General features: G+C 43.7%; 7 protein-coding genes across 8 annotated transcripts; 4 read left to right on the forward strand and 3 right to left on the reverse strand.

Annotated features, from left to right (window-relative positions):
• The first annotated feature begins 29,594 nt into the window (after positions 1-29,594).
• On the forward strand, positions 29,595-31,353 carry LOC136539027 (dolabradiene monooxygenase-like). Its single transcript, XM_066530956.1, has 2 exons — positions 29,595-30,485; positions 30,606-31,353. The coding sequence occupies exons 1-2, from the start codon at positions 29,595-29,597 to the stop codon at positions 31,233-31,235; spliced, it is 1,521 nt and encodes a 506-aa protein (XP_066387053.1). The 3' UTR covers positions 31,236-31,353.
• Positions 31,354-33,925: 2,572 nt separating this feature from the next.
• Positions 33,926-41,875, reverse strand: LOC136525732 (uncharacterized). 2 transcript variants are annotated; one of them, XM_066518619.1, is made up of 13 exons: positions 41,350-41,875; positions 39,566-39,638; positions 39,423-39,479; positions 39,025-39,080; positions 37,807-38,020; positions 37,251-37,337; positions 37,106-37,180; positions 36,925-37,008; positions 36,097-36,161; positions 35,360-35,570; positions 35,110-35,198; positions 34,501-34,615; positions 33,926-34,155 (listed from the first exon to the last, which is right to left on the reverse strand). In XM_066518619.1, exons 1-13 carry the CDS (start codon positions 41,784-41,786, stop codon positions 34,117-34,119), a joined length of 1,602 nt encoding a protein of 533 aa, XP_066374716.1. In that variant the 5' UTR covers positions 41,787-41,875; the 3' UTR covers positions 33,926-34,116. The 2 variants fall into 2 exon arrangements, with proteins under 2 accessions (XP_066374716.1, XP_066374722.1); XM_066518625.1 differs by lacking the exon at positions 41,350-41,875 and adding an exon at positions 40,781-40,834.
• A 12,558-nt stretch (positions 41,876-54,433) lies between these two features.
• On the forward strand, positions 54,434-56,183 carry LOC136539028 (dolabradiene monooxygenase-like). The gene is made up of 2 exons (XM_066530957.1): positions 54,434-55,324; positions 55,436-56,183. Exons 1-2 carry the CDS (start codon positions 54,434-54,436, stop codon positions 56,063-56,065), a joined length of 1,521 nt encoding a protein of 506 aa, XP_066387054.1. The 3' UTR covers positions 56,066-56,183.
• A 2,509-nt stretch (positions 56,184-58,692) lies between these two features.
• On the reverse strand, positions 58,693-66,319 carry LOC136525746 (uncharacterized). The gene is made up of 13 exons (XM_066518629.1): positions 65,782-66,319; positions 64,170-64,242; positions 64,032-64,088; positions 63,633-63,688; positions 62,415-62,628; positions 61,853-61,939; positions 61,708-61,782; positions 61,528-61,611; positions 60,696-60,760; positions 59,959-60,169; positions 59,709-59,797; positions 59,089-59,203; positions 58,693-58,990 (listed from the first exon to the last, which is right to left on the reverse strand). Exons 1-13 carry the CDS (start codon positions 66,216-66,218, stop codon positions 58,952-58,954), a joined length of 1,602 nt encoding a protein of 533 aa, XP_066374726.1. The 5' UTR covers positions 66,219-66,319; the 3' UTR covers positions 58,693-58,951.
• Positions 66,320-104,161: 37,842 nt separating this feature from the next.
• On the forward strand, positions 104,162-105,127 carry LOC136539029 (expansin-A15-like). Its single transcript, XM_066530958.1, has 2 exons — positions 104,162-104,291; positions 104,416-105,127. Exons 1-2 carry the CDS (start codon positions 104,162-104,164, stop codon positions 105,051-105,053), a joined length of 768 nt encoding a protein of 255 aa, XP_066387055.1. The 3' UTR covers positions 105,054-105,127.
• Positions 105,128-109,560: 4,433 nt separating this feature from the next.
• On the forward strand, positions 109,561-110,614 carry LOC136539030 (expansin-A28-like). Its single transcript, XM_066530959.1, has 3 exons — positions 109,561-109,696; positions 109,850-110,162; positions 110,302-110,614. Exons 1-3 carry the CDS (start codon positions 109,561-109,563, stop codon positions 110,612-110,614), a joined length of 762 nt encoding a protein of 253 aa, XP_066387056.1.
• A 2,649-nt stretch (positions 110,615-113,263) lies between these two features.
• On the reverse strand, positions 113,264-114,422 carry LOC136539031 (expansin-A31-like). Its single transcript, XM_066530960.1, has 2 exons — positions 114,245-114,422; positions 113,264-114,108 (listed from the first exon to the last, which is right to left on the reverse strand). The coding sequence occupies exons 1-2, from the start codon at positions 114,369-114,371 to the stop codon at positions 113,477-113,479; spliced, it is 759 nt and encodes a 252-aa protein (XP_066387057.1). The 5' UTR covers positions 114,372-114,422; the 3' UTR covers positions 113,264-113,476.
• Positions 114,423-144,179: the final 29,757 nt, after the last annotated feature.

The raw sequence follows: 144,179 nt of genomic DNA on the forward strand, positions 1-144,179 counted from the left end.
GACGGCGCGAGAGACTGCGGCGACTCGGCGAGGCTGCGGCGGCGCGGCTGCTCGGGCTAGGGTTGGCGAGCGAGGCTTCGGCGGCGCGGCTAGGCAGGAGATGGCGGCTTGGCTGCGGGCTCACGGCGGCGCTGGTTAGGTCAAGGCAGGTGAACCGAAGGTTCGGATATATAATCCCCCAACTCGTGACAGAAAAGGAAACGGGGAAAGGAGACCTGAAGTCGCGCGAGATCCACTGACCGGACGCTCCGGTGGTAGCGACCGGACGCTACCACCCAGCGTCCGGTCGATTCCAGAGAGGTCCAAATCCTCTGAAATCGCGACCGGATGCGTCCGGTGGTCCATGACCGGACGCAGGCAGGGTCCGGTCAGTACAACTTGACCTTCCTCCATCGACCGGACGCTGAACCCTTTCTGACCGGACGCACAGACGTAGCGTCCGGTCACTCCTTCAACAGCAGTTCACCTCCTGTGAACTAACCGGACGCTGGACAACAGCGTCCGATGCAGCGTCCGGTGCACCTTTTCCAGCAAACCTTCAACCTTCCTTCGCGCTGCCTGTTCCCAATCAAGTCCCAACTTGAATAAGATCCAAATAAACACCAATTGGGACTGATGTGAGTGACCTCTCTCAAACCCTCATATTTTTCAAAATATTTTGCCTTAGGCTATAATTCTTTTTAAGAAAATAGGCAACAAGAGGGTAAATGGAACAAAACGACAAAACAACATTCATGCATATGTAATGCTTGTAAGTAAATCTAGTTGCTTGTCAAGTTTGATCCAAGGTTAAGCTTCTTCACACGCTTTTCGGCGGTTATCTTAACCATGTTAGACAAGCCCTATATGCATTGCCACAAATTAAACATGTTGTATATTACAATGAATGCAAGGGACAACACAAGCTCAATTTTTAGTGAAGTTACTAAAATCAAGTACATTGAGCTCATTCCGCAATCTACAAAATGTAGCCTCATCTAGTGGTTTAGTGAAGATATCCGCTAATTGATCTTCGGATCTTACACCTTCTAGTGATATATCATTTTTAGCTATATGATCTCTTAGAAAGTGATGGCGGATATCTATATGCTTGGTGCGAGAGTGTTGAACCGGATTATTTGCAAGTTTTACCGCACTTTCATTGTCACACAAAAGAGGTACTTTCTCTAGAACTACTCCATAGTCTAGTAAAGTTTGTTTCATGTATAATATTTGTGCACAACAAGCACCCGCGGCAATGTATTCCGCTTCGGCGGTGGACAAAGCCACACTATTTTGTTTCTTGGAGGACCAAGACACAAGTGATCTACCAAGCAAATGGCACCCTCCGGATGTGCTCTTTCTATCAACTTTGCATCCGGCGTAATCCGAATCGGAATAGCCAATTAATTCAAATAAAGCTCCTTTGGGATACCAAAGGCCAATGCTTGGTGTGTGCTTAAGATACCTAAGGATTCTTTTTACGGCAATTAAATGAGTTTCCTTAGGACTAGCTTGAAATCTAGCACACATACACACACTAAACATGATGTCGGGCCTAGATGCGGTTAAATATAACAAGCTACCAATCATGGAACGGTAGAGAGTTTGATCAACCGAGTTACCTCCCTCATCTAGGTCAAGATGTCCATTGGTAGGCATTGGGGTCTTGATTGGCTTACATTCATCCATCTTGAATCTCTTGAGAAGATCTTTTGTGTATTTCTCTTGAGAGATGAAGATGCCTTCTTTCATTTGCTTGACTTGAAAACCAAGAAAGAATGTAAGCTCACCAATCATTGACATCTCGAACTCCTTAGACATCAATTCACCAAATTCTTTGCATGAGTCTTCATTTGATGATCCAAAGATGATATCATCAACATATACTTGACAAATGAAGATATGCCCATCAAGCTTCTTGGTGAATAGTATGGTGTCGACCTTCCCAATGGTGAAGCCCTTCTCAATAAGGAAGTCCCGAAGGCGCTCATACCAAGCTCTTGGGGCTTGCTTAAGCCGATATAGTGCCTTGGACAACCTATAAACATGATTAGGATATCTAGGGTCTTCAAACCCGGGAGGTTGATCAACATAGACTAGTTCATTAATAAAGCCATTTAAGAATGCACTTTTCACATCCATTTGATATAGTTTCATTTCATGATGTGATGCATATGCAAGAAGGATACGGATGGCTTCTAATCTTGCAACCGGTGCAAAGGTTTCTCCAAAATCTAAACCTTCAACTTGAGAGAACCCCTTTGCTACTAGTCTTGCCTTGTTCCTCACAACAACACCTTGATCATCTTGCTTGTTGCGGAACACCCACTTCGTTCCAATGACTCTTGCACCTTTTGGTCGCTCTTCAAGATTCCAAACTTCATTGCGAGTGAAGTTGTTCAACTCTTCATGCATGGCATTGATCCAATCCGGATCTTTGAGAGCTTCTTCTACCTTGGTAGGCTCATAGCAAGAGACAAAAGAGTGATGAGCAATAAATGAGGTAAGTTTTTGAGATCGAGTCATCACCCCCTTTGTTGGACTCCCTATGATGAGATCTTGAGGATGATCTTGTAGGAGAGGTGTATTTCTTCTATTGACCACTTGAGGAGGAGGTTGTGGGGCATCAACATCTTGTGCTTGTACCGCCATTTGCTCATGGGAGATATGAGTATCTTCATTTTCTACTCTCCCAACTTTTTCACCATCTTGTGGTACATTTGATGAAGAAGGTTGGTTAATGACTTGTACATCATCTTCATCATCTTTTGGCTTGATGTCTCCCACCGGAATATTCTTCATAGCCTCCCTCAATGGTTCATCACCTACATCATCAAGATTCTCATGTGCTCCTTGGGAGCCGTTAGATTCATCAAATTCCACATCATATGTTTCTTCAACCAAGCCGGTGGCATGATTAAATACTCTATATGCTTTGGACTTCAATGAGTAACCAACAAGAAAACCTATATCACAACGCCTTTGAAACTTCCCTAGGTGTTGCCGCTTCTTGTAGATGTAGCACTTGCAACCAAACACCCTAAAGAAGGAGACATCCGGCTTCTTCCCATTGAGCAACTCATATGGTGTCTTGACAAGGAACTTTTGAAGAAATAGGCGGTTGGATGCATAACATGCGGTGTTGATTGCTTCCGCCCATAGAGCTTCGGGGGTGTTGTACTCATCTAGCATTGTCCTTGCAAGAGTGATCAAAGTCTGGTTCTTCCTCTCAACTACACCATTTTGTTGAGGAGTATAGGTTGCGGAGACTTCATGTTTGATTCCAACTTCATCACAATAAGCTTCTATGTTTGTGTTGTCAAACTCTTTGCCATTGTCACTTCTTATCTTCTTGAGCTTCACTTCAAATTCATTTTGAGCTCTCTTGGCAAACTTCTTGAAGCAAGATGCAACTTCGGATTTGTCATGAAGGAAGAACACCCATGTATATCTTGAATAGTCATCCACAATCACAAGACAATAGAGATTTCCTCCCAAACTCTTGTATGTTGTTGGTCCAAATAAATCCATGTGTAGGAGTTCTAGCACTCTTGTGGTTGACATGAAAGCTTTGGTTGGATGAGTGTTTGCAACTTGCTTGCCGGCTTGACATGCACTACAAAGTTTGTCCTTCTCAAACTTCACATCCTTCAACCCTCTCACCAAATCATTCTTCATAAGCTTCTTGAGTGAGCTCATCCCAACATGAGCAAGCCTTCTATGCCATAGCCACCCAAGTGTTGTTTTGGTAAATAAGCAAGTCTTCAAGTTTGCATCTTCGGAGGTGAAGTCAACTAGATATAAGTTGTTGTATCTAAATCCATTGAATATCACTTGATTGTCATCGACCTTGGATACAACAACCTCCTTCTCGGTGAATAAGCATTGAAAGCCAAGATCACACAATTGCCCAACGGATAGCAAATTGAAGCTCAATGAAGCAACATAGAGCACATTGGAGATGGAGTGATCATTTGATATTGCCACTTTGCCCAATCCTTTAACCTTGCCCTTTGAATTATCTCCAAATGTTATTTTCTCTTGTCCATCTACCTCTTCATCTAGTGAGGTGAACATACGAGGATCACCGGTCATATGTTGAGTGCAACCACTATCAATAACCCAATGACTTCCACCGGTCTTGTAGTTCACCTACACACAAGAGATTCAAGCTTTAGGGATCCAAGCTTGTTGAGGGCCCTTCACCTTCTCAACAAGTGACTTAGCCACCCAAATTTTCTTAGGCCTACTCTTGTTGGGGGGACCTAAGAACATGACTTTCATCTTTCCACTCGAATCTTTTCTAAGCATGTAGTGAGCATTGAAAGCAAAGGGTCTAGCATGCTTGGGCAAGGGTTGTGGTGGTGGAGTTTGACACTCATGAGCAAAGTGGCCTTCTTGTCCACACTCAAAACATCTCTTTGGCTTTGGCTTTGGCTTTGATTGTTGGTGTTGAGCTTGAGCCTTCTTCTTCTCTACACTTGCCATATATCCAATGCCACTTCTATCCATCTTTATGACGGTATTCATGAGTAGCTCACTTTGGAGATGCTTGCCTCTAGAAAACTTGCTCAATCCCACCTTGAGATGCTCTTTCTCCATCTTGAGCTTCTTGTTCTCTTCCTTGAGAAGATCATTGTTCTTCTCCTCCTTGAGTTTCTTGACTTCTTCTTTTAACTTCTTATTCTCAAGGATCACCTCTTTGTCATGGTCAAGAGTTTCTAGCACAATGGTGTTGTGACTTTTCATTTCTTCAAGATCTTTCATGAGCTTCTCATTGTTACTCTTGAGCTTGACATACTCATCATAGTCATTGCACTCAACCACTTGCTTGCCCTTGCTACTAGATCCATGCTCAATGCTTTCATCAATTAAATCATCACATGAGGTAGCTATATCAATCTTAACAACATGGTTAGTAGCATCATGTGGCTCATTTGGTAAGAATTCTTGTGCAATAATAAGGGTATCATAATTGATCTTTAGAGTTGCATATTCATCTTTTAGCTTATTGTGACTAGTGATAAGCTCATTGTGCACCCACTCAAGTTTATCATTTTTATCTTTAAGCTCTTTCTTAGAAGATTTGAGCTCCTTGAGTTTGGATGATATAGAATCATTTGTTTCTTTGAGCTCATCATTAGCCTTTTCTAATGTGTCACATTTAGCTAAGAGTGAATCATTTTTAGCATCAAGTTTTTCATTTGTAGCTCTACTCTTTCTAATGATCTTAGTATATTTTCTTAGTATTTTGACAAGATCATCATAAGTAGGTGAGTCATCATCATCGCTATCACTATCATCATCACTAGCATGTTCATAATCACTACTATCATCACTCTTAGTTACCTTGCGTTCACCTTTGGCCATAAGACATAGGTGTGTAGAGGATGATGGCGATGGTGGTGGTGAAGATGCAAGATCAATAGCAATGGCGGCCACCTTTTCATCGTCACTATCATCATCGGATGATCCACTTGATGAATCAATGTCCGTGAGCCAATCACCGACAATATAGGCCTTGCCACTCTTCTTCTTCTTGTAGAACTCCCTCTTTTTGCCATCTCTCTTCTTGTATGGCTTGTTCTTCTTCTTTTCATCTTCATCACTTGAATCATCTTTCTTGCCCTTGTTCTTGAACTTGTCTTTCTTGGGCTTTGTGCATTGATGAGCTAGATGACCAAGTTCGCCACAATTGTAGCAATCCATCTCGGAGATTGGCTTTCTTCTTGAGCTAGTGAAGAACTTCTTCTTCTTGCCATCAAACTTGATGCCACTCTTGTTTAGCCTTTTTAGCATCTTGGTGGTCTTCTTCACCATGAGGGCAAGGCTTTCTTCATCATCTTCATCACTTGAGCTCTCATACTCAAGTCTTGCTTTGCCCTTGTCTTGGCTAGCTTTGAATGCTAGGTCCTTCTCTTTCTTCTTTGTAGAGGATGAGCCATCTTGTGGTGTGATGTGCATGTACATCTCATGAGCATTGATCTTTCCCAAGATTTGTGTCGGTGTAGCGGTGGAAAGATCACCTTGATGTAGCACGGTCACAATGTGCCCATATTTATTAATGGGGAGGACACTCAAGATTTTTCTCACAACATCGGATGGTGACATTTGAGTAAGTCCAAGCCCATTGACTTCCTCTACAAGAACATTTAATCGAGAATACATCTCATTAGCACTTTCTTTGGGAAACATCTCAAAAGAATTTAGCTTTTTAATCATAAGATGATAGCGTTCCTCACGCTCACTCTTGGTTCCCTCATGGAGCGCACAAACGTCCGACCATAGAGCATGGGCGTCTTTGTGGTTCCTTACACGATTGAACACCTCTTTGCAAAGGCCTCTAAAAATGGTGTTGCGAGCCTTTGCATTCCATTTCTCATAATTCACTTCATCGCCTTGAAGTTGTGCGGCATTCCTAGGTGCGGGGAACCCTTGAGAGGCGGCTCTAAGAATTCCAACATCTAGAGCTTCTAAGTATGCCTCCATGCGGATTTTCCAATATGGAAAATCATCTCCCTCAAAGATAGGAGGAGGTCCATCCCCGTGAGACATCTTGCTCTAAGCGATTAAGCTTAAAAACGTGAGCACGAGGCTCTGATACCAATTGAAAGGATCAAGATGCCCAAGAGGGGGGGTGAATTGGGCTAATTCGAAATTCTCTTGCAATAAACAAATCCTACGGATAGCCCAATTAACCCCTTGTGCCTAGAAAACTGTTTCTATCAAACTAATGCACAACGAACTCACAACCTACGTTCCAACCTTTCTCTAGTAAGCAATTCTATGGATGTAAAACAAGTATTGAATTGCTCAAAGTAAATACTCAAAGTAAGTGCTCAAAGTAAATAGGGAGAGAAGGGAACGCGGCGATGTTTTGCCGAGGTATCGGAGAGTCGCCACTCCCCACTAGTCCTCGTTGGAGCACCCGCGCAAGGGTGTAGCTCCCCCTTGATCCGTGCAAGGATCAAGTGCTCTTTACGGGTTGATTCTTCGACACTCCGTCACGGCGAATCACCCAAAGCCGCTCACAACTTGAGTTGGGTCACCCACAAGCTCCGCCGGGTGAACACCAAACTCCCAATCACCACCAAGCCATCTAGGTGATGGCGATCACCAAGAGTAACAAGCACGAACTCTCACTTGACCACGTGAAGCCTAATGAGAAGATGGATGCACACTTTGCTACTCTTGATTTGCTAGTGAGGCTACTCTCTTGGATTCTCAAATCACAAACACCTCACTAGGACCTTGCTCTTCTTGGCACTCACAAATGTATTTCTCAGCTGTTGGAATGAGCAAAAGTAACTCCACTCACGAGTGGAACTTCTATTTATAAGGCAGCCTGAAAAACTAACCGTTATGAGCTTCTGCGGGACGACCGGACGCTCCGATCGTGATGACCGGACGCTCTGGTCAGTTCAACCCGCGAACCAGTAGTAACGAGTCAACCGGACGCTGGCAGGGTCCGGTCAGCACTGACCGGACGCGTCCGGTCGTATAAAACCCTTACTGGAACCTTACTGGACTCGACCGGACGCTGAATCCTCAGGGTCCGGTCAACACTGACCGGACGCGTCCGGTCACACTTTCCCAAGTCTGGACCCTTACTGGAGTCGACCGGATGCTGGCCCTCAGCGTCCGGTCACATGACCTTCCAGCATCCGGTCACACCAGACTTAATCACCTCAGTCAAACGAACTGACCGGACCCTGCGGCCAGCGTCCGGTCGCACCGGAGCCAGCGTCCGGTCAGTGTTTGACCCTCCATTCACTTCCAACTTTCGAACATATGTGAATGAAGTTTGCTCCAAAGGATCTTAGGCATTCATAGGAGCTACCTAGAGCTAGTTTTAACAAGTGTGCACCACACCTAACTCACTAGACTCAACTAGGTCAAGCTACCCGTTCATACCCCCCTTCATAGTACGACCAAAGGAAAAAACAAAGTCCTAAACTACTCTAAGTGTCTCTCCAACTCCAATCGACACTTAGAACTAGTCATCCTTAACCTTGTCGTCCATCCTTTGAAAACCGAAACGATTTCCATCGTAGGGGAATGACAACCTCGATTGCCCAATCGATCTCCATTACCATGACCTAACTTAATTGCCTCTGCAAAACACACGTTAGTCATAGTAAACTTGTATTGACATTAATCACCGAAATCCAACTAGGGGCCTAGATGCTTTCACCTTTTTAACCCTCCTAGTAACTATCCTAAGTTACTAGGCTTCTCATTCACCGCACTGCCCGCTCTCACTCTCTCTCATGTGTGCGCTCACCTTCATCGTTGCCATTGCCGCACCGTCGCTCCTACCATAGCCGCTCTGTCGCCCTACTCCCCTATGTCGCATGGGTGTTTGTGGTGGTGTTGCCAGAGGTCGGGACTCAGGGGGAGTCCACAGAGAAGGAAGAAGAAGACATCTTCATCGCCATCCGAGGAATCCATGCCGCCGACCAAAATCTTGGGCTCCCCGGCTGCACCCATAGTAGAGGAGCAGTCCTTGAGGCTATCTACGATCGTCATCGTCCTCCTCCCCTTGGATTTCTCACATCCAAGGTGAAACCCTAATTCCACCATGGATTCAATTTGGGTTATCTTTTCGATCGATTTCTTGCGTAGATAGAGTTGTTTTAGTTATTTAGTGCTGGATTTGATGGTACATTGTGCTAGATTCGAGTTCATAGTTGAATCAAATTAAGGGCTCATCCGCCAAAACATAGAGGCTCCAGGCATCTATGTGGAGGCTCTAGACCCCGAAGGCTCCGGGTCAGAGCGCGGAGGCTTCGCAATTTGGATAGACCGAGTACCTTGATTTGCTTCAAAACTCAACTCAAACCTACTATGATGTCGCTATTATGTTTAAGCATTGTTTCTTATCCTCTCTATGTGTTCTTTTCATTAGACGAAACATGATCTGAGTTGGAGAAATGAGAAGAGGTCGAAGTGCTCCAATGATCCTGTCGACCACCAGATCAGAGGGATAGTTGTACGAGAACTTGCTGCTGGTGGTGAAGATGTTGGTCAAGGTAGTGGGTAGCAGGGCAGAGGTCGAGGTAGCCAAAAAGCTCAACCTAGAAGAGGTAGTGGCAGTGGTAGTGGTGCTGGTCGTGGCAGTGCTAGCTGTGGTGCTGGTGCTACTAGACATGGAGAAGGACCTGTCGATGATGGAGGAAGAGAAGGGAAGATCATACCTGTAGTTGGTGTGCCAGACACACCCCCTCGGTTCTTAGAGTTTGATCAGTCCTATATGGTTCAGCATCAGGGTGCCCTAGTGAGGAGAGAGCCAGTGATCTATGATCATGGAGTCCAAAGGCAGCATAGTAACTATCACAATTTGGGAGTGCAAGTCAAGAGAGCTAAGGTAGAAAATTCCTATGTGTGGCTGAATGATAGAGGGATAGACTATAGGTTTTGGTCTCTATTTTAGTTTGACTTCTACAAGACTGTGATTCTTGCCAAAGAAAACAAGATAGTGCAGATGAAGTACATTGATTGGGATCACATTGAGAGCATGGATGCCCTAGATTCCAAGAGAGTGATAGATACAGTGACTGAGCATGGGTTGAAGGACATCATGGGTTTCCAATATGATTGGAATCAAGAGATCCTAGCTCAGTTTCATGCCACTTTCTTCCATGATGTGGCAAATGAGACCATTCATTGGTTGATGGAAGGAGTTCACTACAAGGTAGATTTCACTACTTTTGCTCATCTTCTAGGGTTTGGGAGTGGAGATAGATATGCAGACACCATTTAGACAGAGAATGTCATGAAAGCTGAGGATATTGTATTTGCATATGAGAGGAGAGGTCTAGCTGATGGGAAAACAGTAGGGCTGAAGTCTTTCTACTATGCCATGAACAACCTTTTTAGAGAGACAATTAATCCAAAAGGTGGTGACTCAACTTCATTGAGGAAGTATGCAAAGAACTTGCTTGCAAGGATGGCTCTAGGGAGTGATGCTTTCTCTGTTAGTAGGTTTATTTGGGCTGAGTTGAGTGACTCACCAGATGATGCTAGGAATGATCTCCCATATGCTCCTTATATCATGTATATCATTGAGAGGGTGTCCAGCATTGAGTTTAAGAAGGACGTGGAGCATAGTGATGAGGACATCACTACTTCATCGCATACAAGCCAAGTAGAGGAGGAGGTCCAGTATGGGTGTCCAACTCATCTTTTTCATGGTGGAAGCCCAGTCCAACTCAAGTTCGAGTCCAGTTTGGGCTCCAGGACCAGTCTGCCTTAAACTAGTCACCCAGGACGCATCCGGACTCCGTTTTCGATGATCCATATATGGTTGGAAAGCTAATTTGATAAGGAAGCTAATTTGATAAGGAAGCCAATCCAAGTGATTTCATGTCAAAAGACCTTCGGAATCAACAGGAATCATCGAAACAAGTCAGCGTCTAGAATCTGCCAGGGTGCTGCGACACCGTCTTTTGGTCCGTTGGACCGTGTATCGTGTTTGGGCCCATTAGGGGGCACGTCCAGGGGGGTGACGCCCAAGACTCTATAAATAGCAGCCGTCGCTCTCCTTAGGGTTTGGGTTTTGTTTAGTTCTTGATTTCCTCGTGAAACAGACATCGTTTTGCTGCAACTGTCGCCGCCAAGGCCGCTTGCTGTGAACCAGGGCCCTAGTTCTTGATCTTGTTTGCCTGTGGTGATTAGTCCTTTCGAATAAAGACTTGAACTCCTTCTTGATTTCATAAGCCTCATATTTATTTGCAATTTTAGATTGCGTTCATCCCGTTCTTGCTTGTGTTCTCGATTCGCTTGTAGGAAAGCCTTCTCGGCGAGGCCAATCGCGTTCGCATGGTTGATAACCAACGGAGCAGTGGTGTAATGGTTGCGGGGGTCCGAATCAATCTTGGTTTGAAGCCTAGATTGTGAACGTCGAGTCTCCACCAATCGACGCTATCATACCTTTTGGAAGATCGGGCCTAGTCTACATCACCATACAGGTTGACATAGTGGCAGCACATAGGCTGGGAGGCACTGGTTGGGGCTACTGGCATGTCAGCTACACTAGGGGCTGCACCCTCAGAGACACCTAGCAGCAGCAGGCCTTCCTATTCCCACCACAGATCTAGGGGGAGCAAGCTCAAGGAGTTCCTCAAGAACATATTTTGCATGTGTCAATATGTTGTGGATGCCGCTTATGAGGGAAGGAAGGACATCAATGACATGAAGAGGCAGCTGGGACTTGAGGTTAAAGAGATTCTGCCGCCACCAGTGTTTCCACCCTATGAGGACAGTAGTGAGGATGATGAAGAGATGGGGTATCCTCATGATCAGGAGACACTTGGTGAGAGTCACCCTAGGCATTCGGTTAACCAAAACCGTTCGGTTTGGTTCCTCGGTTCTTTATAAAATTTGGTTAGCATAAAACTGGAACCAATTGGTTAGTTAGAAAACTTGGAACCGAGGAAATTTGGTCTCGGTTAGTTTGGTTCGGTTTCGGTTAGAACCGAACTAACCGAGCCATACATTACATCAGCGAAACAGAAGGAAAGATAAGGAAAAAATGAAAATCGAGCCATACATTACATCGGCCATACAGTTCGGTTCTTTTGCTATTGGGCCAATATGTACATATTCGGTTCTGTTTGGTTAACCGACATCTGGAACCGAATTATCCGATATTATTTCGGTTCCTGAGAACTAGGAACCAAACTAGGAACCGAAATTTTTGGTTTCGGTTCTAGTTATTTTGGTTCGATTCTCGGTTCTCGGTTATTTTTGCCCAGGGTTAGGTGAGAGGATGAACATCCTCAGACATGAGAGAGGACAGTCCAGGCCACAGAGGTTCACAGCTACTACACATAGGGCCGACAAGGCTGTTGTGAGTGACAGTGATGAGGAGTCTGGTGAGAGGACTATTTTTGGCAGCAGGCAGTAGACCGACCCGACAGATGATGATGACAGTGACATTGGCAGTTACTGCAGCAGGGAGCAGTGAGATGACCATACTTTACCTCTCTTGTTCTTTCCCTTTTTGGCATTTGTTGACAAAGGGGGAGAGAGAGGCAAGATTGAGATGTTTCTTTTGTGTCGTCATTGTCTTTCGTGATGGTGGCAATAGTAGTAGTGGACGTTGTGAGTTAACGTTGTGAGTTGTGAGAGTTGAGGTCTTTTTAGAACTCTCTTTCTATCTTAGTGGTCTGTAATAATACTTTGATTCGCCTCTATGTGGCGATTGGTGGTCATGGACATGGATATGGGAATTTTATGTGAAATGAAATGCTAGAACTATGGTAAAACTTCTTCATATTCATAAGTTTCTAGCATTCCATAACTGTGTGATGTCTATTCATATATATATGTGCTGCTTTCTGTTCTAATTAGAAGATTCTAAGCGTGCAAAACACGGAGGCTCCACGGTCTGCAGACCCAGGGTATTTTCTTTTGTGCATAAACTATCATACGCATCACAGATTATTATTTGACACACTTCTTTTGCACCCCACGATGGCATGAATACAATGTATCTTTCACACTTGCTCTTAATATATGCAAAGTATGTCTTGAAGGGACATTTTTATAATTCCAAACAAATCTTGCATATATTAAGGGGGAGCCCTTGTATTCTTGCTATCAAAAGCTCAATCTTTCAATTAAATGTTGGCTTTAATTGTGTTGCCAACATTTACCAAAAAGGGAGAGATTGTAAGTGCAATCAAGCTCTAAGTGGATTTTGGTGATGTTGACCACATAATTAAAGGACTAATGACTTTGACAAGTGTTTGACAGCATATCTTGAATCGTGGATGTAAAGAAACAAAGGAGGAGACCCCCAACTCGAATGGATGGCTTGCCATGGCTCAAAGAGCTAGTTTAATTCATTTTATATTTTGAAATTGAGTCATAGGACAAGCCGTACTATCAAGGGGGATACTAATGGCGTGCTGGGTGGAACCAAGTGCTCAAAACTCCATCTACATCTCAAATAATCCTAGCCACAAAAAGGCTAGCCGAGCTGAATTCTTATCTGCTCTGGCCTACGTGGAACCTCCACACTCAAACGCAGAGGCTCCAGGGTCTGTCTGACCAAACCATTTTGTGGGTGACGTGCATGGTATTTATACCATACCCCTTCGCCCCCAACGGTCATCTTCTTCCTCATTCACTCAGACTCGAACTGAAGCTCTCTCTCTCTCACCCAAGCTTGGTGCTCCCAACTCTCTTGCTCAAATCTTTGTGATTCCTTGAGGGATTTGGCTCTAGAGAGTGTGAGAAAGCTCAAGAAGATCCTTCTCCTCCATTCTTATGCACTTGGTGAAGCCCTAGCCGCTTGGTGTGTTCATTACTCTTAGAGCTTTGCTCCTAGACGGCTAGCGGTTGCCTGGTAGCTCCCAATCCACTATGGTTGAGCACCGGGAAGTTTGTATTACCCTTTGTGACTTAGTGGAATCCTCTAACCCATTGCCTTGGTGATAGGTTGGAGAAGAGGATCGAGTTGAAAGAGACTCCATAGTCTTTGTGGCTAACCTCAACAATGTGGATATAGACAAGCCTTTGTGGAGAGTTGAACCACGGGATAAATCCTTGTGTTCACTGTGATTGCTGTTGTTGTTGCTATTACTTGTAATTTGGATTGATTTTTAGGGTTTGCATCCGATCTATGAATTCCTCATCTTCTAGGTGCAACCGACTATTTGGATAGCTCAACATACTCCCCATGAAGGTTGGTATTACATTCGATCTATTTTTCATTCATTAAAATCCATAGTAGATCGATTTCATACTCTGATCCCCGGAGGTTCCACGCTCAGTCCCGGAACCTCTGCGCCCCAGAACCTTCACGTTGAAACCCAGAGGTTCCGTATTCTGACTATTTTTCATAAGGTGATTAAATTTCAGAAAAAGGCCTATTCACTCCCCTCTAGGCCACTTGCTAGATCCTTTCAGTTCTCTCTCTTCTCTTCGTCCCATCCTCTATTTGTCTTTTATGAAGTTTGCATTTGCAGTTCAGGTTTGATCAGTCCCGTGCATGAGGTTTGACTCCCTCACCTCTGTTGTTATTTTTTTGTTTAGTTGATGTTTTTGTACTGCTCTGGTTTACACTACTGTGTGTAATACTGGCTTTCATTTGGTTGAATGAAAGTTGCTTTGGCTAATCATGTTTAATATATTATGGTTCATGATGTACTTGTTGAACTTGTATGATTTTTCTGATTGGTTTTGGTTGGCACTACATTAGGGTTTGACTGCACTGGTTTAGAGAACAGTATGGGTTGGAGTGTTGTTAGTAAACCTTCTTAGAAGTGTGTGATTTCAAGTATTTTTGTGTTGATTAGATGTATACATGAGTTGGACTATGTATGTATAGACATCATTTACATTCAATAACTTTGTTTTAGGGTTTGGCTTCATGGGTTTACATGATTATAGATATGATTGAGATGGAAATTGTTGTTGAACTGTGTAATAGTATTGGTTCGTATCTTTGCTTTGTTGAACTACTTTGTAATAGGTTCAATGGCGGTTCCAAATGACAACCAATTCGTGCACCATCCGAAGGATCATGGTGCTATCGGTCCATTCCTACCAGCAGAGCCAACACTGTTGTATTACTGTGGGTTACCGGCATTTGTGAAGCAATCAAGGCATCCCGCATCAGCTGGGCGTGCTTTCTACTATTGCCAACTTAAGCAACGTCCCCCGACACTTGATGCCTACCTAGAGGGATGTAGCTTCTATCAGTGGATCGATGGCAATGAAATGTTCGAGCCGTTGATTATGTTGTTCCCTTATGACCCCTGGAAGAGTGTTCCATATGCAGAATATGTTTGTTGGGTTCTGCCACCACCGAACCCTCTAGAAATGATAGAGGCGGAGAAGGTTGACACTGCTTTGCGCCGTCTAGCCTATTCTCCTAGATGCCATTGTGGAGTGTCGGTGTAATTAACTACTCCCAACCAATGTGGAGCATTCACTGCCTTCTATCGCTGTGGATTGCCAGATTATGTAAGTTCTCATGAAAGCAATCTATCTCTAAGCTTGTATAAGTTTTGCACATAAAATATTACACTTGGACATACGTTTTTTGCAGAGAGGGTTCCCATCTTGTAACTTTGAGGAGTACAACTATGGGCCCAAATTGCATTGGCCTTCAGAGTATGAATTTATGGAGTTTCAAGCAGGCATTAAGCCATGGCCATGCACAAAGATGCTGGACCGTAAGTGCAAGTGTGGCATCAAGGCTCACAAAGGAGTTGTTCTATCTGAGTTAGGATATGGATACTACTGTGGCAATGCTTATGGAAGGCCATCTGAGTTATTGGTGAGTTGACTAAACCGGTTGTAACACTCTCAGTGTTACGTTGTACAACTTTTGCTAAAAACACTGTATGAGCATCATACTTATGTGTAAATGTGTGTAACATAAAGTATAAATCAATGTACGGCACTTGAAACGTTCATCCGAAACAAGAAACAAATGTTACGCTTCATGTCACTTAATATCGTTTAGTATTCTAAGTGAATTTTTTTATCGAACAAAAATGCTATAGAACGTTTATGCAAACTTTGATAAAGTTTGTAGTACGAACTTCGTAGGCGACGATGAAATGCGTGTGGTCGAGGATGAGGTTCGCTAGCAAATATGTCAAGAAGCTCGGAAATTGGAATTCGACGTGAAACCATTCGAGGTTTATTCATTTCACATTAAGTCTGTAATTGGGCCAATGAAGCCATGTTTGGCACTTTTTGTAGAGCGACCAGCTTAGGAAGTGGTGAGATGTCATGGCTTAGGTCGATAGCCCTACGTACCCTCTTGCGTATAGAAGAATTGGTTTGGTGTTTGGACCATCGGGTAGGATTTTCAAAAGCTTTCAAAAGCATGCACGTCACATAGTTTCAACCAAAGCCAGTGCTAGTCATGGTCACCACCTCTGTTTGGCACCGCTGCTGCCACTGCTGGCTGCCAGTGAGCACTGCCGAGCCCGCCGTGTTGCCACTATTGCGCTTGTGCGGGCACGCCACGCATGGGCCGCCGCACTGGCCGTCCTAGCCACTACCCTTGCCCTACTGGTTGCGCTACGCTGCTGCTCTAGCACGCCGCGTACGCTCCCACACCGGCCGCCATTGTGCCTGCGCATGTACACCCGCGCGTTGGCCCTGCGCTGCCAGCCTAGGTCTCCTGCTGTCGTGTGCTGCCACACGGCACGCGCGCGCTGGGCCCGGCCATGCCTGGCTGCTCTGCTCCTCCTTCAATGCGTCTGCCCATGGCTACTGCTCGCCATCGCGTCACGTCGTGTCGCTTGCCCTGTGCGCTATCCGGCGCTGCCGTCCCGCTACTGCTTCCGTTGACATCGACTATGTGCGCGCATGGGCTCGTCCTGCTTGCCTCGTCCTCACGCTTGCGCTTGAGGCCATGCCAAAGGTGCCAGTCATGTCGCCTGGAAGGTCACCGGCCGACCAAGCCATGCCAAAGCCAAATTGATGCGCTGGCCCCCTTTCTTTGTACCGAGCACATTTGGTGGTCGAGTGGAAGGACAGCGTCGTGCCAAATCGGTCACTGTGGCAGTGGTACAATGGAGGGCCACCAATTTGAAATTTTGCCATCGCCGCCCGCCATAAGTCCATAGGTGCACACTCCACCGTTTTCCAATTAGCGGTGCACACTATGAGCTCGGGTAGTTAGCTATCGAGTGAAGTCATCCCGATGTTCGTTCGGTCTACAGTGAGGTAAGGTGGGGCGTTCCCCTCGCGGCAGTCCACCATGGCCGCTAAAGCGTGCGCACAGCCAGAGCATCATGTGGTGCTTCGCCGTTTCAATTAGGTTGTGCCTTGAGTAATAGTTGACTTGGTTATCGCGCTCATGCAGTGGTTTCGTCGGTGGAGCCACGAGTCATAGAGACGCCTTCGATGTGCTCGTCGAGAACCAGAGTCACCCCGTGTTCATGGCCGACCACCTTGCCGAGCCTCGTGCCTTTGCCCAGTTTGTCCATCACACCGCTGGTGAGGTCCTCTTGCTCCTAGGGTAGCTGGTTGACTCAATTAGGGCCGGGGTTTGCTAGAGCGCGTAGCTGTCCCTAGCGGACGTAGGTAGATGTTGTTTCCGTGGCTGACGTGTTTGAAGGTAGTAGCGGACCAATTAGGACTTCTACATTATTTAACGTAGCCTGCAGACGGTCACCAAGTAGTAGTAGAGGTGTTCGAATAGGTGGTTTCACCGGCGTCGGGCTACCGTGGCACGTGGCCACGCCTGCGTGGTGCGCCATTCTAGGCGTGTGTTACTTCAATCTGTTGAGCGTGGCACGAGGAAGCTCGTGGGGATGCTGGTGTGTGTCGGAGTGGTCGGTGCTCGCCGGCATATGGCCGGTGAGGTCGCGACTCTGTTAAGTCCGGCCAGGGGCGTCGTGACGTGAATTTGAAGTAAACCAAGGGGCTAAGTGCTATAGTCAGTGAGAGGAGGGAATAGTGGAATGGGCTGCATTGCTATTTGATGGGAACCCGAGGGCTCTTTTGCATGATGTGGTGCGCGCGCGGGTCTTTTCCCCATGGGCCGCTGGTGCGCGTGGGCTGTGCCAAGCTGGGTCGCGCCTGATGCGCTGCGCAAGTGCATGCGCGGGAGTCGTGGGTTGGGTCAGGAGCGCTCGCGTGGCCGCGGAGTTAGAAATCAGTTTTCTGTTTTTCTGTAAATTCATGCATATTTATTCAATATTAGTTTGAGCCGAACTTTAATAAATTGCAGTAAATCATGTAGGTGTCCAAAAATAGTGAAACCAATTTTGTTAGGTTCGCAAAATTACCATCTACTTGTTAGTACAATTAGATTACAGTTAGATGTGACTGATGGTAGTTTCATAAATTCAAACTAAAGAGCTTAGTATTATGTAGATTAATATTGTAGGAATATTTGTGGAAATTGGTGATAGCTATAGCTATGAAAATTTTATAGTAGCCTCACTAGATTATCATGTACTTGCTATAAATTTTGTAGCCCTAGAGTGGGATGATAAATAGAGTAGCCATTATCCTTGCTTTATCATATATAGCGTAAATCAGCATTAGGAGTAAGAATACCTGTAGTTGCTATAATAATAATGGATGTCATACTTCAAACTTATTATCGGTAACAATAGATAGCTTAGTACCATGGTCGGTAGCACTAGCTTAGTAGTTAAACAGATGTACTTTTATTTTAAGAGTTGCTGTTGCTATATTACTAAGCATTGCATCATCATTTCATGCATGTAGATCACGAGCTAGTAGAATTCATGCCCTGTCAACGAACAGGAGTATGATGAAGTCATTGAGGAGTACGAGGAGGAGATCCTCGTGCAGGAAGGAGCCCTAGAACCAGTTTGGTGCTGACCTTACTGACCCGTCGCCTGCCCAAGGCAAGCCCCGATGCATAACCCTTATTTTTATGATCACTGAATATATATATATATATACATATATATATATATGATGTGCATTTAAGTTACAGACATTTTATGGAAACTACATGCATAAATATATATACCCATGAGTCCTACTAGTGTAGGTCGAGTAGATGCTATGCTCAGGATATCGGTAGCATGAGTAACCTGCCGTTACTCGCAAATAGGTGATAAATATGATCACTAGTGATAAAATGGTGGAAAGAAAAATAGTGAACGAGTAGGGATATGGTTTGGGTACAGGTGGGTGTAAGGGGTTGTGTCCTGCAGGCCAACATGGCATAGCTCGGTTACACTTTTTCCTGTCTATGTCCATTAAGGACCGGTCGTTGCATAAGGCATCATGGGCAAGTCATAGATTTATTGTCCCGAGCGCATACTTGGGTATGGGCGCAGGGAAGACTTGTTGCTCTCTTATCGTGGATCCGGCTCTTTCTGGACCGACTGATGAGAGGCGGAGATGGTGGAGGTTCTTGCACTGCACTGAGTTCGGGACTCAGGAGTGGGGGCTTGGAGTCCAAGTTTGGACGAGGACCTAGACACCTAAGATAGGAGGGCGATGGGTTAGTCCTGCTTGTGCCTGGGGTACAAGCAGGGGCAGTGTGTTTTTAGGGGCACCCAGCTAGGGCACATTGATTCATGAATCAGTCGGGCGATCCAGTACTGGCTTGTTTCGTGTCTAGCATCCTAGTAAGAACTGAAAGATGAAAGGTGATGAAATGGAACTGATTGCTCAACCCTTGCTTGAAAGTAGAACAAGTGCTTATATAGACTGGATAGATAATAACTTAATATGGCCGATAATAATAACATAAATAAGGACTCACTGTTAGTATTGCTTTTTGCTAAAAGAAAACCTAGCAAACCATAAAGCTTATCATATTCCTTGGAGTCAGGAAATTATTCCCACTACTCGGATAAGTCTTGCGAGTACATTGTGTACTCAGGGTTTATTTACCTCAGTTGCAGGTGATGCATGAGAAGTACCCTTGTGTGGAGGATTCTTCTGGTGGGCTCAGACGGATCCTCGTTCTTATCGCTACATGTTTACTTTAAATTCCGCTGTTTATCATTCCGCACTCTGACATTGGGTATTGTAATAATGTACTTTTAAGAAACTCTGATGTATGAAATGGACTAGTATTATAACTCATTCTCATTATTGGATCCTTGGGAAAAATGTGGATCTTTCGAGTTCTCCCTTGGGGTGTGCCTGACGGATATCGCCCGCTGTAGCTTGCTTTCGGGGTGCTTAGTGTCTAGTGGAAGACGAGCAACTCTGTAAGCGTGTCATTTCGGGTGATTCTGCCACATCGATGAAGTTACTACATGAACTGTAGGCCACCAATTTGTTTGCTTATTGCTTTGTGTTTGCTTAGGTGGGGAGGACATTCAATTGGAAGGACTTCACTGGCCGTGGAGAGTTAGTGGAGAGGTTGAAGATACATTCACCACTCAAAAAAGAGAGCAAGCAGTTGGATGCGGGAGGAGAAGCAGATGGAGGTGAGGATGAGGTACGGGGTAGGGATGCCATCATGGAAGACCCGTAACATGATTTTAGAGGACTTTCCTCAAGTGATCGGTCGACAGCTGAGTTTTTACAATAATGAGGCCGAGTTGATGAGCTTCTAGGTGACAAAACAAGGAGGCCAAGGATAAGAGGGAGATGGCCTTTTTCCAAAGGCATTTGCAGTCGCTTATGTGAGTAATTGATTTCAAAATATGTTTTCACTTGTGCATTGTCTTTACAATTGTTGCCTAATGAGACATTGTTTTGTTCTTGTAGTCCCCTGATGATGCACCGAATGACGGCATATCTCCGCACCCATGGAGGAGGATGATGACGATGACGATGACCATGACCACGACGATGACGATGACGAGAACGATGAGTAGTGTTTCCTCTCAACTGATGCCTACAAGGTGTAGTACATATTTTGCAAATGCCAATACTTTTGGCATTACGTAGGTATTGTATATGGTAGATGGAGGACTGGTACTGATAGCGCTGCTTCTTTTGTGCAAAGGCAGCAAGATCTATATATATTTTGCAAATGGCCTAGGGTTGACATTTGGTAGTACTTGTTCATGGTAGATGGAAGACTAGTGTTAGTAGTAGTGCTTGTATATGCTAGATGGAACACTTATGTACGTGATGATGATGATGATGACCTTCGAACAATGCTTCGAACTCCTTATTGTGTGTAATGCTTTGAACTCAGTTATGATATGACTCATTATGGTGTGTCATGCGAACAATGTTTCGAAACCATGAAAAAATACATAGTCAACAAGTTATGAAATGGTGGACTTAGGAAATGGTTTCACAAAAATAGCGTCACTTGGAGGAAATGGCCAAGAAATTTTATGTTTGGAAAAATCCATGAAGAAAATTCAATGTCAATAAGTTATGAAATGGTACTTAGGAAATGGTTTCACAAAAATAGCGTCACTTGGAGGAAATGGCCAAGAAATTTTATGTTTGGAAGAAACATGAAAAATTCAATTTTAAGGACATAAGTTTTAAAAAAATTCATGAAAGCTTAGATAGTTGGAGGTAATGGTCGAAGCTAATAGATTTCCAGGACTATCGTGACAGCCAAAGTGGCATGAGAAGCCTATCGCGCCGGAGTCGCTAGCACGACCAGCCTATCACACCACCCATGCCGGCGTGACAAGGACTCACTAGGCCTAGGCCAGACCTCTTTGGTTTCGAAGGCTGGCTGATACGATAGTGTTGTGCCAGCATTAGTGGCATGACTAGTGTCGCGTCAGCCTGACTGGCATGGCTCTGTCGTGCCAACCAGCCATCGAAACCAAAGAGGTCTGGCCTAGCCTGTGAGTACTTGTCGTGCCAGCATGAGTGGCTCGACAGGCTTGTCGCGCCAGCTACTCTGGCATGGCAGTCTTGTCATGCCACTTTGCCTAGTGCAACAGTCATTTGCACAATGTTCCATGATGGCTGCCGCACCACCTTTGCTGGCGCGATAGGCCCGAAAACAATTTTTTCCATTTCTTCCACACTTCTTAATACATAAGTACAAGTGAGACATATACATGGCATATAACAGTTCATAGATGCCCAACATGGGTGACAAGTTCACAAATGACCAACATAGCATATAACATCAAGTCCACATAGTTCATACACAACTGATAGTTCACAAAGTCCACATAGTTCACAAGGCCATCGACAAAGTCCAGTTCACAAGTCATCGACAAAGTCCAAATAAGCACATAGTCGACATAGTTGTTCCATGACGAACATAGACAACAAAAGGACATAGTTCATAAAGTATGCTTGAGATGGATTAAGTAGGCATGAAGGGGTCTCGAGGATGACATAGACGACCTGGATGTGTTGGTTGGAGATTAGGAGTGCCGACATCGAAGTGGATCATGGGCACGTCCTCGCACAGTTTCGTCCTTGACCTCATCGCGGTCGTTGGGACAAACTCTACATAAAACATATACAACTATACATGTCAAACAAGTAACATGAGGAAATAGTAAAGTGGTGGTCATTTTCACAAAATATCAATGATGTTGGCCATCCACTATCATGAACACTCATGGGTTAGTGTAAGATTACACAATAAGCACTTTATGACCAAGTGGATTACCATTTGTACTACTTAACATACTTCTAGCAGCTTAACATACTATTAGCAGATAAACAACCACATGACGAACTTTATTTCAAGGGCATAGTTATACTATTGAATCCATACCCTTATAATAGCCTCATGTACTACTTGGTAATGACACACGCACCTGAGTTTGTGTACCCTGAGGAGCATCAGCAATGTTGGGAACCTGTTAGCTTGTCTTGGTCATACGTTGGATCATTGATGTCATCATCATCTCCATCATCGTCGTCTTTGTCATCCCTACATCTTGCACGGAAGCTCTTCGCTCTATCAATCAGCTACCCTTTGGCTTGTATGGGTTTGTCATCCTTGGGATGCAAGACCTGGCACTTGTACATCTTTGTCTCGCATGCAACTCAACTTGCGAGCCATCCATCGACAGGATGTCAACACCTTCTGCAACCATGGTCATGTGAAATGAGAAGTGGTTACATATCGTTCCAGGTATAGTTGAAATACATAGGCATAGGGGTATTACCTTGACAAATTCTTCAAGGTATGAATTCTCGATCCCTCCTGCATGTCCAAGGTAAACTCCAGCCTCATTGGAAAGGTGAGCTAGCTGAACCACGTACTTTTCAAGTGAAGCTACATCAAGGCATAGTTCAAATGAAATGCTTACCATGTAGTTCTCAAGTGGTGCTCTCTCCGGCTGCACGTTCGTCCTTGTCATGACATCATAGGGGTCGTTGTCATCGCTCCCTTCTTCATCTATTGGAATGCTGGATAGTGGTGGATGCACACTAATTCTTGTGGACCTGTGAAGCCACGCTAGGTACACATGGTAGTCGCTGGTCACACAGTGAGCCCCATTATCTAGTTCCACCCTCTCTCTGGCTTCCCACTCTTGCACATACTTTTGATGCTTTAGAAGCCAGCCATTGCCGCCGAACCTTTTCCTCCTTGAAATCCTGCAAGGATGACACATGTTACATTTTGAGGCCTTGTATGATGCATGCAATGGTGAATCATGATACATGCAAAGTCTAGCTTACTCATGCAATTGATGGGTTGTCGACTCATGCTTGTAGAGGGAAATTTTGATTCCTACCAAACTACTTCATCACTCTTTGGGGCAAGTGGTGCTCGACGACATAGTAGAAGATCATCACTACATTGGATTGCCACAGCACCTTCTCAGCCTCAACATATGGGGCCATGTTCAACTCCCATATGTCTTGCCTATCATATGGATCCCATTGAACCTGTAACTTGTGTTATTAGTACATGGCCTTGCTGATACTTTATGAAGAAAATGAATGGAAGGCCTCAGGTGGTAAAACAAACCTGATTTAGAGTTAAAACATCCAAATCATTGGAGTATTGAACGTAGCGCCGTTGCGGCTGACCCCAAACCGACTTAATTCCCTGTCCAAAGGTAGCATACGGGGGGACGATAGTTACCATGTGTCCAAGCCTGAAAAACAAAACAATTCTAAGCATTTCACTTAGTGCATGCAGTAAATGAAACACATATAGCAATTAAATGCAAGGTACTTACCACAACTCTACCTCTATGCACCCATCCGATAGGGAATGCGCTCCCAAATCCAAATCTGAAAGCAAGTATGTGCAACCACCTATGTTGGAATTGGGGTTGGCCCTCCTACATCCCTCGCATAGCTACCGATACAACCAAGCAAGAGTGGTAGACCCCCAACTATATTAGGCGATGTTTTCCCATGGCTCACGTAGCTGGGGTAGGACCATCCACGAGACGGTGTTCCTAGAAGCGTCTAGAAACAGGAACTCTGCCACCATGTGACATAGCTAGACACAAGCATGCCTCTCAATGATGTCGTTCAGTGCATAGGGAGGGCACTTGTTGAAGCGCTGCCGCAACCAGGCTGAGCTGACACCTGACGTCTTCTTCTCCTTCTTCCCTTCTTCAGGGTCAGGTGGCCGATGCCTGGTAAACTGCTCCACCATATCCTTCCAGTTTAGTCGCTCTACCATGCCTGTCACTATCGGACCATCCAAGCGAAGGCCCAAAATGTAGCCAATGTCTTGCATGAGCATGGACATCTCTCTAGAAGTTAGGTGGAAGCTATGGGTCTCCGGATGCCACCTGTCGATGAAGGTGGTGAGGAGGGGACCATCCATGTCTAGGAGGCCAGCATTGATAGCTCTAGCCAAGCCTAGAAAATTGGCTCCTGCTCTTGAGAGGTACGGGGCGTAGCGCTCGTCCCACTTGAGCGGTTGGTGAGTTCGAGGACACAGCAGGGACCAAGGCCTAGAAAGAAACAACATTAGAATTCGATAGCGGGGTTAAAGACATTATACATGAAAATAAAATATTGTGTGCAAATCACTTACATCACCGTTGTCGACCATCAAGTGCGCTCGGTGGTCCTTGTCATAATAGGTCTCAAGAAGGGGGAACTGCGGGTGCGCCATGCTGCAATTGTGAAAACGATGAGACAAAATAAATAAAACTTGCTAGATGGTACAAAAGTAATGAACAAATGCATGGAATATATAAGCAACACCTATTTTAATCTATGTATGTACCTTTCTAACCTTCGAACCACTATGACTCCCGTTCTGTGTTTCTAATTTCTTTGACTTCTTACGATTCTTATATGTGGCAGCGGTATGACTGGTTTTGTGACATTTGGAGCAACAGACCTGTCTCGGTGCCTCATCAAAGTCACCAAAACCATACAAATCTTCACCATACTTGTTTGATGCATCCATAACTCCTCGGAGCCATTTTTTCTTCCTTCTACCCTTCTTTGTTTTCAGAAGGTCCGGATCCGAAACATAATCCAACCCATAGTACTTGGGCCATTGTGTTGGATCTAGGTAAGGCTCAAGCTCAACTCCCACACTTTGAGAGTGTTTGACATGAGGTAAAAAGGAGACATGAACTTTTCACTTTCGTGGTCTAGACCCCTGCATCTGAAAGCTGTAATGACATGCGAGCAAGAGACATGGAGGAGTTGTGGAATGTTACAAGAGCATTCTACTTTCTCAAGGCCCACCCTATAATTCCTACCACCATACTTCTCGCCCCCCAGGGTTCGTTCCTCCGGCGAACCTGATATTGTACACTAACCTCGATCGCCCAAAAGCCTTCCCCCACTTGGTTGGAAGCTATCGTCTCCGAGAGATCCAAGTGTTTCGTACCGGCACTACCCCATTTCTCTTTAGACGCCTTTGCTATGTTCCATCAATTGATAAAGTATTCATTGCACTTTCTGAATGAGTACTCCACAGTACCTGACATGGGGACTACACGGACACCCTTGAACACCTTGTTGAACGATTCTGAACAATTGGTAGTCATCACGCCGTACCGAAGACCTCTAGCATCAAATGCAAGAGCCCACTTGTCCCTTTGAGGCATCTGATCCGGAAGCCAACTCTTTGCCCTAGCATTGAGGACCTTCTGTAACTCTGCAAGCGTCTCTTCGAACTTTTCCTTCGGTTCGACACCCACATAGTGACTTCAACTTCTACACTACCTCCTTTTTTGCTACCTCCTCCATATGTTGGCAGCAAAGTGCCTCATGCACCACCTGATGCTCAAGAGGAGGGCATCCATCTACATGCTCTTTCACAGCTAGTGAGCAGACTGTGATGCCAATATGAGATCATGCATATGTTTCGAGATGAACAGGGGCACATTCTATCTCACAAGCTTCATGAACCAACACCAACTATCATCGTTCTCACCCTCAGCCAAAGTGAATGCTAAAGAGACAAGTTGATTGTCCGGGTCCACTCCAACGGCAATCATCAATACACCCCTATACTTGCCTATTAGGAATATACCATCAACAAGTACTAAGGGATGACAATGCTTGAAGGCCTCCACGAACTGAGCAAAACACCAAAAAACTCTCTACAAAACATGCTTCAGAATGGTATCCATGTCGTGACAATGCTGGCCCACATAAGGATACCACCTAAGGCCTAGATTGTAGTGCTTCATGGCACTTAGAATCCTAGGAACTTGGTTGTACGCCTCTTTCCAATCGCCCCATAGCAACTCTATAGCATGCTGCTTTACCCACCATGCCTTTGAGTACTTCACTATATAACCAGTGAACCCAAATATGGTGTCAATCATGCTTGAAACAGATGTGTCACTATCAGGCCCTAACCGTGCCAACAAGACGACGACCAAGGCAACAGGCTGTGTTTTGTGCGTGCACACCCTTCGGCTTCGAAGATCGACACGTGTGAGGTTGTCTCACATTGTGAATCTTCCACTTTTCATTTCTCTGCCTCCGAGCCCATAGACCCTGTTGACATCCATTCTTGTAAAGGACCATGTACCTCTTGTTCTTGTCAGGAGTGGCTCACATAATACAGCCTATGAAACCAAATGGCATAATCCATCAGGAAATACTTGAGATGCTCCAACGTATCAAATACCATTCCCTTCTTAATCTCCACCTCCTCGGTATCTGGTACCTCATCGGCCAACAACTGACAAACCAGGTGTCACATATTGCCTGGTCAACCATACTAATGTCCATGAAATTTGGTACCGAGGGTACCTCCACATGGACAACCTTCAATTGCCTCAATTCAACTGTCATTGTACTCCATTCTCAATAACTCGTCAGCTGGGACTCCTATTGCGTCCGATAACCCTCCCTCACAACAATCACTTTCGTCCTCGCTACTAGGCTTAGACCTATACTCATTCTCCAACACATCATCCGAAGTACTTGGCCCCTGAAGTAAAGTCATCTTCGTCCACTGGAGGCAACATCAACTTTGTCATCCTCCTATCCTTGCGATATGTCATCCATATCATGTGTTCCATCTCCGTTGCCATCGTCCTCATCAAACGTTTCTTCATCGAAATCATCATTCAAGGCACCAGGCTAACATGACCTATCAACTTCTCTAACGACAACCACATGCAACTCTTCGTCTTGGGTAAGGTTCTCTACAGGGCTCCACATCCACATTATCATCCACAACCACCACAATTTGCCTAGACCACTTCTCCACAACAACTTGCAAGCACCTAACACTGCTACTCTTGACAACCTCTATGTAGTTCTTCCATTCATCCTCACATGACAAACACATCAACACATAATGTGCTCGTTCCTTTCCCACAGTCAAATCTGCCATTGAAACTTAGTGGCCACCCAAATTTATCCCGACACTTGCTAACCAAAGCATCAAAGGTAGGAGGTCCACTAAAGAACTCATCATGTTCGTGCATGCTTTCGAACTCCCCGTTTGCTTTCACTTTGCCACCATGAAACATTCGCACTAACCGATCCATCTACAAAATACGAACCAACACATCAACAATATACGAAACTATGCATTTCGAAAATAAATCATATCCATTCACTAATACACTAAAATAACTTCACAGTGATGTCACCAAAGGCAACAAACATACCAATCTAAATCCACCATGCATCTACTACCTACGTCCATGCAACACATAGTTTACGTCCAATCCACGTGCAGAGTATATCCAAAACCTAATCTACGCATCAAATACCAACGAGCAACGATAAAAATATTCACACCATCCCTAATTTCCTAACCCTAGTCATGGAACTGATGAGGCAAGAAATCAAGAAATCGAGGGGGAAGAAGATCAACATGGTTGTTTACGTGACTACACGGCCTACGGAGGTGAGGGCCGACGTTGGGGGAAGTCGGCGTCAGTACGCCTATGGCACGACGAGAGAGGGAGTAGTAGCAGCAGCCGCTCAACTCCCCTGCGGCGATCGGAGACGGCGTGGACGGACGGAGGTGGCGGTGGAGGCGTCCCAGGCGACAATGGCGCCTAGGCCGCGTCCTCTTCTTCCCTAAGCGACTCAGGAATGGATGGAGATGGAGAGGGAGAGGGAGACAGAGGGTGCACGAAGTGGGAGGGACCGGGGTGGCACGGTGGCGTGGCTACACGGCTGCTCGCGGGCCGGCGGTGGCGGCAGCACGCGGTGTCGGGGGCGGATGCGGGTGAGCAAGAGAGAGAGAGAGAGAGAGAGAGAGAGAGAAAAGAAATGGGCCAGGCCGGCCAAAACCTAACTCGGCCTAGCTTGGCGCGACAGCACTGTCGCGCCGGAGTTGCTAGCGTAGCAGGACGGGGCCCACGCTACGTTACGCCAGCATCGGTCAAACATGATTGCCATGGTGGCTCGGCTTGTCGCGCCATCGCATGTGGCGCGACAGCGTGGTACAGTTGCGCCAGACGCGCTGGCATGACAAAAAAGATCAGATTTGTAAATACTTTCTTTTTGGATTAGTATTAAAATATTGTTTAAAAAAGATTGAAAATTAAAAAAAAAATCCGCTTCTTTGCATTGTTGCTTCCCGGTTTGCCGCTGACAAGTTGCAGCTACGACTGCAGCATAAGCTGACGCGAGCAGGTCTTACCTGTCACTATTGAAGTCGCGGGCTGGGCTCATAGTCATACTCGGATCGGATGCAAGTCCACGGCGAAGTCCGAAGGCACAGCACGTGTGCAGAAACTTGTTAGTTGTTATTACTCGTCCAAGCATGTGCGCGGAAAATTTTAACAGACTTTTTAAAAAATTACGTAAATATCGTCTTGGTCGTGTGGGTTGAGCAGGCGGGACCCAATAAAAGAATCATTGGCTAATGTTGATGCTCGTAGTATGAGTTTTGCTTCACCAGGGCAAAAAAATTCTGTGCTTTTCGTACAGGGCCGATGGGGGCATGCGGATCCCGTTTCTTATCAGTGATCTAACTCATTACGCATTGAGGAAAAAAAATCTTAACCCACAACATACATTTTTTTAAAAGAAAATGAAGCTACTGCATTTCACCCTTTTGCCACCGTAACTAGTCTATATCTATATCTCCTGTAAACTAATCTCCACTGCATGTCCTATCTCATGTAAAATATCCCTATCATCTTTCACTAATAGCCATGTCATGTCACTAACTTCCAACCTCTTAACGTAAACTGTCCACGTCATCTCAAGTTCTATCTCAACATGCAAGACATCCATCTTCACAAATAGCCATGTCATGCCACAACTTCCAACTTCTTAATGTAAGTTATCCACGTCATCTCAAGTTCTATCTCAACAAGCAAGACATCCACGTCATCTTTCACTAATAGCCATGTCATGCCACTAACTTCCAACCTCTTAATGCAAGCTATCCAGGTCATCTCAAGTTCTATCTCAACAAGCAAGACATCTACGTCATCTTCCACTAATAGCCATGTCATGCCACTAACTTCCAACCTCTTAATGCAAGCTATCCAGGTCATCTCAAGTTCTATCTCAACAAGCAAGACATCCATATCATCTTCCACTAATAGCCATGTCATGTCACTAACTTCCAACCTCTTAGTGCAAGCGATCCACGTCATCTCAAGTTCTGTTTTAATACGCAAGACATCCACGTCATATTCCACTAACTATCCACATCATCTTTCACTAATAGATATATCATGCCACTAACTTTCAATCCTCTTAATACAAGCTATTCCATACCATCTCTACTTAATTTCATTTTTAATTTTTTTTGTAATCTCCTGCAGCAAATACGTGGAGTATCTAAATAAACATATACGCAATTAAGTAGCTACTAGGTAGCCACAATGGAGGACAAGGTTCTCCTCGCCGTGGCCGTGGTGGTGCTGGTCGCCGTCCTCTCCAAGCTCAAGTCGTTGCTCGTGACCAAGCCGAAGCTGAACCTGCCTCCAGGGCCATGGACGCTGCCGTTGATAGGCAGCATGCACCATCTCGTCAGCAACCCGCTGCCCTACCGGGCGATGCGCGACCTGGCGCACGAGCACGGGCCGCTCATGATGCTGTGGCTGGGCGAGGTACCCACGCTGGTGGTGTCGTCGCCGGAGGCCGCGCAGGCGATCACCAAGACGCACGACGTCGCGTTCGCCGACCGTCACATCAACAGCACCGTCGACATACTCACCTTCAACGGCATGGACCTGGTGTTCGGGACCTACGGCGTGCAGTGGCGCCAGCTCCGCAAGCTCTGCGTACTGGAGCTGCTGAGCGCATCGCGCGTGCAGTCGTTCCAGCGCATCCGCGAGGAGGAGGTGGCGCGGTTCCTGCGGAGCCTCGCCGCGTCCGCCGCCGCCGGCGCCACCGTCGACCTGTCCAAGATGATCTCTAGCTTCATCAACGACGCCTTCGTCAGGGAGTCCATTGGCAGCCGGTGCAAGTATCAGGAGGAGTACCTGGATGCCTTGGACACTGGCATCCGGGTGTCGGCGGAGCTAAGCGTAGCTAACATCTTCCCGTCATCTAGGCTGCTGCAGAGTCTTAGCACGGCGCCACGCAAGGCGATGGCGTGCCGCGACGAGATGGCGCGCATCCTCGGGCAGATCATCCGCGAGACCAGGGAAGCCATGGACCGGGGTGACAAGACTTCAAACGAGAGCATGATCTCTGTCCTGCTCAGGCTGCAGAAAGAGGGCGGCTTGCCCATCGAGCTCACCGACGACATCGTCATGGCGCTCATGTTTGTAAGTCTTGTTCCCATCACCGCCTAGCTTGCTTTAATTTACTTCGATCAGAAAGAGGCTAGCTACCAAGCTGGAATTTAACCGATCAATTGCTGGTTTAATTAATTTTGTCTCAACTAGGACCTATTTGGCGCGGGCAGCGACACCTCGTCGACGGCGCTGACCTGGTGCATGACAGAGCTGATCCGGTACCCGGACACGATGGCCAAAGCGCAGGCCGAGGTCTGGGAGGCCTTCAAGGGGAAGACCACGATCACGGAGGACGACCTGACCAGGGCAAACCTTAGCTACCTCAAGCTGGTGTTGAAGGAAGCGCTCAGGCTGCACTGCCCGGTGCCGCTCCTGATTCCACGCAAATGCCGCGAGACGTGCCAAGTCATGGGCTACGACATCCCTAAGGGTACATGCGTGTTCGTCAACGTCTGGGCCATTTGCAGGGACGCCAAGTACTGGGAAGACGCCGAGGAATTCAAGCCGGAGCGGTTCGAGGACACGAACCTAGACTACAAAGGGACATGCTACGAGTACCTCCCGTTCGGGTCTGGCCGTCGGATGTGCCCGGGAGCAAACCTTGGAGTGGCCAACATGGAGCTTGCACTGGCGAGCCTTCTGTACCACTTCGATTGGAAGCTGCCAAGCGGAGAGGAGCCAAAGGATGTCGATGTTTGGGAGGCTGCAGGACTGGTTGGAAAGAAAAACACAGGCCTGGTTTTGCACCCTGTCAGCCGCTTTGCTCCGGTTAATGCCTAATTAACGCCGCTGCACTAACCAGTATTATGCACGTGCTTTAGTGATATATGAGAAAAACGCGGCAGACGACGGCTGGGCGCCCCGTATGTGAACAGTAACCAAAGCCTTGAGAGAGCGCGGAATCTAGGAGCTTTATGGAGTTTCATATGAGAAAATAAATCCAACCAATTTGGCCTCTTTTGTTACTATAAATACCTTTGTAGTTTTCTACTCCTGTATTTTTAGATTTGGAGTAATATTGCGCGGCACTAGTTGGCCCCTCCCGTAATATTACTCCAAATCTAAAAAAGACAAACTAAACTCTGCATTTGTTTTTTTCGTCCAGGGATAAAATAGTCATTTTACCATTGACTTAACACCGTTAAGTAGAGATGAAAACTAGTACGGATATTTTTCGACCGTATTCAAGACCTGAATCCGTTTAGAGGGGTTCAGATCTGTCCATATCCAAATCCAAATATTCAACATCCGATACCGTATCCGTATCCGAATATTCAAATCTCATATTTATTATGTCGATATCCAATCGTATCCTATCTGACATGGTTATCCGTATTTGAATCCGAAATTCGAACATAAATATGAAAATAAATGTATTATTAGTGATATCCGTCCGTATCCGATCCGTTTCCAATCTCTACCGTTAAGTGCCAGAAACGAACGGAAGACCATACAAGTAAGTGAATTTCATTTTCAGACATTACAGGTAAGTTAAAAAATGAACCATGAAAGGAATATACGTTATTTTGAGGATCATACAAGTAAATATCTCAAAAAACAATGTACTCTTACTCCTACTAAGGCGAAAAAAAGCTCTACCATTTCAATTATTTTGTAGAAAAAAGGTGGAATAGTCAATTCCATATCTTACTTTTCCAAACAACACGCTTAGTTGGGGGTAATTGAAAAGAGAGGATGCGAGCTAGAGAGTTTAAAAACCTTTTGTTTGTTTCGTGGGAGTGAGTGAATTCTTTTTTTTTTTAAATTACACAGCATAGCATAGACGTTAATATGTACGCATACTCACTCCTATGAACACATATCCCTAAATCGTACCCCTGTAATCATCTCCGAATCTTACTCACAAACATAGCTCATTTATCTCGAACACTGGGGACTGGGGTCGAATCGCTGAGAATAAGAACGCCACACATTCAGACGAAGACGAAGCGTTACTTTCCCATTGGGCCTTGTACGTGGTCTGTGAACTGTGATTTGGGCTGCCATGGACTAGAACGCCATGCTACCGTTGTGCCGTCCTCTGCCCGTTCGTCTTTCCGAGTTCTCGAATACCTTTGCAGCCCTAGTTTTATAAAGATTAATAAGATTTTAGTTGTCATTTTCATTTACCCACCTCATGGCGCCATTTCCGTTGGTTGGTTCTCTACTGCAGCCTTAGTTCTACTTTATTTATTATATATAAATCCTACAGTAACAATTTTACCACTGAGGCAGCTGTTGGATAGATTGACGCAAGCGAGGACGACACACATTCCTTTCTTCACTGAGGCAGCACTGATCGTAGCATGAGAGCTATGGAAGATGCACAATGACAAGGTTTTTCAACAGCATGAACCAAGCATAGCCGTCTGGTTGAAATTTTAAAAATCAATGTTACCTTGTTAGATTTAAAGATGACTTGTGATCATCATTTGGTGTTTGGCTAGATGCTTTTAGTTAGTACCCCTTTGTAAGGTGTACTCTTCTTTTAAATGAAAAGTCCTCACTATGGGGATCTCCCCCACAGTATTTTACGGTAAAAAAAACAACTCTACCATTTTTAACATAATATTACATGATGGATTTCATCAATTATTTTGGAAGGTATGTTTTTCGTGAGCCATATAAAAAATGACAGCTTAGAGTTCCTACAGCAACGCGCATAATATCTTGCTTTAGAATATCATCTAGTATATGCAACGTGGTTGGAGCAAAATAGACCCATCCGTTGGAGCTGGTTGTTTTTTCTTACTTTGCCGGTGAATTTCTTGGTGAAAAAAAAAACAAAATAACCAAAAACAGTATCAGTGGAGTAAAATAAAACGCAACGGATTGAAATGGACTTCTTGGCGAAAGGAAAAACACATCAAAACATCAACATCAGAAAATATAACAATAAAAATGAGAAACATAGGAAAGCGGACCAAAATTCGTTGATGGTGACGTATGTCCCAAGACAGGGGAATTAATTAAGGTATCGTCGTGATTTATGTAACGTTTTTGTTTAGGTATATACCTAAGAGCTACTCAATAATGCTTCTCAATTCATGATTTTTTAAAAGAATGAAAAAAAATCCATCTCCAACAACTCCTAGCCTAAGAAAAGAATAAAGAGTTTAAAAAGATTCCTGATGCAAATGTACAGACTTACCTAAAGAAAGAATAAAGAGTTTAAAAGGATCCTGATGCAAATGTACAGACTTACCCGAGGAAAGAATAAAGAGTTTAAAAAGGTTACAAACGTACATAATAGAAATAACTTGGATATAATATAGAACTGATGCAAAATTATAAGGATCTTATTTATTCCTCCTATTTTGACGAGTTGAAAAACTCCATAATTTTGGAAAGAAATTCTTGGAAACTCTCGGAGACACTCTACGACAGACCGTCCAGAGAAAATTAACCATATGTGGATATGCCAACAAGCCTGGAGATCATATAGGGGCATTTCATTCGGTGGACAAAAATAAGGGTTGGTCACTGTGTGACGCGTAAATGAAGTACATAAAACATTGTACTGACGCCCAGTACTGCGACTATCCTGTCATACAATCAATAAGGTGTTCGTCTAGTCTACCATCCAACAATACAGCACTTGCGAACACTACGAGCCAAGTAGCCAACTATGCGGGTCTGGCCAACTATTCCTCGCTTATGCTCACAAGTTTGGGAACTTCGTACTGTACTCCTGGGCGGACTGCAGAAAATAAAGGAAATGTTTAAAAAAAAGTTCAATAAAAAATAGGAACAAGTTATCCATTAAGGCTGTGTTTAGTGGTAGGAATTTGGATTTTAGGGCTACTGTAGCACGTTCGTTTTTATTTGACAAATAGTGTTCAAACGTGGACTAATTAGGCTCAAAACGTTCGTCTCGCAATTTCCCACCAAACTGTGCAATTAGTTTTTCTTTTCGTCTACATTTAATGCTCCATGCACGGGCCGCAAACATTCGATGTGACAGGTACTGTAACAACTTTTTGGAAGTTGGGGTGGTACTAAACAAGGGCTAAGAAACATGGCATCGAATTCAGGATCACATTACCATAAATGTCGCTGTAATCATCTTTCCCGCGAACCATCTTCCATGAAGTGCTTGTTGGGCTTTCGCTGCTGCAGACACACTATCGAAATGCAGATACACAAAGCCTGCAGTATTTCTGCTCCAACAGCAACACAAGTGACATGTTAGTTGAAGTTGAGAATAGACAACACGGCCACATAATATAGCCTTGAGTTCAGAACCAAAGTAAACACCATTAGAAAAAGGAACAAACTAAACTGCAACAGATTTAACAAAAAAAACATTAATCAAATTAGGAATAGATAGAACATAAATATAATTGAGTTGATTAAGTAGACCAAAGTCACATTACACTACTATTGTTAGAACAACCAAGACAAATTCCACTCCCTCTGTCCAAATTATACTTTTGACTTGTCCTACGTCAAACTTTTCTAACTTTGACCCAGTTTTAAGAAAAATATAGTAGCATCTACAAGTTCAATAAATGCACTATAAAAACATATTTCATGGAGAATTTAGGGAAACTAATTTGATGTTGTATATGTAGGTGATTTTTTCTATAAACGTAACTAAGTTGAACTATTATTTCAAACGGAAGGATATTGAACAATGGGAAAGACAACTTACTTGTCAACAAAAATATGCTTCACTGCACCAAACTTGGAACATTCATCTTGGACATCATCTCTAATGTCCAAGTCAAAATCAGGATCCATCTGAAAAATAAAAAGAAAAAACTTCTCATCAGTCAGGTCAGTATTGAAACAAATGTACAAATGCCAAGGAAGACAAATTTTGAATCAGCCAAACAAAAAAATCATCATGCCTGTGGCATGCCTAAAATACATGAACAAACACATGTGCAAAAGAGGAATACCTCCAACGCTGGGTCAAACATGTTTTTAAGCAACAAGAATTCTGTAGGTGTAGACATGATCACATTCTGAGTGGTAACAGGAAGCACAGGTGCCCCAGGAACTGATCCAACAGAAGCAACTGTTGGTGATAGAAGAGAAGCAGCTCCTGGAGCCCCAATAACTGAAGTAGCTGGTAAAGCCACTCCAGCAGCACCAATACCACCAGTTAAGCTGTAGATAACCAAGAAAAAAAGTCAACAACACACAAATAGCAAATTATTACTGTAACTATCTGAGGCAACCAAAACTCTAGATAATGAAATAAGCTCCATGAAGAATGAACTTAACAATCAATATGCCAGGAAAAATAAATCCTGATGCTAATATGTACATCAGTAAAATAGGCTTTGGTACAAAACGATGATCCCAATATGCTTTAATTAGCAAATTCATAGAGGACTTTTATTCTATTTATCTAATTTCTTCAAAGCAATGATACCCCATCCCCAACGGTATGTCAGGTGACAGCAATCTGTGGACGGTCACTGGAATAACACCATAGGACATAAGCTAGAGGTGTGCGGTGCAACCTTGTTAACCTGATTTTAGTATATAGCTGCACAAATTGACAAAACATTTTTAATCTACTATTGATAAATAACCCTAGTTAAAGAAGTTAGCAACTGAAGTCAGGAATGAAGCCAAATTGATCAAGTCATGCCAAGTGCACTCTTGTCAAGAAAGACTTAACAAATACCTGGTTGCAGTACCACTCCTGTCCAATTTGAGCATAAGAGCAGCTCTGGAGCTTGCATTTAGTGCCTGCACATGTTTAACAAATGCATCAAATAGAGCAAAATCCTCTAGCAAGAAGCATTGATATATGTAGGATGACTGGTTGACCACCCCATTCCCCAGTATTCCCCTTTAGCATAATGCATTTATGCCAACTACCAAGTGAAGTGGTAACATCAAAACAGTTTAGAGGCTATGAGAAAGGTCTGAATGATGAAAAAAATTAAGGTGAATGTCAGTATTCATATGTTTAGCCCCATACATTCATTGCCAGCGCATTGCCAATTCTACAAGATACGACAGAATACAAACAGCACATTTTATATGAACCGAGCTATGATATACCAGGCCCAGCTGTTAACCTTTTCTGACATATGTAGCTTGCAAATTGTAATAAATATAGAAGATAAAAGAATCTGAATTTCTTATGAATAAAAAAGTAACCACAAACATGAGTCAACTATGTACACATTCTAGCTTCCCTATCATAACAACTCGGCAAGTCTTTCAATGTCAAACCATTCTATCCAAATGCCTAACAAGAACACATAAATCTTAATAGTTGCATAATGCTTCAGAAAAAATAAATTAAATATCTCGACATATTTTTTGTAAGATTATTATATGTGAACGGAACCTCCCAAAATTCTGACGATTCTGTTTGTAACATATATGCAAGGTTAAAACCTCTGCTTTGCCCAAATATCAAGGTCCAAAAACTTATAGAAGGCATAGAAATCCCCAGTTATATAAGGTTATCCAACATGTTGAACCAAATAAGTTCACCCACCAAGCCTCCACCTTCATCGTCATCTAAATCTCCAGTAGTTGCTCCACTAGCTTGCACTCCCACATGATCAGTAACAGCTGAAACCTGGTTGAAGGAAAAAAACAAGGGTGTTAAATGGATGGACTATTGTCAACCATGTATTATCTGTTCCGTAAACCACATGATTCCTATGAAATGTTACCTTAATAACTCTGCCGGCGATATCAAGCTGCCCATTCAAGCTCTGTGCAGCTTTTGCATCTTCAAGCCGTGCAAACTGCATGGCACAACATAGTAAGAATAAACAGAGACATGGTCAATGGTGGAGCTTCAGGGGAAAAACTTACCTGAATAAAACCATAACCTTTGCACAATCCAGTCATTGAATCTAGAGGAAGCTGTACAAGCTCCACTTGCCCAAATGGTTCAAATACCTGGAGACAGAAACTTATCATCACACACAATGGATAGTGAGGAACTAAATACAAGTAGCAGTCATTCCATCAATCCTATTCGGACATAATGAAAAACATCGTTAAGTAAAACATGATAATATGGACTTGGAGAACTAATTCTCCACAAAACAACATGCAGCAATGAACAAAACTATTTTGTCAATAGTAGTTTTGGTCACATTAAATTTTAGGCACAAGTGAAACCCTGAATCTCACAGGACTAACTGAAGCCCAACGGTTATTTAGTACACCTTATTAAAATGAAGTACCGACATATCCCAATACATAAGCAAATAATTAATTGACAAAATACACTAAAAACTTTTGCTATTGCCTCAGCGGTTTTTTCCATCATGAATTTGAAAAAAAATCATATAGTGTAAAAAAAGGAATGATAAATGAATAACTTATAAGCGGGGTGAGCAATACAAGATCATATCGAATGTACCTGTCTCAATTGGTCTTCAGTAATATTTGAGTGAAGATTGCCAACATACAACTTTCTTGCTCCACCTGAAGCCGCACCACCTGATGTCGCATTTGACTGAACTAAGTTCTTTTCAGCCTCAGATGGCTTAACCATCACTGCTTGTCCAAGCAGCGGTTGACCAGACAGAGCAATTGCCATTGGAACAGACATAACGTCGTAAAACTCAATGTACCTGCAAATTTAGATATATGTTTAGTACAAATATCGAAGCGTCCAAGAAAAGATGTCTTCCTGTAAAAGAAAAAAGGAAAGAGCAATAAGTGGGGCATCATATGTTAAGATATTTCAATTTTTCACAGAAAACTTCAGGCATTTTGATCAAAATTTGTGTAGGAGGTGTGCCTAGAAACCTGCACCAAGTGTTTGTCAAATACACTGGAATCAAACTGTCCTCGACTGCTGACTGACATCAGAATGATCTAATATTCCATCTTGTAAATTGCCGATAATCCCAGCAGGTAGACCAAATTAAAAATTTCAGTGTGCAATCCTGTTGAGTATGACCAATTGATGAAAAATGATCCCCAGAAAAATGTGAAACATGAACTACAAATGATGAGCACACAATTATATGGCCACTAATAGATTTTTTTTTAAAAAAAGGAAAAAAAATCATAGTCAACGGTCACAAAATCAGCTATTTATTTTGATAGAAGTAAATCCCCAATACACAGAAGTTGATCCACAACAATGTTTAAAAAGGTGATTCAATGCTTAAGCACTAATATTTTTGCAGGAAGCAAGCCGAATTAAAAAAGATCAAGTAATAGGACAACCACTTAGAAAGATAGTCTTATTGCACTCGAAAAAACTACCAACTAACAAATGAAAATGCACTCGACAAAATTGGCAGCCTGGTTAGCTTTGGTTAAGCACATAAATATGAATTGTTAAACTTTTGTAATGTCACTGCTATTGGGCAATGAAATTCGGTTCGTCCATGGTGGGAAAAGTATATTTTTTAAGGTTTCCTGAGCACAAGTGTATGCTGTCATCCAGGACACAATCAAAATCCTAACCGGCCATTTTATGTGGCACAATTCTGGAGATACTAAAGCTAAACCCCAGACAATGCCCCCACAAATATGCTAACCGCAAACAATAATAAATACACAAGTTTAGTACATCTCTAGATTACCGCACAAATCAGGATCATAACAGGTATACAATGCTCACCCAACTCCTTTAGAACGTCTTGAGTTTCGGTCCATGATAAGACGAACATCACGAACCTGGAAAATGTTAACATAAACATTAGAAATCAGATATCAAATCATCAAAATCCCAATTTACCATATGAGAAATGTTATGCTCTTTTCACAGATGTAGACACATGTGAGATTGTAAGCATGTAACATTCTAAAATATGCTCTTACATTTGAAATGATATAAATTGTCTCATATGTGGAGATTTGATAAAAAAAAAAATCCATTTCACTAAAAAGTAAAAACAGCAATGTGTGACATCATATGTTTTACTTTGTGGGGGACATAGCAAACAAATGCCTACAGCATCAAATGCTGATATTTGCCCAACTAATAACAATAAATATAAAAACCTGGAAGCATCTTACCTTCCCAGCCCTTGAGAAAAACTCATAAACATCTCTTTCGTCTGCCTTCAAAGATAGCTGCAGTAATGCTTACTAACATTAGTTTAAGTTTAATGGGTCAAAGTATAAACTAGTACAGTAGAGCACTTTATTAAAAAATCAACCTGGAAGGCAAATACAGTCCTCTGGTCCCTTTCTGGATCAATTTCTGGCTCTGCCCCATCATCTTTCCTACGCCTTCACAACGAGAAAAGAGAACATATTTAACGAAGCAGCATAAACAAGGCATGAAGCACTAAAAATAGAATTGTGACTATTATTATTATATACAACAACAACAACAACATAGCCTTTCAATTCCAAGCAAGTTGGGGTAGGCTAGAGTTGAAACCCACCAAGAGCCCCAAGTCACGGTTCAGGCACTTCAATAGCTGCTTTCCAAGTACTTCTATTCAAACATAGATCTCTAGGTATATCCCAAGCTTTCAAATCTCTTTTTATTGCCTCCCCCCATGTCAATTTCGGTCCTCCTCTACCTCTCCTCATATTATTAGCTTGGCTTAGGACTCCACAATGCACTGGTGCCTCTGGAGGTCTCCTTTGAACATGGCCAAACCCTCAACCGACGTTGGACAAGCTTTTCTTCAATTGGTGCTACCTCTAGGCGATCACGTATATCATTGTTCCGAACTAGGTACATTCTTGTGTGACCGCAAATCCATCGCAACATACACATTTCTGCAACACTCAGTTGTTGAACATGTCGAATCTTTGTAGGCCAACATTCTGCTCCATACAACATAGCCGGTCTAATCGCCGTTCTATAGAACTTGCCTTTTAGCTTTTGTGATACCCTCTTATCACAGAGAATGCCAGAAGCTTGTCGACACTTGATCAACCCTGCTTTGATTCTATGGCTAACGTCCGCATCAATATCTCCATCCCCATGTTTTAAAGGCGGCTAGGCGTCCAGGCGAGTGCTTGGTACGCCTGGACGCCTAGGCGGCGCCTAGGCGGCGCCTAGGCGACAAGGCGCCACTGTTTCCCAAGGCAAGCTGGGTACGCCTGGACGCCTAGGCGTCGCCTAGGCGACACCTTTAAAACACTGCTCCATCCCTCTGTAGCATCGATCCCAGATACCGAAAGGTATCCTTCTTAGGCACTACTACCTTCCAAACTCACATCTCCCTCCTCCTGTACAACTCCGAGAACCCCAACTGTATTATTATATTCATCCCTAATAAGCACAAATAATCAAATGTGTCCAAAACCCCAACTGTACCATCCCAATCCATGTCCCCCAACCATGCCAGCCCAATCCATGTTGTTAACTTGCAAGTACTCCACAAGGATTTGATAAAAAAAAAAAGAATGGTGACCTGATATCTTGAGTCAGGCCCAATTGCAGGTACCATCTGAAGACGGCTCTATCGTATCATATCTGCGAGTTCCCATATTAATATTCAATATTCAAACTTAACAACCCTAGATGATAATATAAAAATAAACTACAGTCATATGTTAGCAGCCCTATAAACACTGGTGATTGGTACTAATGCAAACTCACTATGTTTGACATGTATGTGCCAAAAGAAAGTCATAAAGCTACTAATACATATAAACTGCACACTACAACACATAGCTATACAAAATTTCTAAAGCAACAGAGAATCGTGTGCACTCAATCAAGCAAATCCAACCCCCAGCTCTACTCTCTTAAAGACTTAAAGCTTGTACAGATGCTTACCAGAACAAGGCCCAGGATGACAAAATGTTGGTTTTGGTAACTGACCCTACAAAGGGTTTGGAACTAGAAACTTAGCCTCTATGAATCACATCACAGACCTTTACCAATTGACAATCCAACGGGCTCGTAACAAGACCATTAATTTGAATTGCATCAGACGTGTCCCAATAGCATTATACAGGAGAGTTCATGAATTCGTACCTGACGTCACCGCGATGGAGGTGTCGCTCGCTGCGCTCGCGCTCCCGCTCCAGCTCCCTCACCATCTCCTCTTCCTCAGCACGGCGCCGCTCCGAGCGGCTCCGGCTCCTCCGCTCCCGTTCCACTTCCCTCTCTCTGAGCCGGTGCCTGTCCCCCCTCTCCTTCTCCCGTTCTCTGCCTTCCCTGTCCCTATCCTTCCCGCGGCTGTCGCGGCTCCTCTCCTTCTCCTTCCCGTCATCTCTATCCCGGTCACGGTGCTCCCGGCCGCTGCGGTGCCGGTCCCGGTCGCGGTCCTCCCCCGAGCGGGAGCGCTTCGATATGCGGTCCTCCCCGCCCTCGCGGCGGCGCGAGCCTCGGTCCTTGTCGCCGGAACCATTGGCCAGCGGGGGAGCGGGCTCCACCGCCTTCTCCAGGTACTCGTACTCGTCGAACTCCATGGAGGCGGGGCGGGGCGGGGCGGGGCGCTCGAGTGGATCGGGAATGCGGCTGTGAAACCCTAGACGGCGCGTTGGGGGAGGCGAGGGAGGCAGGAGAACTGTTAAGTCTAAACCCTATAGTCGCGGCCTCTTAAGATTGGGGCGATACTTTTTTTTTCAGGGGGTTTGTCTATGCGGACGAAAACGGATTGGATAAATAGCTCTATTTGGATTTTATGATAAAACTTTAACCCTGTATTTTTAGTTTTTTTTTTGTGTGACGATGATCCAAACAGAGAACAAGTGAGCAAATGGCTAAAAAATAGGCTAAAATCTTTTGCTCCCAAAGAGGCTCTAAACTGGGCTAAACTCCCTCGGGGCAGGCGCTGGACGCCCATACCCTTTGCCGCTCGTATGCATGCCTGTGTATGGATAATTAATGTCATATTCGCTTGGCTGATAAGCCATGGTTGAAAGTATTGTTGGCTGGTTTGTTGTGAGAGAAAAATAATGTTCGTTGATCGAAAAAGTACGGCTTATAAGCCAAACGAACAGGGCATAAATGAGGGTAAATCAATCATTGTAGATTTAGAGGACTAAAGTTTAGCCCATGTATCAAATAGCCCAGCAGGACTAAAGTTTAGGGGCTAAACTTTAGTCCTTGGACTAGTGATCAACCACCTAACTTTGTTTTCATATTTCTGTCCGGATTGGGATTCAAATACAGATAGTGTCAACCATATTGGATATGATACGATTGGATATCAACATCATAAATATATGATTTGAGTATTCGGATACGGATACGGTATCGGATGTTGAATATATGGACTCGGATACGACCAGATCTAAACCCCTTTAAACGGATTTGGTCTCGAATACGGTTCAAAATATCCGTATCGTTTTCATCCGTAGCTATGGTTCCCACTAGAGATGAAAACGGATCGGATACGGACGGATATCACTGATATTACATTTGTTTTCATATTTCTGTCCAGATTCGGATTCGAATACGGATAGTGTCAACCATATCGGATATGATACGATTAGACATTGACATCATAAAATATACGATTTGAGTATTCGGATACGGATACGGTATCGGATGTTGAATATCCGAACTCGGATACGAACAGAACTAAACACCTATAAATGGATTCGGTCTCGAATACGGTCGGAAAATATTCATACCGTGTTCATCCCTAGCTACGGTACCCACTAGGGATGAAAACGGATCGGCTACGGACGGATATCATTGATATTACATTTGTTTTCATATTTCTGTCCCAGATTCGGTTTCGAATACGGATAATGTCAATCATGCCAGATAGGATATCGACATTATAAATATGCGATTTGAGTATTCGGATACAGATACGATATCGGATGTTGAATATCCGGACTCGAATACAGGTCAGATTTAAACCTCTCTATATGGATTTGGTCTCAAATATGGTCTGAAAAATATTCATGTACCTGTTTTCATCCCTAGTACCCATGAGTATACCGCCATAGCCTATAGGTGTCCATGCTTTTTTCTTTTTTTCCAAAACAAAGAAATTTCGAAGGGAGTTTGGATTGTGGAAAAAATTATACCACGGTAATATAAATATGAGTGTGTTGTACTATTACGTAAGAAATGATACTTTGAGCGTTATGTTCACAATATTTCCTTTATGGCCAATCATCAAGGGCTAATGGATCGGACAGGAAAAACAAAATATATAAAGAGGATGTTTGTGGCGATGGCAGCTGGGCAGGCACATGCGCAACCGGCTTTCTCCAACTGCAGTGCCGGATGGCCATGCTCGGAACGGGGAACAAATCATCGAGCCGTGGAAGGGATGGCTGCTTCAAATCGATATGGTGGATGAGGAAGGCGACTTGTTGCTGCTGCTGATTGGGGAGGCCGAGGTGTGAGGTGTCGTTGCCACGGATCAAGGTCACGGATGCAGATTGGGGAGGGCAGGGTTGGACAGGTGCAGTGATTTAAATTTTGTAATTTATGGTTTCTGCCAATGTTTTAAATCATGGGTTAAAGCATTTAGCAGAGACCACAGCAAAACGCCAAGTAAGTTATCGTGGCGCTAAGCCATTTAGTGCTTTCACCCAAAAAATATGCAATAATTTATGGCCAAGCAATAAGGGATTTCAGAAGATATTCACATTCACGCTTTCATAGGCTAGCCGATAAGCGCATAACAATCTTGCATAACTAAGACATAGTAGATAGTAGGTGACACAAATTCAGTTCCAGTGCCTGTGTTTTAGTTTCAGACTTCACTACTTTTCAGTCCATTCAGTGTTTTAATTGCAATCTTACAGATTATCCACTAATCTCTGCTTAAGTGTTTGATTGCACTTCAAACAACGACCAAATGGACAAGCTATCCACTAATGACTATCTCCAGTACTTGTACCACGTACAAATCTGACTTGTAAATTAACAAATTTGAGTACTTGGCATGAATATTAGAGAAGAGGATGAGCAAAGGAGCAGCACTGGTCTGCCATAACTGATTTTCATCTGTTTCTGTTGGTGGCTGTGACATCCTCACTTAGCTTTGTGCCGGTGGCACCGTGCAGTAGTGCAGCCACACCAACATATAATATGAACACACTGCTCTCCAAATCCATAAAATCTAAAATAATGAGCACAGAAGTTTGTATGTCCAACCACAAAAGTAGGGGAAGACAGAGTCATACACTAGGCTGTCCATATACTGGTACATTAGAAGCAAAAGAAGTTCAAGAAATAAGTTATTGCCTTTTTCACGTTTGAGCCTATGTGCTTCTCTCCAGTGTTTTTTGTCATTTCCTTGTAGGATAGCCATCTCATACCTTGTTTTGAACCTGTAATAATATAGAGAAATAGATAGCATTAGATTGTGCAATCAAGCAATTTCGGGAATGCAGGAAAAATATCTCTATTCTCCACTCTTTTAGAAATAAAAGACACTAATGCAGTACCCACAATCAATGCAGGAACAACAAGCTAGTAGTTAATCTATAATCAATTTATTGGCCAAACAAGTTTTTTGGTTTTTTGCAAACTCCCCTACTGATATGAAATTAACTCAGATGGTAAACTGATACAAGCAATGCTTGGATGTGCCATATTACCTTTTTCCAAAGGCATTTGCGTCGCTTATGTGAGTAATTGATTTCAAAATATGTTTTCACTTGTGCATTGTCTTTACAATTGTTGCTAATGGGACATTGTTTTGTTCTTGTAGTCCCTGATGATGCACCGAATGACGGCATATCTCCGCACCCATGGAGGAGGATGATGACGATGACGATGACCATGACCACGACGATGACGATGACGAGAACGATGAGTAGTGTTTCCTCTCAACTGATGCCTACAAGGTGTAGTACATATTTTGCAAATGCCAATACTTTTGGCATTACGTAGGTATTGTATATGGTAGATGGAGGACTGGTATGATAGCGCTGCTTCTTTTGTGCAAAGGCAGCAAGATCTATATATATTTTGCAAATGGCCTAGGGTTGACATTTGGTAGTACTTGTTCATGGTAGATGGAAGACTAGTGTTAGTAGTAGTGCTTGTATATGCTAGATGGAACACTTATGTACGTGATGATGATGATGATGACCTTCGAACAATGCTTCGAACTCCTTATTGTGTGTAATGCTTTGAACTCGTTATGATATGACTCATTATGGTGTGTCATGCGAACAATGTTTCGAAACCATGAAAAAATACATAGTCAACAAGTTATGAAATGGTGGACTTAGGAAATGGTTTCACAAAAATAGCGTCACTTGGAGGAAATGGCCAAGAAATTTTATGTTTGGAAAAATCCATGAAGAAAATTCAATGTCAATAAGTTATGAAATGGTACTTAGGAAATGGTTTCACAAAAATAGCGTCACTTGGAGGAAATGGCCAAGAAATTTTATGTTTGGAAGAAAATTCAATTTTAAGGACATAAGTTTTGAAAAAATTCATGAAAGCTAGATAGTTGGAGGTAATGGTCGAAGCTAATAGATTTCTAGGACTATCGCGACAGCCAAAGTGGCATGAGAAGCCTATCGCGCCAGAGTCGCTAGCGCGACCAGCCTGTCACACCACCCATGCCGGCGTGACAAGGACTCACTAGGCTAGGCCAGACCTCTTTGGTTTCGAAGGCTGGCTGATACGATAGTGTTGTGCCAGCATTAGTGGCGTGATAGTGTCGTGTCAGCCTGACTGGCATGGCTCTGTCGTGCCAACCAGCCATCAAAACCAAAGAGGTCTGGCCTGGCCTGTGAGTACTTGTCATGCCGGCATGAGTGGCTCGACAGGCTTGTCGCGCTAGCTACTCTGGCGCGGCAGTCTTATCATGCCACTTTGCCTAGTGCAATAGTCATTTGCACAGTGTTCCGTGATGGCTGCCGCGCCACCTTTGCTGGCACGATAGGCCCAAAAACAATTTTTTCCATTTCTTCCACACTTCTTAATACATAAGTACAAGTGAGACATATACATGGCATATAACAGTTCATAGATGCCCAACATGGGTGACAAGTTCACAAATGACCAACATAGCATATAACATCAAGTCCACATAGTTCATACACAACGATAGTTCACAAAGTCCACATAGTTCACAAGGCATCGACAAAGTCAAGTTCACAAGTCATCGACAAAGTCCAAATAAGCACATAGTCGACATAGTTGTTCCATGACGAACATAGACAACAAAAGGACATAGTTCACAAAGTATGCTTGAGATGGATTAAGTAGGCGTGAAGGGGTCTCGAGGACGACACAGACGACCTGGATGTGTTGGTTGGAGATTAGGAGTGCCGACATCAAAGCGATCATGGGCACGTCCTCGCACGTTTCGTCCTTGACCTCATCGCGGTCGTTGGGACAAACTCTACATAAAACATATACAATATACATGTCAAACAAGTAACATGAGGAAATAGTAAAGTGGTGGTCATTTTCACAAAATATCAATGATGTTGGCCATCCACTATCATGAACACTCATGGGTTAGTGTAAGATTACACAATAAGCACTTTATGACCAAGTGGATTACCATTTGTACTGCTTAACATACTTCTAGCAGCTTAACATACTACTTAGCAGATAAACAACCACATGACGAACTTTATTTCAAGGGCATAGTTGATACTATTGAATCCATACCCTTATAATAGCCTCATGTACTACTTGGTAATGACACACGCACCTAAGTTTGTGTACCCTGAGGAGCATCAGCAAGTTGGGAACCTGTCAGCTCGTCTTGGTCATACGTTGGATCATTGATGTCATCATCATCTCCATCATCGTCGTCTTTGTCATCCCTACATCTTGCACGGGAGCTCTTCGCTCTATCAATCGCTACCCTTTGGCTTGTATGGGTTTGTCATCCTTGGGATGCAGGAGCTGGCACTTGTACATCTTTGGCTCGCATGCAACTCAACTTGCGAGCCATCCGTCGATAGGATGTCAACACCTTCTGCAACCATGGTCATGTGAAATGAGAAGTGGTTACATATCAGTTCTAGGTATAGTTGAAATACATAGGCATAGGGGTATTACCTTGGCAAATTCTTCAAGGTATGAATTCTCGATCCCTCCGCACATCCAAGGTAAACTCTAGCCTCATTGGAAAGGTGAGCTAGCTGATTTGCCTAGAGTACATTCATAATCATCATTACCACAGTACTTTTCAAGTGAAGCTGCGTCAAGGCATAGTTGAAATGAAATGCTTACCATGTAGTTCTCAAGTGGCGCTCTCTCTAGCTGCACGCTCGTCCTTGTCATGACATCATAGGGGTCATCGTCGTTGCTCCCTTCTTCATCTATTGGAATGCTGGACAGCAGTGGATGCACACTGATTCTTGTGGACCTGTGAAGCCACAGCCAGGTACGAATGGTACGTCGCTGGTCACACAGTGAGCCCCATTATCGGTTCCACCCTCTCTCTAGCTTCCCACTCTTGCATGTACTTTTGATGCTTTAGAAGCCAGCCATTGCCGCCGAACCTTTTCCTCCTTGAAATCCTGCAAGGATGACACATGTTACATTTTGAGGCCTTGTATGATGCATGCAATGGTGAGTCATGATACATGCAAAGTCTAGCTTACTCATGCAATTGATGGGTTGTCGACTCATGCTGTAGAGGGAAATTTTGATTCCTACCAAACTACTTCATCACTCTTTGGGGCAAGTGGTGCTCGACCACATAGTAGAAGATCATCACTACATTGGATCGCCACAGCACCTTCTCAGCCTCAACATATGGGGCCATGTTCAACTCCCATATGTCTTGCCTATCATATGGATCCCATTGAACCTGTAACTTGTGTTATTAGTACATGGCCTTGCTGATACTTTATGAAGAAAATGAATGGAAGGCCTCGGTGGTAAAACAAACCTGATTAGAGTTAAAACATCCAAATCATTGGAGTATTGAACGTAGCGCCGTTGCGGCTGACCCCGAACCGACTTAATTCCTGTCCAAAGGTAGCATACGGGGGGACGATAGTTACCATGTGTCCAAGCCTAAAAAACAAAACAATTCTAAGCATTTCACTTAGTGCATGCAGTAAATGAAACACATATAGCAATTAAATGCAAGGTACTTACCACAACTCTACCTCTATGCACCCATCCGATAGGAATGCGCTCCCAAATCCAAATCTAAAACAAGTATGTGCAACCACCTATGTTGGAATTGGGGTTGGCCCTCCTACATCCCTCGCATAGCTACCGATACAACCAAGCAAGAGTGGTAGACCCCCAACTATATTAGGTGATGTTTTCCCATGGCTCACGTAGCTGGGGTAGGACCATCCACGAGACGGTGTTCCTAGAAGCGTCTAGAAACAGGAACTCTGCCACCATGTGACATAGCTAGACACAAGCATGCCTCTCAATGATGTCGTTCAGTGCATAGGGAGGGCACCTGTTGAAGCGCTTGCCGCAACCAGGCTGAGCTGACACCTGACGTCTTCTTCTCCTTCTTCCCTTCTTAGGGTCAGGGTGGCCGGTGGCCTGGTAAACTGCTCCACCATATCCTTCTAGTTTAGTGGCTCTACCATGCCTGTCACTGCTGGACCTGTCCAAGTGAAGGCCCAAAATGTAGCCAATGTCTTGCATGAGCACGGACATCTCTCTAGAGGGTAGGCTGGAAGCTATGGGTCTCTGAATGCCACCTAGTCGATGAAGGCGGTGAGGAGGGGACCATCCATGTCTAGGAGGCCAGCATTGATAGCTCTAGCCAAGCCTAGAAAACTGGCTCCTGCTCTTGAGAGGTACGGGGCAGTAGCGCTTCGTCCCACTCGAGCGGTCGGTGAGTTCGGGGACGCAGCAGGACCAAGGCCTAGAAAGAAACAACATTAGAATAGATAGCGGGGTTAAAGACATTATACATGAAAAGGAAATATTGTGTGCAAATCACTTACATCACCGTTGTCGACCATCAAGTGCGCTCGGTGGTCCTTGTCCGTAGTAGGTCTCAAGAAGGGGGAACTGCGGGTGCGCCATGCTGCAATTGTGAAAACGATGAGACAACGTTAGAATATGGAAAAAGTAAATAAAACTTGCTAGATGGTACAAAAGTAATGAACAAATGCATGTAATATATAAGCAACACCTATTTTAATCTATGTATGTACCTTTCTAACCTTCGAACCACTATGACTCCCGTTCCGTGTTTCTAATTTCTTTGACTTCTTACGATTCTTATGTGTGGCAGCGGTATGACCGGTTTTGTGACATTTGGAGCAACAGACCTGTCCCGGTGCCTCATCAAAGTCACCAAAACCATACATATCTTCACCATACCTGTTCGATGCATCCATAACTCCTCGGAGCCATTTTTTCTTCCTTCTACCCTTCTTTGTTTTAGAAGGTCCGGATCCGAAACATAATCCAACCCGTAGTACTCGGGCCATTGTGTTGGATCTAGGTAAGGCTCAAGCTCGACTCCCACACTTTGAGAGTGTTTGACATGAGGTAAAAAGGAGACATGAACTTTTCACTTTCGTGGTCTAGACCCCTACATCTGACAAGCTGTAATGACATGCGAGCAAGGGACATGGAGGAGTTGTGGAATGTTACAAGAGCATTCCTACTTTCTCAAGGTCCACCCTATAATTCCTACCACCATACTTCTCGCCCCCAGGGTTCGTTCCTCTAGCTGACCTGATATTGTACACTAACCTCGATGGCCCAAAGGCCTCCCCCACTTGGTTGGAAGCTATCGTCTCCGAGAGATCCAAGTGTTTCGTACCGGCTCTACCCCATTTCTCTTTGGACGCCTTTGCTATGTTCCATCGATTGACAAAGTATTCATTGCACTTCCTGAATGAGTACTCCACAATACCTGACATGGGGACTACACGGATACCCTTGAACACCTTGTTGAACGATTCTGAACAATTGGTAGTCATCACGCCGTACCGAAGACCTCTGGCATCGAATGCAAGAGCCCACTTGTCCCTTTGAGGCATCTGATCCTGAAGCCAACTCTTTGCCCTAGCATTGAGGACCTTCTGTAACTCTGCAAGCGTCTCTTCGAACTTTTCCTTCGTTCGACACCCACATAGTGACTTCAACTTCTGCACTACCTCCTTTTTTGCTACCTCCTCCATATGTTGGCAGCAAAGTGCCTCATGCACCACCGATGCTCAAGAGGAGGGCATCCATCTACATGCTCTTTCGCAGCTGTGAGCAGACTGTGATGCCAATATGAGATCATGCATATGTTTCGAGATGAACAGGGCACATTCTATCTCACAAGCTTCATGAACCAACACCAACTATCATCGTTCTCACCCTCAGCCAAAGTGAATGCTAAAGAGACAAGTTGATTGTCCGGGTCCACTCCAACGGCAATCATCAATACACCCCTATACTTGCCTATTAGGAATATACCATCAACAAGTACTAAGGGATGACAATGCTTGAAGGCCTCCACGAACTGAGCAAAACACCAAAAAACTCTCTACAAAACATGCTTCGGAATGGTATCCATGTCCGTGACAATGTGGCCCACATAAGGATACCACCTAAGGCCTAGATTGTAGTGCTTCATGGCACTTAGAATCCTAGGAACTTGGTTGTACGCCTCTTTCCAATCGCCCCATAGCAACTCTATAGCATGCTGCTTTACCCGCCATGCCTTTGAGTACTTCACTATATAACCAGTGAACCCAAATATGGTCTCAATCATGCTTGAAACAGATGTGTCACTATCGGCCCTAACCGTGCCAACAAGACGACGACCAAGGCAACAGGCTGTGTTTTGTGCGTGCACACCCTTCGGCTTCGAAGATCGACACGTGTGAGGTTGTCTCACATTGTGAATCTTCCACTTTTCATTTCTCTGCCTCCGAGCCCATAGACCCTGTTGACATCCATTCTTGTAAAGGACCATGTACCTCTTGTTCTTGTCGGAGTGGCTCACATAATACAGCCTATGAAACCAAATGGCATAATCCATCAGGAAATACTTGAGATGCTCCAACGTATCAAATACCATTCCCTTCTTAATCTCCACCTCCTCGGTATCTGGTACCTCATCGGCCAACAACGACAAACCGGTGTCACATATTGCCTGGTCAACCATACTAATGTCCATGAAATTTGGTACCGAGGGTACCTCCACATGGACAACCTTCAATTGCCTCAATTCAACGTCATTGTACTCCATTCTCAATAACTCGTCAGCTGGGACTCCTATTGCGTCCGATAACCCTCCCTCACAACAATCACTTTCGTCCTCGCTACTAGGCTTAGACCTATACTCATTTTCCAACACATCATCCGAAGTACTTGGCCCTGAAGTAAAGTCATCTTCGTCCACGGAGGCAACATCAACTTTGTCATCCTCCTATCCTTGCGATATGTCATCCATATCATGTGTTCCATCTCCGTTGCCATCGTCCTCATCAAACGTTTCTTCATCGAAATCATCATTCAAGGCACCAGGCTAACATGACCTATCAACTTCTCTAACGACAACCACATGCAACTCTTCGTCTTGGGTAAGGTTCTCTATGGGCTCCACATCCACATTATCATCCACAACCACCACAATTCGCCTAGACCACTTCTCCACAACAACTTGCAAGCACCTAACACTGCTACTCTTGACAACCTCTATGTAGTTCTTCCATTCATCCTCACATGACAAACACATCAACACATAATGTGCTCGTTCCTTCCCACAGTCAAATCTGCCATTGAAACTTAGTGGCCACCCAAATTTATCCTGGCACTTGCTAACCAAAGCATCAAAGGTAGGAGGTCCACTAAAGAACTCATCATGTTCGTGCATGCTTTCGAACTCCCCGTTTGCTTTCACTTTGCCACCATGAAACATTCGCACTAACCGATCCATCTACAAAATACGAACCAACACATCAACAATATACAAACTATGCATTTCGAAAATAAATCATATCCATTCACTAATACACTAAAATAACTTCACAGTGATGTCACCAAAGGCAACAAACATACCAATCTAAATCCACCATGCATCTACTACCTACGTCCATGCAACACATAGTTTACGTCCAATCCACGTGCAGAGTATATCCAAAACCTAATCTACGCATCAAATACCAACAAGCAACGATAAAAATATTCACACCATCCCTAATTTCCTAACCCTAGTCATGGAACTGATGAGGCAAGAAATCAAGAAATCGAGGGGGAAGAAGATCAACATGGTTGTTTACGTGACTACACGGCCTACGGAGGTGAGGGCCGACGTTGGGGGAAGTCGGCGCCATACGCCTATGGCACGACGAGAGAGGGAGTAGTAGCAGCAGCCGCTCAACTCCCCTGCGGCGACCGGAGACGGCGTGGACGGACGGAGGTGGCGGTGGAGGCGTCCCAGCGACAATGGCGCCTAGGCCGCGTCCTCTTCTTCCCTAAGCGACTCAGGAACGGATGGAGATGGAGAGGGAGAGGGAGACAGAGGGTGCACGAAGTGGGAGGGACCGGGGTGGCACGGTGGCGTGGCTACACGGCTGCTCGCGGGCCGGCGGTGGCGGCAGCACGCGGTGTCGGGGGCGGATGCGGGTGAGCAAGAGAGAGAGAGAGAGAGAGAGAGAGAGAGAAAAGAAATGGGCCAGGCCGGCCAAAACCTAACTCGGCCTAGCTTGGCGCGACAGCACTGTCGCGCCGGAGTTGCTAGCGTAGCAGGACGGGGCCCACGCTACGTTACGCCAGCATCGGTCAAACATGATTGCCATGGTGGCTCGGCTTGTCGCGCCATCGCATGTGGCGCGACAGCGTGGTACAGTTGCGCCAGACGCGCTGGCATGACAAAAAAGATCAGATTTGTAAATACTTTCTTTTTGGATTAGTATTAAAATATTGTTTAAAAAAGATTGAAAATTAAAAAAAATCCGCTTCTTTGCATTGTTGCTTCCCGGTTTGCCGCTGACAAGTTGCAGCTACGACTGCAGCATAAGCTGACGCGAGCAGGTCTTACCTGTCACTATTGAAGTCGCGGGCTGGGCTCATAGTCATACTCGGATCGGATGCAAGTCCACGGCGAAGTCCGAAGGCACAGCACGTGTGCAGAAACTTGTTAGTTGTTATTACTCGTCCAAGCATGTGCGCGGAAAATTTTAACAGACTTTTTAAAAAATTACGTAAATATCGTCTTGGTCGTGTGGGTTGAGCAGGCGGGACCCAATAAAAGAATCATTGGCTAATGTTGATGCTCGTAGTATGAGTTTTGCTTCACCAGGGCAAAAAAATTCTGTGCTTTTCGTACAGGGCCGATGGGGGCATGCGGATCCCGTTTCTTATCAGTGATCTAACTCATTACGCATTGAGGAAAAAAAATCTTAACCCACAACATACATTTTTTTAAAAGAAAATGAAGCTACTGCATTTCACCCTTTTGCCACCGTAACTAGTCTATATCTATATCTCCTGTAAACTAATCTCCACTGCATGTCCTATCTCATGTAAAATATCCCTATCATCTTTCACTAATAGCCATGTCATGTCACTAACTTCCAACCTCTTAACGTAAACTGTCCACGTCATCTCAAGTTCTATCTCAACATGCAAGACATCCATCTTCACAAATAGCCATGTCATGCCACAACTTCCAACTTCTTAATGTAAGTTATCCACGTCATCTCAAGTTCTATCTCAACAAGCAAGACATCCACGTCATCTTTCACTAATAGCCATGTCATGCCACTAACTTCCAACCTCTTAATGCAAGCTATCCAGGTCATCTCAAGTTCTATCTCAACAAGCAAGACATCTACGTCATCTTCCACTAATAGCCATGTCATGCCACTAACTTCCAACCTCTTAATGCAAGCTATCCAGGTCATCTCAAGTTCTATCTCAACAAGCAAGACATCCATATCATCTTCCACTAATAGCCATGTCATGTCACTAACTTCCAACCTCTTAGTGCAAGCGATCCACGTCATCTCAAGTTCTGTTTTAATACGCAAGACATCCACGTCATATTCCACTAACTATCCACATCATCTTTCACTAATAGATATATCATGCCACTAACTTTCAACCTCTTAATACAAGCTATCCATACCATCTCTACTTAATTTCATTTTTAATTTTTTTTTAATCTCCGCAGCAAATACGTGGAGTATCTAAATAAACATATACGCAATTAAGTAGCTACTAGGTAGCCACAATGGAGGACAAGGTTCTCCTCGCCGTGGCCGTGGTGGTGCTGGTCGCCGTCCTCTCCAAGCTCAAGTCGTTGCTCGTGACCAAGCCGAAGCTGAACCTGCCTCCAGGGCCATGGACGCTGCCGTTGATAGGCAGCATGCACCATCTCGTCAGCAACCCGCTGCCCTACCGGGCGATGCGCGACCTGGCGCACGAGCACGGGCCGCTCATGATGCTGTGGCTGGGCGAGGTACCCACGCTGGTGGTGTCGTCGCCGGAGGCCGCGCAGGCGATCACCAAGACGCACGACGTCGCGTTCGCCGACCGTCACATCAACAGCACCGTCGACATACTCACCTTCAACGGCATGGACCTGGTGTTCGGGACCTACGGCGTGCAGTGGCGCCAGCTCCGCAAGCTCTGCGTACTGGAGCTGCTGAGCGCATCGCGCGTGCAGTCGTTCCAGCGCATCCGCGAGGAGGAGGTGGCGCGGTTCCTGCGGAGCCTCGCCGCGTCCGCCGCCGCCGGCGCCACCGTCGACCTGTCCAAGATGATCTCTAGCTTCATCAACGACGCCTTCGTCAGGGAGTCCATTGGCAGCCGGTGCAAGTATCAGGAGGAGTACCTGGATGCCTTGGACACTGGCATCCGGGTGTCGGCGGAGCTAAGCGTAGCTAACATCTTCCCGTCATCTAGGCTGCTGCAGAGTCTTAGCACGGCGCCACGCAAGGCGATGGCGTGCCGCGACGAGATGGCGCGCATCCTCGGGCAGATCATCCGCGAGACCAGGGAAGCCATGGACCGGGGTGACAAGACTTCAAACGAGAGCATGATCTCTGTCCTGCTCAGGCTGCAGAAAGAGGGCGGCTTGCCCATCGAGCTCACCGACGACATCGTCATGGCGCTCATGTTTGTAAGTCTTGTTCCCATCACCGCTTTAATTTGCTTCGATCAGAAAGAGGCTAGCTACCAAGCTGGAATTTAACCGATCAATTGCTGGTTTAATTAATTTTGTCTCAACTAGGACCTATTTGGCGCGGGCAGCGACACCTCGTCGACGGCGCTGACCTGGTGCATGACAGAGCTGATCCGGTACCCGGCCACGATGGCCAAAGCGCAGGCCGAGGTCTGGGAGGCCTTCAAGGGGAAGACCACGATCACGGAGGACGACCTGACCAGGGCAAACCTTAGCTACCTCAAGCTGGTGTTGAAGGAAGCGCTCAGGCTGCACTGCCCGGTGCCGCTCCTGATTCCACGCAAATGCCGCGAGACGTGCCAGGTCATGGGCTACGACATCCCTAAGGGTACATGCGTGTTCGTCAACGTCTGGGCCATTTGCAGGGACGCCAAGTACTGGGAAGACGCCGAGGAATTCAAGCCGGAGCGGTTCGAGGACACGAACCTAGACTACAAAGGGACATGCTACGAGTACCTCCCGTTCGGGTCTGGCCGTCGGATGTGCCCGGGAGCAAACCTTGGAGTGGCCAACATGGAGCTTGCACTGGCGAGCCTTCTGTACCACTTCGATTGGAAGCTGCCAAGCGGAGAGGAGCCAAAGGATGTCGATGTTTGGGAGGCTGCAGGACTGGTTGGAAAGAAAAACACAGGCCTGGTTTTGCACCCTGTCAGCCGCTTTGCTCCGGTTAATGCCTAATTAACGCCGCTGCACTAACCAGTATTATGCACGTGCTTTAGTGATATATGAGAAAAACGCGGCAGACGACGGCTGGGCGCCCCGTATGTGAACAGTAACCAAAGCCTTGAGAGAGCGCGGAATCTAGGAGCTTTATGGAGTTTCATATGAGAAAATAAATCCAACCAATTTGGCCTCTTTTGTTACTATAAATACCTTTGTAGTTTTCTACTCCTGTATTTTTAGATTTGGAGTAATATTGCGCGGCACTAGTTGGCCCCTCCCGTAATATTACTCCAAATCTAAAAAAGACAAACTAAACTCTGCACTTATTTTTTTCGTCAAGGATAAAATGGTCATTTTACCATTGACTTAACACCGTTAAGTAGGGATGAAAATAGTACGGATATTTTTTGACCGTATTCAAGACTGAATCCATTTAGAGGGGTTCAGATCTATCCATATCCAAATCCAGATATTCAACATCCGATACCATATCCGTATCCGAATATTCAAATCTCATATTTGTGATGTCGATATCCAATCGTATCCTGTCTGACATGGTTGATACTATCCGTATTTGAATCCAAATTCGAACATAAATATGAAAATAAATGTAATATTAGTGATATCCGTCCGTATCCGATCCGTTTCCATCCCTACCGTTAAGTGCCAGAAACGGACGGAAGACCATACAGGTAAGTGAATTTCGTTTTCAGACATTACAGGTAAGTTAAAAAATGAACCATGAAAGGAATATACGTTATTTTGAGGATCATACAAGTAAATATCTCAAAAAACAATGTACTCTTACTCCTACTAAGGCGAAAAAAAGCTCTACCATTTCAATTATTTTGTAGAAAAAAGGTGGAATAGTCAATTCCATATCTTACTTTTCCAAACAACACGCTTAGTTGGGGGTAATTGAAAAGAGAGGATGCGAGCTAGAGAGTTTAAAAACCTTTTGTTTGTTTCGTGGGAGTGAGTGAATTCTTTTTTTTTTTAAATTACACAGCATAGCATAGACGTTAATATGTACGCATACTCACTCCTATGAACACATATCCCTAAATCGTACCCCTGTAATCATCTCCGAATCTTACTCACAAACATAGCTCATTTATCTCGAACACTGGGGACTGGGGTCGAATCGCTGAGAATAAGAACGCCACACATTCAGACGAAGACGAAGCGTTACTTTCCCATTGGGCCTTGTACGTGGTCTGTGAACTGTGATTTGGGCTGCCATGGACTAGAACGCCATGCTACCGTTGTGCCGTCCTCTGCCCGTTCGTCTTTCCGAGTTCTCGAATACCTTTGCAGCCCTAGTTTTATAAAGATTAATAAGATTTTAGTTGTCATTTTCATTTACCCACCTCATGGCGCCATTTCCGTTGGTTGGTTCTCTACTGCAGCCTTAGTTCTACTTTATTTATTATATATAAATCCTACAGTAACAATTTTACCACTGAGGCAGTTGTTGAATAGATTGACGCAAGCGAGGACAACACACATTCCTTTCTTCACTGAGGCAGCACTGATCGTAGCATGGGAGCTATGGAAGATGCACAATGACAAGGTTTTTCAACAGCATGAACCAAGCATAGCCGTCTGGTTGAAATTTTAAAAATCAATGTTACCTTGTTAGATTTAAAGATGACTTGTGATCATCATTTTGTGTTTGGCTAGATGCTTTTAGTTAATACCCCTTTGTAAGGTGTACTCTTCTTTTAAATGAAAAGTCCTCACTGTGGGGATCTCCCCCACAGTATTTTACGGTAAAAAAAACAACTCTACCATTTTTAACATAATATTACATGATGGATTTCATCAATTATTTTGGAAGGTATGTTTTCGTAAGCCATATAAAAAATGACAGCTTAGAGTTCCTACAGCAACGTGCATAATATCTTTCTTTAGAATATCATCTAGTATACGCAACGTGGTTGGAGCAAAATAGACCCATCCGTTGGAGCTGGTTGTTTTTTCTTACTTTGCCGGTTAATTTCTTGGTGAAAAAAAAAACAAAATAACCAAAAACAGTATCAGTGGAGTAAAATAAAACGCAACGGATTGAAATGGACTTCTTGGTGAAAGGAAAAACACATCAAAACATCAACATCAGAAAAATATAACAATAAAAATGAGAAACATAGGAAAGCGGACCAAAATTAGTTGATGGTGACGTATGTCCCAAGACAGGGGAATTAATTAAGGTATCGTCGTGATTTATGTAACGTTTTTGTTTAGGTATATACCTAAGAGCTACCCAATAATCCTTCTCAATTCATGATTTTTTGGAAGAATGTAAAAAATCTATCTCCAACAACTCCTAGCCTAAGAAAAGAATAAAGAGTTTAAAAAGATTCCTAGTGCAAATGTACAGACTTACCTAAGGAAAGAATAAAGAGTTTTAAAAGGATCCTGATACAAATATACAGACTTACCCGATGAAAGAATAAAGAGTTTAAAAAGGTTACGAACGTACATAATAGAAATAACTTAGATATAGTATAAGACTCCTGATGCAAAATTATAAAGATCTTATTTATTCCTCCTATTTTGACGAGTTGAAAAACTCCGTAATTTTGGAAAGAAATTCTTGAGAACTCTCAGAGATGCTCTGACGACAGACCGTACAGAGAAAATTAACCATATGCGGATATGCCAACAAGCCTGGAGGTCATATAGGGGCATTTCATTCGGTGGACAAAAATAAGGGTTGGTCACTGTGTGACGCGTAAATAAAGTACATAAAACATTGTACTGACGCCCAGTACTGCGACTATCCTGTCATACAATCAATAAAGTGTTCGTCTAGTCTACCATCCAACAATACAGCACTTGCGAACACTACGAGCCAAGTAGCCAACTATGCGGGTCTGGCCAACTATTCCTCGCTTATGCTCACAAGTTTGGGAACTTCGTACTGTACTCCTGGGCGGACTGCAGAAAATAAAGGAAATGTTTAAAAAAAAGTTCAATAAAAAATAGGAACAAGTTATCCATTAAGAAACATGGCATCGAATTCAGGATCACATTACCATAAATGTCGCTGTAATCATCTTTCCCGCGAACCATCTTCCATGAAGTGCTTGTTGGGCTTTCGCTGCTGCAGACACACTATCGAACTGCAGATACACAAAGCCTGAAGTATTTCTGCTCCAACAGCAACACAAGTGACATGTTAGTTGAAGTTGAGAATAGACAACACGGCCTTGAGTTCAGAACACATAATATAGCCTTGAGTTCAGAACCAAAGTAAACACCATTAGAAAAAGGAACAAACTAAACTGCAGCAGATTTAACAAAAAAAACATTAATCAAATTAGGAATAGATAGAACATAAATATAATTGAGTTGATTAAGTAGACCAAAGTCACATTACACTACTATTGTTAGAACAACCAAGACAAATTCCACTCCCTCTGTCCAAATTATACTTTTGACTTGTCCTACGCCAAACTTTTCTAACCTTGACCCAGTTTTAAGAAAAATATAGTAGCATCTACAAGTTCAATAAATGCACTATAAAAACATATTTCATGGAGAATTTAGGGAAACTAATTTGATGTTGTATGTAGGTGATTTTTTCTATAAACGTAACTAAGTTGAACTATTATTTCAAACGGAAGGATATTGAACAATGGGAAAGACAACTTACTTGTCAACAAAAATATGCTTCACTGCACCAAACTTGGAACATTCATCTTGGACATCATCTCTAATGTCCAAGTCAAAATCAGGATCCATCTGAAAAATAAAAAGAAAAAACTTCTCATCAGTCAGGTCAGTATTGAAACAAATGTACAAATGCCAAGGAAGACAAATTTTGAATCAGCCAAACAAAAAAATCATCATGCCCGTGGCATGCCTAAAATACATGAACAAACACATGTGCAAAAGAGGAATACCTCCAACGCTGGGTCAAACATGTTTTTAAGCAACAAGAATTCTGTAGGTGTAGACATGATCACATTCTGAGTGGTAACAGGAAGCACAGGTGCCCCAGGAACTGATCCAACAGAAGCAACTGTTGGTGATAGAAGAGAAGCAGCTCCTGGAGCCCCAATAACTGAAGTAGCTGGTAAAGCCACTCCAGCAGCACCAATACCACCAGTTAAGCTGTAGATAACCAAGAAAAAAAGTCAACAACACACAAATAGCAAATTATTACTGTAACTATCTGAGGCAACCAAAACTCTAGATAATGAAATAAGCTCCATGAAGAATGAACTTAACAATCAACATGCCAGGAAAAATAAATCCTGATGCTAATATGTACAACAGTAAAATAGGCTTTGGTACAAAACGATGATCCCAATATGCTTTAATTAGCAAATTCATAGAGGACTTTTATTCTATTTATCTAATTTCTTCAAAGCAATGATACCCCATCCCCAACGGTATGTCAGGTGACAGCAATCTGTGGACGGTCACTGGAATAACACCATACGACATAAGCTAGAGGTGTGCGGTGCAACCTTGTTAACCTGATTTTAGTATATAGCTGCACAAATTGACAAAACATTTTTAATCTACTATTGATAAATAACCCTAGTTAAAGAAGTTAGCAACTGAAGTCAGGAATGAAGCCAAATTGATCAAGTTATGCCAAGTGCACTCTTGTCAAGAAAGACTTAACAAATACCTGGTTGCAGTACCACTCCTGTCCAATTTGAGCATAAGAGCAGCTCTGGAGCTTGCATTTAGTGCCTGCACATGTTTAACAAATGCATCAAATAGAGCAAAATCCTCTAGCAAGAAGCATTGATATATGTAGGATGACTGGTTGACCACCCCATTCCCCAGTATTCCCCTTTAGCATAATGCATTAATGCCAAACTACCAAGTGAAGTGGTAACATCAAAACAGTTTAGAGGCTATGCAGAAAGGTCTGAATGATGAAAAAAATTAAGGTGAATGTAAGTATTCATATGTTTAGCCCCATACATTCATTGCCAGCGCATTGCCAATTCTACAAGATACGACAGAATACAAACAGCACAATTTATATGAACTGAGCTATGATATGCATCCAGGCCCAGCTGTTATCCTTTTCTGACATATGTAGCTTGCAAATTGTAATAATATAGAAGATAAAATAATCTGAATTTATTATGAATAAAAAAGTAACCACAAACATGAGTCAACTATGTACATTCTAGCTTCCCTATCATTAACAACTCGACAAGTCTTTCAATGTGAAACCATTCTATCCAAATGTCCTAACAAGAACACATAAATCTTAATAGTTGCATAATGCTTCAGAAAGAATAAATTAAATATCTCGACATATTTTTTGTAAGATTATTATATGTGAACGGAACCTCCCAAAATTCTGACGATTCTGTTTGTAACATATATGCAAGGTTAAAATCCTCTGCTTTGCCCAAATATCAAGGTCCAAAAACTTATAGAAGGCATAGAAATCCCAGTTATATAAGGTTATCCAACATGTTGAACCAAATAAGTTCACCCACCAAGCCTCCACCTTCATCGTCATCTAAATCTCCAGTAGTTGCTCCACTAGCTTGCACTCCCACATGATCAGTAACAGCTGAAACCTGGTTGAAGGAAAAAACAAGGGTGTTAAATGGATGGACTATTGTCAACCATGTATTATCTGTTCCGTAAACCACATGATTCCTATGAAATGTTACCTTAATAACTCTGCCGGCGATATCAAGCTGCCCATTCAAGCTCTGTGCAGCTTTTGCATCTTCAAGCCGTGCAAACTGCATGGCACAACATAGTGAGAATAAACACAGACATGGTCAATGGTGGAGCTTCAGGGGAAAAACTTACCTGAATAAAACCATAACCTTTGCACAATCCAGTCATTGGATCTAGAGGAAGCTGTACAATCTCCACTTGCCCAAATGGTTCAAATACCTGGAGACAGAAACTTATCATCACACACAATGGATAGTGAGGAACTAAATACAAGTAGGCAGTCATTCGATCAATCCTATTCGGACATAATGAAAAACATCGTTAAGTAAAACATGATAATATGGACTTGGAGAACTAATTCTCCACAAAACAACATGCAGCAACTGAACAAAACTATTTTGTCAATAGTAGTTTTGGTCACATTAAATTTTAGGCACTACAAGTGAAACCCTGAATCTCACAGGACTAACTGAAGCCCAAAGGTTATTTAGTACACCTTATTAAAATGAAGTACCGACATATCCCAATACATAAGCAAATAATTAATTGACAAAATATACTAAAAACTTTTGCTATTGCCTCAGCGGGTTTTTTCCATCACAAATTTGAAAAAAAATCATATAGTGTAAAAAAAGGAATGATAAATGAATAACTTATAAGCGGGGTGAGCAATACAAGATCATATCGAATGTACCTGTCTCAATTGGTCTTCAGTAATATTTGAGTGAAGATTGCCAACATACAACTTTCTTGCTCCACCTGAAGCCGCACCACCTGATGTCGCATTTGACTGAACTAAGTTCTTTTCAGCCTCAGATGGCTTAACCATCACTGCTTGTCCAAGCAGCGGTTGACCAGACAGAGCAATTGCCATTGGAACAGACATAACGTCGTAAAACTCAATGTACCTGCAAATTTAGATATATGTTTAGTACAAATATCGAAGCGTCCAAGAAAAGATGTCTTCCTGTAAAAGAAAAAAGGAAAGAGCAATAAGTGGGGCATCATATGTTAAGATATTTCAATTTTTCACAGAAAACTTCAGGCATTTTGATCAAAATTTGTGTAGGAGGTGTGCCTAGAAACCTGCACCAAGTGTTTGTCAAATACACTGGAATCAAACTGTCCTCGACTGCTGACTGACATCAGAATGATCTAATATTCCATCTTGTAAATTGCCGATAATCCCAGCAGGTAGACCAAATTAAAAATTTCAGTGTGCAATCCTGTTGAGTATGACAAATTGATGAAAAATGATCCCCAGAAAAATGTGAAACATGAACTACAAATGATGAGCACACAATTATATGGCCACTAATAGATTTTTTTTTAAAAAAAGGAAAAAAAATGATAGTCAACGGTCACAAAATCAGCTATTTATTTTGATAGAAGTAAATCCCCAATACACAGAAGTTGATCCACAACAATGTTTAAAAAGGTGATTCAATGCTTAAGCACTAATATTTTTGCAGGAAGCAAGCCGAATTAAAAAAGATCAAGTAATAGGACAACCATTTAGAAAGATAGTCTTATTGCACTCGAAAAAACTACCAACTAACAAATGAAAATGCACTCGACAAAATTGGCAGCCTGGTTAGCTTTGGTTAAGCACATAAATATGAATTGTTAAACTTTTGTAATGTCACTGCTATTGGGCAATGAAATTCGGTTCGTCCATGGTGGGAAAAGTATATTTTTTAAGGTTTCCTGAGCACAAGTGTATGCTGTCATCCAGGACACAATCAAAATCCTAACCGGCCATTTTATGTGGCACAATTCTGGAGATACTAAAGCTAAACCCCAGACAATGCCCCCACAAATATGCTAACCGCAAACAATAATAAATACACAAGTTTAGTACATCTCTAGATTACCGCACAAATCAGGATCATAACAGGTATACAATGCTCACCCAACTCCTTTAGAACGTCTTGAGTTTCGGTCCATGATAAGACGAACATCACGAACCTGGAAAATGTTAACATAAACATTAGAAATCAGATATCAAATCATCAAAATCCCAATTTACCATATGAGAAATGTTATGCTCTTTTCACAGATGTAGACACATGTGAGATTGTAAGCATGTAACATTCTAAAATATGCTCTTACATTTGAAATGATATAAATTGTCTCATATGTGGAGATTTGATAAAAAAAAATCCATTTCACTAAAAAGTAAAACAGCAATGTGTGACATCATATGTTTTACTTTGTGGGGAGACATAGCAAACAAATGCCTACAGCATCGAATGCTGATGATTTGCCCAACTAATAACAATAAATATAAAAACCTTAGGAAGCATCTTACCTTCCCAGCCCTTGAGAAAAACTCATAAACATCTCTTTCGTCTGCCTTCAAAGATAGCTGCAGTAATGCTTACTAACATTAGTTTAATGGGTCAAATGTATAAACTAGTACAGTAGAGCACTTTATTAAAAAATCAACCTGGAAGGCAAATACAGTCCTCTGGTCCCTTTCTGGATCAACTTCTGGCTCTGCCCCATCATCTTTCCTACGCCTTCACAACGAGAAAAGAGAACATATTTAACGAAGCAGCATAAACAATGCATGAAGCACTAAAAATAGAATTGTGACTATTATTATTATTATACAACAACAACAACAACATAGCCTTTCAGTTCCAAGCAAGTTGGGGTAGGCTAGAGTTGAAACCCACCAAGAGCCCCAAGTCACGGTTCAGGCACTTCAATAGCTGCTTTCCAAGTACTCCTATTCAAACATAGATCTCTAGGTATATCCCAAGCTTTCAAATCTCTTTTTATTGCCTCCCCCCATGTCAATTTCGGTCCTCCTCTACCTCTCCTCATATTATTAGCTTGGCTTAGGACTCCACAATGCACTGGTGCCTCTGGAGGTCTCCTTTGAACATGGCCAAACCCTCAACCGACGTTGGACAAGCTTTTCTTCAATTGGTGCTACCTCTAGGCGATCACGTATATCATCGTTCCGAACTAGGTACATTCTTGTGTGACCGCAAATCCATCGCAACATACACATTTCTGCAACACTCAGTTGTTGAACATGTCGAATCTTTGTAGGCCAACATTCTGCTCCATACAACATAGCCGGTCTAATCGCCGTTCTATAGAACTTGCCTTTTAGCTTTTGTGATACCCTCTTATCACAGAGAATGCTAGAAGCTTGTCGCCACTTGATCAACCCTGCTTTGATTCTATGGCTAACGTCCGCATCAATATCTCCATCCCTCTATAGCATCGATCCCAGATACCGAAAGGTATCCTTCTTAGGCACTACTTGACCTTCCAAACTCACATCTCCCTCCTCCTGTACAACTCCGAGAACCCCAACTGTATTATTATATTCATCCCTAATAAGCACAAATAATCAAATGTGTCCAAGAACCCCAACTGTACCATCCCAATCCATGTCCCCCAACCGTGCCAGCCCAATCCATGTTGTTAACTTGCAAGTACTCCACAAGGATTTGATAAAAAAAAGAATGGTGACCTGATATCTTGAGTCAGGCCCAATTGCAGGTACCATCTGAAGACGGCTCTATCGTATCATATCTGCGAGTTCCCATATTAATATTCAATATTCAAACTTAACAACCCTAGATGATAATATAAAAATAAACTACAGTCATATGTTAGCAGCCCTATAAACACTGGTGATTGGTACTAATGCAAACTCACTATGTTTGACATGTATGTGCCAAAAGAAAGTCATAAAGCTACTATACATATAAACTGCACACTACAACACATAGCTATACAAAATTTCTAAAGCAACAGAGAATCGTGTGCACTCAATCAAGCAAATCCAACCCCCAGCTCTACTCTCTTAAAGACTTAAAGCTTGTACAGATGCTTACAAGAACAAGGCCCAGGATGACAAAATGTTGGTTTTGGTAACTGACCCTACAAAGGGTTTGGAACTAGAAACTTAGCCTCTATGAATCACATCACAGACCTTTACCAATTGACAATCCAACGGGCTCGTAACAAGACCATTAATTTGAATTGCATCAGACGTGTCCCAATAGCATTATACAGGAGAGTTCATGAATTCGTACCTGACGTCACCGCGATGGAGGTGTCGCTCGCTGCGCTCGCGCTCCCGCTCCAGCTCCCTCACCATCTCCTCTTCCTCAGCACGGCGCCGCTCCGAGCGGCTCCGGCTCCTCCGCTCCCGTTCCACTTCCCTCTCTCTGAGCCGGTGCCTGTCCCCCCTCTCCTTCTCCCGTTCTCTGCCTTCCCTGTCCCTATCCTTCCCGCGGCTCTCGCGGCTCCTCTCCTTCTCCTTCCCGTCATCTCTATCCCGGTCACGGTGCTCCCGGCCGCTGCGGTGCCGGTCCCGGTCGCGGTCCTCCCCCGAGCGGGAGCGCTTCGATATGCGGTCCTCCCCGCCCTCGCGGCGGCGCGAGCCTCGGTCCTTGTCGCCGGAACCATTGGCCAGCGGGGGAGCGGGCTCCACCGCCTTCTCCAGGTACTCGTACTCGTCGAACTCCATGGAGGTGGGGCGGGGCGGGGCGCTCGAGTGGATCGGGATGCGGCTGTGAAACCCTAGACGGCGCGTTGGGGGAGGCGAGGGAGGCAGGAGAACTGTTAAGTCTAAACCCTATAGTCGCGGCCTTATAAGATTGGGGCGATACTTTTTTTTTCAGGGGGTTTGTCTATGCGGACGAAAACGGATTGGATAAATAGCTCTATTTGGATTTTATGATAAAACTTTAACCCTGTATTTTTAGTTTTTTTTTGTGACGATGATCCAAACAGAGAACAAGTGAGCAAATGGCTAAAAAATAGGCTAAAATCTTTTGCTCCCAAAGAGGCTCTAAACTGGGCTAAACTCCCTCGGGGCAGGCGCTGGACGCCCATACCCTTTGCCGCTCGTATGCATGCCTGTGTATGGATAATTAATGTCATATTCGCTTGGCTGATAAGCCATGGTTGAAAGTATTGTTGGCTGGTTTGTTGTGAGAGAAAAATAATGTTCGTTGATCGAAAAAGTACGGCTTATAAGCCAAACGAACAGGGCATAAATGAGGGTAAATCAATCATTGTAGATTTAGAGGACTAAAGTTTAGCCCATGTATCAAATAGCCCAGCAGGACTAAAGTTTAGGGGCTAAACTTTAGTCCTTGGACTAGTGATCAACCACCTAACTTTGTTTTCATATTTCTGTCCGGATTGGGATTCAAATACAGATAGTGTCAACCATATTGGATATGATACGATTGGATATCAACATCATAAATATATGATTTGAGTATTCGGATACGGATACGGTATCGGATGTTGAATATATGGACTCGGATACGACCAGATCTAAACCCCTTTAAACGGATTTGGTCTCGAATACGGTTCGAAAATATCCGTATCGTTTTCATCCGTAGCTATGGTTCCCACTAGAGATGAAAACGGATCGGATACGGACGGATATCACTGATATTACATTTGTTTTCATATTTCTGTCCAGATTCGGATTCGAATACGGATAGTGTCAACCATATCGGATATGATACGATTAGACATTGACATCATAAAATATACGATTTGAGTATTCGGATACGGATACGGTATCGGATGTTGAATATCCGAACTCGGATACGAACAGAACTAAACACCTATAAATGGATTCGGTCTCGAATACGGTCGGAAAATATTCGTACCGTGTTCATCCCTAGCTACGGTACCCACTAGGGATGAAAACGGATCGGCTACGGACGGATATCATTGATATTACATTTGTTTTCATATTTCTGCCCAGATTCGGTTTCGAATACGGATAATGTCAATCATACCGGATAGGATATCGACATTATAAATATGCGATTTGAGTATTCGGATACAGATACGATATCGGATGTTGAATATCCGGACTCAAATACGGTCAGATTTAAACCTCTCTATATGGATTTGGTCTCAAATATGGTTGAAAAATATTTGTACCGTTTTCATCCCTAGTACCCATGAGTATACCGCCATAGCCTATAGGTGTCCATGCTTTTTTTTCCAAAACAAAGAAATTTTGAAGGGAGTTTGGATTGTGGAAAAAATTATCCACGGTAATATAAATATGAGTGTGTTGTACTATTACGTAAGAAATGATACTTTGAGCGTTATGTTCACAATATTTCCTTTATGGCCAATCATCAAGGGCTAATGGATCGGACAGGAAAAACAAAATATATAAAGAGGATGTTTGTGGCGATGGCAGCTGGGCAGGCACATGCGCAACCGGCTTTCTCCAACTGCAGTGCCGGATGGCCATGCTCGGAACGGGGAACAAATCATCGAGCCGTGGAAGGGATGGCTGCTTCAAATCGATATGGTGGATGAGGAAGGCGACTTGTTGCTGCTGCTGATCGGGGAGGCCGAGGTGTGAGGTGGCGTTGCCACGGATCAAGGTCACGGATGCAGATTGGGGAGGGCAGGGTTGGACAGGTGCAGTGATTTAAATTTTGTAATTTATGGTTTCTGCCAATGTTTTAAATCATGGGTTAAAGCATTTAGCAGAGACCACAGCAAAACGCCAAGTAAGTTATCGTGGCGCTAAGCCATTTAGTGCTTTCACCCAAAAAATATGCAATAATTTATGGCCAAGCAATAAGGGATTTCAGAAGATATTCACATTCACGCTTTCATAGGCTAGCCGATAAGCGCATAACAATCTTGCATAACTAAGACATAGTAGATAGTAGTGACACAAATTCAGTTCCAGTGCCTGTGTTTTAGTTTCAGACTTCACTACTTTTCAGCCATTCAGTGTTTTAATTGCAATCTTACAGATTATCCACTAATCTCTGCTTAAGTGTTTGATTGCACTTCAAACAACGACCAAATGGACAAGCTATCCACTAATGACTATCTCCAGTACTTGTACCACGTACAAATCTGACTTGTAAATTAACAAATTTGAGTACTTGGCATGAATATTAGAGAAGAGGATGAGCAAAGGAGCAGCACTGGTCTGCCATAACTGATTTTCATCTGTTTCTGTTGGTGGCTGTGACATCCTCACTTAGCTTTGTGCCGGTGGCACCGTGCAGTAGTGCAGCCACACCAACATATAATATGAACACACTGCTCTCCAAATCCATAAAATCTAAAATAATGAGCACAGAAGTTTGTATGTCCAACCACAAAAGTAGGGGAAGACAGAGTCATACACTAGCTGTCCATATACTGGTACATTAGAAGCAAAAGAAGTTCAAGAAATAAGTTATTGCCTTTTTCACGTTTGAGCCTATGTGCTTCTCTCCAGTGTTTTTTGTCATTTCCTTGTAGGATAGCCATCTCATACCTTGTTTTGAACCTGTAATAATATAGAGAAATAGATAGCATTAGATTGTGCAATCAAGCAATTTCGGGAATGCAGGAAAAATATCTCTATTCTCCACTCTTTTAGAAATAAAAGACACTAATGCAGTACCCACAATCAATGCAGGAACAACAAGCTAGTAGTTAATCTATAATCAATTTATTGGCCAAACAAGTTTTTTGGTTTTTTGCAAACTCCCCTACTGATATGAAATTAACTCAGATGGTAAACTGATACAAGCAATGCTTGGATGTGCCATATTACTTGTTAACAGATCAAACATCCAAGAAACCTGATGAACCAGTGCGAAGTTCATAGGGGGGGGGGGGGGGGGGGGGGGGGGGGGGGGAGAGAGAGAGAGAGAGAGAGAAAGAGAGAGATCTTACCACTACGGTTTGTAGATTATTTCTCTGCACCTAGTATCAATGGGGTTTTAGTTGAACTCAAGAGCATTTGGGACTTAAATATGTCAGTAGTGCCATCCATAACACTGCAGATATCCAAAAGATTAATAATGGTCTACAGTTGAAGTACTTCCATGAGCAAGAACTATGCGTAACTCATTTTCTTGGATGCTAGCCAATCAACTAATGGAGCGATGACAAGAATCGACCCCTATAGTGACGGCAGAGGGAAATTTTCAGATATTTTTTCATCCTAAAGACATTGGAAGAATTTATTCTGTTGACAGTTTGCCTTAATAGTAGTTGTCACCAGTGAACCAAGATGATCCGAGTACTGATTTATACCCAAATATAATAGTTCAGTTCAATTCAATTCATGCATGTATAAGTGAACTAAATTTCAGGGAGACTAATAGTTATTTACATACATGACCAAAAATGATGTAGGAAGATTCATTATTCCTAACCTAAAAGCCTAAAAGTATAAAAGAAAATTTAATACAGCTACATTGAAGTGAAAGAAAAACCTTCCAGATGTTGTTCAGCAGATACGGCATGAGACAAAACCTGTACAGGGTGAACTGAAATGACCATGGATCCTGATAAAGTAGAGTGGAACGGTAAACTGATAAAGTAGAGTGGACTCAACAATTCTTGATGCAAACAAAGTTTTTTTTTATCTACAGGGATCTTCTTAACAATCACGTAATTTAATAATTTAACTACATAAACAGCCACATGAGTGGAACTGTTGATTTAATCAATAAATGGCAAACTCTGGACTCTAGCGCTTTTTTTTCTATTTTGATTAGTCATTATGGTACCATGGTTCGGTCAACAGAAGCTAAATGTTGATTTCCACTGGCTATAACATAACATAGTCGCAGTAAATTGGTAATTTGACAATAATATTATTTTGCCACTTGAAATTATGTGTCAATGAAAGCACGGAACATATGCCGCCTCTTTATTTTTGGTAAATCAGTATGAACGTGTCATTCTGGGAATAGTATGATACATCATTTATATTACCAAAACAGTATGATAGTAAGAAAATATTAGGTTCTTTGCAGAATTTTTTAATGTGCTCGTTGGGACAACACAATAGCATACATAAACTGTAATCTAGCTACAAATGTTCATGCTAATGCTAAGAGCTAGTACCATATAGAGGATACTTACCCAGGCAAGTCATCACTATCTTCTACCTAGCTGCTTATAATGTTTTTGCCAATTTAGGTTTAGAATTTACTCTATATCACATTTGGGTTTTGGCCAAGTATGGTGTAATCTGGTATCTAGCTTCTGTCCACAGCTTCCACCCGGATAATTCTTAATGTTGAACCAGGTCCGGAAATCAGACATCAACGTGGTCTCCGAAGGAGACCCCCTCTCTCCAATGTAATTTGGAGCTGCTACAACCGCTAACCCGAGGAAACCCGGGTCAGCGCATTTCTTCTTATCAAAGCAGGGAGGTTTGGCCGCTCCTCAGGGTGTCCACGGTAGCAAACTTACTTTGGTCCGTTCGATCTTCGTTTTCACGGCTCACCACCGTCCCAGCTACTATGCAGCCGTCGCCGCTCCCGTTCGCCTGCATTCGGTCTTTCTAGTTCCCGTCCCACTGCGCCGCCGCCTTGGTCCCTTCCAGTCTCCGTCTCCCTTTCCGCATTTCGGTCGTCCTCGCCCGCTCCCTGCTCTCCGCCGTCGCCATCGTTGCCGCCTCCGTGGGTCCCGTGCTCCTCCGTTTACCGGGTTTGTCTCACGCTCCTTTTCTCCTCCTTGATTTGCCGTGCCGATTGGATTTCCGTCTTCCCCGTTTGTTCCGCATCTGCCTTCCTTTCCTCCTCCCCTTCTCTTTTCTGTGCTTTTGCGCTTCTGTGGGGTGGGACGTGCTCGTCCTGCAACGTGCTCCTGTGCTAGATCTAAGCCGTCCGTGCTTCGTTGCCATCGTTCTTCGAAGGGATCTTCGGCTGTTGTTCTCGCCTAGGGTTTTCGTGCAGCGGTGTGGGTGCCCGCGCTGTTCTAGCCACCTCCACCCTGGACGTATTGCCCGATTCGGCCGCGCGTGCTGCGTCGCCGTGTTTCTTGCCGCTGTTGTACGCGTATTTCTTGCGACTGCGGTTTGCACGCTACAGCCCCAGCTGGCCCTATTCGTCCTGCCTACGCCATGGCCCTGCTTGCTCCTGCTTCCTTTACCTTGCTTCCAAAAGCATTTATTTTCTTCTCCTTCTTTGCTATTTTGGTAGGGCTGGGGACCTGTACTTCATACCGGTGTGCTCTCCACAGTGCTTTTCCCCTTCTCTGTGCTCCACTCCTTAACTCCTTTTTCCATTCCTTTTGTTTTCCAAACTGATTTCCCTTCTGATGTATGTACTAATACTTCAATTTGTTTCCAGGTTTCGGCCCTGTCGTTGCGTCGCTGCTCTGGATCGACTATGTAGGTGCCTCTTGCAGATGCGCTGTGGACGGGACTTACCTTCCTCTTACTATCGGTAATTTTGTTGGCTTTGTTGCCGGCCTCAGATCCAATGTTTACTGAGTCCTTACGATTGTCTGCTGCTTATGAAAAATGTCGGCCTAGCCTCGGCGTACGTCGCTGCGCTGTGCGGCGGCCGTCGGGATGCTTAGATTTTGCTTACATGCTTTCCTGATTCGCTTCGTACTGTGACCTGCTTGGCCGGTTATTTTCGATGAGCTTAGGGTATGTGTCAGCTGTTTCTGTCCGTTAGCTTCCTTGTACGTTGTACGCAGTGCTGGACGCGTTCGTGTATGCTGTTGATTTATGCGGTATCTTGGGATTTCCAAGTTTTTCGTATTGCTTCATGTGTTACAGGTCTATTGTTCGTCTTCCATCCTGCTCCTTCATCCTTGTGCTCAGCTAGCCTTACCAGATATCCAACCTGCCTTGATGCTTTGTGTTTTGTGTGTTATTTCTTCTTCTTGTGCTTTGTTCCTGTCGCTAATTTACCTGCCTTTGTTTACCAACTCAGCTACCACAGTTTACTGTGGCCTTGCGTTCTTGTGATTCTCACGAAAAATGTACTTGCGTGTCGATGCTTCTTACAGAAAATTAACGGCCTCAGCGTTCTTCATACCGATGTACCACGTCCGTAGGGATGCTTACATTTACCTTACATGCTTTCCTGATTCGTGGCGTTCTGTTACCTGCTTGCCCTAGTTATTTTCTACTGAGGTTAGGGTATGTGTCAACTGGTTGTGTCCATTGCTTTTCTTGTATGTTATGCGCAAGGGTCTCCACGTACATGTGTACTGTTTGTTTATGCGGTATCCTTGGATTTTCAGATCTCTTCATATTGGTTCATGTGTTGCAGGTGCATTGTGCGCCTTTCCTCCTACTTCTTCGTCCTTGTGCTGCTCCAACCTTAGCAAATATCCAAGGTAACTCCTACCAATGATTTGGCCGAAACGCTTAACGCGCATGTAGTTTCGCTTCCTCCCCTGTGAGGAAAAGGAATATTTGAGCTGTGACAAAACAGGAAAGCCTCCTAGGCACTCATGATGCATATGATCTATTGTATCCTATTGAATTCCTAAACTCTCTCAATGGAAATAATTTCCCTCGACACCGACTCATTCTTAAAGTGGGTGTCTGTCGACACAAATTTTTCGTCTCTGTGTCGAGGTCACACGCAGCAAGCCGGGAGGGTTCGCTCGATGGAGCAGATCCGCCTAGCTTCAGCGCAGGGGTGGTCGATCCTACGCTAATCCTCACGAGGCGTGCCAGTCAATTTGACCCTATAATTGATAAGGAGAGAAAGTTCATCAGTTGTTAAGGGCGGAACTTGCCGATGTTGCCAGACAGTCCCGAATGTACGGCTGCGAGAGCCGATATGAAAGGAAATCGGCTAAATAGCCGATTCCAGTATATTCATGACAATAAGTCAGTTAGAGATCATGGGGTCGTGTGAGCAGAATCGGTTATCATTCAGGATAAACATCATTTAAACGAATATTAATCAATGGCAATAAGATATCAATGATGATCGGTCCATACTGAGCCAATGATTACGAGTAACCAAACTTCTTTTTATATAAAGAAACAATTCAACATCACTTAATCATTTAATAAAGATAAATCTAATGAACATGTTAGACCTCATCTATCGCCATGACTAGTGGGGCATGAGGCAGAATCATGCAGGCCGTAGAAACAACAATAGACTCGACGACCCTAACTCATTACTAATATCAGTGGGGCATGCGGCAGAATCATGCAGGTCATAATACAATAACAAGATCATGGGGCTAACACATCTTTCAACTTATCTCTACTTCAACGATCTCATGATGTGAACCATTTGTGAAAGCATTCGATATCGGCTAAACAGTCGATTAAGGCATAGCGCACAGTTAAGGTCATGTCTTCTTAAGAATGGGTTTATCAACCAACAATCCCCACTCCACGGTGCCAACAGTGGGGTGAGAGGCAGAATCCCACAGGCCGTGATGACGGGCCATGAAATGGTTCTCGCTAATCGATAGATCTACTCAAGATCGAACATGCCTTAACCGCACGCTATGCACAATTAGGATTGACGCAAAATAGCCGATAAAAACATAACTCATTGCTTAAGATGTAGATTAGATCAGTTTTAGATTAGCAAACGATGAGTTAAACAAGATATAAGGCCGATCCAGATCAATCTCAATTAGGCAGAGTGATATTGCTGTAATTAGATAAACAATGAAAGTAATAAGCAATATCGGTAACTTAATGAATCTACCAAAGACTGCCACTCTAAGATAGAGCCGATAACTTGACCTTGATCCAATTCAAGCAGTGGGGTGTGAAGCAGAATCACACAGGCCATACTTGAATTAGGCAAGAGTTGATAACTAGCTTATACCAGAGCCACAGTGGGGGTCGACCGGATCGATGCAGCCATATAAACAGATGTATAAACCATGACGGTACTTACAACAAGCAATGGAGGTCGACCGGATCGATATAGCCGTACATGCCGAAGAACTCACCAAGATCTACTCTACTCCTACTCCTAAGGGGTGGTCGGAGCTGAAAAAAGTAATTGACTTGTATTTGATTGATTGGTTGATCCTTTATAATAGCCGGGTTTGGTATTTATACCCGGGGCCTAAAACGAACCCTACTCGAGTACCACTTAATACAATCTTTGACATAATGAAAACATTCCTAATTTAAGATAACCTGGACTCTAATCTTTCCCTTTTTGTAGAGTCCAGCATGTCTCATCTTAGCACCGATCATAGCCTCTGTCGTTATTTGCTGGCGCTATCTGAAGAAAGCCGATTCTAGCGTTGCATCCGAATCAGCTGGTTTCGATCTACACGCAACTGATCCCCTACTGTCATGATCTTGGGAGTTCCCGAGCTTCTGAGATCCTTCTTCCAAATTCCGGTGTAAACACATGCCCCCCAATTTTGGGATAAAAGTAATTTTATTCCAAATTTATCATGTCTGCATCCCTGATTGGTCCACAGTCACGGGTAGAGAACCTTGATCTAGGGCCCACTGTTTGTCGCCGCTTGCGTCCATTCACAAGCCCATGCCTCAAAACTTCTTACAAGTGCATCATTGTTTCACGGGCACTTGGATTCATCTTCCCGGGCTAGCTATAAAATGCCTATCTGACCTCGGCGAGAGCAACTCAACTATTCAGCTATGTTTCTCTTCTTCCTGCCCTCTCGAGCTCTGACTTCATCGGACCCTCCATGGTTCATCTCTTTGCTATGAAGATCTTGAGTGGTTAGAAGAATTCTTGTGCGTAGGGTGATTGTGTCGCTCATTCTAGCACCTTGTCGAGCAAGAGAATCAGCTGCTGCAGCTAGAAGAAGTCTTGTGATGTCGCCTGCGTCTTCTCACTAGGCTCGCAGAGCTGTTCTAGTGTTTGCAAGGGCCAAAATGTGTGGACACCTTCTCCTTGTTTACTCCACTGAATGCCCATTGGGAGAGCCACATGCTTCTTCCCCATAGTTTTCCGATTTATCAAAAAATCGGTTGAATTTATGTTTAGGCGGGCGATTTCCTCTCTCCTTAGGCATAATGTTAGCAATGGGACAGCGTCAACTCGCCTCGCGATGGACTTTGGCCTTGTTGGGGCCCGGACTCCCTTCAATCCAAAATAAATTGGATAGGCTGATCTCTGGTAAAATCTTCGAATCTTTTTCAGATCTTTTGTAATTTGAGGAAGCAATAAGTCTGAATCTGTTATTTCTTCGTTATCCGTCTCCTGAACTTTTGGAGTGCCGTTCCGCTTCCGTTTCTGATTGCAACCTCACACCCCTAGCGAAATCTATCTTCTCGCCTTCCTGGGCTATATAAACGGGCCTCGGCAGTTGATATAAGGATAACTCACTTTGCCTCAAACCTTCTATACCCTTAGCATAGTTCCTGCTTTTCCATAGGTCAGAGATCATGGAGAACAGCAAGAGGTTTCCTAAGAAGGTCTTCATCGGGTCTGCATCATCACGTCAGCGCCTTCGTCGTCAGGAGGGTATATCCCGTGATGCCTCCGCTGCCTTGGGGAATAGGGCCGACTCCATTCGGCTTTCAGGGCCTTCCTCGTCGATGGCTTGCCACCAGCCCCCTTGCCGTCAGACGAGGCGGATTGATAATGACGATCTACTTGCCTCCATTGATCGACATGGCCAGAGTCTCGTTGAGTGTTTATCCCTCGCAGAATCGGCCCTGGCCATGGTTCGATGCCGATCACCTCCTATGGTCGATTTGGTGGAGGATAGGTTGGCCAAGGCCGAGGCCAGAATTGTGGGTGAGACACTTGTCGTAACCTCTACTTCTTTTCAATTTTGTCTTTGAGACTCTGATCACCTCCCCTTTGAATCTTTTAGATCTATCTGCCCAACTAGAGAACCTTCGATTAGCTGTGGATCATGCGGCGGGATTTGTCAATGCCAGGGGCGCCGTTCTAGTGGTTCGTTTGCATGACATCCTAAATCGTGTTAGGGAGGTTGCTCTCCATGGCATTTGTCATGGCGCTGCCATGGTGTTGGCTGCCGCCCAAGCCCGTTTGGGCCAAAATCTTCAGCTTCTTCCCCATGGTTTTCTAGACACAGCATACCCTAGGGAGCAGGAGCACTTGGTTGAGGATTTCATGAGTGCTGCCAATTCTGTAGCTTTTAATACCTTGGCCGATGACATAGTAGGGAAGGTTTTCATTGGCCCGTAGTTTGTAATAGGCGATATTTAGCAGATAATTTTCTCGTCTTGGCACCATGCGCCTTACTTTTGTTTATGCTTGCTTTTCCCTCACGGATGATACACATTGTACCGGCTTTTACTCTTCTGAGTCTATCTTCGCACCAGCAGCGATACCTTTCTAGTATCGGCCATTAGAGCTATCAATTGAGTGAAGTGGTCATTGAGTATTAATCCAAACAATAGGGTAATATTCCTTCAAATATTCCCCATTGATCTGCTGAATCCTACTCCTCCTCCCAACGTCTCCAAAACATACTAGGCGCGCAATGCCTGAGCCGATAAGGTTTCCCCTGATTAGGCGACCATACCGGCTGTCTCACTTTTTGGTCGTCATAAGCGTGTCTTTGAGAGCATTTCTAGATTAGCTAGAGAAGTCAATAGCCTGTGGGAGCTAATGTCATTTGACTAGAAATACCGAGAGCGACCCATGGTGCCCCAGACTCGAGATCTGCATGTCATCACAGATCTTGTGTAGAACCGATCATATTCTCCGTTGTTTACTCATGCTTCCTTCTTCGACTAAAGAGCCGATCCAGGCCCTTGGTTTAACCAAGTTTGAAAACACGGCTTTTATTAAGAGAACCCTTTGATTTCCTGCCTTTCAATTGCTCAATGCTGTATTTCCATTGGCATTAGTGAAGTGGTGCTTCGCCTTCCATTAATTGCTGCTACCTTTTACACATCCCAAGGCGCCCGTCCCTTCGCTTCAGATCTTCAAATACCGGTTGGTGGTTTTGGACTCGAATACATCCTTACTCGCAACTGTTTCTCCGCCTGTCGAAACCCTGTAGCGGTTCTCTTTCTCCCTTTCGTAGATCCAATCATTCTTCCATGGCTGGCGAAGATAACCGAGGTAAGCGCGCGGTGGAGGAAATCCTGGAGGAGAGTATGCCAATGAACCAGTGTCTTTGACGCATGAGGTGAGATCAACATTTCTTGTTCATGATGATGAATAGTTCTAACTCGCCTATAGGTTTGTTGTGAATGACAGCCTCCGTCCTCTTCCTAGGGCCGGCGGGCCCTCTGATGCCGCATCTTCTGTGCCGGCCTCATCGTCGGATTCTTCCGATTCCTACAACGGCGATAATGCCCGACGCTATCTTCACGAGTGGAGGATGGCTCAAAACCATTACTCTGAGGTGACTTGGGAGAATGGCCAACTGGAGATTCACCTTGGGGTTTCCTAGGCCGCCCTTCACGCAGCTGATGAGGAGGCCAGCGCCGTCCGAGCACGGCTGGCCGAATCCGATGCCATGTTGGTGGGTAAGATGAATCCCATGAAGGCTTTTTACTTTGATTTCCATTATCTTCATCTTGACCGTCTTCTTGTTCTCATGATTGTCAGCCCCGATAGCATAGTTGGAATCTTTCTAACTGGCGATGAATGTGGCCATAGACACTATCAATGCCCAGGGTTCCTCCATCGACGCTCGTCTCCAAGACGTCCCGGTCTGCATTCGGGAGATCGCCCTCTATGGCGTTCGTCATGGTGCGGCGGTGGCGCTGACTGCGGCACAAGTCCGAACTAGGTACGAGCTTCACGCCATGGAAATAGGTTTCCTAATGGGCGATGGCCCTGAGGAGCATGAGGACCTACTTGAAGAATTCACCATAGCAGCGGAGGCCATAGTAGACATCACATCGGCTTAGGATGTGGTGAACAAGGTCTTTGATTAGTTTGTGCTTAGGGTAATCTAATGAACAATGACTCCTGTCCTTTCATGAATATGTTTCAATGCGATGCCTTCGTGCATGACTGTGAATGTCTCTTGCTCTTTTTGTTTTTTGCTCTTGAGGCAATACGCATCGTATCGGCTATTACTGTCTATGAAGATGTTTACTTTTTTGAACTAGAGGTGATACCCTCCTGGTATCGGCTATTAGAGCCGAGAATGAATCGGCTATCGAATGTTGCTCGGGTGTCAGGATAATGTACCATAGAAACTTTCACATCAAAAGTGGAACGAGCAATCAACCCAGGTCGAACATCCTGTTAAGTGAAACATGACTTCTTCAAATCCATTAACTCCAAATTTGCCACCTTATCTAGCATTCATACATTGGCCTGAACCTCATAACTAATACTTGTTTTCCTTAATTCCAATGGACGATATGAAGCCGTAACCTTTTTTTACTAAAATAAACTCTCAGAGCCGAACGCTTGCTCGGCTGTTGGCTTTCATTGATGATCTTAATGAAGCCTCCTTCCCATGACTTGCCAGAAAAACACTCGAAATTCCCTAGTTCCCAAAAGACTGGATCGGCCGTTGTGATGCTTACGGACTCATCAGCACGAACTAGTTTGACATCATCTCCATGCCATTGAATCAAACACTGATGCATGGTCAACGGTATGTAGCAATTCACATGAATCTAATCACAACCAAGGAGTAAATTATATGATCCTTTCCCATCAATGACAAAGAACATGGTGAGTAGAGTTTTACTCCCGATTGTCAGTTTGATGTTTATTGCCCCCTAGGTCTTGGATGTATTTCCTCCGAAGTCTCTAAGCATCATGTCGGTCTCAAGCAAATCTCCTAGTCCCTTGCCAAGCTTACGGAAAGTGGTGTATGACATAAGATTGACAGAAGCACCTCCGTCCACCAACATCTTGTTCATCGGCTTCCCATCAATAAAACCTTTCATATATAAAGCCTTTAAGTGCTGATGCTTGACTGGCTTATCAAATATTGCTTGCTGCACAATCGTTAACTTGGCAACCATCTCTTCATACTCTAACTCATCGAAGTCTGAATAAACTTCCTGATCTGCCGGAGCTCTGAATTTGGGTGGTAACAGAAAAGCCATTTGGATATTAGCCGATGGTTGCCTCTTATCAGCTATCTTCTTGGTATGCCATACTTGAGTTTTACTGGGTGCCTGAGCCTGTTCCATCTCTCTGTTTCTTAGGCGCTGCACCCTCCTCTTTTGGCTTCTCGTCAAATCTCCTGGGCACCACTGGCCTTCCTGCCACGTGTATCTTCTTTCAGTGCCTTCCTCTTCATGATCAACCCAGTCCTGTCTAATGACGCTTTTCCCAACCGATCATGAACACTTTCGTTTTTAAGCACCGATCCATGTTATGATGATTTGCATCTTGAGCATGGATAGACCGGCGGTTGGTTCGAGATTGCCTATACTCCCGATATTGATTGCTACATTCTGGACAGTCATGTCTAGTAGGCAACTTCAAACCTTCATTCCAGCAATGCCTAAAGAAGGGACAATTCCAATGTAATTCAGCTTGTTCCCTTTCATACCTCTCTTCTTCTAATTGATGCTGATATGCTTGATCCTCTAGCCATTGCTGATAATCCTTTTCCTTCTGCCGCCGCCATTTATTCAACAGAATCTGAGATGTGACCCACGGCTTTGATGTCTCTGCTTTCGACATCTTCCTCTGCTTGTATCAGCTCTTTTGTTCGGCACGACGTCTTCTAATCTCTCTGTACTCATCAGCCGATATTTGCATTTCGGGATCGACTATCCCAGCTTCTCTCGATTTGGTCGATGTTAGGACCTTGGTTTTTCCTTTGAACAGCCCAGCATCAACCATGTTCTGATCTCCTAGGAAAGGATTATCATCGACTTTCATCTTCCGAGGTGTATCGAATTTGAGCCTCCCTTGCTGAATAGCTCTCTGTATATGCTGCCTGAAGATTCTGCATTCATTAGTGGAATGAGAAGTAGCGTTATGGAATTTGTAGAACTTCTTGTTCTTCAACTGATCAGGGGGCAACATGACATGACTATCGGGCAACTTGATCTGCCCCTTCTCAAGCAAGAAATCGAAGAGCTTGTCTGATTTGGTAACATCAAAGTCATAACTCTCCTCAACTCCTCTTCCCCAAGGATTTGGCACCATTACTGTCTTTTTGTCCCAATTCCATTCAGCTACAGCAACCTTTTCTTCTTCATCTTTATAGCCGTCATCGACTGAATATGGATCGTAAGCTTCGGCCACTGAGGTACTCTTCTGGAATCGGGTATCTCTGTGTATGCTCTGGAATTGGCTATTAAGTGCTACCACTCATTGAGCCAATTGACCCAAGTTGTCAAATTCCTGTCCTAGCAGTTTCTCTTTCCCCATCGGCAGCATTCCTTGGACAGCTAAAGTAGCTAGTTGATCATCGGCCAAGCTCAATGAGAAACACAGATTCTTAGTCTCTTAGAATCTCTGAAGAAACTCAGTGCCCGATTCATTAGTCCTCTGTCTCATGGTTGTCAAATTGGTTATTTTCTTCTCTCCAGTCCTAGTGTAAAAATATGTATGAAACTTCTTCTCCAGGTTGGCCCAATTGGCAATGGAGTTGACTGGTAATGATGAGAACCAAGTGAAGGCTGGCCCTAATAGGGACAAGGAGAAGAAATGAACTCGATGGGCATCCTCAACTAATGCTTCGCCCAATTGTGTAAGATACCGACTAGCATGTTCTATTGTGCTTGTACCATCTTGACTAGTGAACTTGGTGAACTCTGGGAGCCTATAATTTGTAGGAAGGGCGACCAAATCATACCATTCTAGATATAGACATTTGTATGAAAAGGTCAGCCCCTTTGGCTTTAGACCGAACTGATTCTTCATCATCTCGGTCACCTTTAGCAGCAACTCGTCAGCCTACGGATTTGGATTTCTCAGTACTTGCTGACCCATCTATGGATTGAAATTCCGCATGCCTTGATATCCTAGATTTGGTATCATATGGAGGGTGTTATAATCCATGCCATAATGATAGCCTTATGGAATCTCAATCTGTTGGGTCCTTTGCTGGCTTGCTGCTTGAAGTCTCTAATTATAGACATAAGGATCTATATCTCTATGGATCCTCTAAACGGATGGTGCTATCTTCTAAGCCGATGATGGTATGTGGCCTGATGTGCCAAAATTGATCATCTGGTTTTGACTTTGCCCCACTAGCTGCTGCACATGCTGTACTGATGATCTAGGATTATACTGTATCTTATTTGTAGCAGTACCCAGAGTTTGTTCAGATGAACCTTGAAGTGTCTGGACGCCACCATTACCAGTTGGTGCTGCTTCTTGATGACTGGTACTGACTTGATTAGTCCCTCGGGTCAATGGATCTAGAATATTATAACAAGTCGATCCAACCTGACCAACTAGAATTCCATGAATCGCCTCTTTCATGGCATTGTGAAATGCGTCAACGAAAGCTTCATTGCGGCTTGATATGGCATCATGAACAGACTTATCTATGGCTTCCGTAAAGAAACACCTATCTTCAGCTTCGACCGTATCTGTCTGCCCATGTAGTAGAACTCTTGGTAGTGAAAATTTCTGAATAATTATGCTATCATGTGTTTTGGTGTAGGACAACAAATACTTCTTCTGAAATTCTTCCATAGCTTTGCTGATGGTATCCATATCTTCATTAGGTAGGTCTTCATAATGTACCATAAGGATGCTATCATTGTTGTGAACTGCCATGACGATTGTGGTGTCCCACCAGGCGTGCCAGAAACATATGTCGACACAAAATTTTTATCTCTGTGTCGAGGTCACACGCAGCAAGCCGGAAGGGTCCGCTCGATGGAGCAGATCCGCCTAGCTTCAGCGCAGGGGTGGTCGATCCTGTGCAATCTTTCTAAGGCATGCTAGTCAATTTGACCCTGCAATTAACAAGGAGAGAAAGTTCATCAGTAGTTAAGGGCAAAACTTGCCGATGATACCAGACAGTCCCGAATGTACGCCTGTGAGATCCAATATGAAAGGAAATCGGCTAAATAGCCGATTCCAGTATATTCATGAGAATAAGTCAGTTAGAGCTCATGGGGTCGTGTGAGGAGAATCGGTTATCATTCAGGATAAACATCATTTAAACGAATATTAATCAATGGCAATAAGATATCAATGATGATCGGTCCATATTGAGCCAATGATTACGAGTAACCGAACTCCTTTTTATATAAAGAAACAATTCAACATCACTTAATCATTTAATAAAGATAAATCTAATGAACATGTTAGACCTCATCTATCGCCATGACCAGTGGGGCATGAGGCAGAATCATGTAGGCCATAGAAACAACAATAGACTCGACGACCCTAACTCATTACTAATATCAGTGGGGCATGCGGCAGAATCATGCAGGCCGTAATACAATAACAAGATCATGGGGCTAACACATCTTTCAACTTATCTCTACTTCAACGATCTCATGATGTGAACTGTTCGTGAAAGCATTCGATATCGGCTAAATAGCTGATTCAGGCATAGCGCACAGTTAAGGTCATATCTTCTTAGGAACGGGTCTATCAACCAACAATCCCCACTCCACAGTGCCAACAGTGGGGTGAGAGGCAGAATCCCATAGGCCATGATGACGGGCCATGAAACGGTTCTCGCTAACCGATAGATCTACTTAAGATCGAACATGCCTTAACCGCACGCTATGCACGATTAGGATTGACGCAAAATAGCCGATAAAAATATAACTCATCGCTTAAAATGTAGATTAGATCAGTTTTAGATTAGCAAACGATGAGTTAAATAAGATATAAGGCTGATCCAGATCAATCTCAATCGGGCAGAGTGATATTGCTGTAATTAGATAAACAATGAAAGCAATAAGCAATATCGGTAACTTAATAAATTTACCAAAGACTGCCACTCTAAGATAGAGCCGATAACTTGACCTTGATCCAATTCAAGCAGTGGGGTGTGAGGCAGAATCACACAGGCCATACTTGAATTAGGCAAGAGTCGATAACTAGCTTATACCAGAGCTGCAGTGGGGGTCGACCGGATAGATGCAGCCATACGAATAGAGGTATAAACCGTGACGGTACTTACAACAAGCAGTGGAGGTCGACCAGATCGATGCAGCCGTACTTGCCGAAGAACTTGCCGAGATCTACTCTACTCCTACTCCTAAGGGGTGGCCGGAGCCAAAAAAAGTAATTGACTTGTATTTGATTGATTGGTTGATCCTTTACAATAGCCGAGGTTTGTCTCGTCTGGTACCTATGCATGGTAGGCTTCTTTGTTGTGCATACATAATTAATGTACTTCCTTACACATTTATTTGTGCCTTATTAACTTAATGTCTTCATCATAGTTTCCCAGTTTTATCATGTTAGAGATTCATCCTCTTCCTGGTTTTATAGGTGCATGATATGGCTCATACACCTGCCCCCACACTCCTAGCAAATCTAAAGCCAAGAGACATCTAGGCTTCTGTCTGTGTTCGAGTTAGCAGAAAGTGGAATTTCACTGGCAGGAATGAGAATGACCCTATCCTACACGTTGACCTCATTCTCATTGATAAAGAGGTGTGGGTTTCTAACATTTTCTATCTGTGTACATTTTCAATACAATGTAATTGTTTATGGCCTTGCTCACTTCAAAGCTTTATGTACCTACATTTCCTTTTGCTCCATGTAATCCGCCTTTTCTTGTACAAAATCGTTGCAGGGAGGTGTTATGTATGCTGAAATTCCAAGAGATGAGGTGCAGGACAAAAGCCCTCTCATAGAGGCTGGCAAGGTGTACACCATCAGCAGGTTTAGGGTTAAAAATGCTAAGTATTCCTACATGCCTGTTCGTGGAAATAACATGATTGATTTCACTTGCTACACTAGAGTGATAGTGGAAGATATCCCCTCAGACATCTTCCCATAGTTTGTTTATACGCTTGTCCCTTTTAGTGAAATACATCAGCATGTAAGAGAGCACCCAAATTTTTTTGGTAAGATCCTTTATAGATCATACACTATAGCCTAAATATGCCATCTCTTAATGTTCTATATACTATGCATAGATGTTATTGGTGTTGTTGTCAGAGTGCATCCACTGGTCCCAACACGTTTACCAGGACAGACAGCGTCGACTCTAACCTGGGACATAATTATTAAAGACTTAGAGTAAGTGCTCTGCGATCATACTGCACATTCACCTTTAACTTTCACACCCTTAAATCCATGTTCTTTGTTTTGTGTTCATGAATTTCTAGAGATGAAGAGCTTAGGGTCACATTATGGGGATTGCGAACAACAACATTCAGCCTTGATTCTATCTACAACAATAGTATTCCAAGGGCAATTGTCTGCTTATTTGTAGGTTGCATCCCCAAAGAGTTCCAGAGTAAATTTTCTGCCAGTTTATTTGGCATCAGTTTCTCCCTGTTTAGACACATAGCTAAGACATAAAAATATTACAGGGGTATCACATGTGACTGGAAGCAGCGCTTGCCACTGGTATCTAAATCCTCCCATACCAGAGGCCCAACCATATTATAACAAGTTAGTGTCGTGCTTCTACACGGTCATTTGCATCCTTCATTATATATTGTACGAAGATTTAATTATTAACACGCTTCTGAAATTATAGGTTTTAGGATCAGCACTTCCCAATAGATTTGCCTCTTTCATCACCAACGCAGCTAGAAGAGGACAAACAAATTGTCATAGAGCACAAGTCACTTGATGAGCTAAATGCACTTGATCTGTATGAGTTCCCTGTATGTCCTATAGACCATTCAGCATTGAATTACTAATACAAAACAATGCATGTTAAAATATATCTAATTTTGGCCTATTTGTTTCCATAGGAAACAGGCTTTCACTGCATAGTCACAATTATGGCTGTGCCAGGTGACGATTCATGGTGGTATCTAGGCTGCCGAGGATGCAAAAAATCAAGTCCTGGTCAGGTCAGCGGTGCGCCTTGGTTGCAAATCCTTAGATTTTATGCCAAGGTAAACCTACTTTCTTAACTCTTCATACACACCACGCTGTTGTTTAGTCCTAAGGTTCAATGACACTCTTCACCATTCATTTTCATTACCCATTTCATAGATACAAATTGACCTTCGCCACGAGAGATGAAACTGCAGAAGGCCAGTTCTTCTGCTTTGATGGTATTGCTCAGCAGATCGTTAAGAAAAGCTATGAGTCTCTCTTTCACCTTCCTGATAGAATGAGTGGCACACCTCCTAGGCTAACGGCTATTGTCAAAAACAAGTATACATTTGCTGTAGGCCTAACGAGTGAATCTTACTATTCAAAGCAGACAAGAGAATACCAGGTCAAGTATGCTATGGAAAATTTCCAGAAACGCCTGTTCACTCCAAGGTCACTAGCAATTGAAGGATCCAGCAAGATTCCTCCTCCACCAAAACCCTTGATGGTCATACCAGCTACAACCACTGTGCCCAATACAGCCAACACATCGTCCTTGATGATAGATGCGCCACCTGTCGAGTCTCCTACTCCAACAAAACCAACTACTTTACCACCTGCTGGACAAACTATACCGTCCACAGCTAAAAATTTAGATGATCAGGCCTCGTCTACCAAGGTGATCTCCTTAACGCATATAATGACATTGTAGGGCCTAATTACTTTTACTACAAAAGCTTACTGTTCGAAGCTGAGACTATCATTTACAGACACTGTGATGTCTGCTGATTCCCGTCACTGTACAGGTCTCGGTGGAACCTGAACCTGCTCATACCCCTGCTTCATCTAATGTTGCTGAGTATGTGTCTCATATCACAAACTGTGTACATACAATTTGCTAACTCATCTAGGTTCCTGTTGCGCTGAATGGTAAGCGGTTGATATAATACCATAAAACAGATGGTTTGGTCTGAGGGATGGTTAGCATATAGTATCTCTGCTTTGCTGCACTTTTAGGTCCGTTTCTAAACTTGCCCGCTATTTAACAATGACTGCGCAAAATAGCTTGAATGGTACATGGTTTATATAATCCAGGAGATGATTTGGTCTGACCCTCTGAGGGATGGTTGACATATGGTATCTTTGGGAATTAGTGTTCATACCTTGTAAAGTTTTGTGAAATTCAAACAAGACATCTAGAACTCTTTCTTGTGTCAGCCTTACTGTGACACTGGTCATGCCTAGCCATTTCCTAACTCAATTACTAATTACTTTACCACTTTCATTTTCGGAGCTATCTAACTGTGTGCTGTTCTTTTCCCATGAGTTACCTATTTTACGCTATACTGTCAAAATTTGCGCACTCACAATATATGAAAAAAGGTTCTTGCTATGTTCCTATTAGACTCTGTAAGTCACTAAAGATTAGATTACTACTAGATTATTCTTACTGCTAGAACATTAGTAGGCTGCTGACCTTTGTAGTGTAAGATCGTCATGCGAATCATGAATAGCACAACATGAAACCATCAGGTGGATGCACATTGATAAATTCTAATCCTTGTACATGCAACCGTCCTTTTCTTCTGGTGACATGAAAGTAGTAGTATTATGTAATTGTGTTTATTTCATCACCAGAATTAGTATTGCTTCTGATGATCTTATATCACTACCCCACTGTTATGTATTAGTCTATTGTGCAGTACTGCCTTTGAATATTATAGATGGCTGCTATATTTAAAGTACTACTGCTGACACTTACCACTGATTAATTAATCAAACATTACTTGCCGGGTCACAATTTCTCATGCTATGTTTCCCAGCCCAGCAAAGTCGTCGACCCATGTTGAAAAGAAAGCTGCAAAGAGGAAGCTGTTTGAGGAGCAGTCTACTCATGAGGAGATTTGTCCTCTTTGTATCCACAAATCATATCTTTTTTCCCCTAAAGTGTACACCGCACATACTGATGCTAGACCTGCATTCGCACACATAACAAATGTGAATACAGACTTCCTATTAACTATGCTCAACGACCTTTGTTGATGACGTACTTTTCCTATAGGATCAAACAACCTTCACTGAATCTGCTCATCAGACCTCTCAGGAACTCAACATAGACGTCTAGATCACCGGACACGATAAGGATACACAGGAACAACATCCGGAGGACCACCTAAACAACTGAGCAAAAAGGTATTAAACACTAACTATGGGTCAGAGATTCACATTTTTTGCCAGACTATTTAAAGTGATGAGTTACAACATGAGGATATAATCCTTCTGTGCAACTTCTCAACAATAATAAATATGCTCTGCTTCCAGGTCAAGAGGCCAGGATACTAAGCCACATGCCAAGTCTAGTGGACGCAAATCATCATCAGGCAATCAGAAAAAGTGAAACAGGTTTTTAGATACATACTGCCATAGTTTTATAAAGTCACCTTCTTCAACTGCTGCTATTGTCACCTCAACCTATCTGATGTTTTGTACAGCTTGGGAAACCCCTTGGTGCATCACCTTGTGCATGGCCACCGCAGCGCCTACAGCCAAGCTCATCTTCAACACAATGTACATTGGTATTTACAACGGCAGTTCAAACCTTTGCTGCCTAGGTTACTATACCGCAACACAATCTGTGCACTTTTGGACCTCATCGTCAGCATTCTTGTATAGTCTAGGATCTGACTATCTAATGTTATGAAGCTAGGACTCCTACCTGCTGCTAACTGCAATGTACCAGACTCTATGCCAAGCTATAACCTGTCTCTGGACACATTGCATGCACTATTGTAGTGTGTCAGCAACACTACCCTAGCCTTCCAACTCGAAACATTACCGGCTTCATGACATCCATCCATGTAATATAAGTACACTTTGTACCTCTACGCTGCATTTACTAGTACTTACTATGCTTAAATCGCCGGCGCGTGCAATGGCGCACGTGATGTACTAGTATCTCTTTATGCCAATGACATTGTCCTCTTCATTCGGCCACAGCAGGTTGAGATGAACCTCACGATGAGCATCTTGGACATGTATGGTGAGGCATCAGACCTACAAACAAATTTGCAGAAAAACTATGTTGTACCTATTCAGCGTGACCCCGCACAATTGGAGATGATAACCTCTACACTGCCATGCATGACAACAAATTTTCATTACACTTACTTAGGATTGCCGATCTCAACTAGAAAAATAGGAAAGGCAAAATTGCTCAGATGGATTGAGCAGATTAGTGATAAACTCCCTAGTTGGCATGTTGTTCTCATGACCATGGCGGGGAGAGTTACCTGGGTAAGATTTGCCCTCTCAGCCATTTCGGTTTATGTCTTGATAGCTATCGATGTGCCAAGATGGTTTTTGCGTGCCATTGATAAGATAAGAAGAGCTTTTGTTTGGAAGGGAAAAGAGCTTGTTGGCTTGGGAAAAGGTCCAGCGACCCATTGATCTGGGAGGACTTGGGATACTTAACCTCTAGTTCATGAGCTAGGCACTGCAAATCCGCTGGTTATGGCTCAAGAAGACAGACCCAACTGGTCATGGGTTGGCCTCGATGACTTGCACATTCATCATTGCTTTGGAATCTTAGGTCAAGAATGGAAGAAATACTTAGGATAAGCGGCTTATGGGTTGTTGTTTGGAAGATTTAGCTCTAGCGGTTGTTGTTGTAGTGCCATCCCAAATTTGCAAGGAACGCATGGTGCCTGACGCCCTTGAAAGCATCTAGGCCCTCAATTGGGGTTTGGTGATTAATGACGACATGAGATTACTATGACTAATGTGTGTTTTACAGAGGCAATTTGAGTTATGTCATGGTAATGGAAATTGATTGGGCAGTCATGGTTGTCATGCCCCTGTCGATGGAAATCGTTTTGGTTTTCAAAGGATGGATGACAAGGTTAAGGACAACTAGTTTTAAGTGTCGTTTGGTGTTGGAGAGACACTTAGAGTAGTTTATGACTTTGTTTTTCCTTTGGCCATACTATTAGGGGGGTATGAACTAGTAGCTAACCTAGGTGAGTCTAATGGATTAGGTGTGGTGCACACTTGTCAAACTTAGCACTAGGTAGCTCAGGAATAACCCTAAGATCGATAGAAGTCAACTTCATTCACAAAGAATTTCGAATTGAAAGTAAATAGAGAGTCAAATGACTAACCAGACGCTAGTTTGGTTGTGACCGAACGCAGCTTGGAGAGTCCGGTCAGTTCATTTGATCGGCAGCAGCAGTTAGAGTGCGACCGGACACTAGACACCAGTGCTCACCAGACGTGACACTAGCTGTATCTATAGCAGCATGGACAGGCTATTGACCACGGACTAGACGCTGAACAGAGAAATGATCGGACTCTGGTTGCCAGTGTCTGGTCAACAACAGTAAGGTTCTAGAGAGGGTTTTTGATGATCGGACACGTTCGGTGGGTGCTGACCGGACGCAGGCTAGAGTTTGGTAAGAGCAAACAACTTTCTAACATGCTGACATATTACACTGACCGGTGCGTCCGGTCACCTTGACCGGAGCATCCGGTCATCCCGATACTTGCTGAGTTGGACCTCAACTGTTATGTTTTGAATGGGGGGGGGTATAAATACATATCCCACTCGTTCATTTGAGGTCTCTTGCCCATTTGTTCAGCTGAGAAACACCTTTGGAGTGCAAGGGAGAGCAAGATCCTAGTGGGGTGATTGAGATTTGATAATCCAAGATTAAGGACCTCATTAGTGCATAGGGAATAGCAAGTGTGCATCCATCTTTTTCATTAGGCTTGTCTTGGTCAAGTGAGAGTTTGTGCTTGTTACTCTTAGTGATCGCCATCACCTAGACGGCTTGGTGATTGGGAGCTTGGTGATCATTCGGCGGAGCTTGTGGATGACCCAAGTCATGTTGTGAGCGGTTGTGGGCGATTCACCAGTGATGGAGTGTCAAAGAATTAGCCCGTAGAGAGCACTTGATCCTTGCGTGGATCAAGGGGGAGCTACACCCTTGTACGGGTGCTCCAATGAGGACTAGTGGGGAGTGGTGACTCTCCGATACCTCGGGAAAACATCGCCGCGTTCCTTTCCCTCTCCTTATTTTGAGCATTTACATTTGAGCAATTCATTTCATGTCTTTACATTCCTAGAATTGCCATGCTAGAGTAGGATTAGAACCTAGGATGTAAAACTTTTATATGACAGAACAATAGAAACACATTCTAGACACAAGGGGTGAAATGGGCTAAGTGTAGGGCTTAATTATTGCAAAAAAATTAGAATTAGCCCAATTCACCCCCCTCTTGGGCATCTTGATCCTTTCAGCCCTTTTATGAGCATGTTTGGCCAGCTGATATTGGAGGGGGCACTACTACAAATTGATTTATCACTGTCGCCACTTTCACTGCTGTAGCGATAGAAGCGATGTTGTTGTACTTCCAGCGCTGGTTGGACCGATAGGAGGCCTCCTGAGGAAGGAAACTGGCAGTTAAAACTTCTACCACCGATGGGTTAACAATAGATGCGGCAGTAGTATTTTCTTAGTCATATGAAAAGCTGAGCCAACTGGGATACATGTTATGGCCGTCGACCCTCCACAACTGTTTGGTCTTCCCACAACATAGTTGCATCACCATTACTTGCACTTCTCCATCTTCAAGGTTGGCCTATTTAACCAAGGTTTGGATGCACCTCTTGGTCTTAATCCACACACTTGTGAGCTACTGTATCTTTCCTCATCGCCAAGAAGTGCTTTGTCTTCATCTTTGCATGTCTCACGGCCTCCTCCAGGCTATGAGAAGTGCAAGATGGAGATAAAGCACCTCACAGGGTGTTTGGAGAAGGCCTTCAAGATTAGGTGCTTTAGATTCCATGACCTTGCTGCCCCTTAGCATCGAGTTGCAGATATGCATCCCTCGACACTAAGAGTGAAAGGTCCTTGTTTGGTTTTGGCAATTGAGTGACAACCCTAGGTGGACTATTTGTGTTTATGTGAGATACACAGGTGATTAGTCCACATGTACATGTGTGTGAGCAACATATGCCATGGAGGTGGAAATGGCTCAGAGATGTTGCAAAGCTCACACATATGATGATGAAGGAGATCATTGCACATGAGATATGACATTGAGTCATGTGATCAAGGTGGAGAAGATTAAGACATGACTTGGCTTGATGGACCGATTGCAAGCAGTGAAGGGCAATGTTGGAGGCTTTGGAGCGATGGACCACATGGCAGTGAAGCTTGAGCAAGACTTGGCACCGATGGACGAAGGCAATAGTGAAAAGCAAGTGAAGTCAAGATTGATGAACCAATATGATCACATGATGATATGAAGTGGATCATATCATTGTTGATCATGTTGGTGCATGTGTTGCATCGACATTGGAGGAGATGGAATGGAATGCGCAAGGCAAAGATATAACCTAGGGCATTTCATTTCACCTTGTCATAGGTGTGTAGAGAAGTTGATGACCAGGTTTAGGATAGATGGCCGTACTATCAAGAGGGGCAAACTTGTTTGCATATCGGTCATCTAGTGTCACTTGAGTGATCTAACTTTGCATCGTCGCTAGGATCGAGTGGCGTGGCAAGTTGAGTGGCTAATCCTTTGGTAAATGTTTATGAAAAGCTAACACACATACACATGGTGGTGTACACTTGGTGGTGTTGGCACATTTGCAAAGGAGAAGAAGTTGGAGTTGAAACGGATCAACTCGCTGATGAAATAGAGGCGAAAGGTCACTTGAGTGACCAGATGCTAGCCTTGGTAGGACTGGCGCGTCAGGTCAGTGACAACAGTTGGGTGCAGTCTTAGTCAAGTGACCGGACGCTGCATAGTAAAGGTGATCGGATGCGTAGGGCCTATGTCCTATCACGTGTGATGTATGATGACGTAGGTGACGCTGGTCTACATCTAGTCGTGTAGCACCAGACATGTCCAGTCGCAAATCAGAGGCTCATGGAGCTCTCTGGAAATGACTGAACTTTGGCTGGTCTACGTCTGGTCCTATAGGAGCGGACATGTTCGGTCGCAAAATAGAGACTTGGGGAGCTCTCTGGAAATGACCAGACTCAGGCGTAGCCGCGTCTGGTCATCCTCGTGGTGCATTCGGTCACAACTTAACTGTTGAGATTGGGCACTCAGTATTTGAAGCCAAGGATGATGTGGTAGTCATCCATTGACCAAACGCTGGTAGGGTGCGTCTGGTCGATTCGACTGGTGCGTCCGGTCGTCCCAAAATCTGCCTAGTGAAGGGGTAACGGCTATTTTAGCCCATGGGGCTATAAATAGAAGTGTTGGTAGGCCTTTGACCATGTGTAGAGCACACTAGAGCCTTGGTGGCTTGTGTGGTAGTGCTTGGGAACCCTCTAATTCACTTGAGCTTGATAGTGTTCATCCGATCGAGTGAGTGAGCGATTCTAGTGCGATTGCATCATGAGGGTGCATCGAGTGGCACTAGGTGATCGAGTTGCAAGCTAGTGGTGCTTGTTACTCTTGGAGGTTGCCACCTCCTAGATGGCTTGGTGGTGGTCTCCGTCGAAGCCTGCAAGAAGCTTGTGCGGTGCTCTGGAGAAGAGCTTTGTGAGGGGCATTGTGCTCGCCCCGCAGGAGCTGCAAAGAGCTAATCTAGTTGAGTGTGTCATTGAGCTACCCTCACTTTTGGGGTAGGTTCTTGTGGTACTCGACATGCGGGCTTGGTAGGTGATGCCAATTAGCCGTCGAACTACCAAGTGAGTGGTCGACACAACGGGGACATAGCGTGTTGGCAAGCACGTGAACCTTGGGGGAAATCACCATGTCAACATTGTTCTTCTCATTGGTTTGCAATCCCCTTACATAAGCTTGTAACTACTTTCATATACATTGTGCTTGTGTAGTTGCTCTTGTAGTTAGTTAGTTTGTGTAGCTTGCTAGTTACCTTCTAGCTTGTGTAGCATAGAAGTAGCTCCCTTGCGTGGCTAATTTGGTTTGTGTAACCTTGTTAGTCATATTGCTTAGTTTGTGTAGCTAAGTATTTGCGCTCTCTAATTTGGCATTGCCTGCCTTGTTATTTAGCATTGCTAGTGAGCTTAGGAGCTTTGTGTTTTTGATTACTAGAATTGTGTAGGAGCTCCCCAGTGTGAAAAATACTAAGTGGCATAGGTTTGTGTGACCTTGCTCCTAGAATTGATAAGGTGAGCTCTAGCTAGCCCGACACCTTAGTTGCTTAATTAGGATCTTTGCAAGGTGTTAAAGAACATAGATAGAGGGGTCTAGTCCTGGCTAGACCGATTGTTTTAATTCCACATTTGTTTCGGTTAGCCGGCGCGATTAAAATTTAGTAATGACTATTCACCCCCTCTAGTCGCCATCTCGACCCTACAAGTGGTATTAGAATAGGTCTCTCATTTGTGGTCCTCACCGACCCGAGAGGATGGCGTCTAGTGGGCTAGATGATTGTCCATATATTTTTTATGGCACACACTTGCACGGTGAAAAAATTGGATGATATGCAATTTTAAGTTTATTTGCCCTCAAATGTGGTGGATGGTAGATGTAGGTTTTTATCATGTGTTGGATGAAGATAATCTAACTCAAGCACAAGAGAAATGCCTAGATCTCGACACTCATGCTACTAACATCATGTATAGATCTTTGCATGATAACATCTTTGGAGAGATCATGGACATGAAGACCACCCATGAGATATGGAGTTATCTCAATGAAAAATATGGGATGGTTTCCGACGACGAGGATGAGCCCAAGAAGAAGGCACATGAGGATGTTGAGCATAGCCACAATTCGGTAATTGTGGAAGATTGCTCCACCTCATGGTCAAGTGATGATGATGATGATCATACCACAAGATCACTTGACAAGATTGATGATGATGCCACAAGTGATGCCAATGATGATGCTACTCCATGCACACTTGATGATGATAATAATGGATCATGCTCGGGCTATGAGAGTGATGCTTCTTCAAGCTCTTCAACTACATCACATTGCTTCATGTCACAAGGTGACACTAAGGTATCTAATGCAAATGTGATTGATTTTGATTCATATGATGAGCTTGTGAGTAGACTTGCTAGCATGACCATGTCTTTAGAAAATGAGAAAGCTAAAACAATGAAATTGGAAAATAAAAACTCATTTCTAAGGAACTCTTGTGAAGAATATAAGAAACTACTTGATAGTAAAAAATCTTCACATTGTGAGCTAAAATTGAATCATGAGACACTACTTGCATCTCATGAAGAATTATTAGAACAACATGCTTCTCTCATTAAAGTGTTTTCAAAGGAACTTAAAAATAATGAGAGATCATCACATGAGTCAAGTGATCAATTGCAACATGTGACTAACTCTTATGATGCAGGGAAAAAGCATGTATCCACCTCTTGTGATGATTTATTAGCTATGCCATGTTCTTCACAAATATATGCTTGTTCTACTTCCTTGTCTTGTGAGACTAACCTTTTGAAGGAGAACAATAAACCCAAAAATGAAGTGAAGAAATTGAGCAACAAGCTAGAGAGGTGCTACAACCCAAAAGTCACCTTTGAGCATTTGATGAAGACTAAAAGAAACTTCAGTGAAAAGAGTGGCCTTGGATTTAAGAAGAAGATGACAAAGGACGAAAGAAAAAGGGCAAAGAAGATGAAGAAGCAACAACAATTGAAGTTGTCTCACTCCATGTGCTACCGGTGTCATAAAGCGGGACATCTTGCAAATGGTTGCCCAAACATTGAGAAGCTCAAGAAGATGAATGAAGAAGAGAGGCTAAAGCATGTGAAGTGCTTCAAGTGCCGCACTTGGGGTCATCTTACCTCAATGTGCCCAACCAAGCAATTGGTGAATCAACATGTAAAGCCTCAACCAAAGCCACAAGTTGAGCAAGAAAAGACACCCCAAGTTCAAATCAAGATCAACCATGAAGATGGTGGTGACTTGATGATGATGAAGAAGAAAACAAGAAGGGGTGGAAGAGCAAGACATCCAATGCTTATTCAAGATGCCAAGGTGATGAGCAAAGTCTATGCTCACTAGATACTTCGATTTGAGGTTGTACTTGTGTCAGGATCACTGCAAAACTCTTTGGCTCCATGATAGGCAGAGAGAGCTGTCTACCGTCGGCCTCGAAGTCATGTGGGTACTGCTTGTGGTAGGTGGTAAGGTCGAAGACCTTGATGTTAATCTGTGACCGGCCATCATACCACAATACAAGAGAGAACCCATCACGGAGGTTGAAGGCATGGGCAAAGTGCTTCCAGCAGGGCTAGAGGTACAAGTGGCCGCCATCGGTGTCGTCGGGGAACACCTTTAGTTTCCACTAGGCCAGACTCTGCTCATCGTCTAGACAAAGCTCGAGTTTATGGTGACCTCCGATGGCCCAGGCCATCATAGCTGGTAGCTTCTGTGTGCACAACGATCAACATAGCTAGATAGAGGAACAAGTTAATTCCCAAAGGCATACACAAGCAGATCGGTTTTAGCACATTGAAAATGGGCACTTACCAAATTTTCTGCATATATTCTAGGAAGAAGGATCTTCAAGCACTCCAGGTTGCTCTGGCTCAGTCCTGCCATGTCTTCTTGTAGCCCACCATGCCAACTAGGAAACTTGATAGTCTTGAGGAATCCATGCTGATATTTCTCTGTTCTCATTCTCCTCTCATGGGGTTTTCTTTTTCTGTGTTTCTAGCACTGTCACAAATGCAAGGACTGCATGCACTATCGGCGCATCAGTGGAGGAGCTAACATGTAAAAACCAGTCCCGAGGCTCACGCCGTCTCATCGGTGTAAATGGAGGAGACATGCTCTGTTTTGATTAGTGTACGGTTGGGAATGTCAATGCTTCTGTATCTCCGGTCAAACACACCTTCTGTTGTATGACAAGTTGTGATTCCTGAGGGAGCATGATGGTACCCGAGGCAAAGCACACTGGTTGGAGAAAAAATCTTTATCTTGGCTTGCCCTAGAGTCCCTGTGATGGTCTGAGCATTGTAAATCTGACCGAGCTAGACACATCTCACTGTTCACTCTTTAGTCTGCCCCTCGACTGCTGTGACTGCTTAGATTGGAATCAAATAAGTACAGAAAAGACCTACCACAACTGTATTAGGCATTCAAGTCTCAAGCGTATCAAAAGCACTTTTTCTTGATTCAATTCTTGTGTCCAGCTTTCCTGCCGCATTCGCTTTACTCTAATATTTTATTGCGCTCATAAGAAAGTTTGAATGTGGAACATTTCATGTCATCAGACACTATATAGTACAGAGCTGTGAGTAAAACTATTGCCTACGGAGTGCACTCGGTCAATTTGTATCAGTTGTAGTAGTAGTCATGAGTGGCTTTGATCTGTGTTGAACCCAACTCATCTTATTTTCGTGTATTTGACAAGATTTGTTGAACTTGCAAGAACCATGCATCAAAGATTATTTTTATTCAGAATTTTTATACTTCACAGGATCACACAAGGTTCAGTCATCTAAAATCTTGACTACCCAGATAGTGTAATTGATGAACAATGTGCCCCTACATTCCTGCGTAGACACTCGTGCGTGGGTGGCATCAGCTACCTGTTATGGCAGGGGATGTCGCCTTCTGGCCCGTCTCATTGACGTGACAGGGCAAAGCCCCACCACCCACCCACGCAAACATCTCAGTTGTGGGGTAGTTGACGGCCCCTAAACTATAGTAGCAGAGATAAGGGGTGAGAGGGAAGGTTATACACCTGTTGCCTTCTCTCTCTAGAGCTCCTGATTCCATCCCAAAGCTTTTGCCTTCCATGTTAATGTGTTGCCGACCCCTCCTGCTAGGACCATGGCGGAGCCAACGAGGTCGTCTGTCGATGGGGAGGCCCTGGAGGCCTTCCACGCCAGCAATCCTCCACCGACAGAGGGACCTCTCGTTAGTGTGGTCTCTCACCCACCAGTTCTCCCTTTGGAGGTGGATCATCATCATACCATTGTTCATATTGTTTATCTTCATTTAACTAGAGTATGCGAGGAATGTTCACACTAGTATTTGTGTTCATGCTATTTAATTTAACTACTATTTGGAATTTGCCTACTATCTCAACAGGTGAACGTGGGCGTGATGACGTCCTGAGCCTCATTGGCCCTAGTGCCCGTTTCTTTGTTCATAGTCGCACTCAGAAAGCGGCCCCGTGAGGCATCCCTCGATGGAGGTAGCCGCCCATGATTCCATGACATGCTACGCCAGTCAGTTCAGTAAAAGTCATTTGCCTTCTCAATCATATCGCTCTCCCCCTTATCCTATATGGGCTTGAACTTGACTTGCATTGTGCAGAGCTTCCTCCATGGTGGCACCATCTCCGGTCGTGGGGCTTTTCCCCGGTGGTGTCGGAGAGTCATCCCATCACCGCATGCTGCCACCGAGCCCCTCTATCCCTACACAACCCTCTAGTTTTGAAGTGAGCAAATCGTCAGAAGAGTGTGAATCTTCAGACGACGTAGACTACCATCAATTATTGAAGGATTACCGTGAGGTCCAAGTGGTTTTGTCATCGACTAGGCTGAACGCCGAGATGCTACATGGTGAGCTAGACGCCATGCATGACACACTTCAAGTTTCTAAGAATGAGGTCTCCTAGGAACGAGGTGATTTGGCGATCGCCAAGAAGCAGGCCCAACACATGATGAACCTTGTTCTGGTACTGAGGATACATGTTGAGACCCTATAGCTGTCCGTGCTAGCCGCCTATAACACGGTCTTCCCCGTGGGAACAGTGGATAGTCTGTTCATCACAAAGGAGCACCTCCAAGCCCTGTCGGCCCACCTTCAAGCCGTGGTGACCAAAGCCATTCATTAGGGGGCTACCATGGCGCTGGCTGCTGCCCAACTTTAGATTGGTGCAGTGGTGAACATCTGGGTGGCGGAGTAGGGTTTTCCACCAAGATCAAAGGACGATGACATTGACGATCTGATCGAGAGTTTTGAGCTGGCCGCCAATGCCGTCTTAGCAAAGGTGGACATGGACGAGATCCTGCACGCTCGCTTCAACCGTTGATCTATGGGACATATTAGTATTATTAGTAGTCATGACTAGGTTTGATCAATGGGACTTTTGCTGCACTCTTATTTGCATGCATATCTGTGTGAACTTTTGCTGCACTTTGTATTAGGTGGGTTTGAGCGTGGTATAACTCAAGTCATTTGGTCATTTTGTAGCTGGTTTGTAGCCCCTGTTGGTTGCTTTTCGCTGAAGATTTCTTTCTGGTTGTCTTTGATCTGATCTATAATATGCTAAACATTCATGAGTGCATTTGATCTTTGTTGAAGTCAACTTGTGTCTTTGATCAAATTTGTTGAACTTGAAAGAACCATGCAGCAATGAGTTCATCTGAACAAGTCTCGCCTCGATCTAATGTAGAACGGAGAAGCCATAGATGTTGACTTTTACTACGAACACAAGAAAATCCGCCCACTGTGTATTTGATCTCGTAGGACAGTATAAAGTGTCATAGCAATCAGTCTACCCCTCAACTGCTGTGATTGCTTGGATTAGAGTGAAATAAGTATAGAAAAGACCTATTGCAACTGCACCATGCATTCAAGTGTCAAGCGTGTCATGGTGGTCAAAAGCTCTTTTTCTCGATTCACTTCTTGTATCTAGCTTTCCCGCCACATTCGCTTCACTCTCATATTTTATTACACTCACAAGAAAGTCCGAATGTGGCACATTTTATCTTGTCAGACAGTATTCAATACAGAGCTATAAGTAAAACTATTGCACTCGATCACAACATTTGTATCAGTAGTCGTACTAGTCATGAGTGGCTTTGATCAGTGTTAAACCCAACTTGTCTTATTTTCGTGTATTTGATAAGATTTGTTGAACTTGCAAGAACCATGTATCAAAGATTATTTTTATTCAGAATTTTTATACATCACTGGATCACACAAGTTCTAGCCATCTAAAATCTTCACTACGGGGATTTATTATTTTTGTTGCCTTGGTGTCTTTGTCAATCTTTGTTGAACTTGCAAGAACCTTAATATATCACTACTACAGAGGAGCTATTGGTGTTTTTTTGGGAACAAAGAGGAGCTATTGGTGTTGAAATGTTATTGCACATGCAAGAAAGTCTGGCCTCTGTAGGTTTGGACGTGTCTGACATTGCGTAGACCTTAGCTTACATTACAAACAAGTTAAAGTTGCTGCAAAATAATGACAACATCCATCCAAGAGGAAATTAACATGTCCATAGACAATCAAACAACATTGATCCATTTAACACATGTCATGATAGAGAGATACATCAAATGCAGCTTTATTTACTACTTTGCTAATGACTCCAACTCTAAGAACAAGAGAACATAAGGAAGATAGTAAGGTCTACCCATGATTTCTGGCAGGATGTCACATCTACCATATGGAATGTAATATGTAGGGACGACATGAATTTTTCTGTTGTCCATGTTATATGCGATGATGGCTCTTTCCACCCCAACCCCAACAAAGAAAATCAAATTCCATTCTAGGTGAAAAGTAACCCAATTGTTTCTTAGTTTTTCCAAACAACTTACGTAGGCTGATAGTATGCTTCAATGTCCATTTATTATTAGTACCATAGTCTTCAAGGATCCAGATTGAAAGCTTGGACATATTGCGACCACCAACAGTACATTGACACAAGTGACCCTGAGCTTGATGGATGGAGCGTGAAAAACCACGTGTCCCGTTAGGAATTGTCCACCATGTCTTTCCCTCCATATCCACAACAAGTATACGACAATAACCCTCGCAGAACCCAATATAGTGCAGACGACTGTTAAGAAACATAGTTGTTGATTTTGAAAATCTCAACTCAGCCTCCTCGCCCCATTTACATTCCTTAAAGATCCATGCTGCAGTTTTAGATGAGTAGATGTCTACACCCATGCACTAACCATCCTCCTCCATATATTCAAACACATGAAAGTGCAAGGAGGCTATCATATCGAACCCCAATCGAGCCTCTCCAACAGAATGGATTCTCGGCGACAGTGCCTTCAACTTCTGGGTTGTCTGATTACAGAAGACATAGTGGTATCCATCAGCCCGAAGGCACTAGCATAGGATGAGGCTGTTGCAGCAATCTGAGACAGCTACATTGTTCATGGTGAAGAGCAAGAAGGACAAGGTGGGGTAAACACCGGTGATGCTGGTCAAGTTTCGTTGGCCGTAGATTTCATTGAAGAAGAAGCCGGCCATTAGTCTAGGGCATCAACTTATGGTTGTTCAAGATGAGGTGTTTCTAGGAGCGATGGACACATTTGCAGCAGAACAAGGAGCGGGCAGGGAGGCGGCGAAGGATCTCAACAAAGACATCGTCCATGAAGCTGGCCAGTGCGTTCCTCTTGTTGGAGGCCTCCTCCATTTCGTTAGTGTTCAGTAGGATGAGAGCTCGCTCAATAATGAGATTACTGAAGAGCAAAATAATCCAACAAAGATCTATAAGTAAAGTCCATAACCCATACCAAAGTGCAACTTTAACAACCATTAATAATTTTCATGGTATGACCTCAACTAAATTTAGAGTAGCACCACATAGATATATATAACTCAAACTCGAGTAGTAGTTAATGGAGTTGTAACCATTACAATTTCAGCTAAATCAAGTCTGGCCATCACACTTACAATCAGTACATGAGCTTAGAGCTTCTTCCATAGGAGATAGACAAAGATTAAGAGGACTACAATTACAACAGTTTTGAAGGAGAAAGAGGGTGGAGTAGTTGTTGGGTTTTGAAGACAGAAGTCATCATCATGAGCTAAGCGTGGATTTGAGTTTGTTCTTGACTTGAAGGCAGCAATTCCATCTTCATAGGAGTTGTACTTTTTATAAGAAGCACCAGAAAACCTATGAACTTGTTCCTGACAGTCAGGCCAGTTGTAGTAAACTTCTGGCTGATGGCCATTAAAAACAATATAGCAGGGACTCATCTCAAATTTGCACAACCCAAATAGGCTGCCTCAGTTTTCACAAGTTCAAAATACCATAAGGACTCACTAGTGGCACTGAAGCATACGGAACAAAAATGTAGAATAAAGCAAGCACTGGACAGAAAAACTAGTTTAAGGCAGAAGCAAAGGGCCTGTTTGTTTGCCTAGACTGATAGGTATAATCAAGCTAGCACTTGACAATTAACAGACCTAGTTGCATATAGGCATCTACAGTAAGAACACTGAACATATGCAGAAAATCAGACATTAGAAGAAAACCAACCAGTGGTACCTCCTACTTCTTTTCATCATCATTGGCCTAACCAGATCTCGAACACTAGAATGTTTCTTGTATATATACCTCATGTTCAAGCAAGGACTAAAACAGTGAAGCGAATAGGAAAAAGCAAGAAAGGAGACCTGCGGATTGGATCTGTCACCTCTACCACGGCACACAACGGACACAGACACCAATGCCGCCATGCTCCACAGGGAAGCCCTGCCGTCTAGCCTTCAAAATGATGCCTAAGGCACCACAGCACACCGGGGATCCTCTGTTGCCGCCGCCGCCGCCGCCGCAAGTCCAACGAGCACATATTTGTTTCCACCTACAGGGGATATCCAATATATAGGTCAACCTGTAGGACATCCACACAGAGAATATATACTACTATAAGGACTCTAAAGACAAGTCAACACAACCAGGCGTCTAGCATAATGGTGAAGACGGTCCATTCCTTGCTTTGGGTCTCGAGTTCGACTCCCAGGTCTCATGGTTTTTTTGAATTAGATTTTATTAAACCCTAGCGGCACATAAGGTACAAGTGACACACAAGCCGTCGGGTCTCATAGGTCGGATAGAGATGGAGAAAGATCCCATAGGTACACATGACACATAAGCCGTTGGGTCCCGTAGGTCGGATGGAGATGGAGAAAGGTGCCGTTGGGCCCATAGGTCGGATGGAGAAAGGTCCACAAGCACAAGTGACACGCAAGCTGTTGGGTCCCATAGGTCGGATGGAGATGGAGAAAGGCCCCATAGGTACACGTGGCATGTAAACCGTTGGGTCCCATAAGTCAGATGGAGAAGGGTCCCACAGGTACACGTTGCATGGAGTAAGGATCGAGCGAAGACTTTTATGACGAATTACAAGCGTAACGGATGAGTAACTACAGGTCCCACAGGTACACGTCGGATGGAGAAAGTACCATGTGGAGATTTATGACGAAGCGCCGTTCGTTACAGATCGAATATTGTTCATCACAGATGTGTAATTAGTTCAATGACGAAGCCCTGTTCGTCATAGTATTAAAGAAGATTGTCACATATGAGTCACGCGAGTGATCTGTGACGAAACCTGGTGCTCTTCTATGTAGTTTCTTGTGACGATATCTGATTTCGTCATAGATAGGGAGGATTTAAGGATCGTCACCACTGATCTATGACGAAACGAAAATATTCGTCATAAAAAGTGATCTTCTATGACAGTTTCGGAATCGTCATTAAGATTTTTGTTATAGAAGTGGATATTTCTAATAGTGTAACCAGAGGAGATGTGGTGCCAAAGTTGCAGGATTTTGGTGTCTTTTGATCTGAAGCCGGATCAACGTGTAACATTCCAACCAAAACGAGAGTTATGTTCACCTAATGGAAAATTGGAAACCACCATCCTCATCAGTGCATATTGTAGTAATCGTCCAAGGGGAGTATTGTAAAACATACAAATTTTAGAAGAGAAACGAGGAGGAAAAATCCTAATCTTAGTCCGTTATATACGCGGACTCCTACTAAACTCTTAGATAGGACTATATATATACGTGGAAGCTCTATGCTATAATCATCAATATTAAGAGAAATAAAGAATAATTTCTTTATCGTGTGTCTATGTGCTCTTTTACATTTATCTAATGTGTTAATCATGAGAGAAGAAGAAAGAAATGTTCTAACCACAAGCAACATGTTTTACAACACACCACTAAATGCACGGTGAACTAGCATATCACTCGTACGTTAAGCAAAAACATTGACCATGTGATATGGATTAATGATTAATCACACAGCATCTCGGCACGATCGATCCATGGGCTTCCACGACGCCTCGACGCCAGGGCGGGCGGGCCGGGGGTTTGCCGTAGGGTACGTCGACCGCCGCCGGCCTCACGTGACCGGGGCATGTGCCAGTGTTCGAATCGAATAACAAATGGGTTTAGCAGCTTAACTTGTCGGAGCGATGGAGATGCTACGATACCCTTTGTTTTGACGAGTTGTTGCTTATCAGCGCTAAGCTTCTTATTACTTATCAACGCGTCCAATAGACGACCGCCAGTTCATCTCTAATCATTCTGTCCACGGAATTCAACCCTTTGTTTTGACAATCGCGCGCCTCCGATCCATCGGGCCGGGGTGTCAGAGCTGACTTTGATGGACACGGCCAGAATGGGAGTATAACTGCAGTACGCAGATCAGAATCTTGTGTACTGTTGCTTGATGGCCATGCGCGCATGTTACGTTCCTGAATTAACAAGAGCCCCGGGCGCGGGCGGAGCTAGATGAGCACTCGATCAGAAACGCACCCACGCCATGCACTTGCACTTGCAGCGCCGATCTGAATCTGATCGGCTATCGCCATGCATGCATGCGCAGCGCAACTGTCGCTGCGCGCGCTCATGTGCCGTCGTGCGCCCGTCGATCTCGATCGCTAGCTTGGATTCAGCTGTTGTTCGTCAGCTCGATCGAACTCAAACCCTTCCTATTTAAGAACCGGTCGACCACCAGGGTGGCCGTGGGCCAGTGACTTGTAGCAACCACATCGAAGACCACCACCTATCGTCGGACGTACAGGTCCTTGATCCCTCCCTCCATCGTCGAGAGCTTCGTGTGATCCATCTTCACTTGCACGTACTGGATCCTGCTGTACAGTTTGAGACGCAAAGCTAAGGGTGGCCGTAATGGAGACACCCAAACCTCTGGCCGTAGTGTTCCTCGCGGTGGTCGCGCTGGCTGCCGCGCCGGCTGTCGACGCCTGGTCCAGGGGCACCGCCACGTTCTACGGCGGCAGCGACGCCTCGGGCACAATGGGTACGTACCCTACCCATGCTTACTACGTATAGGTGTAGTAGATTTCAGATTTCACTGCATGCATGTCATGTCGCGCTCCGATCCAGTTCTCGTCCAGTATGTAAACTGCCACATGATCGATCAGGCGGGGCGTGCGGGTACGGCAACCTGTACGCGACGGGCTACGGCCAGTACACGGCGGCCCTGAGCCAGGTCCTGTACAACGACGGCGCGTCGTGCGGGCAGTGCTACCAGATCTCCTGTGACTCGCAGACTGACGCGCGGTGGTGCCGGCAGGGCGCCGGCCCCGTCACCGTCACGGCCACCAACCTCTGCCCGCCCAACTACGCCTACTCCGGCAGCAACGGCGGCTGGTGCAACCCGCCGCGGGCGCACTTCGACATGTCCCAGCCGGCGTGGCTCCAGATCGGCATCTACCAGGGCGGCATCATCTCGGTGCTGTACCAGCGCGTGTCCTGCGTGAAGCAGGGCGGCGTGCGCTTCACCATCACCGGCTTCAACTACTACGAGCTGGTGCTCATCTCCAACGTCGGCGGCAGCGGCTCCGTGGCCAGCGCCTGGGTCCAGAGCTCCAACACCAACCGTGTGCCCATGAGCAGGAACTGGGGCGCCAACTGGCAGTCGCTTGCGGGGATCGCCGGCCAGGCTCTCACCTTCGGCGTTACGTCCAGCGGCGGACAGACCATCGTCTTCCTGAACGTCGTGCCGGAGAAGTGGGTGTTCGGCATGTCATTCACCAGCAACTTGCAGTTCTCCTACTGACTACAGCCTACAGGTATATAGCGCCCGCCCTGCTACTAAGCCTATCTAGGAGCGATCGAGCCCATCTCTTTGGATAGCATCAGTAGATAGTTAGCTTGGACCTTGGAGAGAGAGCTCTCTGGCAGTGGCTATAGCATTATGCATGCACGTTGTGCATATCTTTTCCTTCAGTTTGTATGTGTAACTTGGTTTTGCATTGGCAGTAATTAAGATTTTAGTTTCCATGTCGGGCCCAGAGGCTTGCTAGCCCTGTACAAGCCCTGAATACAAAATGTAAGGTGTTTCACATTTGATTGAAAAATATTAAGAGTGCATGTGATAACTGATAAGATCAGGTGCGCACCGACGGTCGCTTCATCAATTTTTTTTGATGGTATCAGGATGGGTTCCCCTACCAGATTTTATTGAAAAAAACAAAAGGGTTCTCCAAACCACAAGTTCAAGATAAAAAAGGTAAGAAAGAAAATCGTAAGAATTACACAACGGACTGATGTGAAATTAACGAGTAAACATCTTCGCAGAAAAAAAAAACTAGAGTAAACATGAGTCAGAATATGAAGACACCCAGAACCGTTCATGCCTAGGGCTGCAATTGGGTTCTGATTGATGGAACAAGGCCGATCACGACGGTTATCATGGGCGTGCACAATCAAGGAACAGTGTGTTTAATTTAATTATAGAGGTTTGTACCTACATGTATGTGAGTGTCTGCTATTGTATTGTGATTTGAAAAAAATGTCACAATGACATGGCCATTGCTTACAATCTATCAGATCCCAAATCATAATGTATCTTTTACTGGAGTTCAAGATTTGTTAGATGATTTCCCGAGACATCACAAAAGGATTGGAGCATAAACGGAGCTTGGAACAATCAGACATTAAACATCTATCAGGAAGTGTGTGGCTCATGCTCATAGTCATAGGCTTCCCCTTAAATTTCTTGTTGCAAACTAATGTTGAAAATATAATTATTGTTTTTGGCAAGCTTACGATTTGGGAGGATCATAACCATCTGGCTACAATTCTTGTGAAAAGCTAGAGTTGACGATTTAGAAGAAGAACCCTAGTTTAATGAGATGATTTTGAACGGGATTATTCTTGGATAGTTCAATGTAAAATTCTTCTGTTACACATATGGGCCTTTTTTGTTTCAAAAAGTTGTGGTGAGCTATGAGCCATGAAAAAACTACTGTGAGCTATGTGCTGTGAAAAAGATATACGTTGTTTTGGTTCAAACAACTAAGAAACTGAGTCTCTTTCTCTATCTCCCTTAAAATAGTTGTGAACCATGTCTTTATTTCCACCCATTTGAAAAAGTAAAAAGCGAAAAACCGAAAACATGAGTATACCACACGCAAGCAACAACTTATGAAAAAACAGCTTCAGATTGTACCAGTTTAGTTGACGTTCTACTTTTTAACAGTAAAAGCTTAACCAAACACAGCCATAACAGGACAAGACGAAGACTTGCCGCAGCCGAGCCGAGTTTGACTTCTTCGAACTTGGATAGCCAGGCCAGGGACGCAAGGCATTGGTGAGAATGGGTAGGGGAACCTGGAAAACAACGTTGGCACCAATATTCCAAATCGTCAACCAGGCCAGAATATATATATGCACATGGTTAGGGCCTTTGGCCCATTGGACCAGTCGCTGCAGGCAACAATGAAGCTAATTAAGGACCTGGTTACCAGAGAAGGTCCATATGAAAAGTCCGATTTGCTTCTCATTTCCAAAATTAGATTTTTAGACTTCTTTAACTTTTGAAACTATCCAATTTACCTGTCTGATGTCACATTAGTCATCCTACGTAGCACCACATTAGCCACGAGAAAGTTAAATTAGACTTTCACAACAATTAAGATTTTAGATGGTGAATTAGACTTTATAAAAAAAATTGTAGAAATATTTTTTTTGAAAAGACTATCCAAATATTTTCTAAAAATGCATTTAAAAATACTTAAAATATGATTTAACCCTAGAAATTTTGTTTTAACTCAGAAAAATATGAAACCGGTTTTATATTTTTGCTAAAATCATGCTCGATGCTTTTATTCACTGCTTAAATTATTCAAATCTTATATGGTCCCCAAAAATTTGAAACTTGGTTAGTTTGAAATGAAAGATGCAGGCCAAGACAAATCCTTGCAAACAGCAACACAAATCACCACGTAACACGTGCAAACTGCAAACAATGTTTCCTCGGCAGCAACATCTCATTTACTATTGAGACATGCACGGGAGAATTCAAATAAAAATATATTTCAAGATCTGATCGATTGGATATTAACAACATGTATCTTGTGTTTTAACGTTGCAGCAGCATTGTCTTTTTACAATATTGGTCCATACGGCTGTGTCTACAAAGCTAACCTGATCGATCGATCAGTGGATATTCTGTAGGCCATGAGAGATTATGTAGGTCAGTGGATATTCAACTGTTATCTGCAGCCAGTCTTTATTCTCAGGTTAATAGAGTTTAGCATTTGAACTTTTGTGATGGTTTTATAATAATGTGAACAAGATTCCAGCTCGTATGAATTTCTCTTATAACTTTATTTTTGCAAGAAGTTATGTTTGAACTCCATCTATGTATATACTTTGCTTCAAAGAACTTTGCTTTTGTCGAGCACTCTCAAGTGAGAATTCATTGCTGCTTGTGTCGACAGGTGTCAACAGGTTCCATAAAAATCTGCTATATTACATTACATATAAATATATAAATATACTATTTATTGATGGTTCCAAAAAATATTGTAAACATGATTATCTTATTATTTTTGTTTGAACTATTTTGTTTCAATAAGCATCAAGGTGGTTCACATGAATAATATTCACATTTGATCACATGCAAGCATTAAACAGACAATAGACAGCTAAACAGACAGTTTATTGTACAAACAGCCTCCTGTCTATGGGTTCAACATGCCCTAAGATCAACGGTAGTTTTAAACAACCCCCTGTACTTCATGTTAAATGCATAACCGAGAACGCATAGACTATCATATTAGGTAATTTTGCATATATAAAAGTTATCTACTTTCTTGTTAACTATAATAAGTTCAATGGATAAGCTGCACTCTATAAATTCTAAATTATAAGACGTTTTGAGTTTTTAAAATACGTAGATTTTGCTACATACTAGATACACAATATGTATAGATACGTAGTAAAAGTAATGTATCTAAGAAAGCTAAAATATCTTATAATTTGAAATGGAGAGAGTACGTCACAATTACACAACTAAAGAATATATTTTTATATATATATATTTCAATACCTTCATAACCTGATTTTTCCTTCTCCATTGCAACACATGAGCATATTTTCTAGTTATATAAAATATAATAGATAAAATTGTGGGTCAACATAGGAGAAGAAAAATAAACATTTTTTTTTAAAAAAATACGTCAACTACGCAACTATGAGGAACACATAATCTGCAAAAGCTTTAGGGAAACAACTTTGACATCCAGTAATAATAGAAAAGAACGTTGACGGAGCTATTGTAGTAAGCCTGATCTCATTCGACCATTCCCCGCGCAAAGACACGCTCGGTACACTCTGCTCCCTACCTAGCTCGATCAGCCGCCGATCGTGGGCTGGTGGCCATTTTGGGGGCGCGGCCGCTGCCGATCGTACGTGGCTGAGACCGCTCTCTGCCGCTAAACGCGGCTCCACAAACGGTGCTGGCAAGCAGAAGAGCCCGTCGATGCATTGCAAACTCGGCGATGACGAGGCCGGGGCGTCATCATGCATGTCCGAGCGTTCCAACCGCCGTGCATGTGGCCACTTCGCTGCCTCTCGTGGTCCCATGTGGGGTCCTCCGTTTCTTTATCGCCACGCTTATTCTGTTCAACCTTCGCGTTAGCCCTGCGGTGACTTACTGACTTGGCGGAAGCTCTGCTCGCCTTTCGGTTCATTATAATCAGCTCATTCTGAAGGAGACTCGCGCGTAATGGCCGACTAATTAATAAGAGTTGAAGTGCGCTGGCTAGTGGCCACAACTACTGGTACTAGTTGAAGGGATTGTTATTAATCACAGAGGCCAAGTAGTAGTAAGTATCAACCGAGCCGCTGCGACATGCATGGCGCGCGCCAACACCGTACAAGTTGTCAAAGGCTTTGAGCCTTTGACATATTTGCGCTAGTGTTGCATGATGCATGAACGCATGCATGTGAGCTTCGCTAGCAGCTAAGTATGACCCACCAAGCACAGCAACAGGAGAGGAACGTACGCGCCGTGCAATCAATCATGCCTCGATCTATATTCCCTGCCAACCACCATTATTCCGATGGTCACCCCAGCTGCAACCGGCTGCTCTCCCTGATGGTATTTAAGCCGCACTGCATGCCATGGGCGTCACAATCCATCCGCCATTGATCAGCAATTAATCCTGATCTACTATACTCAGCCATTCTCTCTTTCTCCCAACTATCTATTGCAGCTTCTACTCAGTTCGTTGCTCTGGTGATCGGCCGGCCATCGATACAAGCGACCGATCGAGATGGGCACCACGGTGGCGCAGCTCAAGCCCTTGGCCGTGGTCGTCCTTGCGCTGCTGGTCACGTCGGCAAGGGCGGACTACTGGAACAGTGGCACGGCGACGTTCTACGGCGGCCCCGACGGCTCCGGGACCATGGGTACGTACGCAGAGCGTACTGCGTGGGCACGTACGCGTGGAGAGCGAGCTCTATCATCACTCGATTTCTATGCAGCCTTGTGGCGGCAAGCTTGTATGTTGCTGATACTTGCAGTTGGTTTGGCTTGAACTGTTTGTGCGTCGACGCATGCAGGTGGCGCGTGCGGCTACGAAAACCTGTACAACGCGGGCTATGGAGTGCTCAACGCTGCGCTGAGCCAGGTGCTGTTCAACGACGGCGCCTCGTGCGGCCAGTGCTACACCATCAAGTGCGACAACACCCAGTCCGTGTGGTGCAAGCCCGGCAATACCGTCACCGTCACGGCCACCAACCTGTGCCCGCCCAACTACGCGCTCCCCAACGGCGGCTGGTGCGGCCCGCCGCGCCCCCACTTCGACATGTCCCAGCCGGCATGGGAGAACATCGGCATGTACCGCGGTGGCATCATCCCCGTCCTCTACCAGCGGTAAGCTTAGCTACACCACGTACGGCCGGCAAAACTCGCCGGACCTTAATTAGGGTTGTCACTCTAGTTCTAGCAAGATGATAGAGTAATTAACCGATCGAGATATCGATGTGCATGGCTCGCGATCGGTGGTGTGCAGGGTGCGATGCTCGAGGCAGGGAGGCGTGAGGTTGAGAATCACCGGGTCCCAGTACTTCCAGCTGACTCTCATCACCAACGTCGGCGGCAGTGGGTCCATCCAGTCCATGTCGGTGAAGGGGACCAACACCGGGTGGATTGCCATGACGCGGAACTGGGGAGCGCAATGGCAGAGCAACTCGGCGCTCCTCAACAAGGCGCTCTCCTTCATGGTCACCTCCACCGGCGGCCAGACGCTGTACATCAACAACGTCGTGCCGGAGGGGTGGGTGCTGGGCATGACATTCGCCACCAACGCGCAGTTTGACTATTAGCTCCATCGGAACCGCATAATTGCATGTGCGTGTGCGTGTGCCTGGCCGGCCTCTGAAAATTTTAATTGATCAAAATCAGTTGACCTAATGGTGTAATTGATCTGATGTGGGTTGATCTGGATTTTGATCTGTGGATGATCGCATTTTGTCGAATTATTAGTTTCTACGATCTGAACATATATGTACACCAATGCAATTGTTTTATCGAGTGGTATATGCTATTAATTTTCATTTTTATCAGACCATCCTATATATAGTTGCTCATTGCATGGCAGCTACCGGTTCTTATCTGAAGAGAAATCCTATACTACACTTGACTGTTTTACATTTTACCAACCCTCGATTTTTTATTACCAATAAAAACAAACGCCACATACCTAGTTTAGCATCTTCATTGTGTCATCGTCTTCATTTCTGGCGAGGCCTTCGTTCCCAGCGAGGTCTCCGACGAGTTACGGTTGTTCGTCTATTCCCGATGGGCTTAGAAGGAATGGGGATTTTTGTGGATAGCAAGCGAGACCGGTTGTGGCGGCGTGCGCGAAGGCGGAGTGGGTGAGGTGACGATGTCACTTCTGGTCAGACAGTGGGCCTCGAGAAGGCGGTTGGATGGGGCAATGCAATGACGGGGATTTACCAGGTTAGCCTGGCGATGGTGGTGGCATCAGATTTGGCGGTGGGGAGCCGCCGGAAATGGACGAGGAGGCGGGGCAGGGGCGTAGATGCCATGAATGAGCAGCGGCCGGGAACGGGAAGTAAGAAGAATGAAGAGAAAAAGATGTGTAATATGGGATGAGATGTGAGCTGTTGGATGCTAAAATCAATAGCTCAAAAAAATCGAGTGGGTCCCCAATACACCTATATATGTGTGGGCTAGATAGATCCCTATCTAAAACACCTTTCTACTTTGCTAAGACTCAACTAGCAAACCAATCTGTAATTACAACCCACAAACTAACCAACAGCGATCATTCCTTTTTAAAACTACTCCTCTTGCAACAGACACGCACCTCAAAAGTCAGAAACCTTCTAATAATTAATTAGTAATTAATAAACTCCAACAGAATTGCCCCATGAGATGCTGATTGGTGATCATGCATGTGACGTTACAGCAGAGCAGTTTCTTATAAACGACAATATACAGAGAGGTAGTTAGTTCCATGGTATCAGCATATATAGGTTGTTAAATTCAATTCAAAATTTTTTTTTTGTGGGTGTGAATATAATTGGTCCATGGGATTTATCGTTGACATGCATGTTTACACTTTAAGATGATAAAAATATAAGTTATAGTCATTTATTTTCACTCAGAAAACCACATTGATAAAAGTGCATAATTCATATAACCTGTAGCTTCTATGAACCGGATCCACCTATTTTAATGAAAAAAATAAGGTCACTGGAAAGGAAAAATGGTATTTTGATTTTCGATGAGCACCTACTTGAAACTTGAAAGGCACAATTTTACTCACTTATGTGGTTTGCAATGTATGTGCAAAGTCTAATGATATAAAAACAAATTTTTATAACATAATTTATGAAAATATTGTCATATACTTCATCCATTTTCAAATTATAACACATTTTAGCTTTCCTAGATACATTACTTTTACTATGTATCTAGACATAGTGTATATCTAGATGCATATATAGTAAAAGCTATGTATCTAAAAAAAACCAAAACGTCTTATAATTAATTTGGAATGGAGGGAGTATGTCCAATCCAAAAACAAAGGCTACAAGGATGTTGTTGCTACAGTGAAAAATGATCTATCCACATACCCTATCATTTTTATTAATGGCTTGAAGGACAATTATTTGATAGAGAGATACTGTCATGTACACGGAAGTCTCTTCCGCTTTATCTTCGGTAACTAACCTTGTGAGCTCGTACGCCTTACTCACTCTAACAAATAAGGCTGTTTTGAATGCTGGAATGAAATTTGTAAACTTTGTTTATTCATATATGTTGCATGCTGTACCTTAGGCATACAAAATTATTTCTTGGTGGATATGTGTTGAAGTTATGTCTTTGTGGACTTGTGTGTTGAAATTGTTTTATACTATGTTATACTTTACTGTATGCCTTATAAATATAATTCTAAGGCAAAATAGTATCCTAATAAGTTGCTTACTAGTAAACCCAAAATGTGGCTTATTTTGCTATTGGTTACTCCCCCGTTCCAAATTATAAGTCATTCCAACTTTCTTGGAGAGTCAAAACATCTCAACTTTGACTAAATTTACTTCATTAGTTATATTTTCATAGTATATCTATTTGATGCCATAAATCTTTGTAATTTTTTCTATAATTTTGGTCAAACTTGAGATGCTTTGACTCTCCAAAAAAGTTAGAATGACTTATAATTTGGGATGGAGGGAGTAGGAGGCAATACGTATTTTGAAGTACAGTGATAATGATTTTTGAACCAATTAACAATAAATCTCCAAATAACACAATGTTTACACTGTACTTACATATATATATATATATATATATATATATATATATATATATATATATATATATATATATATATATATATATATAAGGTTTACACACAATAATGAACTTATATGTTAATCTAAGACTCAAAAAACACAATGTTTTTAAATATGAAATTGGGACGACAAACGTTTGTGAGAAGATAACAAAATACATAGGGGACGAAATTTGAAATTATACATCGGCGCGCACCTCCTGCAGTCGGAGCATCACGTAGGGAAGAAGCCAGTCATCAGGCGGCCACCAAGGATGCAACGGCAAGTGCAGCTGCTCTGTCAAAATCACGAGCACGCACACGCCACGTTCAACCGACCGAGCCGCAAGAAATGGCGAAACGAAGCATGCTTTGCATGCATGTTTTAGTAGGCGAAATTTCTGTTGGTGCCGAAGGTCATGCCGAACTGCCACCACCCCGGCACGACGTACATGAACTGAAGGTACTGCCCGCCGGTGGTGGTGACGGCGAAGCTGAGACCCTGGCCGACGAGCCCAGCGAGCGCCTGCCAGTTGGCGCCCCAGTTCCTGGACATCTGGATCCACCCGGTGTTGTCACCCTTCACCCAGGCGGCCGCCACGGCGCCGCTGCCGCCGACGTTCTGGATGTTGACGAGCAGGAAGTATTGGGAACCCGCGATGCTGAATCGCACGCCGCCCTGGCGGGTGCACGTGACCTGCTGGTACAGGACCGGGATGATGCCGCCCTGCACGACGCCGATGTGCTCCCACGCCGGCTGCGACATGTCGAAGTGGGGGCGGCCCGGGCCGCACCACCCGCCGTTGGGGAGCCCGTAGTTGGGCGGGCACAGGTTGGTGGCCGACACCGTGATGGAGTTGCCCGGCTTGCACCACTGCCCGCCCGGACGTGACCTGTCGCACGTGATGAGGTAGCACTGCCCGCACGACGCGCCGTTGTTGAACAGCGTCTGGCTCAGCGCCGCGTTGTTAATGCCGTACCCGGCGTTGTACAGGTTGTCGTACCCGCACGCGCCACCTACATACACATGTATGCATTGGATTAATTAGTATATACGATCTGTGCAGATGGAGTAATCTCACCTATACAAAATGTGCACAGCTATTGTACAGCAATACAATGCATGCAATATATACACTATACTCCTACTTACCCATCGTGCCGGAGCCGTCGGCATCGCCGTAGAACGTCGCGGTGCCCTGAGACCAGCCTGCTGCGGCGAGCCCAAGGCAGGCTGCAAGGACTGCGCACAGGATCAGGGATCTGGACGACGTGTCCATATATGGACGTCGGCAATGCAGATCGAGAATGGTGAGGGGTGTGTTCGTGAGGACGAGCGAGGTGTGGCTGTGCAATGGACGTATTACGTTCCTGAGCTGAGGTTGTGGATGGAATGAGGCTCTTGCTTAAATAGCTAGACTAGAGGATCGGAAGAGGCGCGGCGTGGCTAACTTCAGGAGCAAGAATTTATTATATTAATCACAGGATGTGGTGATTAGGGGTATGATGGTCGATCATCATCCTGATTGCTTTGTGTCAGATGCCAGTCAGAACACACGAATCCGTGTTCCATCGAAGCACATGGCTGCAGATGCACCGATCGCGTGTTCCAAGCTAGGCCTCTGACTTTGCCATTGGAACTAATCGTGGATGCAATGCAAGGTGTGTTAGTTGATCGCAGTTTGATAGATAGAATGATCCATCTGTTAAGAAGATTTCTCAGGCAACCAACCATCAACTAACCCGAATTCCTTGCACGTACATTAGTCGAAACCCTGTTCGCTGCATGTTCTGCGGTTCTGAAGATAGAGCACCGGGCACCGGCCAACCGATCGATCCCAAATGTGAATTCGTAGTGACGATGCAGAAAGATTACATGCATAGTTCACAGATTTAGAATTAAACTGCCGGCAAACGACGTGCCAGTTGTAACTCCACGTCGGTCCAGAACGAATATCAACCATATGAGATCCATGTTGATCACTTCTCTTTGAGATGACATGACTTAATGGATTTCGAAATATTTCACGTACGGATTGGCCAGAAAATTATTCGAGGGGATATCGTAACAATTTTAACGAACTCAACAACTCGTATAAGTTGGTAGTGTTGCTCATTTTCTAGTTAAGTTCCTTAATTAGTGGAACTTGCTCATCATCAGGAGTTTTATAGTCCATGACTATTCTAAGTTCCTACCTTAACACCAAGGAAGAGTTCGTTCAATACTTTATTTTTATCTTAGTGAATATTGATTGGTATTTAAAAGTATATATGGATTCTTTTCAATAAACCAATACTCATTTCCATAGATAGCGCGTTATTTGATCCACGCATAATTCAGCTTTTCCTCGATCATATGCTCTGAGTTTCAGTAATCCGAGTTTCTGTTATTCTTATGTTATAGTTATGGTATAAATATAACCATATCAATTCGACGTGTATGGATCATGGGTGAGATGCTATGGATATAGAGAGCTAGTTACAATAAACTTATAAAAAGATCTCATTCGCTTGTATCTAACGGAACTGAACCCACGAATTTACTATTTCTGAGTTGGCACTTTAACCATTCACATCCATGGATTCTTAACAGGTAATGGACCATAAATGGGCTAAAACAATATTCAAAAGTTAAATTCAAGCATTGTAGCATTGTACTCACTCCGCGCCCTAATATAGGGCCTGTTTGGTTCCCTAGCTATCCCCTGACCATGATTCCTGGAGTCAACTTGAGCCTGTTTGGTTAGCTGAACAAGTCTTCTAGGCAGGCCCCAGTAAGCCATCCATGGGGTCTTAGCTTGGCTATCTGGAAACGCAGGAGTTGGGTGTTTTTCTGCTCTGGCCAGCCATCGCCCTGAGTCGCCTCACCTCCCTTCGGCACACGGTGGCAAGCTCCTTCATCCGTGCACGTGAGCTCCTGTGAGATCCGCATGTGCTCCTCCTTCGCTGGCGCTCCTCCACGCCGGTGCTCCACCCGTGAACCTGAGCTCCACCTGGCCGTCCCGCCACCATGGGAGGAGCACGCGATATGCAGCGAAGGAGGTCTAGGGACCGGGAGGAGCACGGCGGGGGCGGCGCGGAGGAACGCCGGGGACCATGAGGAGCAGAAGAGCGCGACCAAGAGGGTGTTGAGGGAGTGGAGGAGCGATTTGACGACGCCGGCGTGAAGGCCAGGGAGCCGAGGAACTATTCGAGTGGAGGAGAACGGCGATGCCAGCAAGCTCCCTTCTAGAACTCTGGCACCTGACTGCCGTCGTGGCTAGCCCGCGAGCTCCTTCCCCACCTGCGACCCGCTGGCGCTACGGGGAGCTATGGCGTGGGCGGGCAACATGGGGTCGACGTAGAGCCCGCCGTGTGCTTGCCTTGCTCTGCCGTGCCTGCCGTCGTACTCATCATGCTACCGTGTGCTGCTCACCGAGGATGCCCACCACATGCTCGGCGAAATTTCTCAAAGGAGGTAAACTTACCAATTCGGAAAAGAGATGACTGTGTCAAAATAAACCAGGGAACCAAACACGTCATGGGGCTAGCTAAGCTTAGATAGTATAGACAACAAAAAAGCCAAGGATTGGCTTGGTGGGAGAAGGCTAAGATTACCCAGGCTTAGATTCTAGCCAGGGTAGAAGTTGGGCAGGAATCCAAACACACCCATAATGTATTCTGAAGATTTTAGGACAGCTTAATAGAGAATTCACATGACATATATATGGCCTCGGTTTTATTTCGTCATCACACTACTAGAAACTAAAATATCGGTAGCAACACAACCGATAGGAAAATAGATATTTCCCTGTCGGTTCTCAGGTTACCGACAGAAAAATATACATACCGTCAAAAAATAGTCAATTTCTCCGTCGGTTACCAGATAACACAAAAGAAATGTGAATTATTTTGTGTGTTTTGTTGAACCGACAGGGAAATTATCCCTCACGAGCAGTCACACCCGAAACAATCAGCTAACCTGGGCTTGGGCCGCGAAGGCCTTTCAGCCGGCCCAAATTGGAAGCGCAAGTGTATATAATGCGTGCTAGGGTTAGTCAGTCATCAGTACACCCACACCTTTCCTCCCTACGTCATCGCCATTCTCCACCCGTCCTCCCTCCCCGCCGTCCTCGATCTCCCTGCTCAACCTCCCTCACCAGGTGTTCCCTCCCTGCCCGGCCTCCCTCTCTACTCTGGCAGCGGATGCCCGAGCTCGCGACGGCGGCGCGTGGTCAAGACACGGTGAGGACGCGGCGGCACGCGGCCAGGATGCGGTGACGACGCGGCTCGAGATGCAGCGGCACGCAACCAGGATGCGGTGATGACGCGGCCCGAGATGCGGCGGCGGTGTGGATCCGGTGCTGGCGGCGTAGGCGACGCCGGCCTGGGAAGCGGCGTCGGTAGCGTGGGCGTTGGACTTGGTGGCAGCGTCGGCGGCATGGATCCAGATGCGGTGGTAGCATCGGGATGCTAGATGCCCTTCGCCCTCCAAGCCTTTGTATCTCCTCTGAAGATCCCGCCGTTGAGAGGGCTCACCCTGACTGGAGGTATGTGTTTGTTTATGCATCTTGATTTTTGCTCATATGGAAACTAATTTATTTTTGTTACTTACAACACTACTAAGCTATATAATACATGTAATTTTGTTATTGTTTCTGACAAGAGATCTATCTGAATTTGTAATTTGAGGTGAACAAAAATTGCAATAGAATATCATTTATCCAGTCTGTACCAATTTTGTTATATACAGTGCATTAGTGTCGAAATATTGTCAGTAATCTACCGAGGGGTATGCCCATGGTAGTAGATGAATCGGCAGAGGTGCGCGTAATAGGAATCGGATGGTGACACAAGCGCAGAGACAGTGATTTAGATATGTTCGGGCCGTTTGATCGACGTAATATCCTACGTCCTGTGTCTTTGGTGTATTGTATTGTATATGAGATAAATTCGAGGGAGGTCCCTACCCGTCTTATATAGTTTGGGGGTAGGGTTACAAGTCGGTTTAGGCCTAGATCTATTCGGCTATATGGTGAGTATTTACAAGGAATACAATATCTATCATATCCGAGCAGATCTTTCTTCATCGCTAAGATGTCTTCTGATTGCCTTGCGGTGCACGCCGACCAGAGCCGAGCACCGTAGGCCTTGATCTTATGGGCTGGACCTTTTCTGGTGGTGCAACCCATGTCCATTGCCGTGGGTACCTAGGGTTATACCCCCCACAGCTAGTCCCCGAGTGCCTTGTATCCGCTGAGCAACGCCGTCTTGAGCAGATCCGAGCAGTTTAACTTGGAGTCAGATAGTTAATATGGCAATCCGACCAGTTTAATTGGTAATCCAATCAACAAAATAAAGTGCCGACCAGTTTAACTGGTAATCTGACTAGTTTAACTGGTAATCCAGTCAATAGAACGGAGTACCGACTAGTTTAACTGGTGATTCGATAGGTGGAACTTGAACTAGCCAATTTATCTGGTGACCTGATCTTGGACTTAGCCAAGTAAGGCTTGCCAGAAGGATGTAAGGAGCTCAAGTTTAAAATTTAAAAATTCTCCACCTTAGGTGAAGTGTACACATTTAGGCTTCGTTGATGAAGTCAGATGATCATCATCCATGACTTAAGCAAAGAGGGTATTAGTACTTATATATGCGTCGCAATGTGCAATATATACATTGTAGTCCCCTAGCCTAACAGTAGGTGAAGAATACCCCTGGTGTCAGGATCAAAGAATATCAACAACTAAAAAAGAAAAATGAGAACTTAGCCAACCATTCAATTTGATACAAGCACCACTAGGTGCAATGTATATATTATAGTCTCCGAGCCTAACAGTAGGTGAAGAAGACACTGGTGTCAGGATCAAAGAATTTCAATGATCACTTAGTCAAAACAACTAATTCCTAGCTTAGCCGAGCATACATCTAGTCCCCAACTTAGTTGAAAAACCAGTAAGAAGAAAAAACGGTATACTCACCGTAAGGTGAAGTGTACACACTTAGTCCCCGAGCCTGATGTAAGATAGAAAATATCTTGTAGCAGGATCAAAGTATTAAGTATAAAGGACGAAGTCCCTGCACTTAGCACTAGACATATGGAGTAAAACTTGATAATATTGAGCAGTAAAACGTGGAGAAAATGAAAAGTGCTTAGCATTGGATTGCTGCGATAGATATACTTATCAAAGCCCCTGACGTGCCACCTAAGATCGGCACCCTGATCTAGACAACATGGAAAACCTTGATATCACATATGACATGCAGCGTCGGCAAAATGTAGTATGCCAACAGGTGAATCAGTAGACGAAGTCTCTAGCTTAGCTGGCGAGCCCCCAACGTAACTGACGATGAAGCGACAGACAATCTAACCAGTTGGTTGGTGAAGATTCAAGTACCGAGTAGCCCAACCAACTAGTCAGCGGTGAAGTGAGCACCGAGTAGAAGTGAATGCCGAATAGTCCGACCAACTGGTTGGTGACGAAGTCATGAACCTAGTGGTCCGACTAGTTGATCGGCGGAGAAATCCGAAGGCCAGATGGTGCGACCACCCAGACGATGATCTTGCAATACAAATATGTAGGACGGGTCGTACATGATTTAAAAATAAAATATATAAACTCGGTGATGAAGAAAATAGAGTGGAGTTTATTAGGAGCAATGTATCGGTGAATTTTATATCTTGTAGAGCAGTTTATGTTTATTTGGAGTTTATTCATATTTGTATAAAGGACAAAATCTCCATGCTTAGCACTGGACATAGGAGTAAAATTTGAAGAGTGCTGAGCACTTAAAAATGGAGAGAGTACTCAGCAATTGACCGTGGTGAATTTTGGAGAGTGCTTATCACTATACCATGGCAAAATTGGAGAACATGGAGAAATTGGAGAACATGAAGAAATTTGGAGAACATGGAGAGTGCTTAGCACTATACCGTGGCGAAATCGGAGAACATGGAGAGATTTGGAGAACATGGAGAGTGCTTAGCACTATGCCGTGGTGAAATCGGAGAACATAGAGAAATTGGAGAACATGGAGAAATTTGGAGAACATGGAGAGTGCTTTGCACTATATCGTGGTGAAATTGGAGAACATGGAGAGTGCTTAGCACTATATCGTGGCGAAATCGAAGAACATGGAGAGTGCTTAGCACTATACCATGGTAAAATCGGAGAACATGGAGAAATTGGAGAACATGGAGAGTGCTTAGCACTATACCGTGGCGAAATAAGAGAACATGGAGAAATTGGAGAACATGGAGAAATTTGGAGAATATGGAGAAATTTGGAGAATATGAAGAGTGCTTAGCACTATACTGTGGCGAAATTGGAGAACATGGAGAAATTGGAGAACATGGAGAGATTTGGAGAACATGGAGAGTGCTTAGCACTATACCGTGTTGAAATCGGAGAACATGGAGAAATTGGAGAACATAGAGAAATTTGGAGAACATGGAGAGTGCTTAGCACTATACCGTGGCGAAATCAGAGAACATGGAGAAATTGGAGAACATGAGAGTGCTTAGCACTATACCATGGTGAAATCGGAGAACATGGTGAAAATGGAGAAGTAAACCGATGAAGCGGGCTCAGTCGTTTAGTATGCCCGTAGGCCCATTAAATCGGCCTAATATCCTTTGACGGAGAAGTTGGAGGGGCGTGAAGGAAGTGGCACAAACATTGCAGAGTGGTGCGAACAATGCGGTGGTGTCAGCACGGTTTCCCAAAAACCCTAAAGATAAAAGGTCAGGGTCGAACCGTTTTAATCTACCCATGGCGGCGCACTCCCCTCATTACGCACTAGCGCATCATCGTCCTCGCAACCGCACAACACTTTGGCGCTTCATCCTCTCGAACCCTTCCATAGTTGCAACCATGGCCTTTCCACAACCCAATCTGAGCATAGCCAAATCAAATCAAATCCAATCCATGGCAAAGGGTGGGAAGAAACGTAGCCTCTCGAGCTCGAAGAAGTCAGGGAAAGAGGCGGCGGAGAGTACCAGTGAGGTCCACTACGACTAGGAGTGGGTTAGATCTACTGTCACCTAGAATACCCTAGAAGGAATGGTGTTTGAAGGCATCCTTCAAGATCAAGTAACCGCCGGATGGTGCCCTGCTGTAGGTGAATCGTTTTCGACCCTCGATACCAGCGAACTCGTTGTATTCGTGGCTTATTTCATTCACAGATTTGGGATTCCTACGCATCCTTTCCTATGGAAACTTCTTGTCTACTATGGCATTAGCCTGTGCCATCTCCATCCCAACAATATTCTTCATATCTCCCTCTTCATCAATCTATGCGAAGCATTCATCAGAATCGCTCCACACTTCAATCTCTTTCGCTATTTCTTCTGCCTCAAACCCTTTTCTGGATTTGGGTCCCCCAAAGTGGTCGACGGAGTTTATCTACAGCTGAGGGATGGAATGGTTAAGGAATACATACAAGTGCCTCTCAACACATCATTGAAAGGATGGAATGCTAAGTGGTTCTATATTTGAAATGTTGAACCGAGCCTGTTGACCGACATAGACCGCTTAGCAGTGCTAAGCGCAAACTGGTCGGCAAGACCGAACAGCTCGAATATGACCCAAGTCGATGAGCTTTTGCAGATTCTGGGTCAGATGCGTAACAATCTTGATGGAGTTGGTGTAGCCATCAACTTCATCATATGACGGATCTAGCCGAGCAAGGAGAGGTTCCGCCACTCATATGAGTACACAAGGGATGAAGATACCACTCTAGAAGCCCCCAAGAAGATAAATAAGGACGTCGCCTATGGTCGCCTCTTGGAGCTCTTTTCAAGTAGCACCAAACTGAGCAACATAGGACAGCAAAGAGTAAACAACATCACGAATCCACCACCACTAGTAAGAATATACCATGTGTAGTCCTTGTAATGTCAAATCTTGTTGATGTTGAAACATCTTCGTAAAAACTTGTGGACATGATCGTTTTGTGTATGTCTCCGACGTGCCGAATGGTACCTGGCCAAAGGGCATAGATGCCCCTCCAACCAATGCTCTGGCCGGTCCAGATCGACATGGTGGAGAAACCTCCCAAGCGTTGGCAGCCACCACGCGGGAAAGAACTGGCCTGACCAGAGCCGGTGAAGAAGAAGAAACCGAACACTCTGCCACCATGCAAGAGTGGTAGGATCTCTATTAGAGAGCCTCTGGAAAGCCAACAAGCCATCATGGACTAGCCGGATGATGGTGAAGATGTAGGCGAGATGCTGTAGCAGCAAGCTATGTGGATGGTAGGTCCGACACCGACCATCAGAGCCTCAGACTGGCCAGCCCAAGGTGCAGCCGGCCAGAGACCCACTTAGGGAGAAGTCCCTGAGCCTAGATGAGAGGCTTCGGCCAAGAGGGCCACCGTGGTGAGGACAAAAGCACTGGAGGTGAACCGGCCGCCTCTGGTGTTCACAAGATTTGTGCCAACAACTGAAGGGCAGGGGAGCTCCAATAATCCCTAGTCATTCAGAGCTGCACATAGGTGGTCCAACGAGTAACTGTCACTGCTCTAGACTTAGTCCAAGCAAAATCAAAATGGAAGTATTGATGATATGACATCATGTTGCAGATAAACATCGACCGAGGAACTACGCTCGGTTGACATCAGCGATACTCGGTAGGACACCAAGTCGATTGCCATGGCTACTACTGCTGCTCAGGGTGCTAGGGTGGGACAGCCAGAAGAAATGTGAGAAATACCCAAAAACCAGGCTGGTCCCCAAGACGAAGTCCCTAAGCACCCAGAGCAAATCAATGAAGAGGTTGCTACTGAGCTGACCAATCGCCTAGAGCCAAGGGCCAGTCCTCAGGCTTAGACGCCACTGATGGAACTTGTCCCCTCTATCCGACCATGAGCTGGCTGAGCACCAAGGAAGGTGAGGTGGTCCCCCAAGGTGATTGAAGAAATTGAGCGTGAAATGCCAAATACCCGGAATCCTCCTCCTCAGCTTTTGTGGACCTTCATATGTCGCGGGGATATGATGGAGGTGGTGGAGCATGAGGAGGCGAGTGAGCAAGTGAAGAAACTCAGGGCAGCACTAGCATTAGTGTCTGGCCAGATTGAAGTAAGTTAGTCTGCATGACCAATTGAAATTGTAGATTATGCCTGTTAACTGTTGGTTGCCGCAAGATATAATGAAGATCTCAGAGAACTATAGATGCCAGATTGAGCGGGTGGCTCCATCAATTGCTAAAAACTAGAGGCTACGTGAGTCTTTGAAGACTCTGGAGAAAATGTTGGCTGAAGCACACGCTGACCAGGAAAAGTTTCTAGCAGAAAAGACACAACTTGAAGCGGAGAACTAGGAGCTGAAGAATAAACTAGGCGACGACATGGTCTGAGAAAAAAGTAAGGCCTTAGGCCCCATGGTGTATTGGCTTCAATTCATCAATTCACCCATGCTGATAGTAATCTTCATTTGAGTAGAGCTTGATGAAGCAAAAAGGCGGGTGGAGACCGAAGTGTGTTTGGCGCATGATGCCAAGGTAGAGGCGGAGACCCAAGCTTTGCTAGCGTGCGAAGCCAAAGCGCTAGTAGAGAAACAAAGAGATGAAGCTTGGATGGCGGGAAAATGACTCACCGAAGAACTGAAACATAAGTTACCCCTTATATCAATACCCATCTTGTTATGAGAAACTTGTTTAAGATGATTGCCCCTCCTGTCTGCAGTGATCCGAACCAATAGTCAAGCATAGTTCTGCGACTTCAAGCTTTGGCTAGAGGCTAGTAGAAGTAAGGTGAAGGCCATGACTGATGGAATAAAACCCGTGCAATACCTTATCGACCCATAGTTGCCGGAGCCCAACAGGCCACCACAGTTGGATGTCATTGTGGAGAGGTGCAAGTCGGCACTGGAGAACTTCAAGTATTATGCTTGTGGCATCACTTGTTTTGCCATGGGTCATGCATTGGTAGTTGTTCGGTCAGTCTACCCCTCGGTGAAGCTTGAACAAATCAACGGTGGCTTTGCTCAAAATCTGAGCGATGAGCAAATCACCACGTCGGAGGAGGAGGTGGCTGATTCGGCGATCAAGCTGGCGAACGAATTGGATCAGTTTGGCGATGCTGATCATCAACCATGATGACATGTAACAAATTTGCCTACGCTATGCCGAACAACTGTATATGAAACATTATGTTTAACATGTATAAGGTGTTAATATTTAATATTAATGATGCATTGTTAGTCCTTTATCTTGCTATCCGCCTCAGCTATCCCACACCCTATAGCGTTAAGAGCTTAGCTCCTATGCATGTTTAGGAATATAGGCATCGCCGAGGAGCCACTGTTGATCACCCATGACACAGAGTGCTACTGCCCATGCATGTTTAGATGCTAAATCAAGAACAAGACTGCTTGTGGATAATGCGAATGAGAGCGTGGCTGGTCGGCGAATCGAATGGTGGTAGTATATGTCATCTTAAAGATGTTTAGTATGGAGAAATAAATAACTTGAGAAAAATTATGGAGAAAACGTCACAGATATAATTATTATCATGGCTAACCATGAAGAGCTCTCTCCCAAAGCCTAGAGGGAAAGGTGGGCAGGTGCCGGTACAGCCTTCGGAGTATGGCTCGGGGATTTCCTCTAGGATTGTTTGGAGCATGTCATCCGGAAGATCTGTTTGGATTTGCACCATGTGTACCATTAGCGTAGGCTGGTCGGCCTCAAGGAAGTCAATCTGATAGAGGTCGTCGACATGGCTACACTCGACGTGGTCGGAGAAAAGATGGTGCATGGCGTCCTGATAGATTGGACCCACACCCACCAGCCCAAAAGAATAGGGCTTCAGCATACTCTCTGTCGGGGCGGGGAGTGGTCAGTGTTGAATGGTACGCCATTCCGGAGTTGCCGTGATCACCAGATCAGAATCTGGCCGCCTTGAATGAAGTGGTCGAGCAGGTCGCTCGGTTGTAGCGGCTTGGTGATCTTGGAGTATGGGAAATTCGTCGCTTGCTCTAGATTGATCTAAGACCGAACCCACGAGGTGCTGACCTTCTGCTAAGCGGTCTATGACCCGATCGATGGATGCGTTCAGATCATCATTACTGATGGATCTCCTGACCCAGCGGCGGGGTGTCAGGATCAGAGATGCCGTTGCAAGTGTTAGCGCAATTGGCGCAGGGTGATCCTATACCGCTTCCACGATCTCCCCGTTGTCATCGGAGCCGATGATCCAAGTCATAGATCCGACCGTGAAGATCTAGCCTAGCTCGAAAAAGGCTATGGAGCTCGGGAAAGTGACCATCTGGTTCACTACCCTAGATCTGGACATCACTATCAGTTCAAAAACCCCCTTCACTGCCAGATTTTGAACCGACAGTGGCATACCAGCAGTGATGAGGGGTTGACATTACTGTTGGTTCTTAAAAACTAACACTAATCTATAGGAAACAATGTCGGTTTTTGGTTCCACCCGATAGTGTCTAGTTGAACAACACTGCCGGTTTGCAGTCCCAACCGACAGTGATGGTTGCTTCAAGAGTGTCAGTTCTTGGCTCAAGCCAACAGTGTTGAGCAAGCCTACACTGTCGGTTTATGGCTCAAGCCAGCAGTGTTGATCTAGACAACACTGTCGGTTGATGGCTCAAGCCGGCAGTGTTTTGCAAGACAACACTATTGGTTTGTTGATAACCGGTAGTGTTTTGCAAGACAACAATGTCGGTTCGTTGCTAACCGTCAGTGATGGCCCATTCACATTTTATTGTTTTATAATTGATTTTAATTTATATTTTTTTGTGGAATCGGGTTTCGCTTTATATACGCTACATAGACGATATGTCCATCAATATTAAACATTACAAATGTTGTGATTACAATTCAAATGTTCTTATCCACATCTCGATCCCTCGAAATAAAAAGAAATGTTCTTGGACTTCACACATGCTTCTTAGACTTATAATAATCTAGCGAGCCGCTCTGGGCCATACTGGTCCTTGTACCTCATGGATTGTGCAATGGAAAAGACTCCAACTTTTTCCAATACCTCGGCTAAGATGAATTTTGCGAGCTCCGATTGCAGTGCGACGATCTCCATGTCTAACAGCCTTTGGTGGTTATATTTCTTGCGCCATCGTTCAAAAAAGATGATATCCAAAGAGGAACATTAAATCATTTTGTTGAGTTATTAACAGACATAAATGAAATGGGGATTATACACACCAACTTATCGGCTTCTTCCGATTTCCCGTCGATGTAGCGAAGCATTGCCCACATTACATAAAACCCGCATTCATTGTTTCCCGTCGGCTGTGACAGATACTTCCTCTCCATATTTTGGAGCTAAGCGTTTCTCAATAGTACTGTTGAAATCTTTTCTGTTCCTACGGTAAGGGTGATCCTTAGGTAGGAACCTATGGTGTCCCATATAAACTATCTTTGAGTTATTTGGCAGATTTACCGCATCGGTGTCGTCCAAGCACTCAACACATCTAGTATAGCCTTTTGTCTTCTCTCTGGACAACGAACCTCGACCTGGCAGGTCGATGATTGTAGTGATAAGTACTCCCTTGATCGTGACATGTTCCTTTTTGTACTCATCCCAAACATCTGGCACACCCTTTTCAAACATCTCCACTAGTTCATCGATTACTGGTTCTAGAAACACATCGATGTCATTCCTAGGTTGTCTTGGCCCTTAGATCAATTGTGGCATCTGGATGTATAGCTGCTTCATACAGACCCAATGTGGAAGGTTGTATATATAGAGCATCACTAGACAGGTGCTACGATTGCTTCTAACCTGGTCGAAAGGATTCATCCCATCTGTGCTCAAAGCAAAATAAATGTGCCTTACCTCTCCACCGATGTCCTTATAGAACATAGTATTGACAGTCCTTTAGCCATGCCCATCGGTGGGGTGCCCCATCATTGTATCTTTCTTACGCTCTTCGTCATGCCAGCACAATGGCTTGGCTGACTTTGCACATGCAAACAGCCTATGCACCCGGGGAGCTATAGGGAAATACCAAATGACCTTTATGGGACCTCCTCTGGTCTTGGTACCCTCATCTAACGGCTCTTCCTTGTACCATGGAGTTTCACACTTGGGACACTTGTCCAAGGCTTTATATTTTTCTCCATGGTACAATATGCAATCATTGGAACACGTGTTGATTTTTTCAACCTCGAGGCCGACGGGGCAGATCATTTGCTTGGCCATGTATGTCTTTTCTGGCAACTCATTTTTTCTAGGAGCATTTTCCTTATTATACCTAACAACTGATCGAAGCTTTTATCGCTCAATCCGTTTGTTGATTTGAACTCTAACAGCATGATGTCGGCTTCCAGTTTGCTCATTGGACAATTCCTATACAATGGTGTTTTGCCATCTTGTCTCATTTTCTCTAGCTTTCTCAGCTATCTTTCACTAAGACATCCGGTCTCTATATTACGTAGTAGCTGAGAAATGCCATCGTTATCCTCGGTGTCATCAGCTAGCGTGTTCCTAAACACATTATTAACTGTGGCCATAGGTTCTATGTTGACACCGGGTTCCTCGTTAGCATCATGGATGGCTATGTCAGGCATGTCCACATCATCATCATTTCCCTACAGAACATTCACACCAACCTATCTATGCATAGTCCATATCGTATAGTTTGGCATGAATCCCCTGGTAATCAAGTGCGATCGTATAGACTCAATTTGATGAAAGTTTCTATGATTCTTGCAATCTTTGCATGGGCAGAAGATAGGGTTCCCATTCCCAGCATGGGCTTTAGCATCGGTGATAAACTGGCTGACGCCATGCATGTACCGCTTGTCCGTTTGGGACAGATGCATCCACTCTCGATCCATCTTTGCTCGAGCTTCATGAACAACAATTGTAGCTCAAAAGTACCTTTTTTGGAAAACATTATTGTACACTAATTATTGTAAAATTGAAATTGGTAGCCCTGGCCTTATAAATTGAAAAGCGTAGTAAAAAACAATTATTGCACAATATTGAAGAACAACTATTCTACTCTACTTCTAAGAACTAATTATAGCATCACATATTAACAATGATGATCTTGACCACCATGGAATAATTAATTAGCTAGGAATTTAAATGTGTTCATAGACACTAACCTTTTGGATGATGGATTCACCACAATTTGAGCCTTGCACAAATGTCCAATTGGAAAAGTGCTCTCTAGAATGGAGAAAGAACTAGAATAAGAATCAAGCAATATAGCCATCAAAATGAAGCTAATTAAGCAACAAAATCAAAGGAGTGGATGTTTGTTACTAACCTTAAAGCAAAAAGATCAAGCCAATTTTCAAAATCCAAGCACTAGCTTCATAGTGAAGAGTAGCCACAACAATGGAGGGAAGGGTCCAAACGCGTACCTTTGTTCTCAGGATGGAAGAGAGGAGGAAGAAGATGACGTCTGCAGCCTTTTTGTGTTGTAGGCTTATCACTGTCGGTTCTTGGCTAGAACCGACAGTGATAGTGCCTAATCACTGTCGGCTCTTGGCTTAAACCGGCAGTGATGAGTGCCCGCCAAAACACTGCCGGTTCAAGCCAAAAACCGGTAGTGATGTGGTCCTTCACTGCCGGTTTTAGCCCAGCACCAATCATTTTTTTTCATTTTCAAGCTCATAACCGGCAGTGAAGGTACATCACTGCCGGTTCTCACAAGTCTGGCAGTGATGTGCAAATTTGGCCTAGTGGTTGGCCATGGAATCAACACGCACACCCCATATGTGGCACGCCACTGTCAACGAAATAAGGTTGGTAGTCTACTAAGGGGTATGCCTAGGGTAGTAGATGAATTGGTAGAGGTGCGCGTAATAGGAACCGGATGGTGACACAAGCGCATAAACAACGATTTAGACATATTTGGGCCATCTGATCGACATAATACCCTATGTCCCGTGTCTTTGGTGTATTGTATTGTATATGAGATAAATTTGAGGGGGTCCCTACCCGCCTTATATAGTCTGGGGGTAGGGTTACAAGTCGGTTTAGGCCTAGATCTATTCGGCTATATGGTAAGTATTTACAAGGAATACGATATCTATCATATTCGAATAGATCTTTCTTCATCGCCAAGATGTCTTCTGATTGCCTTGCTGTGCACGTTGACCAGAGCTGAGCACCATAGGCCTTGATCTTATGGGATGGACCTCCCCTGGTGGTGCAGCCCATGTCCATTGCCATGGGTACCTGGGGTTATACCCTCCACAATTAGTAAGCTGCAAGGCTGTTTTAGACCAATCTGTTGGAAAGGAGCTTCCAGCGTTTGCTCTAGAAAGTTTTGAATGCATACCTGGTAGGGGAGTTGCTGCTACTTTGAGTGGTGTAAAAGTGTACATCTAACTTGATAATACTGTCAGCGCACTAATTTTTATGCCGTAAGCAGCATATGTTTCATCCAATTGATGGAATTGTACTTCAGTAGCTATCATGTTTCTCAATAGAGATGTGTTTTAGATTTTGGTAAATTAACATGGTTCTTTTCTGTTTGGTCAGCATGAAGGAACTGGAAGAGCCAGCTGTTGACATGCTATCTTGACATCTCATATGCATTTGCATTACAGGTAAGAGACAACACAAAAGAGCTGAGACATCTATTGGTTCTATGCAGTGGAGTGTATTTCTTCACTATATGTCGATAAAAAAGTAAGTTAACTTGACAGCCAAACACTTCTTTAATTTATCCAGCTATGTATTTTCATTCTGGTCTACCTAAGTGATTAACTGGCCTGGTCCGATGTATCCATTGCAAATCAAAACAATAAGCATGGCCCAGGTGGTCCAGATTCTACTGTTTGGTCCAGATGATTAGCTGCCTATGCTGAAACTTGTTCAGCAGGTGCCTAGTAATTTGAATCTGATGCATTATTTGGGCTGGTTTTAAGTTCTACTTAGAACCTTTGAACTTGCATTTGTTCAAGTGAAGCTGGGCAGCTTGCTTTGCATAGTCATAAGCATTTTAGTCAAACCTAAGAGGAGTGTTTGCTTGTAAAATCTAACGGTATAATGTTCCACTGCTGGTTTTGTAGATCATTTTGGCAAATCAGTTTGTAATCCACAACAGCAACTAAGAGGTATATACAATTCCCATGGTATATATGTTTTATGAACTGTGATGCTATTGCAAACTATGCATATTGCCATATGTAACACCCTAGGTGTTAAGCTTGCATTTAGCCTTGGCATTGCATGAGCACAAGCATCATTGATCATTCATGAGCATGTGTATTTCAAATATAATCTCTATGTTGGCTTATATTGCATGTGTTGTCACTAAAATGCTTTACATATGCTAGGGTTTACATATAACCAATGTATAAAATGATTGTGGAACCCTAGTAGTACCTTAAACATGTTTAGAATATCACATGGGACAACTTTGGTATTCATGACTAAGGCTAGTTTGGTCTCTAAGTCATAGCTATAGAGTAAATCATCATTTTCAAGTTGTATGTTTGACTGGAGTTGAACATCACTTTAGAAACTTTGCATGGCTGTGTACCCTAAAACAAAGTTGTAGAACTCAAGCAGTGTAACAACTTTTATTTTTGGGTCATGAGCTAATTTAGTGCCTAACTTGGTCATTTAGGGCTCACAAGTATCAACATTGTACTATTTTTGGAATTTAGGAATTTTTCTAAGTCATATTGGGTTTACAGTTTCGTTGTGGCTGACTTTGTGATGATGCAACTTGCTAACCTTTGCAAATTAGCCCTAGATCACTTAAGCAAAGTTGGAGCTGGTATGTAGCTCTACAACTTTTATTAAACAAGTTTTTGCTAACTCGCTTTGGTTTAGGAGATTGGAAGGGTTTATTTGGCGCTGTTAGTCATGCGATCGGTACTCTAATGGCCACGGCGTCACACCATAGTGGCCGACCGAGGACAGAGCCTGGCCACCGAGTGGCCGCTGTTGGCCGGCATTAGGCCCCCGCCGCAGCTGGTTGGCGTGCGTTTAAGGAGAAAGCATGCTGCTCGTTTCATTCACTCCATCGTGCTCTCGCCCTCTTTGCTGCTCTCACTTGCGCTCACAGCGGAGCTGGTCTCACCGACACACCACCGCGCTGCTCCGCCGTCGCCTAGCACCCGCGCCAGCGCACCATTGCCGTTTCCATCTAGTCAGTAGCTGTGCCATCTTCCTTTCTACCTCCTCAATGCCTTCATGGTGAGCTCGCCGCTGCTCGGCTCCGTTGCACATTCCTTCTTCTTCTTCGCGTTAGAGCTTGGCTAGTGTGTGTCCTAGCTTCTAGCTTGATGCTATGGCGAATTGTTGCCTCGCCGGTGTGGAACACGATGGCTAGCGCTGCCGCACTATCTTCGCCGCACCACTGCGCACGTGGACAGACCTCGTCGGCGTGTCCAAGCTAACGAAAGTAGTCTTGGTAGGTTCGCGTGGTCACCATGGAGCCTATGTGCTTCTCACCGTGCCTTGCCATGGCTCGTAGCGGCTAGCATACCTCCGCGCAGCACCGCCATGCCGCCATGGTCAGCGACGAGCATGCTTCGGTGCATCCACGCTGCCACCACCGGTACCAGTCGACGTAGATGGTTGAGTAGAACATGTAGGTGGGGTCGGTTTCACTGAAAAGCTTACCGTTAGTGAGATAGCACCAGTCAACCACCGTGCCCTATTTCAGTTCACTAACATGCGGGGTCTACTGACTAGTGGGTCCCATGCGTCAGCGAGTACAGTTTAGGGTTTTGTTATTTCTTTTCTAGATTTTTGTACTAAATTTGGAAAATCATATCTAGAGCCAGGAGTGTCCAATTTTGGTAAACCAAATTTTGTTGGATTCCTCATAAAGTGTAGTATTTTATAAAAATATGAAATGTACTATATCTAGTATTTTTAAAGGTGAATAAAATGTAGCTAGATAAGGGCTTTTTGAATGTTTGCAATCTTGTAAAATGTGTAACTTGAGCTTGGAATGTGATAAAATTGTGATTCCAATTTTGCTGGTCTTGTGTTGACATGCTCTAGCTAGGAAAAATAATAAACTTGTAGTAGACTTGATTGAAGTAGGGTCTTTTTATTTATCTATTAATAAATTTTGTTTTCTAAGGAAAATTATAGGGATAAAAATAAGTAACATATTACCATGCAAATTTTTATACAATATTATGGCACTAGGATGAAGGTAAGCAAAAGATAAAGTCTGTCGTTTGACACATTTCTACAGGATTAACAATTTTCACTAAAATAAACCTTGCTAGCTTGTCATTATTGTAGAGGATGTTATACATGTTCAAATGGTATGAAATTTTTATAGTAGTCTACTTGGAGCACTTGAAAGCTACTATAATTTTATGAGAATTTATTGTGCAAATTTGGTATATGTTTGTTATTTCACTCAATTATCTAATTAAATTAATAAAGGTATTTAAATAAATAAATTGTGCTTGACCATGATCTTTTCTATGGTGCTTGTGATACATAAGAACTGTTGGTGTTAGTGGTAAGGCTTAAGAGCAATTGGTTGTATGCAACTAATTAATTATTGCTTTATAATTCAACTAGATGGCTGCATGTGTAGTTTTGGTTGAGTTGATAATTTCATGATGATAATGGTATTTTCTATAAAACTTGTTAATAACAAAGTTGTAGATAACTTATTGATCTACCTTGTGCTAAATTTTCATAGTCATAGGACTTAGGGTTTAAGAGTTTTGGTTGTTAGAAGTTTGCTGTCCGAAATGCTTGCTCTCTAGATAGATTTGAATAACTAAATTGTTTGACCTCGATAACTGTTGAATCACATCAAGGGTATTAAAATAAAGTTGTAGACAATTTCATAAGATTTCTAGAATGTCCAGAACCATATTATTTTGATGTATATAACTCCAGTTAGGGTCAAAACAAGTAGCTGCTGTCTTATAGTCTAGTAAATAGATTACAGAAGTGTTTGCTTAAGTAATAGAGAAGAGATATGCACCTACTCAGTAGAATAGGATGCACTTGTTATTACCTTAATACCATGCTGTTGAAAATACTTATGAGGATGCATTCATCACGTGATATCATATTATACGTGTCATCGTATATGCATTCGTGATATCTTATTCCATGCTCATTCATATATTATGGCACTAGGATGAAGCTAAGAAAAATATAAAGTCTGTTGGTTGACACTTTTCTATAGGGTTAACTATTTTTACTAAAATAAACCTTGCTAGCTTATCATTTTTGTAGAGGATGTTATACATATTCAAATGGTATGAAAATTTTATAGTTGTCTATTGGGAGCACTTGGAAGCTACTGTAATTTTATGAGAATTTATTGTGCACATTTGGTATATGTTTGTTATTTCATTCAATTATCTAATTAAATTAATAAAGGCATTTAAATAAATAAATTGTGCTTGACCATGATGTTTTCTATGGTGGTTGTGATACATAAGAACTATTGGTGTTAGTAGTAAGGCTTAAGAGCATTTGGTTGTATGCAACTAATTAATTATTGCTTTATAATTCAAATAGATGGCTGCATGTGTAGTTTTTGTTGAGTTGATAATTTCATGATGATAATGGTATTTCCTGTAAAAATTGTTAATAACAAAGTTGTAGATAACTTATTGATCTACCTTGTGTTAAATTTTCATAGTCATAGGCCTTAGGGTTTAAGAGTTTGGGTTGTTAGAAGTTTGCTGTCCAAAATGCTTGCTCTCTAGACAGATTTGAATAACTGAATTGTTTGACCTAGATAACTATTGAATCACATCAAGGGTATTAAAATAAAGTTGTAGACAATTTCATAAGATTTCTAGAATGTCCAGAACTATATTATTTCAATGTATAACTCCAGTTAGGGTCAAAACAAGTAGCTGCTGTCTTATAGTCCAGTAAATAGATTATAGAAGTGTTTGCTTAGGTAATACGACACCAGAATGCCTATGAACCATAGAAACCTTGATAACCTATGTGTATAGTCATGGTTCGATGAAAAGGCAAATGAACCTCTGTGAAGCATATATACTCCGCCTATGTCAAAATGGCTTGAATTTTTTTTGGCAAGCATGTACACCCAAATTAAGACCCCACACAGGATCTTAGGTTTTTCTAATCATTTTTTATTTATTATATTTTTCTCTGTGCCAAATGAGACAAAAGAGGGTGAATTTCATCTTGGACCCAATAGATCTTTTCATCCAACATGCATGGAGAGGCTAGCTCCTGGCCGAGGGCCATTTTATATGGGCCAGCAGTCGTGGTACATTTTTATTTCTAAACTAAAGTTGTCAGAGTAGGTGGAAGCAGTGTTCCAACTGTTGTGGTTATGAGAGTACTGTTGGCATGTGAGGAGCATCTACACATCACTGTCGGTTTTAGTTTAAAAACCGACAGTGAATTGGGCCTTCTATGTCGGTTTGAGCAACCGACTGTGATAGAAGCTATCACTATTGGTTTTAAAACCAAAACCGGTAGTGAAGTGCCTGCCGCCATTGCAACCTTTTAGTAAAAAAGGTTTGGAGCCTGCCATCGCAGTGCTATCACTACCGGTTTTAAAACCAAAACCAGCAGTGAAGGGCCCTGCCGCCATTGTAGCCTTTTAGTAAAAAAATATATAAAAAAATCACAGTCTCATAGCCTTTTAAAAAAATATATAATTTTTTTTGAGCCTAGGATTCGATCCCAGGTCTCGGGTTTCTTAGTTGGGAGCCTTAACCACTACACTAGAATAGGGATTACATTAGAATTAGTTGTTCTTTTTCTTTTATCCTGTCGTAATGCACTACTAAATAATAAATGCAAAATCAAAAAAAGTTTGGCCCACCTGGGATTCGAGCACGGATCTCAGAGTATAGAGTGCGTGACCTTAACCGCTGAGCTAGGATAGGGAGTTCCCTTAGTTTGCTTTTCTTTATTTATTTATTAATAGAAATAATGCAGTTAGTTTATATTCTAAAATAACACAAAAATTTGTCTTGATTATTTAATTCTATGATAATTAATTAATGGTCTATAATTATCAAATAATAGTGTTTGTGACCATCATCTTAATATTTGATTACATAGTCAATAATTAAATTTTAGAGATGCGCACAAAATATAAATGAAATATTCAGTGTGAATTACTAATACAACGTCTGCATAATGATTATATAGTTAACAATAATCTAACTATCTTTAGGTGTCTCAACAATGAGGGCCTCATTGTGATCAATTCATACGTAAGCAGGTTCATTACCCTCTTAAAGGATAGGTAGGGGTACGTTCGCCTCGAATGGAGGCATTTCCTGATAGCCCCTGTAGTCTTCTTCGTCCGTCACTCCATCGACATCGACAATCTTTCTTTTCCCTTCTAGGACTACTTTTAGCCTTCCTTTTTACTTGTTGTCCCTTGCATAGAAGACTTGCATAACATCTCTTGCAAGGACGAAGGGGTCATCTCTATATGCGGTCTTAGTGAGATCAATGGTAGTGAACCCTTCGCTGTCAGTGTTGATTTCCTCAAGCCGGACCCACTGGTAGCGAAAAAGAGCTACCTTCAACGGACCATAGGCTAGCTCCCATATCTCCTCTATGAAACCATAGTATGTCGCCTGCACGTTGCTGTTTTCATCATGAGCATCAAAACGAACACCATAATTTTGGTATGTGCTATTTCCATCTTGCTTTTTGTGTAAAATATGAATCCATTGATCTCATACCCTTGGTACTTAAGATATGTACTCAAAGGTCCCTTGGCTAATGCATCTAGTTGATTACCCAACTTTATTCCAAGCAAGCGACGTCGCAACTAGCGGATAAATTCCTCCATATGTTTTTTATCCAGCCAAGCCTATGACCTGCTCGGATATAGAGTTTGTAGTGGTTGCCTGTGCTCATCAATGTATGGCATCACACCCTCAGCTTGCTGGAGAACAACGAACTGTGCCTGTCTGAAAGAAACAGGGTCGTCTACTGTAGCAGATTTCTCCCCGATCGTTCCTTTGCCACGTAGTCTTCCCTTGTGATGAGATTCTGGAAATCCAACCCTTTTGATGTCCAGATAATATGTGCAGAACTCAATGGCCTCCTCCATTGACCATCCTTCAACCATGCCCCCTTCTAGCCTAAATCTGTTCCTAACATACCTCCTGAAAACTTTCATCAATCTTTTGAAAGGAAACATCTGATGTAGGTACATTGGGCCAAGGGCTCTAATTTGGTCAACAAGATGAATGAGCAGATGCAATGAGATATCAATGTAAATCGGCGGGAAATGCATCTCAAGCCTAACGAGAGTTTCGACTATGTCCTGCTGTAGCTACTCTAGCGTGGACACATCAATGACCTTTTTTGAGATCGCGTTGAAGAACAAGCAAAGCTTTATGATTGGGGTGCAGACCTTTGGGGGGAGGATACCATGTAGGGCAACAGGGAGCAGCTGAGTCATAATGACATGATAGTCATGGGCCTTCATAGGGCCATAGTTGAACTTGAGTTCTCTTATGTTCACTAGCCTCTTTGGGTTCGCATAGGAGCCCATCGGGACTTTGAGTTCATTGAAGAAAGAAATAAGCGCACGCTTTTCTTCCTTCTTCAATGTCCATGACGTAACCGGAAGTTCGAACTAGCCATTCTCTAGCTCCATGGGATGCAGCTCCTTCCTGACTCCCAAGTGTTGCATGTCCAGGTGTGTGGCTAGTGAATCCTTCGATGTCCCCCTGGTGTCCATCAAGGTGTTAAGAGTGTTAGCGCACACGTTTTTAGTGATGTGCATGGGATCAAGATAGTGGCGTACACTCAGAAATGGCCCGTAAGGTAGTTTCTAGAAAACCGATTTTTTCTTCCAAACGCTCCCATCTGGCGCTGCTACTGCATTGTCCCCCTTCCCATGGACAACCTCCAGTTTGTTGAGTTCTCAAAGTATCACGGCCCATCTCGATATTTTGGAGTAAGTGTTTCTCAATAGTACCGTTGAAATCTTTTCTGTTCCTACGGTAAGGGTGATCCTTAGGTAGGAACCTACGGTGTCCCATATAAACTATCTTTGAGTTATTTGGCAGATTTACCGCATCAGTGTCGTCCAAGCACTCGACACATCCAATATAGCCTTTTGTCTTCTCTCCGGACAACGAACCTTGACCTAGCAGGTCAGTGATTGTAGCGATAAGTACTCCCTTGATCGTGACATGTTCCTTTTTTGTACTCGTCCCAAACATCCGGCACACTCTTTTCAAACATCTCCACTAGTTCATCAATCACTGGTTCTAGAAACACATCGATGTCATTCCTAGGTTGTCTTGGCCCTTGGATTAGTAGTGGCATCTGGATGTACAACTACTTCATACAGACCCAAGGTGGAAGGTTGTATATACAGAGCATCACTGGACAGGTGCTATGATTGCTTCTAACCTAGTCGAAAGGATTGATCCCATCTATGCTCAAAGCAAACCAAATGTGCCTTACCTCTCCACTGATGTCCGTATAGAACATAGTATTGACAGTCCTCCGGTCATGCCCATCGGTGGGGTGCCCCATCATTGTATCTTTCTTATGCTCTTCGCCATGCCAGCACAACAGCTTGGCTGACTTTGCACATGCAAACAGCCTATGCACCCGGGGAGCTATAAGGAAACACCAAACGACCTTTACGGGACCTTCTCTGGTCTTGGTACCCTCATCTGATGGCTCTTCCTTGTACCATGGAGCTTTACACTTGGGACACTTGTCCAAGTCTTTATATTTTTCTCCATGGTACAATATGCAATCATTGGAACACGCGTGGATTTTTTCAACAACCTCAAGGCCGATGGGGCAGATCATTTGCTTGGCCATGTATGTCTTTTCTAGCAACTCATTTTTTTCTGGGTGCATTTTCCTTATTATACCTAACAACTGATCGAAGCCTTTATTGCTCAATCCGTTTGTCGATTTGAACTCTAACAGCATGATGTCGGCTTCTAGTTTGCTCATTAGACATTTCCTATACTGTGGTGTTTTGCCATCTTGTCTCATTTTCTCTAGCTTTCTCAGCTGTCTTTCACTAAGACATCCGGTCTCTACATTATGTAGTAGCTAAGAAATGCCATCGTTATCCTCGGTGTCATTAGCTAGCGTGTTTCTAAACACATTATTAACTGTGGCCATAGGTTCTATGTTGACACCTGGTTCCTCGTTAGCATCGTGGATGGCTATGTCAGGCCTATCCACATCATCATCATTTCCCTACAGAACATTCACACCAGCCTCGCCATGCATAGTCCATATCATATAGTTTGGCATGAACCCCCTGGTAATCAAGTGCGATCGTATAGACTCAATTTGATGAAAGTTTCTATGATTCTTGCAATCTTTGCATGGGCAGAAGACATGGTTCCCATTCCCAGCATGGGCTTTGGCATCAGTTATAAACTGGCTAACGCCATGCATGTACTGCTTGTCCATTCAGGACAGATGCATCTACTCTCGATCCATCTCTGCACAAAAAATACTAAGATAGTAATTACAAAGAATTAATAAGAAATCGAGCTGCATAAACAACAATTGTAGCTCAAAAGTACATTTTTTAGAAAACATTATTGTACACTAATTATTGAAAAATTAAAATTGGTTGTCCCGGCCCTATAAATTGAAAATCATAGTAAAAACAATTATTGCACAATATTGAAGAACAACTTTCTACTCTACTTCTAAGAACTAATTATAGCATCACATATTAACAATGATGATCTTGACCACCATGGAATAATTAATTATCTAGGAATTTAAATGTGTTCATAGACACTAACCTTTTGGATGATGAATTCACCACAATTTGAGCCTTGCACAAATGTCCAATTGGAAAAGTACTCTCTTGAATGGAGAAAGAACTAGAATGAGAATCAAGCAATGTAGCCATCAAAACGAAGCTAATTAAGCAACAAAATCAAAGGAGTGGATGTTTGTTACTAACCTTAAAGCAAAAAGATCAAGCCATTCTTCAAAATCTAAGCACTAGCTTCATGGTGAAGAGCAGCCGCAACAATGGAGGGAAGGGTCCAAACACACGCCTCTATTCTTGGGATGGAAGAGAGGAGGAAGGAGAGGACAGCTGTAGTCTTTTTGTGTTGTAGGCTTATCATCGTCGGTTCTTGGCTAGAACCGACAGTGATAGTGCCTAATCACTGTTGTCTCTTGGCTTAAACCGGTAGTGATGAGTGCCCGCCAAAACACTGCCGGTTCAAGCCAAAAAAACCGGCAGTGATGTGGTCCTTCACTGCCGGTTTTAGCCTAGCACCGATCATTTTTTTCATTTTCAAGCTCAGAACCAGCAGTGAAGGTACATCACTACCGGTTCTCACAAATCCGGCAGTGATGAGGCTGGCAGTAATGTGCAAATCTGGCATAGTGGTTGGCCATGAAATCAGCACGCACACCCCCTATGTGGCGCGCCACTGTCAATGAAATAAGGTTGGCTATCTACTGAGGGGTATGCCTAGGGTAGTAGATGAAATGGTAGAGGTGCGCGTAATAGGAACCGGATGGTGACACAAGCGCATAAACAACGATTTAGATAGGTTCGGGCCATCTGATCGAAGTAATACCTTATGTCCCGTATCTTTAGTGTATTGTATTGTATATGAGATAAATTCGATGGGGTCCCTACCCGCCTTATATAGTCTGGGGTTAGGGTTACAAGTCAGTTTAGGCCTAGATCTATTCGGCTATATGGTAAGTATTTACAAGGAATACGATATCTATCATATCCGAACATATCTTTCTTCATCGCCAAGATGTCTTCTGATTGTCTTGCGGTGCACGCCGACCAGAGCCAAGCACCATAGGCCTTGATCTTATGGGATGGACCTCCCCTAGTGGTGCGGCCCATGTCCATTGCCATGGGTACCTAGGGTTATACCCTCCACAATTAGTAAGCTTCAAGGCTGTTTTAGACCAATCTATTGGAAAGGAGCTTCCAACGTTTGCTCTAGAAAGTTTTGAATGTGTACCTGGTAGGGGAGTTGCTGCTACTTTGAGTGGTGTAAAAGTGTACATCTAACTTGATAATACTGTCAGCGCACTAATTTTTATACCGTAAGCAGCATATGTTTCATCCAATTGATGGAATTGTACTTTAGTAGCTATCATGTTTCTCAATAGAGATGTGCTTTTGATTTTGGTAAATTAGCATGGTTCTTTTCTGTTTGGTCAGTATGAAGGAACTGGAAGAACCAGCTGTTGACATGCTATCTTGACATCTCATATGCATTTGCATTATAGGTAAGAGACAACAGAAATGAGCTGAGACATCTATTGGTTCTATGTAATGGAGTATATTTCTTCACTATATGTCGATAAAAAAGTAAGTTAACTTGACAGCCAAACACTTCTTTAATTTATCCAGCTATGTATTTTCATTCTGGTCTACCTAAGTGATTAACTGGCATGGTCCGATGTATCCATTGCAAATCAAAACAATAAGCATGGCCCAGGTGGTCCAGATTCTAGTGTTTGGTCCATATGATAAGCTGCCTATGATGAAACTTGTTCAGCAGGTGCCTAGTAATTTGAATCTGATGCATTATTTGGGCTGGTTTTAAGTTCTACTTAGAACCTTTGAACTTGCATTTGTTCAAGTGAAGCTGGGCAGCTTGCTTTGCATAGTCATAAGCATTTTAGTCAAACCTAAGAGGAGTGTTTGCTTGTAAAATCTAACGGTATAATGTTCCACTGCTGGTTTTGTAGATCATTTTGGCAAATCAGTTTGTAATCCACAACAACAACTAAGAGGTATATACAATTCCCACGGTATATATGTTTTATGAACTGTGATGCTATTGCAAACTATGCATATTGCCATATGTAACACCCTAGGTGTTATGCTTGCATTTAGCCTTGGCATTGCATGAGCACAAGCATCATTGATCATTCATGAGCATGTGTATTTCAAATATAATCTCTATGTTGGCTTATATTGCATGTGTTGTCACTAAAATGCTTTACATATGCTAGGGTTTACATGTAACCAATGTATAAAATGATTGTGGAACCCTAGTAGTACCTTAAACATGTTTAGAGTATCACATGGGACAACTTTGGTATTCATGACTAAGGCTAGTTTGGTCTCTAAGTCATAGCTATAGAGTAAATCATCATTTTCAAGTTGTATGTTTGACTAGAGTTGAACATCACTTTAGAAACTTTGCATGGCTGTGTACCCTAAAACAAAGTTGTAGAACTCAAGTGGTGTAACAACTTTTATTTTTGGGTCATGAGCTAATTTAGTGCCTAACTTGGTCATTTAGGGCTCACAAGTATCAACATTGTACTGTTTTTGGAATTTAGGAATTTTTCTAAGTCATATTGGGTTTACAGTTTTGTTGTGGCTGACTTTGTGATGATGCAACTTGCTAACCTTTGCAAATTAGCCCTAGATCACTTAAGCAAAGTTGGAGCTGGTATGTAGCTCTACAACTTTTATTAAACAAGTTTTTGCTAACTCGCATTGGTTTAGGAGATTGGAAGGGTTTATTTGGCGCTGTTAGTCATGTGATCGGTGCTCTGATGGCCGCGGCGTCACACCATTGTGGCCGACCGAGGACAGAGCCTGGCCGCCGAGTGGCTGCCGTTGGCCGGCATTGGGCACCCGCCATAGCTGGTTGGCGTGCGTTTAAGGAGAAAGCACGCTGCTCGTTTCATTCACTCCATCGCTCTCTCGCCCTCTTTGCTGCTCTCATTTGCGCTCGCAGCGGAGCTGCTCTCGTCGACACGCCACCGCGCTGCTCCACTATCGCCTAGCACCCGCGCCACCGCACCATAGCCATTTCCATCTAGTCAGTAGCTGCACCATCTTCCTCTCTACCTCCTCAATTTAGTAGCAGGGTCAGGCAAGCCACAGTGAGGACAAAATCACCGTTCTTGTCCTTGTCAGAATCTCGGCTTCCATGACTGCCTTCACAGTGAGCTCGCTGCTGCTTGGCTCCCTTGCACATTCCTTCTTCTTCTTCTTCTTCTTCGTGTTAGAGCTTGGTTAGGGTGTGTCCTAGCTTCTGGCTTGATGCTATGGCGAATCATTGCCTCGCCGGTGCGGAACACGACGACCAGCGCTGCCGCGCTCTCTTCGCCGCACCACTATGCTCGCGGACAGACCTCATCGGCGTGTCCAAGCTAATGAAAGTAGTCTCGGTAGGTTCACGTGGTCACCATGGAGCCTATGTGCTTCTCACCGTGCCTTGCCATGGCCCGTAGCGGCTAGCATACCTCCGCACAACGTCGCTGTGCTGCCATGGCCGGCAACGAGCATGCTCCGGTGCGTCCACGCTGCCACCACCGGTACTAGTCGACGTAGATGGTTGAGTAGAACATGTAGGTGGGGTCGGTTTCACCGGAAAGCTCGCTGTCGGTGAGATAGCGCCGGTCAACCACCGTGCCCTATTTCAGTTCACTAACATGCGGGGTCCGCTGACCAGTGGGTCCCATGCGTCAGCGAGTACAGTTTAGGGTTTTGTTATTTCTTTTCTAGATTTTTGTACTAAATTTGGAAAATTATATCTAGAGCTAGGAGTGTCCAATTTTGGTAAACCAAATTTTGTTGGATTCCTCGTAAAGTGTAGTATTTTATTAAAAAAATATGAAAGGTATTGTTTCTGGTATTTTTAAAGGTGAATAAAATGTAGCTAGATAAGGGCTTTTTGAATGTTTACAATCTTGTAAAATATGTAACTTGAGCTAGGAATATGATAAAATTGTGATTCTAATTTTGCTGGTCTTGTGTTGACATGCTCTAGCTAGGAAAAATAATAAACATGTAGTAGACTTGATTGAAGTAGGGTCTTTTTATTTATCTATTAAAAAATTTTGTTTTCTAAGGAAAATTATAGGGATAAAAATAAGTAACATATTACCATGCAAATTTTTGTACAGTATTATGGCACTTGGATGAAGGTAAGCAAAATATAAAGTCTATCGTTTGACACATTTCTATAGGGTTAACTATTTTCACTAAAATAAACCTTGCTAGCTTGTCATTATTGTAGAGGATGTTATACATGTTCAAATGGTATGAAATTTTTATAGTATTCTATTTGGAGCACTTGAAAGCTACAGTAATTTTATTAGAATTTATTGTGTACATTTGGTATATGTTTGTCATGTCACTCACTTATCTAATTAAATTAATAAAGGTATTTAAATAAATAAATTGTGCTTGACCTTGATGTTTTCTATGGTGCTTGTGATACATAGGAACTGTTGGTGTTAGTAGTAAGGCTTAAGAGCAATTGGTTGTATGCAACTAATTAATTATTGCTTTATAATTCAATTAGATGGCTGCATGTGTAGTTTTGGTTGAGTTGATAATTTTATGATGATAATGGTATTTTCTGTAAAACTTGTTAATAACAAAGTTGTAGATAACTTATTGATCTACCTTGTGCTAAATTTTCATAGTCATAGGCCTTAGGGTTTAAGAGTTTTGGTTATTAGAAGTTTGCTGTCCAAAATGCTTGCTCTCTGGACAGATTCGAATAACTGAATTGTTTGACCTAGATAACTGTTGAATCACATCAAGGGTATGAAAACAAAGTTGTAGACAATTTCATAAGATTTCTAGAATGTCTAGAACCATATTATTTCAACATATATAACTCCAGTTAGGGTCAAAACAAGTAGCTGTTGTCTTATAGTCCAGTAAATAGATTACAGAAGTGTTTGCTTAAGTAATAGAGAAGAGATATGCACCTACTCAGTAGAATATGATGCACTTGTTATTATCTTAATACCATGTTGTTGAAAATACATATGAGGATGCATTCATCACATCATATCATATTATACGTGTCATCGTATATGCATTCGTGATATCTTATTCCATGCTCATGCATATATTATTGCACTAGGACGAAGCTAAGAAAAATATAAAGTCTGTTGTTTGATACTTTTCTATAGGGTTAACTATTTCACTAAAATAAACCTTGCTAGTTTGTCATTTTTGTAAAGGATGTTATACAAGTTCAAATGGTATGAAAATTTTATAGTTGTCTATTTGGAGCACCTGGAAGCTACTGTAATTTTATGAGAATTTATTGTGCACATTTGGTATATGTTTGTTATTTCACTCAATTATCTAATTAAATTAATAAAGGCATTTAAATAAATAAATTGTGCTTGACCATGATGTTTTCTATGGTGCTTGTGATACATAAGAACTATTGGAGTTAGTGGTA

This window comes from Miscanthus floridulus, chromosome 2, assembly GCF_019320115.1.
Source record: "Miscanthus floridulus cultivar M001 chromosome 2, ASM1932011v1, whole genome shotgun sequence".
In the NCBI taxonomy this organism is placed as follows: Eukaryota; Viridiplantae; Streptophyta; class Magnoliopsida; order Poales; family Poaceae; genus Miscanthus; species Miscanthus floridulus.

Excerpts from the sequence above, each read along its gene's own strand:
- LOC136525732 (XM_066518619.1), bottom strand. The coding sequence starts at position 41,786 with ATGGAGTTCGACGAGTACGAGTACCTGGAGAAGGCGGTGGAGCCCGCT. Across the intron at positions 37,181-37,250 it reads AAGGTTATGGTTTTATTCAG|TTTGCACGGCTTGAAGATGC; the intron begins GTAAGTTTTTCC and ends TGTGCCATGCAG. Across the intron at positions 34,616-35,109 it reads AAGCATATTTTTGTTGACAA|AAATACTGCAGGCTTTGTGT; the intron begins GTAAGTTGTCTT and ends CTGTTGGAGCAG.
- LOC136539031 (XM_066530960.1), bottom strand. The coding sequence starts at position 114,371 with ATGGACACGTCGTCCAGATCCCTGATCCTGTGCGCAGTCCTTGCAGCC. Across the intron at positions 114,109-114,244 it reads CGACGGCTCCGGCACGATGG|GTGGCGCGTGCGGGTACGAC; the intron begins GTAAGTAGGAGT and ends ATGTGTATGTAG.
- LOC136539028 (XM_066530957.1), top strand. The coding sequence starts at position 54,434 with ATGGAGGACAAGGTTCTCCTCGCCGTGGCCGTGGTGGTGCTGGTCGCC. Across the intron at positions 55,325-55,435 it reads TCGTCATGGCGCTCATGTTT|GACCTATTTGGCGCGGGCAG; the intron begins GTAAGTCTTGTT and ends TGTCTCAACTAG.
- LOC136539029 (XM_066530958.1), top strand. The coding sequence starts at position 104,162 with ATGGAGACACCCAAACCTCTGGCCGTAGTGTTCCTCGCGGTGGTCGCG. Across the intron at positions 104,292-104,415 it reads CGACGCCTCGGGCACAATGG|GCGGGGCGTGCGGGTACGGC; the intron begins GTACGTACCCTA and ends ATGATCGATCAG.
- LOC136539027 (XM_066530956.1), top strand. The coding sequence starts at position 29,595 with ATGGAGGACAAGGTTCTCCTCGCCGTGGCCGTGGTGGTGCTGGTCGCC. Across the intron at positions 30,486-30,605 it reads TCGTCATGGCGCTCATGTTT|GACCTATTTGGCGCGGGCAG; the intron begins GTAAGTCTTGTT and ends TGTCTCAACTAG.
- LOC136525746 (XM_066518629.1), bottom strand. The coding sequence starts at position 66,218 with ATGGAGTTCGACGAGTACGAGTACCTGGAGAAGGCGGTGGAGCCCGCT. Across the intron at positions 60,761-61,527 it reads ACGATGAAGGTGGAGGCTTG|GCACTAAATGCAAGCTCCAG; the intron begins GTGGGTGAACTT and ends AAACATGTGCAG. Across the intron at positions 58,991-59,088 it reads TGATTACAGCGACATTTATG|TCCGCCCAGGAGTACAGTAC; the intron begins GTAATGTGATCC and ends TATTTTCTGCAG.
- LOC136539030 (XM_066530959.1), top strand. The coding sequence starts at position 109,561 with ATGGGCACCACGGTGGCGCAGCTCAAGCCCTTGGCCGTGGTCGTCCTT. Across the intron at positions 109,697-109,849 it reads CGACGGCTCCGGGACCATGG|GTGGCGCGTGCGGCTACGAA; the intron begins GTACGTACGCAG and ends CGACGCATGCAG. Across the intron at positions 110,163-110,301 it reads ATCCCCGTCCTCTACCAGCG|GGTGCGATGCTCGAGGCAGG; the intron begins GTAAGCTTAGCT and ends GGTGGTGTGCAG.